The sequence below is a fragment of the Polypterus senegalus genome, chromosome 1 (genome assembly GCF_016835505.1).
Source record: "Polypterus senegalus isolate Bchr_013 chromosome 1, ASM1683550v1, whole genome shotgun sequence".
Lineage (NCBI taxonomy): Eukaryota > Metazoa > Chordata > Cladistia > Polypteriformes > Polypteridae > Polypterus > Polypterus senegalus.
Genome location: NC_053154.1, coordinates 31,165,532 through 31,309,710, shown reverse-complemented (window position 1 = coordinate 31,309,710; position 144,179 = coordinate 31,165,532). Strand labels below are relative to the sequence as shown.

At 39.5% G+C, this 144,179-nt stretch overlaps 1 protein-coding gene and 4 non-coding genes across 5 annotated transcripts; all 5 read left to right on the top strand.

Moving 5' to 3' along the window:
- Positions 1–13,791: 13,791 nt before the first annotated feature.
- On the top strand, positions 13,792–13,874 carry trnal-cag. The gene has a single exon. It is a non-coding gene; the product is annotated as a tRNA-Leu (tRNA).
- A 7,456-nt stretch (positions 13,875–21,330) lies between these two features.
- On the top strand, positions 21,331–21,413 carry trnal-cag. The gene has a single exon. It is a non-coding gene; the product is annotated as a tRNA-Leu (tRNA).
- A 3,577-nt stretch (positions 21,414–24,990) lies between these two features.
- Positions 24,991–25,073, top strand: trnal-cag. The gene has a single exon. It is a non-coding gene; the product is annotated as a tRNA-Leu (tRNA).
- Positions 25,074–30,188: 5,115 nt separating this feature from the next.
- On the top strand, positions 30,189–30,271 carry trnal-cag. The gene has a single exon. It is a non-coding gene; the product is annotated as a tRNA-Leu (tRNA).
- Positions 30,272–59,461: 29,190 nt separating this feature from the next.
- Positions 59,462–92,318, top strand: LOC120539440 (lithostathine-like). Its single transcript, XM_039769931.1, has 4 exons — positions 59,462–59,607; positions 86,587–86,780; positions 88,858–89,188; positions 92,288–92,318. The coding sequence occupies exons 1-4, from the start codon at positions 59,462–59,464 to the stop codon at positions 92,316–92,318; spliced, it is 702 nt and encodes a 233-aa protein (XP_039625865.1).
- Positions 92,319–144,179: the final 51,861 nt, after the last annotated feature.

Here is a 144,179-nt window from a genome sequence, read left to right as displayed (position 1 = left end):
GGCCGTGGGAGGCGGACTTACGCCTCCCACGTAATTTAGTGCCTGCCCATATAAGGCCGTCCGTCAGCGGCAATCCAATAGAAACACTGCCACTAAATATTAATGTGTGAAGGACTGTGCTTATGCAGACGAAGATGAGATGGTCAGGGTGGTGTTTGGCACAAACTCAGCGAAACTGCGAGACAAACTTTTAAGTGCCGGCTCTTAGCTAACATTAAATACAGCCGTGGACATTGCACAACATGGCACCAGCACAGCTGGGAACCTTCGATGCATGTACACCGAGCGGCTCATGTGAACTGACGCAGTGCACAGACAAAAAGCAACAGTTCCAAAGAGTGCTGAACAAAAACCGAATTACACAATTGAGAAGGCAGCAAAAACATATAAAGCGTCTGACACATACAAGCATATTCATAAGTGCAACTACTGCGGAAACAATGCACATGGTGGAAAAAGTCAATGTCCCGCTAAAGGAAGACAGTGTAAAAGCTGTGATCTACATACTCTCAAATAGACAAACCACACGCCGAGGCGCAATGGAAGAGGCTTCGTCTCTAGCGCCGATGTCCGAGGTTCAATTCCCGAGAGGGGGTGCACTGAGTATGTATGCCTGATCACCAAAAAATTAGGGCAAAACACGTGTCGCGTACTCTTTGCATTATTTCACAGTAAAACTATTTCAATATATATATATACATACATATATATACACATATATATATCAGCTACATATATATCAGCGCTTCCCGATTCATTTTACCCTCGCATCCCCTTGGTTTGAGACGTATGAAAAAACATGCGGTTAACGCAAAAAGACAGGTCACCAATTGAAGCTTTATGAATAATGGATACTTTATTCGCCATCAATGATTATTTTGGTAAAGCCATACTCAGTGTAATCATTAGATGAATGGTAAAAAAGTAAGAGCGAGGGGAGGGTGACTTATTGAGGCACGCAGGCGAAACCACAATAGCACGCAAGCTCGATGTGATGTGCGCGTCAACTCGATCTAAATTGCGCAATCACATTCGAAAAAGTATATCTTTTCAAGTTCTGTTTAGTCGACACAAATATCTTTGGTAGGAATGTAAGGCGAATTTACTCTTTACATTTCTATGGTGAAGAAAAATTTATGCAATGATGCCTACATTTAACTTACATTCCTACCAAAGACATTTCTGTCGACTAAATAAAAATTCCTTCTATTTAAAATTTAAATAGATCTTGAACAGATACAATAGTTCATAATATCCACGCAGACTTGCACGTAAGAGCAGGAGTCATCCGTTTTAACAAGCAGCGTATTGCACTGATACGAAATAGCCTGCCCATTTAATTATTTGGGAATGGATAAATAAATTAAGATTTTGTACAAATAATGTTTTTCATTTTTCTTCCTTGATGGATTCTGGCACCCCCAGCAACAGTTGCTCATGTAGCAAAGTGTAAAATGTTATCTATAATTTTATTTATTTTTTGTTATGAACTTCCCCAAAAGTGTTGATCCCTGTAAATAGTTTATAGTATAACAACAATATAATCTGTTGTAGCATGAGCGTTAATTAGCGTCACACCTCACAACCTGCGTGCACCACGTTTTTGGCTCTAATGCCAGAAGCGCGGTGGACGCTGTAGGGGCAGAGGGAAGAAGATGTGTATGTGATGCTCTGTCTATTTCTTTCCTTTTGTTTTGCAAAGGGGTTTACTGGAAGAGGAAAATAAAAGCTTGTGTTCTAACCCAACGTGCCTACGTGATAATTATTTACACAACGCAGGAAAAAGCAAAGTCAAGTCGGTTACACTCGCACCACAAAGAGTGTATGTATATATGTAGATATGTATGTACAGTATATATATGTTTATATACAGTATGTGTGTGTATGTATATATGTATTTGTGTGTATGTATGTATATGTTTATATGTGTGTGTGTATATGTATGTATATATATATATATACTGTATATATATATATATATATATATATATATATATATATATATGACAGCAGCACTCATCACTCACAACATTGACAATCATGTTACGTTATTTTCAAAATGTTTCCTTTTCTTTTTCATTACTTCTTTAACACACTACTTCTCCGCTGCGAAGCGCGGGTATTTTGCTAGTATATAAATATAGCTGACGCAGAGCTAAATGTATAAAAATCTGTTTTTGCAAATAGAGTGTCGTAAGTCGAATAGAACTGATTTTTGATTTTTTTAAAATGTTTTAAGTGTTACGGAAAAGTAACTCATACATTTTTAACATTCCAGGGTGTGTTAAATTGTATGAGAAACATATTGATTATTATTTTTTTATTTTATTGCCAGAAAAAGGGTGCTGGGCGGCACGGTGGCTCAGTGGGTAGCACCGCTGCCTTGCAGTTGGGAGACCCAGGTTTGCTTCCCGGGTCCTCCCTGCGTGGAGTTTGCATGTTCTCCTCGTGTCTGCGTGGGTTTCCTCTGGGTGCTCTGGTTTCCTCCCACAGTCCAAAGACATGCAGGTTAGATGCATTGGCGATTCTAAATTGTCCTTAGTGTGTGCTTGATGTGTGGGTATGAGTGCCCTGTGGTGGGCTGGCACGCTGCCTGGGGTTTGTTTCTTGCCTTGTGCAGGATTGGCTCCAGCAGACCCCCGTGACCCTGTAGTTGTGATATAGCGGGTTGGATAATGGATGGATGGAAAAGGGTGCCATGGAATTCTATATACAGAAAAGAAAGTTTAATACTGTGACACTGGCTTCCAACGAAAATGACTGGGGAAAGTTGTTAATTAAGGACTATGCCACTGAATAATTAAATGGTAGAGTAAACTGGGGGACAGACCCTACATTCACATGCACCCACACACACACAGTTTGATGACATTATTCAGAGGTCTTTCTCACTTGAGGGTCACACATGTTTGGGACCCAAAAAGTCACACCTTGAGCCCGATAAACTTCCCTGTGTGCCTGCTATGGATAAGTGGGTTTAAAAAATGGACAGACTGTTGGAGAAATTGAAGCACCTTTATTTACTTTATCAAATAGATTTTTGTTTATTAAATACCAGTAATGGCACACTGCACAACAATGTGCAGTGAATACACTTGACTTGAGCATTCATAGTTTTCATCCTCTTTCTCTGTACGTTTAGTGTTTGTTTGCTCAGAGGTTGAGCAGCCCTTCTTTTCCCCACCCTAGCAGCCAGCTTATTTTCTTCTTTCGTCGGCATCTTTTCGCATTAAAATTAATTAACTCAGGGTTTGTGTTGCAATTACTTAGTATGTTTTCTTTAATTCTTCACTTAAGCTGGCACTTAAGTCTTCAATCTGCCCCAAGAATGATTTAAGATATGAAGAGGTAGGGGAAGTGACTGTGAAGCTGGTAGGGACATAGATATAGAATTACTAGATGCCGTATAATCAGTCGCATCATATGTCAACGTCACCGCCATATTGCGAGTGGCACTGGTGTGGAGTGAAGTAATGGTTGAAGTTGCCTTATCCATGTACTGCTTGGGATTGTACAAACCGCTGTACACTCCAAACCAGATCATGAGGGATTACATTTCATAGGTAAGGCTAAACAGTTGTTTTGGTTATATTTGGCCATTAGAAAATCACGTTTTATAATAACTTTAGCTATGCCAGGCTGTTGACATATAGACTAAATGTCCTTGCTATGGCAAGAAAATTATTAATAGCGTATTCTTGGGTAATATACAAACGTTGGAAGAGTAACAACACTCTCTGAAGCTTCTTGACCAGGGTCAAAGCACACCAGACATGCAGTCTCCTTTTTTACAAAAAAAAAAATCTTTTACATGCACATGTGTACCACCATGCACCATAATCACATGAGCAGTTAACAAGGGGAACACATCTTTCAATTGAGAGCATTTTACATTTAAAATGTACCGGCATCATATGATCAAAGCTACCACTTGTTCACAATAAAAAACTAAGGAGGTTTGATGATTCTTTCTGAGGGTACAGTCAAGGTGGTCAAAGTAGCTGAGCGTGTTATCCGACAGTCGACATTAGGGCAAGCTGTCAGTGTATCTTTGATCAATCAGTTTATTCGGGCTGAGATTGGTTCAGTTGATGTATTTTTTTCTCAAGGAGCACATTGAAGAAACACAGTTTGAAATTGACAACCATCATTTTATGCTTATGTCTTTAGTTGTGTCTGTCTTCCACAAACTAAGGCTGCACCATATTACCAGACTGAATACTGTCAAATTACAGAGTCGCAACACACAGAAAAAGCTATGTAAGACAGTTCTGTTTCGTGGATTTTAGATCCTATCCTGTAGATTAGATACCCTACCTTTTATCATTGCAGAACAGTTTAAATACCTCGGGGTAAACATCACAAGTAAACATAAAGCTCTTTATCAACAAAATTTCGTCGTCTGCATGGAAAAAATTAAACAAGACTTGCATAGATGGTCAACTCTTCATCTCACTCTAGCTGGAAGAATTAACACTGTTAAGATGAATATTCTTCCTAAGCTCCTTTTTTTATTTCAAAACATCCCAATATACATTAATAAATCATTCTTTAAGCAATTAGATTCAACAATAACCTCATTTATTTGGAATTCAAAACATTCACGCATCAAAAGAGCGACCCTACAAAGACAAAAGGCAGAAGGCAGCATGGCTCTACCTAACTTCCAGTTTTATTACTGGGCAGCAAATATACAGGCGATAAGAACCTGGACACAAATAGAAGAACATACACAGGCTTGGACTGCAATAGAAGTAAAATCCTGCAGTACTTCTTTGTATTCCTTGCTCTGCGCTCCAATAAACACACGTTATCGGCAATATACAACTAACCCAATTGCGCTCCACTCACTTAGAATCTGGCACCAATGTAGAAAGCATTTTAAGAAGGAGAAGTTTCTATCTGTGGCACCTCTGCAAGAGAACCATCTCTTTCAACCTTCACAAACATATGTAATTTTTAAGATCTGGAAAAAATTTGGAATTAACTTGCTTAGAGATCTTTATATAGACAACGTCTTTGAATCCTATGAACAATTACAATCCAAATTTAACATTCCAGCTACACATTTCTTTCACTATCTTCAAATCAGGAACTTTGTTAAACAAAACCTTCCAGATTTTCCTCATCTTGCACCCTCATTTATGCTGGAAAAAATATTGCTCAATCTCAAGGACTTAGACTCCATCTCTACAATATATAAAATCATTTTACAATCCCTCCCTTTCAAAGATCCAAGAGGACACTGGGAACAAGATCTCTCAATTAATATATCAGAAAAGGAGTGGAAAGTAGCAATGCAGAGAATTCACTCGAGCTCCATATGCGCAAAGCATACAATTATACAACTCAAAATTATATATCGAGCACATCTGTCTCGACTAAAACTCTCCAAAATGTTTCCAGGGCGAGATCCAACCTGCGAACGTTGTAATCAAGTCCCAGCCTCACTGGGTCACATGTTCTGGGCCTGCACCAAATTAACATTCTGGACAAAAATTTTTAATTACCTTTCAGACAGCCTTGGACTCACAATCCCTCCTAACCCATTAACAGCTGTGTTTGGGGTTCTTCCAGAAGGGCTTAAAGTGGAGAAAGACAAACAAATTGTGATTGCATTCACTACACTCTTGGCACGCAGACTTATTCTGATAAACTGGAAGAACCCAAACTCTCCTCTTTTAAGTCAGTGGGAAACCGATGTGTTATATTATTTGAAATTGGAAAAAATCAAATACTCAGTTAGAGGATCCGTACAGACTTTTTTCAACACATGGCAGAATCTAATCAGTAATATTTTAAAATAAGGTCATGAAGCACAGAGAATTTATTAATTTAGGTATGTTTACAAGCCTTAAATTTTACGCCGTTTGGCTTGCTCTCTCTCTCAGGGGTGGGGATCGATCTGTTCTTAACTCAATTTTTCTTTCTGTAAAAACTTGATTGCTTTGTATGGATTCCAATAAAATTAATAAAATAAATATTAAAAAAAATGATCCTATCCTGTATATATTTAAGTAACCACATTGTGTTTGTATGCGTGTGTCTGTGTGTGAGAGAGAGAGAGATTGAGAGACAAATGTGTGAAATGTTTTCAGAAATTATTAAGCCAATTTGTATACAATAAAATTGTTTATTTTTTGTCATTGAGTGTATAATTTCACTGTTAAAAGAAAGACCAGACTGCCAGTTGCAGTCTTACTATTTTGACTTTCTGACATTGGTCAAGTTTTCATCTCAATAATTAATAATAGTAATACATTTTATTTAATAGGCACCTTTCCGTCCGTCCTGGTTATGTGGGGGGCCACGGGTACAGGGCTTGGAAGCCCAGCCCTGTAGGGACCCGTGGTCACTGCCAGGCGGCGCCCCGATGACGGTTTACCCCGTGTGGTCTTTGGCCAGGGATGGAGCCTGGCCGGGATGCCTTGGAGGACCAGAGGAGGGCGTGTGCCTCCTCCAGATCGAGAGGGGTCGGCCGTCCTGGTTATGCAGGAGGCCGCGGGTAGAGGGCTTGGAAGCCCAACCCTGTAGGGACCCGTGGCCACCGCCAGGCGGCGCCCCAGTGCCTATTTATCCCGGGAGCCCGGCACTTCCGCCACACCAGGAAGTGCCGGGAGAAGACGACAGGGGTTACACGGACGGCTTCCGGGTGCGCAGCCGGCACTTCCACCACACAGGGGTGTGGCCAAGACCAAGTGCCGGGAAGCAGCTGGAGCTCATCCGGGTCCCCATAAAAGGGGCCGCCTCCCTCCAGTCATTAGTGGAAGTCGGGAGGCAGTATTGACGGAGCTGGAGAGAAGACAGGAGGCGGCCAGGAACAAAGGCACAGAGACTGTGGGCCCTGGACTTTGGGGGATTCAGTGCCAGGGGCACTGGGGTTGTGTGAGTGCACGTGACTTTTTATATTGTAAATAGTGTAAATAAACAGTGTGTTGGGAACAAAATATGTGATGTCCGTCTGTCTGTGCCGGGGCCAGCGTTCACTATATATATATATATATATATATATATATATATATACACGGGTGTGGCAGAAAAGTAATGAGACTGATTTTTTATTTACCAAAGTTTTTATTTTTTTCAAACATCAATGTTATCCCCTTCAAAGTAGTTCCCTTGGGCAGCTACACACCGATGGAGACGTTGTTCCCACTGTTGGTAGCAGCGCTGGAAGTCTTCAACCGGTATGGTCTTCAGCATGTCCGTTACACTCTTTTGGATGTTTTTTAAAGTCCCAAAATGACGTCCTTTGAGGACATTTTTCAGTTTAGGAAAAAGGAAAAAGTCACACGGACTGAGGTCAGGTGAATAAGGGGGCTGGGGAACCACAGGAATGCCTTTTGAGGTCAAAAATTCTGTTATGGAGAGGGCAGTTTTTCGGCACCATTGTGGCACAGACCTTTCGCATGTGCAAATGTTCTGTCAAAATTTGATGAACGGTAAATCTGTTCAAATTTAATTGTTCACTCAACATTCTTAATATTAAACGACGGTCTGATCTCACAAGAGTGTTCACACGTTCGATGCTTTCATTGGTTTTTGAAGTTGAAGTCCTCCCTGAAAAACTTGAGCTCGGGATAAAGAATGTTCCCCATAGGCCTGTTTTAACTTTTCAAACATCACATTTGCCGTTTAATGGCACAACGTTGCTCCAAATTCCGCTGTTCCATTTTGCGTGATACACAACCAAAAACACAACTTCGCTAATGGCAGTCACAAAAATCACGTAGTTAACGGAAGGAGTTGAAACTCACACTGAGCTACGGGAGGGTACTGATACACGTGCTCTATCAAGGACAACAGTGCAGCGTTGACAGATCGCTTGCAGTGTTGCCATTCTCATTACTTTTCTGCCACACTCCAGTTAGTTAAATGACAAATAGTATGGATCAGCCATACACAATTTGCGACAAAACAAGTACAAGATAATACAAACATGTTTTCTTTATGGTCTTTTTTTGCTGTTACTAGTGTAGTCATGTAGATAACAATTTAATGATCTGTGTACACGTCAGGTATTTTTTGGGGACTTTTTTCGGGACAGAACCGAGGCAGAGGTTCTCAATTTATTAAAAATGCGTCCGCATTCTAACCATCCTTAACTGGTCACAAAGTGATACATCCCACTGCCTTGAAATCCTGGTCAGAAATGTCATTATAGAACAAACTCTTTTCAGTCGCATTTCTTTCTTTCTTTCTTTCTTTCTTTCTTTCTTTCTTTCTTTCTTTCTATTTTTAATTTTTTTGATTTATTGCCAATATCGTCCCTTTCTTATCCTTTCAATGGAAACCAGAAATAAACATACGCAATGACGCAAGGAGTAGATTTATGGAGCCCCTTTACAATCGCATTTATTTAAAATATTAAAATCACTCCCCATGCAACATTTACGGTCCGTAAATAACAGTCCAAGCTCCCACAGTCTTTAACAGCTCGTTCTGTCGGCAGAGATTCCCACTCGATTAGAAAAAAAGGATCATGTACCAGAAAGAATTTTAAGCTCTCTGTCATCCACTTGATAGCATCTTCAGGGTAGCTAAGGAGGGTGTACAGTCAAGAATACAAAGGGGGGAAAAATCTGAACAAGGTATGGACACGATGTACTTGATCCAAAACACAAACCCTAAAACAGCAATTGGTATAAATACTAACACTCATTTCACAATAGGGTGACACAAAGGCTGTGAGGCGTCTGGAACCGGTGAGCATGTTGCGCAGTATCTCACAACGCTTGCTAAGATAGTGGGAATTATTTTCTATAATGTGCCAGTTTTAATTTCTAGTGGTATTTAGTGTATTACAGTAACATGTTGATCACATTAATAATCATGTAGTAACTTTTCAGAATCTTCACAGTTGAAACCTGCACAACTACATCCCCCCGAGCAGCCGTGAGTCGAGGTAATTCTTGGTAGCGAAAACCAATCAGATCGCTTTCTGCTACCAAGATTCTACCAAGAATTGAAAGCTCGGGCCAATCGTGGCCCGTAACTGCTACCAAGAATTGACCATTCACAACCCGTTTCGGCTACCAAGAACTAGCCAATGACAGCTCACTCGGCTACCAAGAATTGACGAATCACGGCTCGAGTTGGCTACCAAAACTCGGAAAGGGCAGGCCAGGCTCTTGTCAGTTTATCTATACTAATAAAAGGCAAAGCCCTCACTGACTCACTCACTGACTCACTCACTGACTCACTCACTGACTCACTTATCACTAATTCTCCAAGTTCCCGTATAGGTAGAAGGCTGAGATTTGGCAGGCTCATTCCTTACTTACAAAAGTTAAGCAGGTTTCATTTCGAAATTCTACACGTAACGGTCATAACGGTCGATAACGGTCGACAACGTCCGCCATGTTGAACTTTCTTATTTATGGCCCCATCTTCACAAAATTTGGTAGGTGGCTTCCCGGCGCTAGCCAAAACCGATGTACGTACTTATTTCGGTAGTATGACACCATTGTCGGCCGGCATATTGAATTTTCCACACGTCACTAATTCTCCAACTTCCCGTGTAGGTAGATGGCTGAAATTTGGCAGGCCCATTCCTTACAGCTTACTTACAAAAGTTTAGCAGGTTTCATTTCGAAATTCTACGTAACGGTCATAACGGTCAACAACGTCCGCCATATTGAACTTTCTTATTCATGGCCCCATCTTCACGAAATTTGGTAGGCGGCTTCCCTGCGCTAACCAAAACCGATGTACGCACTTATTTCGGTGGTATGATGCCATTGTCGGCCGCCATATTGAATTTTCCAAACGTCACTAATTCTCCAACTGCCCGTGTAGGTAGAAGGCTGAAATTTGGCAGGCCCATTCCTTACAGCTTACTTAAAAAGTTAAGCAGGTTTCATTTCGAAATTCTACGCGTAACGGTCATAATGGTCGACAACGTCCGCCATATTGAACTTTCTTATTCATGGCCCTATCTTCACGAAATTTGGTAGGCGACTTCCCTGCGCTAACCGAAACCAATGTACATACTTATTTCAGTGGTATGACGCCACTGTCAGCCGCCATATTGAACTTTCCAACGTCACTAATTCTCCAACTTCCTGTGTAGGTAAAAGGCTGAAGTTTGGCAGGCTCATTCCTTACAGCTTACTTACAACAATTAAGCAGGTTTCATTTCGAAATTGTCCGCGTAACGGTCATAACGGTCAACAACGTCCGCCATGTTGAACTTTCTTATTTACGGCCCCATCTTCACAAAATTTGGTAGGTGGCTTCCCTTAGCTAACCGAAACCAATGTACGTGCTTATTTCGGTGGTATGACGCCACTGTCAGCCGCCATATTGAATTTTCCAACATCACTAATTCTCCAACTTCCCGTATAGGTAGAAGGCTGAAATTTGCAAGGCTCATTCCTTACAGCTTACTTACAAAAGTTAAGCAGGTTTCATTTCGAAATTCTACGCGTAATGGTCATAACAGTCAACAACGTCCGCCATGTTGAACTTTGTTATTTATGGCCCCATCTTCTCGAAATTTGGTAGGCGGCTTCCCTCCACTAACTGAAACCAATGTACGTACTTATTTCAGTAGTATGATGCCACTGTCGGCCGCCATATTGAACTTTTCAACAGTCTTTGTTACTTATGGGCGGAGATACCACCTACCTTTTCCATTCTCTTTGTTACATATTGCACGGCCATATCAGGCTCATTCTTGATATCCGGAGGAACATTCTGTCTTATGTATTGAATGACTGGGACAGGTTCAAGGTGTGGACTGATGACGGTACAGGAGATAATTATACTACACAGGAGCACTAGAAGAGTGAAATGCTTAAGCCCTTCACCTATGGTTCTGCATGTGAGTTAATGGCTGCTGCTGAATTGTTCGGTTGTCGCTTTCAAGTGTACCGAAATGGCCAAATATTTTACACCTTTCAACAACCGCCAATGCCTCTTAAACATCTTAGATTCACAGGTGACGATTTCAGTAGTGGACACTTTGATGTTTATGAATGTTTAAACTCTCAAAAGCTGGATGTGATTTTATCGATGAAACCGGTTGTGTGCTTACAACGTTTCACAGATGCCAAATGTCACTTCAACACAACAAATCCTACAAATACTGTCGTAATTGAAACAAACCATGAAACTCAAACCGATTATGACAGCAGCAATCCAAGCTGTGAGATTTGAGTCAAGATTACTGTTCACATGGCCAACTGTAAGTTACATGCTCAAGAGTAAGCTCAGTGCACAGCTTGGTCATGTTACAACCGGAGGGCCGAACTGACAACATGGTATACAAAGAGATCCTTAACAAATAATTATTGGCATATTGTCCCACAGTTTAAAAAGGTTTAATTTTCTTCTTAATAAAAATTTTAATGCAGTAGTTCACCGCTGCGAAGCGCGGGTATTTTGCTAGTTTCTATATATAATCTTCATTTGGATCTTGATCTTTGTTTGTCTGCGAATGAATTAGAAGAAGTAGCACTAGATGGCAGTAGAGAGACAGCTAAAACATAGGCATTGCATTAAGAATCTCCTCCAGGCTTATACTACTTATGACTGTAGAAAGCCAGTCACACCTCAAAACACAGACATTCAAACTAAACAAATTGTTGTGCTTTACATTAAATAAAGAGATCTTCATTTAGATCTTGATCTTTGTTTGCCCGTGAATTCCACGCATGTGTAAACCACCTTCCAGTTTAGTACGTTGTTGTTACTCACGGATGTCAACAATGTGCCAGAATAACGAAAGGGGTGGTGGACAGTGTTACGCTGGTTAGAGAATGAGATTGCCGAAGATTAAAGGTACGTGCCTACGTAACATATGAATGAAAGAAAGACAGTGGGTAAAATGAATGACAACGTAATAGCATATTCCAGAAATTATCATTGTTACGTTGTAGCCGGCGAGTGCTGTGCATCTCACAGTTGTACCGTGGCTTGCTCACATGTCAGTGAAGTGATCCCTATTTATGCTTTAAAGAGCCTGGATACCTATGTGTCCCCCTTTTATAACCATTGCTCTGAGTATATTGCCTTAGTCTTTGGATTGCCACAAATCAACCCGCGAGATTGGAGAAAGGTTGAGAAGACATCGTGAGAGGAAACGATAGCGTCGTGAAAATGAGACGGACTGTGAACGGACAGAAGCAGAAATGCTCCTACACCACCACATAATTACTATTCGGACAGTGATTCCGAGTAGACCATTCCTGTCGAATCAATGTCCAAGGGTTTTCTTTTGTAATTTTGTTTCCCTTATAAAATATCATAATGCTGTGCGACGAAGTGCCCAGTTCACGACTGGCAGCCGCGTTTAAACAGGGAGCCCTTCACAGACAACTTTAACACGCACAACGTAGTTGGGCGCACATTGCTAGTACTGTATATTCTGCAAAAGCTTGCTCGAGTTGGCACACAGACGCTTTGCGATTTGCGTTTCTTTTTGAACTGTCTAAAAATGTTACTCACGAGTGTCGGTTTGTACAAATATATTTACATTCACCTACACATTTTTTAAATGATTTTTTAAACATTCTTGGTTAAGTTTATAACATGTATTAAATTTGTGTGCAACACGTGTAAATATAGATATAATAATGTATAACTAACATTGAATTGTATAATAATAGTTTACTTTTACAGAATGAGCTTTAAAACTAATATGAAGTGCTCTATAATTACAAAAATAGCAATCATAGAAAGTGAAAAGTTTTTTTTCTTGACTTCATCTTTGCCAATTTGATTCCATCTTGCCTAAAGAAGGGGCCTGAGTTGCCTCGAAAGCTTGCATATTGTAATCTTTTTAGTTAGCCAATAAAAGGTGTCATTTTGCTTGGCTTTTCTCTTTGCCAGTTTAAAAACTTTTTTTTTTTAATTCATTGTTTGGGCGAGTTCATTTTTATCTGAAAAGGTAAATGAACTATGTGTACAAATTTCCTTCAAAAGACCCTAGTAAAGTCTTTGTGGTATATGAAGACCAATAATTGTTAATGAATTACTGCAGTAAAAATTATATATACAGTATATACTGTATATATGTACCTGTAAAAACAAGTGACTGGTATGCTTTTTTAAAAAAGTGGTGTGTGTGCTGTTTACTAGAACACATATAGTTATTTTTCGCAGAGTATTTAAACAATTCCCTTTGCAATATTTCCAAATATTTATTTTTTATCTACTTCAAATGAATTAAATGTCAGCATCAACTAGAATATATTACTTCCCAAATTTTATAAATACATACAGACACCAGGCTGTGCACTATTATTTATTCATTCTTATTGTGCTTTCATTTTTCTTGTATCCCTCTTGATTATCTGTGCAGTCGTCTCAGACCATGGTAAAGGTGCTATATAAGGAAGTGAAATGCATTATTATTTGTTATAATTAGGATTCAATAGAATGGGCAGGCAGTTTGTTTAAGTGTGATTTTTAACTATGCTTGTTGTCCGTGTGTTCCTTGACAAATCATTCATTAAACAGTTTTCGTTTAATCAAAAAAGAAGAATAAACAACTACATCTGCAATGTAGGATTCAAAGCACCGTTCGTTGAAGAGAAAGTTTTTTTTGTTTTTTTTTAAATAAATTTTAGAGATATCGTCTTCCATTCAGCAACGTGGCAAGAGCGGGATTCGAACCTGATCCCTACTATAATTCTTGATAGATCGTCTCTCAAGAATTGCAGCTATACCTCGACTAATACACTCACTCCTCATCCCAGCTTTTCAATCAAGTGTCGATGGACAGTATATGGCTGCTCGAAACTTTAAGAGGACAGACTCACCAAACGCCACCCACCCCTCTTTCAAGTCAGGATGGCCGAGCGGTCTAAGGCGCTGCGTTCAGGTCGCAGTCTCCCCTGGAGGCGTGGGTTCGAATCCCACTTCTGACAACCTGTTTTCTAATTTAATGATGGTTAAGCTAGAACGTTATAGGAGTTTCTTAAACACTAAAGTATACAAGCAAATCTCTTTAAATATCATGTATTTGCCCAGCATTCTCATGCCTTCGTAGCTTAACACTCTTTCATGTCTGATTTGCGAGAAAAGGGGCTACAAGCTCAAGCTAACGATCCTGCCATATAAGGCTCGCTAGTCATGCAGTTTTAGCTACATGTATAATTCCTGTATTGTTATTTACTCCCCTGTATTGTCTGTCACATTGTCAATGTACTCTCATCCTGAACTGTGTCAACTGATCAAATACACTCCAAAGCCTACTACTGTATATGCAGTAAAATATGAGTGAATGACAAGACCCTACAACACTGAATTGAACTGTCTTAATAAACTCAGCACCTTTGAAAAATTAATCTTCTATTCATAGAAGTTAGTCATTTCTCGTTAGCCACTGCATAAAGTATTTTTTGTTTTCAATTTCACCATTGCTGACCTTTGTATGAGATTTAAAAATGGCTACTCAATTGAAACAAAAGATTAAGAAGGTCATCAAGGAATGCAGAAGAGTTAAAAACTGAAATGCAGTTTTTACAAATGGCCATAAAACATTTGAGTACATGACATTAATACAATGCATTGTGTCAATTTGGTAATACAATTAAAAATGAAACATTATAGATAGATAGATAGATAGATAGATAGATAGATAGATAGATAGATAGATAGATAGATAGATAGATAGATAGATAGATAGATAGATAGATAGATAGATAGATAGATCATTTTTTTCCAGGGGGAATTTTGCTTTTCACCAAGGCTCTTTAAATTAAAATATATAAATACATACATAAAAATATACATACATAATGGATGGAATGATAGTTCCCCTGTTTACAATAACAAATTGTTTGTTGTATGGCTCAAAATCACAAAAGAAATGCCTTTAATGGGCTTTAAACAGGCCCTGTTTTTTGATAGTTTTTAGGGCCATGTAGGATTGGATTTTTTTTCTCCCTAAATAATAAAAACCATCATTTAAAAACTGCATTTTGTGTTTACTTGTGTTATATTTGACTAATGGTTAAATGTGTTTGATGATCAGAAACATTGTGTGGACAAACATGCAAAAGAATAAGAAATCAGGAAGGGGGCAAATAGTTTTTCACACCACTGTATGCTATTCTACAGCATGATATATAATCTATACTAATAAAAGGCAAAGCCCTCACTCACTGACTCATCACTAATTCTCCAACTTCCCGTGTGGGTGGAAGGCTGAAATTTGGCAGGTTCATTCCTTACAGCTTCCTTACAAAAGTTGGGCAGGTTTTATATCGAAATTCTACGCGTAATGGTCATAACTGGAAGCAGTTTTTCTCCATTTACTGTAATGGAGATGAGCTTCAACGCCGTGGGGCGGAGTTTCGTGTGACATCATCACGCCTCCCACGTAATCACGCAGTACATAGAAAACCAGGAAGAGCTCAAAAAAGCGCTTAAGAAAACATGCATTATATAATTGAGAAGGCAGCGAAACAATAAGAAGCGAGCGAGTGACATATACAACCATATTCATGAGTTCTGCTACTTCGGAAACAAAGCACGATGTAAACCTACACTTTAAATTAAGTTCATAGACAGGCTGCGCTGGCGCTTGTAATTTAGTGCCTGCCCATATAAGGCCGTCCGTCAGCGGCAATCCAATAGCAAACTGCCACGGGTAAATATTCACGGGTGAAGGACTGTGCTTATGGAGAGGAAGATGAGATGGTCAGGGTGGTGTTTGACACAAACTCAGCGAAACTGCGAGAGAAAGTTTTAAGTGCCAGGACTAAGGTAACATTAAATACAGCCACGGACATAGCACGAGATGGCACCAGCACAGCTGGGAACCTTCGATGCATGTACACCGAGCGCTCACGTGAACTGACGCAGTGCACAGATAAAAGGCAACAGTTCCAAAGAGCGCTGAACAAAAACCGAATTACACAATTGAAAAGGCAGCAAAAAATATGAAGCGTCTGATAAGCATATTCATAAATCCAGCTACTGCGGAAACAAAGCACACGGTGGAAAAAGTCAATGTCCCGCTAAAGGAAGACAGTGTAAAAAAAACCCGTGCATGCAGTGTGTCAGGTCTCAGATAAAGAAGAAGACGAGCTGTTTATTGATGCAGTAAGAAACGAATCGATGAATGAAACCTGTCATCTTTACGATTGACAAACACGGAATGTAACTTGAACACAACACATCCTACAAATACGAACCTGATTGAAAGAAATAATGATAATCAAATCCTTGATGACAGCAACACTCAGTAACACTCACAAAACAAATACTGTATATTGACAGTCATGTTACGTTATTTTTAAAATGTTCCCTTTTCTTTTTCTACCTTTTTTAACACACTACTTCTCTGCTGCGATACGCGGGTATATATATATATATGTATATATATATATATCCTGCTCTACATACTCGAATAATGGATACTTTATTCGCCATCAATGATTGTTTTGGTAAAGCCATACACAGTGTATTCATTAGATGAACGGTAAAAAAGTAAGAGCGAGGGGAGGATGACTCATTGAATCTGAATTGCGCGATCACATTTGAATGAAACATATCTTTTCAAGTTCTATTTAGTCCATATGTGTCAAACTCAAGGGCCGCGGGCCACATCCGGCCCGGCGTGTAATTCTATCCGCCCGCGAGATCATTTTATATACTGTATTATTGTTATTAAAGCCCGGGTATATGAAGCGCTGGTAACACAATAAACTACAGATCCCATAATGCAGCGCTTCAGCTGCCTTGCATCAGGGTAACCTGAATGCAATTCAGAAGATACAGAAAACAGAAGAATTAAATAAGAATCTGACACTTCAGCGGACGTTTTAACCCGTGCACAATCACAAAGTGATTTCAAGTGAAGCTGCTTTTATGGGAGACACAAATGCACCAGTGCAACTTGCCCCACTTTCCCTGTTGCCAAGTACTGTTACACCAAGTCGTCACTACGGTGTTCCCAAATACGCACTTTGCTGATAAACTGAGCGCACTGCGCACTGAGTTTGCACGGCGCTTTGGTGACTTTGATGAACAAAAAAAGTCCGTCTACATGCGGCTCGAACCTTGTGCATGTTTGGTAGCACATATCTGTGTGAGAAGCTCTTCTCAGTAATAAAGACTAACAAAACAGCACACAGGAGTCGCCTCACTGATGAGCACATGCAATCCATCCTGAGAATCTCCACAACACAGAACCTCACAGCAAACAGAAACGAACCTGTGGCCAAAAAAGATGCCAGGCGTCCAGCTCTAAAATGACATATGAGCAAAGACAACTGAATGATTTGATTTATTATTGCACGTAAGAGCGGAGTCAACGTTTTAACAAACAGCGTATTGCACTGATACGAAATAGCTGTGTGTGTATATATGTAGATATGTATGTATATGTATATATATGTTTATATATGTGTGTGTGTATATATGTATATATATATATGTATTTGTGTGTATATATGTGTGTGTATGTATGTATATGTGTGTATATATGTGTGTGTATATATGTAGATATATATGTATGTGTATATGTATAGATATGTATATATATATATATATATATATATGTTTATGTGTGTGTGTGTAAATATATATATATATATGACAACAACACTCATCACTCACAACAGTGACAAAACAATTACATTGACAATCAGGTTACGTTATTTTCAAAATGTTTCCTTTTCTTTTCATTGCTTCTTTAACACACTACTTCTCCGCTGCGAAGCGCGGGTATTTTGCTAGTTAACTATATATATATACAAATACACTGCTCACAAAAATGAAAGGAACACTTTAAAGAAACACATTGGATACATCAGATCTCAATATGAAGTTGGATATCTATACAAATAACGACAGGGCAATGTCTTAGGAACAAAAGGATGCCAAGTCTTTTAATGGAAATAAAAGTTTTCTGCCTACAGAGGGCTCAATTGTGTAGACACCCTAAAATCAGAGTGAAATGAAGATGTGGCAGGCTAGTCCATTTTTTCAAAAACTTAATTTCTGCTACTCAAAATGCTTTTCAGTATCTTGTGTGGCCCCACGAGCTTGTATGCATGCTTGACAACGTGGGGCATGCTCTTAATGAGACGACGGATGGTGTCTTGTGGCATTTCCTCCCAGATCTGTATGAGGGCATCCCTGAGCTGTTGTACAGTCTGAGGAGCAACCTGGCGGCGCCTAATGGACCGAAACATAATGTCCCACAGATGTTCTATTGGGTTTAAGTCAGGGGATCGTGAAGGCCATTCAGTTGTTTCAATTCCTTCATCCTCCAGGTACTGCCTGCATACTCTTGCCACATGAGGCCGGGCATTGTCGTGCATTAGGAGGAAACCAGGACCTACTGCACCAGCGTAGGGTCTGACAATAGGTCCAAGGATTTCATCCTGATACCTAATGGCAGTTAAGATGCCGTTGTCTAGCCTGTAGAGGTCTGGGAGTTGCTCCATGGATATGTCTCCAAGATCATCACTGACCCACCACCAAACCAGTCATGCTAAACGATGTTACAGGCAGCATAATATTCTCCACGGCTTCTCCTGACCCTTTCACGTCTTTCACATATACTCAGGGTGAACCTGCTCTCATCTGTGAAAAGCACAGGACGCCAGTGGTGGACCTGCCAATTCTGGTATTCTATGGCAAATGCCAATTGAGCTCTCTGGTGCTGTGCAGTGAGCACAGGGGCAGTAGACATTTGGGCCCTCAGGCAACCCTCATGAAGTCTGTTTCTGATTGTTTGGTCAGAGACATTCACACCAGTGGCCTGCTGGAGGTCATTTTGTAGGGCTCTGGCAGTGCTCATCCTGTTCCTCCTTGCCCAAAGGAGCAGATACTGGTCCTGCTGATGGGTTATGGACCTTCTATGGCCCTCTCCAGCTCTCCTAGAGTAACTGCTTGTCTCCTAGAATCTCCTCCATGCCCTTGAGACTGTGCAGGAGACACAGCAAACCTTCTGGCAATGACACGTATTGATGTGCCATCCTGGAGAAGTTGGACTACCTGTGCAACCTCTGTAGGGTCCAGGTATCGCCTCATGCTACCAGTAGTGACACTGACTGTAGCCAAATGCAAAACTAGTGAAGAAACAGTCAGAAAAGAAGAGGAGGGAAAAATGTCAGTGGCCTCCACCTGTTAAACCATTCCTGTTTTGGGGGTCATCTCATTGTTGCCCCTCTAGTGCATCTGTTGTTAATTTCATTAACACCACAGCAGCTGAAACTGATTAACAACCCCTCTGCTACTTAACTGACCAGATTAATATCCCATAAGTTTCATTGACTTTATGCTATACTCTGATTAAAAGTGTTCCTTTAATTCTTTTGAGCAGTATATATATATATATATATATATATATATATATATATATATATATATATATATAAAATTAACTATATATATATATCTATAATATATATGCTATTCTACAGCATGAAATATAATTAACTATATATATATATATATATCTAATATTTTTAAAGAAGTTAAAGGATCCGGTTTTGCTAGTTTTTTTTTTTAATTGACGTATTTATTTATTAAGAGTGTATACACATGATACGTTTATAGATTCGTGTATATCGTTTATATATAGAGTTGGCACAGAGTGCTAAATATATGAAAATTCGTTTTCGCAAAAAAAAGTCCCATAAAACGAATAAACATACAATTTATTTATTTTTAAATATACAGGAATGTAACGCTGCCATATTATGCATTTTAATATCCCCGGATGTGTTCATTTGTATGAGAAACATTTATTTTTTGGCAGAATAAGAGTTCCATTGAAGTCTATATACAGAAAAGAAAGGTTTGATACTGTGACACTGGTTTTCAACGAAAAGGACAGGAGAAAGTTGTTAATTAATGACTATGCCACTCAATAAATAATCTTCGATTGCGAAAATCGCTATTAGCACTGTTTAATGCCATTATGCAAAAGTCTTTTTCCACTCGTGTGTCACACATGTTCAGGATCCTAAAAGGCGCTCTATAATCACCAATGTCTCTGTAACTCAGCGAAAGTGGGTGTGACGTCAGACATTTACGATCGTAATGGAAGTGAAGGCATCTTAGCCAAATTTTAGCGTTGTTCTGCCACGTGCCCGAGGCCAGTTATATTCGAAACTCAACAGAAAGCTTGAATGTGCACAGTACAGTAGTTTCGAGAACTGATAAAGACGATCATGTTAATATGCGCTACACATCCCTCTCGCCATTCACTTGAAGCCGCGTAAGAAACGAATGGCTCGAGACTGCGCAGGTGCTGCACATGGGCGGAGTTTGACAACCATAAAAAATAGTCACAATCATACTGCTGCATATTTACATCATATCCTAAGTTCGTAATATAATACTACAACATAACCTAAATATCATAATAATGCGTTTAAAACTTTAACATTTCGAACAAGTTCCCTAAATATATTAAAATGCCGTTCTGAGACTGGACTGTTTTGAAAGACATGGAAGTTGCTAAAGTGGCCCCTCATATGTGTGTGTGTTTGTGTATTCATCCTACGATAGGCTGTAGTCCTGTTCAGCGAGCTTCCCTGCCTTCCTGCTCCGGATAATTGAGTTAAAAATGGATGGACTGAAGGAAACATTTAAGCACTTTTAATGTTTTATTTACTTTATCAAATAGATTTTTGCATATTAAATATTTTGTCATGTTCGGCTGTTTACACGTGCGACACGGACACATGCACGACTCTTTGCAGTTATTTAAACAGCCTCTTGAGGATCTGTTTTGCCCACAGGATGAGGATTTCATACGTAAAAGAGTAAAATACAGAATATAAAATATACAAGCTGAAGTGACCTTTCTCATGCAAAATTTTAAATAGTAAGCAAGTCCGTAATATATGTAGTAGAGAATGTCCCTCTGTTTCAAGGACAGGCGAGGTGTAAGTGAGCATTAGGGAAGATGGATTTAATGATCGTATTCGTTTATTATCAAAATACTGTAGCGACCTCCGCGTCAGGTTCGAAAAACAAGAAAAAATAGAGGGACGAAGTAAAGTTCCGAAAACAATTTACTTAAACAGTAAAGAAGAAAAAAAAAACACAGGATTGTAACAACAAAAAAATGAACGTCTTTGACTTTGAACTATTTACAATCTCTTGTATTTCTCTCATAAAAGCAAAACAGAAAAAGAAAAACGCCGACTCCGTAAATCCACAACACAACCTACTAGCCGCTTCTCCAGTCACTCCTAAAACAACCTTTCGGGAACATGTCCCCATGAAACTCCGCATATGATGCCGCATGAGATGATTTATGTGTTCCGAACACAAAGTATTTCATTGACTGTCACTAAATCACTATAAAAAGAGTAACGACAGTTGTGTTCCACATTATTATAGTTATAATAAGTCAGGATGGCCGAGCGGTCTAAGGCGCTGCGTTCAGGTCGCAGTCTCCCCTGGAGGCGTGGGTTCGAATCCCACTTCTGACAAGCTGTTTTCTAATTTAATGTTGGCTAAGCTAGAACGTTACCTGAGCTCAAACCCCAAACGACAAAAACAAATCATTTCAATACCTCTTATTCCACAACCAAGCTGTCCCACTGGAACCAAAGACCCTTAACTGCAGGTGATTCAAGTGCCACTTCCTCCCAGCAGGGACGATGCTGTTCCTCTTTCCAGTGGAGAACCTTCTTGACCTCAGGGTCACATTCCTGACTGACTCGCCATTCTTGGGTACAACCTGGCACTGAATCTTATCAGGATCCTCACAGCTTTGATCTTGACGCTCCCTTTTCTCACAATAGGCACACCCCTGATCTGCACAGGGTCGTCGAGACAGATCATCTGCATTTTTGTGTTGCTCACCAGGGTGATGCTCTACTTGAAAGTGGTAAGTCTGAAGCTCATCCAACTAACGAGCAATCTGACCCTCAGGTTCTCGAAAAGACAGTAACCACTGGAGAGCAGCATGATCAGTGCGTACCACAAAAGAGAGGCCACACAGGTAGTGCTTGAAGTGACTAACAGATTCCACCAGGGCGAGGAGCTCCCTCCGAGTCACACAATAATTCCTCTCAGCTCTTCTGAGAGCACGGCTATAGTAAGCCACCACATGCTCTCCCTCTGTGTGCCACTGTGACAGCACAGCCCCTAAGCCCACATCACTGGCATCGGTGTCAAGGAGGAATGGCAGGTCAATATTGGGTGGAGCCAAGATTGGTGCACCGCAAAGGGCTTCATTCAATTTACAGAAGACAGCTTGTTAACCACCCCCCAACTCCCCCCTCCCCCCGACTGGAATGCTTCACAATGCAAGGGTGCAGCAATAGTGGCAAATTCAGGTACAAATCGCCATATAGTAAGAGGCCAGTCCAAGAAATTCCCGAATCTGCCTTCGATCCTGTGGCTCTGGCCACTCTTGCACAACAGACACCTTATCTTTCTCAGTGGTGACACCTCTTTGACTCACACGGTGACCCAGAAATGACACCTCTCCAGAGAAGGTAGCACTTATCAGGATGAAGTTTAAGGTTGGCCATACGAAGCTTCTGCAGAATCTCCCTTAAGGACTCCAGAGCATCCTGGAATGTCTTGCCATGAACCAGTAAATCATCCAAGTAGACAAGGCATTGAGTACCAGACATACCTGCTAATACCTTATCCATTAACCGTTCAAAGGTAGCTGGAGCATTGCAAAGACCAATAGGCATAACTCGGAACTGCCAGAGTCCCTTTCCTGTGGAGAATGCAGTCTTAGGTCGAGCTTCAGGTGTTAGCGGCACCTGCCAATAGCCACTGCGCAGGTCTAGTGATGAAAACCAGGCTAATCCTGCCACCAAATTCAGGGACTCATCAATGCAAGGCAACGGATAGGAGTCCTTGATGGTAACAGCATTTACCCACAAATAATCAACACAAAAACGCCACTTGCCATCCTTCTTGGGGACAAGAACCACAGGAGAGACCCAGGGAGACTCAGAGGGTTCGATAATCTTGGCCTGTCTCATTTCCTGCAGAGTCTTCTCAGCTGCTGTCTGTTTAGCTAGTGACATACGGCGGGGGCTGTTTGATAGGGGAAGCACTCCCAGTATTGATGTCATGCTGCACAGGAGGAGTCTGGCCAACATCATCTGCAGAGGTAGCAAAACGGTCCATAAAGTCATGTAACAACTGCCAGAGGTGGCGCTGTTGCTTGTGTGTTAACCCTTTCCTGTTGGCATTCCACACAGTGCGGACAACCTTCATTACTGGTACGGGTTCAGTGATGTTAGTGGGAATAGGCACATGGTCTTCCTGGGGAGCCACCACTGGTGGTTCCCTTTCTGCCTTGCTGGTGCCCTAACAAGGGGAGTGTCCCAATGCCTTGAAGATACAGAGTCCCCATCTGAAAATGTATTCACTCTCCAACTGCTTGTAAGAAATCAAGTCCCAAGATACAGGAGTTGTTGACATTAGCCACCCAGACATCCTGCACCCACTGCTTCTCAGCAATACAAATGTCTACTTTTGCTCTGCCTAACATGGGGGTCATCTCACCTGTAGCTGTCATCAACTTAGTAGAACTGGCTGTACATATGACCGCCACATCCAACATGTCAGGATGGATAATAGATGCAGTTGACCCTGTATCCACACGCAACACGTGTAAAGATAGATATAATAATGTATAACTAACATTGAATTGTATAATAATAGTTTACTTTTACCAGAATGAGCTTTAAAAATAATATGAAGTGCTCTATAATTACAAAAATAGCAATCATAGAAAGTGAAAAGTTTTTTTTCTTGACTTCATCTTTGCCAATTTGATTACATCTTGCCTGAAGAAGGGGCCTGAGTTGCCTCGAAAGCTTGCATATTGTAATCTTTTTAGTTAGCCAATAAAAGGTGTCATTTTGCTTGGCTTTTCTCTTTGCCATTTTAAAAACTTTTTTTTTTTAAATTCATTGTTTGTGCAAGTTCATTTTTATCTGAAAAGGTAAATGAACTATGTGTACAAATTTCCTTCAAAAGACCCTAGTAAAGTCTTTGTGGTATATGAAGACCAATAATTGCTAATGAATTACTGCAGTAAAAATTATATATACAGTATATACTGTATATATGTACCTGTAAAAACAAGCGACTGGTATGCTTTTTTAAAAAAGTGGTGTGTGTGCTGTTTACTAGAACACATATAGTTATTTTTCGCAGAGTATTTAAACATTTCCCTTTGCAATATTTCCAAATATTTATTTTTATCTACTTCAAATGAATTTAAATGTCAGCATCAACTAGAATATATTACTTCCCAAATTTTATAAATACATACAGACACCAGGCTGTGCACTATTATTTATTCATTCTTATTGTGCTTTCATTTTTCTTGTATCCCTCTTGATTATCTGTGCAGTCGTCTCAGACCATGGTAAAGGTGCTATATAAGGAAGTGAAATGCATTATTATTTGTTATAATTAGGATTCAATAGAATGGGCAGGCAGTTTGTTTAAGTGTGATTTTTAACTATGCTTGTTGTCCGTGTGTTCCTTGACAAATCATTCATTAAACAGTTTTCGTTTAATCAAAAAAGAAGAATAAACAACTACATCTGCAATGTAGGATTCAAAGCACCGTTCGTTGAAGAGATAGTTTTTTTTGTTTTTTTTTTAAATACATTTTAGAGATATAGTCTTCCATTCAGCAATGTGCCAAGAGCGGGATCCCTACTATAATTCTTGATAGATCGTCTCTCAAAAATTGCAGCTATACCTCGACTAATACACTCACTCCTCATCCCAGCTTTTCAATCAAGTGTCGATGGACAGTATATGGCTGCTCGAAACTTTAAGAGGACAGACTCACCAAACGCCACCCACCCCAGCATTTCAGATCTATTGTCAGTGTAACACAACTATAGAAATTTAATCGTACCAGCGTCCATTGATAGCGTACCGGTGAATACTGGTAACTTTCTGAGAATCTTTATGGGGGACATTCCTCCAAAAATATTCTATAGAATGTCACCATACTACAATGATTTATAGTACTGAATGTGATTTCCTTCCACTTGAAGAGGGTACTTTCAAGTCAGGATGGCCGAGCGGTCTAAGGCGCTGCGTTCAGGTCGCAGTCTCCCCTGGAGGCGTGGGTTCGAATCCCACTTCTGACAACCTGTTTTCTAATTTAATGATGGTTAAGCTAGAACGTTATAGGAGTTTCTTAAACCCTAAAGTATACAAGCAAATCTCTTTAAATATCATGTATTTGCCCAGCATTCTCATGCCTTCGTAGCTTAACACTCTTTCATGTCTGATTTGTGAGAAAAAGGTCTACAAGCTCAAGCTAACGATCCTGCCATATAAGGCTCGCTAGTCATGCAGTTTTAGCTACATGTATAATTCCTGTATTGTTATTTACTCCCCTGTATTGTCTGTCACATTGTCAATGTACTCTCATCCTGAACTGTGTCAACTGATCAAATACACTCCAAAGCCCACTACTGTATATGCAGTAAAATATGAGTGAATGACAAGACCCTACAACACTGAATTGAACTGTCTTAATAAACTCAGCCCCTTTGAAAAATGAATCTTCTATTCATAGAAGTTAGTCATTTCTCGTTAGCCACTGCATAAAGTATTTTTTGTTTTCAATTCCACCATTGCTGACCTTTGTATGAGATTTAAAAATGGCTACTCAATTGAAACAAAAGATTAAGAAGGTCATCAAGGAACACAGCAGAGTTAAAAACTGAAATGCAGTTTTTACAAATGACCATAAAACATTTGAGTATATGACATTAATACAATGCATTGTGTCAATTTGGTAATACAATTAAAAATGAAACATTATAATTAAATAGATAGATAGATAGATAGATAGATAGATAGATAGATAGATAGATAGATAGATAGATAGATAGATAGATAGATAGATAGATAGATAGATAGATAGATAGATAGATAGATAGATAGATAGATCATTTGTTCCAGGGGGAATTTGGCTTTTCACCAAGGCTCTTTAAATTAAAATATATAAATACATACATAAAAATACACATACATAATGGATGGAATGATAGTTCCCCTGTTTACAATAACAAATTGTTTGTTGTATGGCTCAAAATCACAAAAGAAATGCCTTTAATGGGCTTTAAACAGGCCCTGTTTTTTGATAGCCCTCCCAGCATTAACTCTCTAAGATAACAATAAAAAACTCCCCCCAAAAAACCTTGTTTAAATATCACACACATAGACCAGTGACATATTTGACTCTCACTATTTCAATGTGTTAGATCACTAACATGTAAGGGAAAACTTAAGTACCTGGAGAAAAATCCCCTTAAACACAATTAGAACACTCCCTGCAATGGTCCATTCCAAAGCTTCTTCCAGCCTTGTTTTCAATGACTATAGGATATGTTTCAAAAACACCTGCCCAACATCTGTATAACCTGTTTGGAAAGAATTGTATTCAAAGTTGGGAGAGCAGAATTAAACAGACAGCTAATTAAGAAAATACATTTCAACAAATTAATGAATAGCACAGAACAATACAATCGGTTAAGAAGCAATTCTGTATATATTGAAACAGTCGTATGGTCACCATCCTAGTTTGGCATTAATGAGTGATCCTCCCAAGGACTTCTATCTGCAAATAAATGAAACATCAGTAAAATGAGCAACAATTCATTAGGTCAGTGCTGGCTAGCAGTAAACAGCAAATGCTAATGAGTGGAACTAAGCAAAGCACGAAGTGCCACAGAGACCCAACACTACTTTGCTGGGCTATGGCTGCAATTCTTGAGAGACGATCTACCAGAAATTATTGCAGGGACGCGAGTTCAAATCCCGCTCAAGGCACATGGCCGAATGGAAAAACAAAAAACTTTCTCGTCAACGAACGGTGCTTTGAATCCTACGTTGCAGTTTGTTTATTTTTCTCTTTTGATTGAATGAAAACTGTTCAGTGAATGATTTGTCAAGGAACACACAGACAACAAGCAAAGTTAAAAATCACACTTAAACAAACTGCCTGCCCATTCTATTGAATCATAATTATAACAAATAATAAAGCATTTCACTTCCTTATATAGCGCCTTTACTATGGTCTGAGACGGCTGCACAGATAATCAAGAAGGATAAAATAAAAATGAAAGCACAATAAGAATGAATAAATAATAGTGCACAGCTTTGTGTTTGTATATATTTACAACATTTGGGAAGTAATATATTCTAGTTGATGCTGACAATTAATTTGAAGTAGGTAAAAATAAATATTTGGAAATATTGCAAAGGGAAATGTTTATATACTTAGCGCAAAATAACTATGTGTTCAAGTAAACAGCATACACACCACTTATATATATAGCATTGTCTGAGTATTAAAGGTGTAGGTCTACTTTATAAGCATAATTTATAACATCAATGTTAATATAGAGTATTATTATTATTCTATATTGGCCTTGATATCAACGATTTGTGAAATTAGTGTTAAGTATTAAAAAAAGCATACCAGTCTCTTGTTTTTACAGGTACATATATACACAGTATATATATAATTTTTACTGCAGTAATTCATGAACAATTATTGGTCTTTATATACCAGAAAGACTTTCCAATGGTCTTTTGTAGGAAATATGTACACATAGTTGATTTTCTCTATGATTTTTATTTTTATAATTATAGAGCACTTCATATTATTATTTTTAAAGCTCACTCTGTAAAATTTAACTATGATTATACTGTACAATTCAATGTTTATTATACTATATTTATACATTATTATATCTGTCTTTACACGTGTACTTTACACAAATATTTAGTAAATGTAATAAACTTAACCAAGAATGTTTAAAAAAATAATTCAGAACATGTGTAGGTGAACGTAAATATATCTGCACAAACCGACACTACTGGGTAACATTTTTAGACAGTTCAAAAAGCAACGCAAACCGCAAAGCGTCTGTGTGCCGACTCGAGCAAGCTTTTGCAGAATACATTAACTGACAAGAGGTTTGCTCGCCCTCTCCGAGTTTTGGTAGTCGTGATTCGTCAATTCTTGGTATCAGAGCGAGCCGTCATTGCCAATTCTTTGTAGCCAAAACGGGCTGTCAATGGTCAATTCTTGGTAGGAGAAACGTGTTGTGAATGGTCAATTCTTGGTAGCCGAAACGGGTCGCGATTGGTCAATTCTTGGTATCCGTTACGGGCCGCAATTGGCCCGTGCTTTCAATTCTTGGTAGAATCTTGGTAGCGGAGAGTGATCCGATTGGTTCTCGCTACCAAGAATTACCTCGACTCACTGCTGCACGGAGGGCGCCATGGAGCCTCATACTTAAAGCAGTAACTCATGGGATCGTCTAATATTTTTAAAGAAGTTAAAGGATCCGGTTTTGCTAGTTTTTTTTTTTAATTGACGTATTTATTTATTAAGAGTGTATACACATGATACGTTTATAGATTCGTGTATGTCGTTTATATATAGAGTTGGCACAGAGTGCTAAATATATGAAAATCCGTTTTCGCAAAAAAAAGTCCCATAAAACGAATAAACATACAATGTATTTATTTTTAAATATACAGGAATGTAACGCCGCCATATTATGCATTTTAATATTCCCGGATGTGTTCATTTGTATGAGAAACATTTATTTTTTGGCAGAATAAGAGTTCCATTGAAGTCTATATACAGAAAAGAAAGGTTTGATACTGTGACACTGGTTTTCAACGAAAAGGACAGGAGAAAGTTGTTAATTAATGACTATGCCACTCAATAAATAATCTTCGATTGCGAAAATCGCTATTACAAATGTTTAATGCCATTATGCAAAAGTCTTTTTCCACTCGTGTGTCACACATGTTCAGGATCCTAAAAGGAGCTCTATAATCACCAATGTCTCTGTAACTCAGCGAAAGTGGGTGTGACGTCAGACATTTACGATCGTAATGGAAGTGAAGGCATCTTAGCCAAATTTTAGCGTTGTTTTGCCACGTGCCCGAGGCCAGTTATATTCGAAACTCAACAGAAAGCTTGAATGTGCACAGTACAGTAGTTTCGAGAACTGATAAAGACGATCATGTTAATATGCGCTACACATCCCTCTCGCCATTCACTTGAAGCCGCGTAAGAAACGAATGGCTCGAGACTGCGCAGGTGCAGCACATGGACGGAGTTTGACAACCATAGAAAATAGTCACAATTATACTGCTGCATATTTACATCATATCCTAAGTCACATATCATATAGTTCGTAATATAATACTACAACATAGCCTAAATATCATAATAATGCGTTTAAAACTTTAACATTTCGAACAAGTTCCCTAAGTATATTAAAATGACGTTCTGAGACTGGACTGTTTTGAAAGACATGGAAGTTGCTAAAGTGGCCCCTCATATGTATGTGTGTTTGTGTATTCATCCTACGATAGGCTGTAGTCCTGTTCAGCGAGCTTCCCTGCCTTCCTGCTCCGGATAATTGAGTTAAAAATGGATGGACTGGAGGAAACATTTAAGCACTTTTAATGTTTTATTTACTTTATCAAATAGATTTTTGCATATTAAACATTTTGTCATGTTCGGCTGTTTACACGTGCGACACGGACACATGCACGACTCTTTGCAGTTATTTAAACAGCCTCTTGAGGATCTTTTTTGCCCACAGGAGGAGGATTTCATACGTAAAAGAGTAAAATACAGAATATAAAATATACAAGCTGAAATTACCTTTCTCAGGCAAAATTTTAAATAGTAAGCAAGTCCGTAATATATGTAGTAGAGAATGTCCCTCTGTTTCAAGGACAGGCGAGGTGTAAGTGAGCATTAGGGAAGATGGATTTAATGATCGTATTCGTTTATTATCAAAATACTGTAGCGACCTCCGCGTCAGGTTCGAAAAACAAGAAAAAACAGAGGGACGAAGTAAAGGTCCGAAAACAGTTTAGTTAAACAGTAAAGAAGAAAAAAAAAAAACACAGGATTGTAACAACAAAAAAATGAACGTCTTTGACTTTGAACTATTTACAATCTCTTGTATTTCTCTCATAAAAGCAAAACAGAAAAAGAAAAACGCCGACTCCGTAAATCCACAACACAACCTACTAGCCGCTTCTCCAGTCACTCCTAAAACAACCTTTCGGGAACATGTCCCCATGAAACTCCGCATATGATGCCGCATGCGATGATTTATGTGTTCCGCACAAAAAGTATTTCATTGACTGTCACTAAATCACTATAAAAAGAGTAACGACAGTTGGGTTCCACATTATTTTATTGTTAATAAGTCAGGATGGCCGAGCGGTCTAAGGCGCTGCGTTCAGGTCGCAGTCTCCCCTGGAGGCGTGGGTTCGAATCCCACTTCTGACAAGCTGTTTTCTAATTTAATGTTGGCTAAGCTAGAATGTTACCTGAGCTCAATCCCCAATCGACAAAAACAAATCATTTCAATACCACTTATTCCACAACCAAGCTGTCCCACTGGAACCAAAGACCCTTAACTGCAGATGATTCAAGTGCCACTTCCTCCCAGCAGGGACGATGCTGTTCCTCTTTCCAGTGGAGAACCTTCTTGACCTCAGGGTCACATTCAATCAATCAATCAATCAACATTTATTTATATAGCACATATTCATACAAAAAAAATGTAGCTCAAAGTGCTTTACAAAATGAATAGAGAAATAGAAGACACAATAAAAGATAAACATAAGTCAACATTAATTAACATAGAATAAGAGTAAGGTCCGATGGCCAGGGTGGACAGAAAAAACAAAAAAAATCTCCAAAGGCTGGAGAAAAAAATAAAATCTGTAGGGGTTCCAGACCAAGAGACAGTCGAGGTAATTCTTGGTAGCGAGAACCAATCGGATCGCTCTCCGCTACCAAGATTCTACCAAGAATTGAAAGCACGGGCCAATCGCGGCCCGTATCGGCTACCAAGAATTGACCAATCGCGCCCGTTTCGGCTACCAAGAATTGGCCAATGACGGCTCGCTCTGCTACCAAGAATTGACGAATCACGACTACCAAAACTCGGAAAGGGCGGGCCAACCTCTTGTCAGTTAATGTATTCTGCAAAAGCTTCTTCGAGTCGGCACACAGAGACGCTTCGCGATTTGCGTTGCTTTTTGAACTGTCTAAAAATGTTACTCACTAGTGTCGGTTTGTGCAGATATATTTACGTTCACCTACACATGTTCTGAATGATTTTTTTAAACATTCTTGGTTAAGTTTATTACATTTACTAAATATTTGTGCAACACGTGTAAAGACAGATATAATAATGTATAAATACAGTATAATAAACATTGAATTGTATAATCATAGTTTCATTTTACAGAGTGAGCTTTAAAAATACTAATATGAAGTGCTCATTAATTATAAAAATACAAATCATAGAGAAAATCAACTATGTGTACATATTTCCTACAAAAGACCCTTGGGAAGTCTTTCTGGTATATAAATATATATGTATATATATGTACCTGTAAAACAAAAGATTGGTATGCTTTTTTTAATACTTAACACTAAATTATTCTTATAAAGCAGACCTACACCTTTAATACTCAGATGATTCTACTCATGCTGTGTAGAATTGCATATATATTATAGATATACATGCTGTAAAATAGCATGCATATTATAGATATATATAGTTAATTATATATATATATATATATATATATACATATATATTATATATATAGTTAATTATATATCATGCCATAGAATAGCATACATATTATAGATATATATATAGTTAATTATATATATATATATATATATATATACACTCAGCAAAAAAAGAAACGTCCCTTTTCAGGACTGTGTATTTCAACAATAATGTTCTAAAAATCCAAATAATTTTACAGATCTTCATTGTAAAGGGTTTAAACAATGTTTTCCATGCATGTTCAATTAACCATAATCAATTAATTAACATGCACCTGTGGAATGGTCGTTAAGACCTTAACAGCTTACAGAAAGTAGGCATTTAAGGTCACAGTTCTAAAAACGCAGGACACTAAAGAGACTTGTCTACCGACTGTGAAAAACACCCAAAGAAAGATGCCCAGGGTCCCTGCTCATCTGCGTGAACGTGCATTAGGCATGCTGTAGGGAGGCATGAGGACTGCTGATGTGGCTAGGGCAATAAATTGCCATGTCCGCACTGTGAGACGCCTAAGACAGCGCTACAGGGAGACAGGAAGGACAGCTAATCATCCTCGCAGTGGAAGAGCCCGGATCTCAATCCCATTGAGCACGTCTGGGACCTGTTGGATCGCAGGGTGAGCGCTAGGGCCATTCCCCCCAGAAATGTCCAGGAACTTGCAGGTGCCTTGGTGGAAGAGTGGGGTAACATCTCACAAGAACTGACAAATCTGGTCCAGTCCATGAGGAGGAGATGTACTGCAGTACTTCAAGCAGCTGGTGGCCACACCAGATACTGACTGGTACTTTTGATTTTGAGCCTCCCTTCATTCAGGGACACATTGTGAAACATTTTTAGTTTATGTCTTATGGTGTTGACTCTTTTAGTGTTCATACAAATATTTACATATTAAGTTTACTGAAAGTAAAAACAGTTGAATGTCAAAGGACGTTTCTTTTTTTGCTGAGTGTATATCTATCTAGATATAGATATATATATATATATATATATATAGATATAGATATAGATATATATATATATATATATATATATATATAGATATATATATATAGATATATATATATATATATATATATATATATATATATATATATATATATATATATATATATATATATATATATATATATATATATATATATATATATATATATAGTTAATTATGCTTGTTTACTAGAACACATATAGCTATTTTGCACTAAGTATATATACATTTCCCTCTGCAATATTGCAATATTTCCAAATATTTATTTTTACCTACTTCAAGAATGTCAGTTTGTGCAGATATAATTACATTTACCTGCACATTTTTTGAATGATTTTTAAACATTCTTGGTTAAGTTTATTACATTTATTAAATATTTATGCAACAAGTGTAAAGACATGTATAATAATCTATAAATATAATAAACATTAAATTGTATAATCAGTTCAATTTTACATAGTGAGCTTTAAAAATAATATGAAGTGCTCTATAATTATAAAAATACAAATCATAGAAAGTGAAAAGCTTTTTTTCTTGACTTTATCTTTGCCAATTTAAAACTTTAAACTGAATTGTTTGGGCGAGTTCATTTTTATCTGAAAATGATAAATCAACTATGTGTACATATTTCCTACAAAAGACTCTTGGAAAGTCTTTCTGGTATATAAAGACCAATGAATTACTGCAGTAAAAATTATATATATACTGTGTATATATGTACCTGTAAAAACAAGAGACCGGTATGCTTTTTTTTTAATACTTAACACTAATTTCACAAATCGTTCATATCAAGGCCAATATAGAATAATAATAATACTCTATATTAACATTGATGTTATAAATTATGCTTATAAAGTAGACCTACACCTTTAATACTCAGACAATGCTATATATATAATGCTATATATATATAAGTGCTGTTTACTGTTTACTTTGCAATATTTCCAAATATTTAATTTTACCTACTTCAAATTAATTGTCAGCATCAACTAGAATATATTACTTCCCAAATGTTATAAATATATACAAACACAAAGCTGTGCACTATTATTTATTTAAATTTTATTGTGCTTTCATTTTTATTTTATCCTTCTCGATTATCTGTGCAGCCGTCTCAGACGATAGTAAAGGCACTTTATAAGGAAGTGAAATGCATTATTATTTGTTATAATTATGATTCAATAAAACGGGCAGGCAGTTTGTTTAAGTGTGATTTTTAACTTTGCTTGTTGTCTGTGTGTTCCTTGACAAATCATACACTAAACAGTTTTCGTTTAATCAAAAAAGAAAAATAAACAAACTACAACTGCAATGTAGGATTCAAAGCACCGTTCGTTGAAGAGAAAGTTTTTTTTTTCCTTTCGGCAACGTGCCTTGAGCGGGATTCGAACTCGCGTCCCTGCAGTAATTTTTGGTAGGTCGTCTCTCAAGAATTGCAGCCGTACCTCGATTCATGCGCGATATCCTCCGCCCAGTCTCATTCCTGACTGACTCGCTATTCTTGGGTACAACCTGGCACTGAATCTTATCAGGATCCTCACAGCTTTGATCTTGACGCTCCCGTTTCTCACAATAGGCACACCCCTGATCTGCACAGGGTCGTCGAGACAGAGCATCTGCATTTTTGTGTTGCTCACCAGGTTGATGCTCTACTTGAAAGTGGTAAGTCTGAAGCTCATCCAACCAACGAGCAATCTGACCCTCAGGTTCTCGAAAAGACAGTAACCACTGGAGAGCAGCATGATCAGTGCGGACCACAAAAGAGAGGCCACACAGGTAGTGCTTGAAGTGACTAACAGATTCTACCAGGGCGAGGAGCTCCCTCCGAGTCACACAATAATTCCTCTCAGCTCTTCTGAGAGCACGGCTATAGTAAGCCACCACATGCTCTCCCTCTGGGTGCCGCTGTGACAGCACAGCCCCTAAGCCCACATCACTGGCATCGGTGTCAAGGAGGAATGGCAGGTCAATATTGGGTGGAGCCAAGATTGGTGCACCGCAAAGGGCTTCTTTCAATTTACAGAAGACAGCTTGTAACAAAGGACCACTATATCTTTAGTATGTTGAGGACTTATTGTGTTCACTCCGGAGTGTCGATCAGGACACTGGTAAATGATGCAGAGAATTCCACACAGCAGCTTAGACTGAAATTGAACTCATTTATTTGGAGATATACACCTGTACTCGAATAGGTATAGGTGGATTTGTATGTGTGGTCTACAATAAAAAAGAATACATAAAACTTATTGATAAAGTACCCAAAGTCCACTAGATGGCAGTATTACTGAAATTAAGCACTAGCTTACCGGCAGTATAGAATCCAAATCAATAACGTAATCAGTACATGTAAACGACTTTACGTCTTAACATATAAAAAACAGAAAATACAAGTTAAATGCAAACGAACCCACCTCTGGTCATCAACGCACACTTATCTTAACTCGGTACACTGCTGATTCTTACTTATATCAAACAAATGCGGAATTGACTATTGCGGCACTCGTGCACCTTCTTCGCCTTTTTAACATCCCATAATAGACACTCTCGTGCCTGCTGGGAGGTGCACCTTTTAATGTGATCCGTGTCTCTTTATAATTAATATCTCTCTAACATTGCCGCCCCCAAATATGCTATGCATATTTGCTATTTATCAAACAGAGAAAAAAAATATTAAACTTATGATTTATTAGTATCAGAGTCCTGATGTTCAATGTCCGGAAGGGGAATAAGACGAGCAACAGGCCTAGTATAGAGTCTATCCTTCACCTTCACCTCTACAGCTCTTACATGACCATCTGGGCTGGGGAGGTTCTAACAATTCGCCGATTAACCAAAGTGCTCGAGGAAGCTGAGGATCAACGAGCATGACCACCATTCCTTCTCGTAGGTTTTGAGGCTCCTTATGCCACTTCTGTCTGGCCTGTAAACTGGGTAGATAGTATTTGACAAAACTTGACCAGAATTGTTCAGTAAGCACTTGACTCTGTCTCCATCTCCGCCGCCCCATCAGCTCATTACGGGATAGACAACCTGTGGTAGAGAACTATCAGGCCGCCCCATCAACAGGAAATTAGGTGTAACTGGGTCCAAGTCGGCAATGTTTGATGACACATACCCCAGAGGCTTACTGTTCAAGATTCCCTCTATTTCGATGAGAACGGTTTTAAGTACTTCTTCAGACACCGACTGTGAACCTACTGTGGTATAAAGGGCCTGCTTCACAGACAATTTCTCTCTCCCATGCCCACCAAAATGTGGTGCTCCTGGTGGGTTAAACGGAAATTGATTTTTTGCTTTGCAAGCAATTTCTGAAGCTCTGAACTAAGGGTGGAAAATGTTTCTCTTAACTCCCTCTCTCCACCATGGAAATTTGTGCCTTGGTCAGACAGTAGCTCATAGGGTGTGCCCCTTCGAGCTATGAACCTTCGGAGTGCCATTAGGAAGGAATCTGTGTCAATACTATTGAGAACATCCAAATGCACACATCGGGTAGTGAGACACTTAAAGATAATGCCCCATCTCTTCTCACAACGCCTACCTATCTTAACCTGAAACGGTCCAAAGCAGTCCATGCCAGTGCTGAAAAAGGCAGGCTTTTGAAGCCTCAATCTTGCTAGGGGTAGGTCTGCCATTTTAGGGATAAGAGGCTTTGCCTTCTGTTTACGGCAATCAGTGCAAGTATGTTGGAATTTGCGAACTGCTTCTCTGCCTCTTAGGATCCAGACATTTCTCCTTAATTCGCAAACACTCTCTCGACCTGGATGATGAAGTTTGGCATCATATTCTTGAATAATTAATTTAGTTACTGGATGGTGAGGGTCTAAAACAATAGGATGAATTGATAACTGCTCAATCTCTTCAATACGGAATCGCCTCCAACTCGGATAAGCTGACATGATGTGTCAAACTCTGGTGCTAAAGTAAGAAGTCGGCTGGTGGCAGGAACAGGCTTTCCATTCTTCAGCAACATATATTCCTCAGGAAAACTGTCTAACTGTGAATTTTGAAAGATAAGAAATTCTGACATTCGATAGTCTTCAGCGGTAGGACTAGTTTGATCACCCCTTCTTTGAACTACAGCTTCTACTAGTTCCCTCCATGTATGGTATTCCTTAGGGTTAGGAATTAGAGAAGACATCACCATACTACCACAGAAGACACTCTTCCGTTGCTCTGCTTCAACTTCTGGAACCGTAATATTCGGCCTTACTGGCCATTCTGACTCAGGTTCATAAAGGAATAATGGGCCTTGATTCCATCTGTGTGGTACAGACAATTCAGCTAGTGTTCGACCCCGTGTGATATCATCTGCTGGATTCCTGTTGGAGTCCACATACCTCCAAGAATGGCGATCTGTTAATTCTTGGATTTCGGCTATTCTGGTTCCCACAAATACTTTAAAGCGGCAGGATTCAGACTGAAGCCAGGATAACACAGTTGTGGAATCAGACCACAGAACCACTTGGTTTATTGTTAAAGTAAGCTCATTTTCTAAGAGTTTAGCTACCTGTGCTCCATTTAATGCAGCACACAGCTCTAGTCTTGGTATGGTTTGTCGACGCTTTGGTGCAACTCTAGATCTGGCCATAATGAAGGTAAGATGAATATTACCATCTTTATCTTCGGTTCTTAGGTAAGAAACGGACCCATAAGCTTGTTCGAGGCATCACAGAATATGTGAATCTGTCTGGTAATAGGGAATAAGTCCATATCAACAGGCGTATAACATCTTGGGATACTAATATTATTCAGAGCGTGAAGTTCTCCTTCCCATTCATTCCAGGCTCTTAATAGATCTTCAGGCAACATAGGGTCATCCCAATCTCTTTGTTTATCCCACAATTTCTGGACCAGGACTTTGGCACGTGTGGTGAATGGAAGAATATACCCCAAAGGATCATACTGACTGGCGAGTACTCTGTATATGTGGCATAGTAACCGTTGTCTTCTGCACTGGATGAGACTTGTACTTGAACGTGTCTGAGGAACAATGCCACTTCAAGCCTAAAGTGGATTCTGTGGAATCTGATCGATCCTGAGACAACCAGAGTTCTGTACTGATTGAACGAGCTTCTTGTGGCAGATGTTCTAGTATCTTGGGAAAATTGCTAGTCCATTGACGAAGGTCAAATCCACCATTTAACAAAAGATCTCTTAGTTTGTCTATCAGTTGCTTTGCCCTCTGGGTTGATGGTAGACTCTGCAAATAGTTGTCTACATAGAAGTTCCTTTCAACTAAGGATCGGATCTCATCCCTGATTCAGTGTTGTCCATTATATGTCGTTGAAGAGCAAAATGGCACAACAAGGACTACAGGTGGTGCCAAAGGGAAGTACTTGCCATTCATAGATAAGGGGGGAAATGCTACTTTCCAAATTACGCCATACAAAACGGAGAAGAGGTTTATCTGCAGGTAAAAGGCGGATTTGGTGAAACATTCCTTTAATGTCGCTACCTACTGCTACAGGATGTTCCCTAAAACGTAAGAGCACTCCTAATAGGGACGGACTGAGGGCTGGCCCAGGGAGCAAGTATTCATTCAGGCTATGTCCATGATATTTAAAGGAGCAATTGAATACAACCCGGTTCTTACCATTATGCTGAACCAGATGGTGAGGAATAAACCAAGATTCTTCAGAGGAGGTGATTGTTTCTGCTGGTAACTTAACAACATATCCAGCCTCCTCCAATTTTTTAATTTCTTCATTGTATGCAGCTGCCTTTGTAGAGTCCTTTGACAGACGTCTTTCAATGCTTCGTAAACTCGGCATAACAGCTTCTTGGTATGCTTGTAGACAAGGCATATCTTTCTTGCGTAACAGTGGTGTGGCATAGCGGTTTACACCATCTACCATTACCTTTATCGTTTTCGCATGCAGTAGATCTATGGCATCTTGATCTTGTTTAGACCTTGTTAGGAGTCTCTCATTTCTGTAAGGTATGATGTCTGTTTGCCAGAGTCTTTCAACATTTCTGAAAAGTTCAGACATTGAAGGGGTGAGGGTAATATGAAGGCATTGCTGTGGTTGCAGGTTCTCCTTAAGTAGTTGCGCTGGACCTTGTAATGTCCACCTAATCTGGTCTTAACTGCTGCAGGACCCCCTGGTGGTCCAAGGCGCACAGGTGCAATAGGGGTGATCAAGTGTGGATGATCAGCTCCAATCAACAAGAGAGGGAATGCTTTATGAACAGGTTGTAGTGGAAGACCCTTTAAGTGGTTGTATCGTTGCTGTAGGTCTGCTATTGGGTATGAGTGTTCTGCCAGACTCAGTTGATCAGCTGTAAAGGCTCTTGTGATAAGATAATTCTTGTTAGGTTGCGAAACTGAAGCTATTCTGAAGGATACTGAAGCACCATGCAGTGTCTTCACATCTTGTCTAATGGTCCTTAGTATTAGATCCTCTGGTTCTCCCTTCAGACCTAGTTTCTGGGTAGCATCAGATAACAGGATTGTTCTCTCTGATCCATCATCAAGAATAGCATAAGTGTCTAAAACTTCATCTTGGTGTTGTAGACGAACTTTGATTATTTTAAGGAGGACGGCTGGAGCCTTGGGTTTATCTAGGTACAGAGTTTCACTTGTAGAACTCACTAAACAAATTTCTTCCTTTGGTGATCTATCGTTTACTTCATGCAGGATTTGAAGATGCTTCCTGTTACAGAGATGACATGGTTTCTTCAGTGTGCACTGAGCAGCTTGATGGGCTCGTCCACACCTCCAGCATCTATTTTTAGTTTTAATCCAGTTGATTATCTGCTCCTTATTAAGCTGTTGAAATTGAGAGCATTGACTCAGGTAATGCTCAGTGCTATCACAGTATGGGCAGAAAACTTTGCTCTTCTCAGGCTTCTTACTTGTAGAATGTGACACGGATGCTGATGATGTCAAAGTAGGTGACACTGAAGACTGCTCTGTGCCATGAAAGATAGTGGTCTGTCGGGTTTTAGCTCCTATATCTTTTCTGTTGTCTGGTCTGTGCATCGCTCGATCCTTGTGTCCTTTGCCTCTGGTTTGGCCTTCATAGTTTTGGCACCAAGATTCAAATTTAAGCCATCTTGCTAGATCCAGAAGGGTATAAATAGTGCCCGGTTGGTAGCACATTTGTCTTCAAAAGATGATCGCAACTCCGAAGGTAATTTGGTTAGTAAACGAGCGACATGTGAGCCACAACGTAATTCGATATCACCTTCTGGACCTAAAGTTTGGAGTAGGCCCACTAAGGCTTGTATCTGAAGGGCAAACTTTTCAAATCCTGCTGCATCACCAGGTTGAATATCAGGCGAGTCCATAACTGTGGCTATTTTACTCAAAGCTAGGTGATGAGGTTGTCCAAATCTTTCTGTTAATGCTGCCATTGTGTCTGTATAGGGAGTAACCGAGTTCAGAAATGAGTCAGCTATTAGACGTGCCTCTTCTAGCTTCAGATGATCCAACAACACCTGATATTTAAAGAGCTCGGTGGCATCTTCTGGCAGTAGGTTCACCAGAGCTAATCTGAGACGGGCAAACTCACTGGGATCCCTATGACTGAAATGTGGAATTGTTGGTTTTGGACCTCTATACGTCATTTCTTGCTTAATAACCCTGTGCTGCTGTCCTGTTTGAGCAGAATGCAACATGGGAGGATAAGAACAGTGCTGTTCGTGAGGTATTGAATAGGTTTGAGTCAGTTCTAGTGGCTCCGACTTCCGAATATCTTGATATTGTCTAATAGGAGTATGCAACAAATAACTTGGTTGTGGACAGCAATGGTTTACAGATCCATACATAGGAGAAGATTCTTCACATACGTATTGAATGCCTGGGGGTTCTGGAACCATAAGAGCTTGCTGCTCTCCTGATGGTCTATGATGAATGAAGTTTCGGCCCGTACTAGGTTCACTGTCATCAAGAGAGGTTTTTTCTTGTTTATCTGCCACTTGTCTATGCCGCGGAGCGGGTAGTGGTGGAGTATTTCGATCAAAGTTAAAGGCAATCTTCTCAGCTGATCTAATACGAGTTCTGGGTGCAGGCACGGGGGGAACTTGATCTTGGGTCAGTTGCCTTGGGTTGAGGGCAGTTGTTGATTTATTTTTAACTGCTCTTGAATGCCTACTTGCATCTCCCATAAGCCTGATCTCCTCTCTCATGGACTGTGTAGTCTGTCTTAACTGTTGATTCTCAAGTTCAAGGTCGTGAATAACTAAGTTGTATCTCAGTGGTAAGAAATCAGCATCTTCTGTTTGAAGTAAAGGTGTTTTCACATCTTGTACATCCCACCGATCCACTGTAGTGTGCAATCTATTCTCTCCTCCATAGGAACTGTACTGACTGGTAGGAGATGAGGCTGCAAAGTGATTTGTTGACTTCATTGGGATGTAGTATTTATTGGTATACTCTTGATACCTTTCCTTATCAGGTGATGGGCGTGCTGTATGGGCCACAGATGGTAATGGAACTTGACCAGGATACTGAACTTCAAATTCTTTAAGATAGGCTGGTGGACGGGTCAAGCGTCGAGGACGGTTACTGTAGGACTGATACTCTGACATCTTTCTTCCGTTGTAAACACACTTTCCGGCTCGAAGGACCAAATTTTGTAACAAAGGACCACTATATCTTTAGTATGTTCAGGACTTATTGTGTTCACTCCGGAGTGTCGATCAGGACACTGGTAAATGATGCAGAGAATTCCACACAGCAGCTTAGATTGAAATTGAACTCATTTATTTGGAGATATACACCTGTACTCGAATAGGTATAGGTGGATTTGTATGTGTGGTCTACAATAAAAGAATACATAAAACTTATTGATAAAGTACCCAAAGTCCACTAGATGGCAGTATTACTGAAATTAAGCACTAGCTTACCGGCAGTATAGAATCCAAATCAATAACGTAATCAGTACATGTAAACGACTTTACGTCTTAACATATAAAAAACAGAAAATACAAGTTAAATGCAAACGAACCCACCTCTGGTCATCAACGCACACTTATCTTAACTCGGTACACTGCTGATTCTTACTTATATCAAACAAATGCGGAATTGACTATTGCGGCACTCGTGCACCTTCTTCGCCCTTTTAACATCCCATAATAGACACTCTCGTGCCTGCTGGGAGGTGCACCTTTTAATGTGATCCGTGTCTCTTTATAATTAATATCTCTCTAACACAGCTTGTTAACCACCCCCCAACTCCCACCCACCCACATCATCTGGGCTCAATAAACAATGCAAGGGTGCAGCAATAGTGGCAAATTCAGGTACAAATCGCCATATAGTAAGAGGCCAGTCCAAGAAATTCCCGAATCTGCCTTCGATCCTGTGGCTCTGGCCACTCTTGCACAACAGACACCTTATCTTACTCAGTGGTGACACCTCTTTGACTCACACGGTGACCCAGAAATGACACCTCTCCAGAGAAGGTAGCACTTATCAGGATGAAGTTTAAGGTTGGCCATACAAAGCTTCTGCAAATTCTCCCTCAAGGACTCCAGAGCCTCCTGGAATGTCTTGCCATGAACCAGTAAATCATCCAAGTAGACAAGGCATTGAGTACCAGACATACCTGCTAATACCTTATCCATTAACTGTTCAAAGGTAACTGGAGCATTGCAAAGACCAAAAGGCATAACTCGGAACTGCCAGAGTCCCTTTCCTGTGGAGAATGCAGTCTTAGGTCAAGCTTCAGGTGTTAGCGGCACCTGCCAATAGCCACTGCGCAGGTCTAGTGATGAAAACCAGGCTGATCCTGCCACCAAATGCAGGGACTTATCAATGCGAGGCAACGGATAGGAGTCCTTGATGGTTACAGCATTTACCCACAAATAATCAACACAAAAACGCCACTTGCCATCCTTCTTGGGGACAAGAACCACAGGAGAGACCCAGGGAGACTCAGAGGGTTCGATAATCTTGGCCTGTCTCATTTCCTGTAGAGTCTTCTCAGCTGCTGTCTGTTTAGCTAGTGGCATACGGCGGGGGCGCTGTTTGATAGGGGAAGCACTCCCAGTATTGATGTCATGCTGCACAAGAGGAGTCTGGCCAACATCATCTGCAGAGGTAGCAAAACGGTCCCTAAAGTCATGTAACAACTGCCAGAGCTGGCGCTGTTGCTTGTGTGATAACCCTTTCCTGTTGGCATTCCAAACAGTGTGAACAACCTTCATTACTGGTACGGGTTCAGTGATGTTAGTGGGAATAGGCACATGGTCTTCCTGGGGAGCCACCACTGGTGGTTCCTTTCTGCCTTGCTGGTGCCCTAACAAGGGGAGTGTCCCAATGCCTTGAAGATACAGAGTCCCCATCTGAAAATGTATTCACTCTCCAACTGCTTATAAGAAATCAAGTCCCAAGATACAGGAGTTGTTGACATTAGCCACCCAGACATCCTGCACCCACTGCTTCTCAGCAATACAAATGTCTACTTTTGCTCTGCCTAACATGGGGGTCATCTCACCTGTAGCTGTCATCAACTTATTAGAATTGGCTGTACATATGACCGCCACATCCAACATGTCAGGATGGATAATAGATGCAGTTGACCCTGTATCCACCAGTGCCTTGCATAACATGGCCACCAATCAAAACTGAAAGGTGACAGTAATCTCCCTCACCCAACTGACCAACAGGGACTGTTCTTGGGGCCAGCGTTGTCCCTCCTACACTGGTCCCATGTCGTTTCGCAGCACAATGCTTACTTGGGAATCCTCTTGTTTAGTCCTACTGGGGCAGTCACATTGCAAGTGTTCATGTTGTCCACAGTACCAGCAGCGGCGTGGGTGCATTAGGCATGAAGGATTCTTTAATTTCTGTACGGTAGTCACTGGAGCCACCGCTTCATAGTCTTGTTCTACACCTTTGGCCTTAGTTTTAGGGATAGTTTCCGGTCTTCTTACCTTGGTCGACCCTGCTGATGCAAGAGATGCTTGGCTGTAACCCTCTTTAAGTATTTCTTCTGCCTCCTGGGTTGCAGACAAAGCTTGTTTCAAGGTCTCAGGCTTAGCGAAACGGACCTGCTGTCAGAAATATGGTGGGCTCAAACCCCGCAGAAATGCCTCCTTAGCCAACTCTGCCTGCACTGATCTGTCAAAATGGGGATAACCCCGTTGCACCAGAGACTGTACATCTGTTGCAAATGCCCCCAGGGCCTCAGTTGTCCTGCGAACCCTCTGCTCCAGCTGTTGTCTTACTGTAGTCACAGCTTCTACATGGTCAAACCGTCGCTCCAATGCAATTTCCAAAGCATGGGCATTTAACAGCTCATCTTCTGGCACATCCATCAGAACCACCAATGCATCACCATCCAATGCTGCAGGCAGCTGCACAGCTTGGTCCTCCAAACTTCAGCCATTTGCCATGGCAATCATGCGAAAACGGGTGTTGTATGCTTTCCAAAACCCTGTTCCATCAAATCTTCCAATCTTTAATACAGTCCCACCCATCTGTTGTGTCTGTAATTCATCACTCACATGCACCACCTCCCTAGCTGCCCTCAGCCACATGTTGTCCATGCAGCATAACAGTTCTGTGTAGCCACGGCACCCTTCGCGTAATCCTTCAGCCAACATTTTTATTGCCTCTCCATCTACATGTGCCAACAACTGTCCTTCTCCATAATCCTCCGTCCATCCGTACATATTTGCTAAATAAAGGAAGCGCTGTTTAAATTCCAACACACTCGGGAAGCGCTGCAATTCTTTCATTCCTATCGCTCCGTCCGGCCTCGCATTAAATTGAGCGTCTTCCATAACATTGGGTCACGCTGCAGGCGCAACAGCATTCAGCCTCATAAATGCAAACTGCTCCGAAGGAGGCTTAAAGTAGCCCTCTTGCTTCACGCAGGCTGAAAACCTGCCCTCCTCCATGAATGCTAACTGCCTTGGCGAACTTATATGCAGTGTGAACGTTTCTTTAAATACACTCTCACCCGGACTTTGACTGCTGCTTCGTTTCATCTCCATACTGTCGCGACTCGTTTGTCTAATAACCAGATCCCACTTCTGATCACCAATGTGATGTCCCGTCGAATAAACACACTCAGGAGCCGCTTGTCCGGGGAAGTCTTCCAAATGCAGACTGGCTTTTTATTCAATATGCCGTGATATAAACGGTGCCCTACAGCCACCCAATGTCTGGGTCACGGGGACACTTCTAAAATAATAAAGACAAATTACCTTCGTTCTATCTACCTCTCTTAAAAACATTTACTTCCCTTTTTCCACCTGATGCTGTTCTACTTTTTTCTCCAGCCCCTCCAACTGAACTTCCGGCCACCACCTTCCCTTTTTATCACGCACCGTTAATTAACCCGGATCCCTGTCACTCATCTCTCTCTAGGGACTCCACAACTCCAAGACTCCACCCCAACACTGCTTCCATTCCCTTCCATTTATCCCGGCCAATACCCCCAAGCCGCCAGGTGGAGCCCTCCCTGCAGTGGAGGTTCCCTGAAGACCAGCAGGGCATCATGGACATTGCAGTTTTTATACGCAGCCCTGCTGGATGCCATGGGGGCCACTAGGTGACGCTGCAGGGAGGAACAACGGTTATTTACCCTATGCTCCGGAAGTATGTTCGAGTCACAAGGACAAGGGGAATGACGTGCTTCCGGGGTGAAGAAAAGGATTTTTTGTCTGCCGGAAGTGATAAAGGATCACATAGACTGGGGATTGAAACACTTCCAGGTCAGGGACTATAAAAGGACTCTGGGAGCTCCCAGACAGCAAGCTGAGCTGGGTGGAAGGGTGGCAATGCGTCTGGGAATAGTGGATTGGTTTATTATTATTGTGATTGTGATTTATAAGAGTATAGTGGAGGAGAGGGTGCTTTGTGCACTGTGGCGAATTAATAAAGTCAACATTTGGACTTTTTCCTGGTGTCTGGAGTCTTGGACAGGGGGTCAACTATCTGCCTATCTGTCACTATATATATATATATATATATATATATATATATATATATATATATATATATATATATATATATATATATATATATATATATATATATATACTGCTCACAAAAATTAAAGGAACACTTTAAAGAAACATATTAGATACATCAGATCTCAATATGAAGTTGGATATCTATACAAATAACGACAGGGCAATGTCTTAGGAACAAAAGGATGCCAAGTCTTTTAATGGAAATAAAAGTTTTCTGCCTACAGAGGGCTCAATTGTGTAGACACCCTAAAATCAGAGTGAAATGAAGATGTGGCAGGCTAGTCCATTTTTCAAAAACTTAATTTCTGCTACTCAAAATGCTTTTCAGTATCTTGTGTGGCCCCACGAGCTTGTATGCATGCTTGACAACGTCGGTCATGCTCCTAATGAGACGACGGATGGTGTCTTGTGGCATTTCCTCCCAGATCTGTATGAGGGCATCCCTGAGCTGTTGTACAGTCTGAGGAGCAACCTGGCGGCGCCTAATGGACCGAAACATAATGTCCCACAGATGTTCTATTGGGTTTAAGTCAGGGGATCGTGAAGGCCATTCAATTGTTTCAATTCCTTCATCCTCCAGGTACTGCCTGCATACTCTTGCCACATGAGGCCGGGCATTGTCATGCATTAGGAGGAAACCAGGACCTACTGCACCAGCGTAGGGTCTGACAATGGGTTCAAGGATTTCATCTCGATACCTTATGGCAGTCAGAGCACCATTTCCTACGCAGTAGATGTCTGTGCGTCCCTCCATGGATATGCCTCCCCAGACCATCACTGACCCACCACCAAACCTGTCATGTTGAACGACGTTGCAGGCAGCATATCGTTCTCCTTGTCTTCTCCAGACTCTTTCACATCTATCATAGCTGCTCAGGGTGAACCTGCTTTCGTCTGTAAAAAGTACAGGGCGCCAGTGGCGGACTTGCCAATTCTGGTGTTCTTGAGCAAATGCCAGTCGAGCTCCACGGTGCTGGGCAGTGAGCACAGGGTCCACTACAGGACGTCGGGCCCTCAGGCCATCTTCATGAAGTCTGTTCCTGATTGTTTGGGTAGAGACATTCACACCAGTGGCCCTCTGGAGGTCATTCTGTAGGGCACGAGCAGTGCTCAGCCTGTTCCGCCTTGCACAAAGGAGCAGGTATCGGTCCTGCTGATGGGTTGAGGGCCTTCTACTGCCCTGTCCAGCTGTCCGAGAATAACAGCCAGTCTCCTGAAATCTCCTCCATGTTCTGGAGATTGTGCTGGGAGACACATTAAACCTTCTTGCTGCAGCACGTTTGGATGTGCCATCCTGGAGAAGTTGGACAACCTGTGCAACTTCTGTAGGGTTAAGGAATCGCATCATACTGCCAGTAGAGATAATTAATCAAGCCAAAACTAACACGAGTGGAAAACCAGCCAAAAAAAATCAAGAGGGAGAAACTTGAAATGACCTCCACATGTAAAACCAGTCCTGTTTTGAGGGTTTTCTAATTATTGCCACTTTAGTGCACCTGTCATTAAGTCCATGAACACCAATACAGCTGAAAGTGATTAACAATGACCTCAGCTGCTTAACCAACCAGAAAATTATCAGACAGGTTTAATTGATTTCATGCCAGGCCCAATAAAAAAGTGTTCCTTTAATTTTTGTGAGCAGTGTATATATATATATATATATATATATATATATATATATATATATATATATATATATATATATATATATATATATATATATATACTAATAAAAGGCAAAGCCCTCACTGACTGACTTACTGACTGACTGACTCACTCACTCATCAGTAATTCTCCAACTTCCCGTGTAGGTAGAAGGCTGAAATTTGGCAGGCTCATTCCTTACAGCTTCCTTACAAAAGTTGGGCAGGTTTCATTTCGAAATTCTACGCGTAATGGTCATAACTAGAAGCTATTTTACTCCATTTACTGTAATGGAGTTGAGCGCGAGAGTCGTGGGGGCGGAGTTTCGTGTGACATCATCACGCCTCCCAAGTAATCACGCAGTACGTAGAAAACCAGGAAGAGCTCCAAAAACCACTGAAGAAAACATACATTATATAATTAAGATGGCAGCGAAACAATTAGAAGCGAGCGAGTGACATATAAAACCATATTCAGCGGCTCACGTGAACTGACACAGTGCGCAGACAAAAAGCAACAGTTCCAAAGAGTGCTGAACAAAAACCGAATTACACTGCTACGCTCAAATAGACAAACCACACGCCGTGCTGCAATAGTGGAGCCTTCGCCTCTAGCGCCGGCTTCCGGGATTCGATTCCCGAGAGGTGATGCACTAAGTATGTACGCGCGCTTCCCGATACATTTTAGCCTTGCATCCCCTTGGTTTGAGACATATGAAAAAATATGCGGTTAATGCAGAAAGGCAGATCACCAATTGAAGCTTTATGAATAATGGATACTTTATTCGCGATCAATGATTGTTTTGGTAAAGCCATACTCAATGTATTCATTAGATGAACGGTAAAAAAGTAAGAGCGAGGGGAGGGTAACTTATTGAGGCACGCAGGCAAAACCACAATAGCAGCGGGCTCGATGTACTGTAGTCTGCGCGTCAACTCTATCTGAATTGCGCGATCACATTTGAAAAAATATATCTTTTCAAGTTCTATTTAGTCAATATGTGTCAAACTCAAAGCCCGCAGGCCACATCCGGCCTGGCGTGTAATTATATCCGGCCCGCGAGATCATTTTATATACTGTATTATTGTTATTAATGGCCCGGGGATATGAAGCAAACCATGAAACTCAAACTGATTATGACAGCAGCAATCCAAGCGAGATTTGTGAGATTTGAAACAAGATTACTGTTCACATGGCCAACTGTACGTTGCATGCTCAAGAGTAAGCTCAGCTCACAGCTTGGTCATTATACAACTGGAGGGCCGAACTCACAATGTGGTATACAAAGAGATCCTTAACAAATAATTATTGGTATATTTTCCCTTAGTTTAAAAAGGTTTAATTTTCTTCTTAATAAAAATTTTAAGGCAGTACTTCGCCGCTGCAAAGCGTGGGTATTTTGCTAGTATACTAATAAAAGGCAAAGCCCTCACTGACTGACTGACTGACTGACTCACTCACTCACTCACTCACTCACTCACTCACTCATCACTAATTCTCCAACTTCCCGTGTAGGTAGAAGGCTGAAATTTGGCAGGCTCATTCCATACAGCTTTCTTACAAAAGTTAAGCAGGTTTCATTTCGAAATTCTATGTGTAACGGTCATAACTGGAAGCTACTTATGTACAAATATATGGCCATAGCCTGTAGCTCGGTCGCCGTGTGATGTGGAGTTGTGTCCCCCATCATCACGCCTCCCACGTAATTGAATGCCTGCCCATATAAGGTCATCTGTCAGCAGCAACCCAATAGAAACGCTGCCGCTAAATATTCGCGGGTGAAGGACTGTGCTTATGCAAACGAAGATGAGATGGTCAGGGATAGACTAGTGTTTGGCACAAACTCAGCAAAAGTGCGAGAGAAACTTTTAAGTGCCGGGTCTGAGCTAACATTAAATAAAGCCGTGGACATCACAAGATCGCACGAGATAGCACAAGCACAGCTGAGAACCTTCAATGCATGTACTCTGAGCGACTTACGTGAACTGACTGTGAACGCAGTACGCAGACAACAGGCAAGAGCTCCAAATTGCGCTGAACAAAAAATGCATTACGCAATTAAGACGGCAGCAAAAGAATATGAAGAGAGTGACGCATACAAGCATATTCATAAGTGCAGCTACTGCGGAAAGAAAGCACACAGTGGAAAAAGTCAATGTCCAGCTAAAGGAAGACAGTGTAAAAAATGTGGTAAATCGAACCACTTCGCTATAGTTTGCAGGGCTGGGAAAGGTAAACCCATGCATGCAATGTGTGGTGTCTCAGATAAAGAGGAAGACGAGCTGTTTATTAATGCAGTACGAGAGGAACAACCCTCTGAAGCTGAACAAGCCTTTGAGGACATATCAATAGGAAAGAACGGTGTAAAGTTTAAGTTTAAATTACATTCATAGACACGCTGCCGCTAAATATTCGCAGGCAAATCCACAATTTAATACCGGGAATGTCTGTTAAATATCTTAGACTCACGAGTATCTATTTGGGTAGTGATCACTTCGATGAATGAAACCTGTTATCTTTACAACGGTTGACAACGAAGATGAGATGGTGAGGGATAGACTAGACAAACACGGAATGTAACTTGAACACAACACATCCTCTAAATACGAACCTGTTTGAAACAAATAATGATAATCAAATCCTTGATGACAGCAACATTCATAACAGTCACAAAACAATTACATTGATAATCATGTTACATTATTTTAAAATGTTTCCTTTTCTTTTTCATTACTTCTTTAACACACTACTTCTCCGCTGCAAAGCGCGGGTATTTTGCTAGTAATTATATATATATACAGTATATGAGAAATGTGCATATGCATACATATCTATTAATAATAATCTATGGAGAGGTGGCACTAATTTTTACACAGATATTATGTATTATAACCGCCTATTTGCTGATACATTTAGTAGAAGCGAATACCACAAGTCTTGGCGTGCTTACAGATTGGGTGGGTACGCCTGATTTTTGCTTTTGTTTTTCTGGGTACCTCTTAATTTCAGAGATTCAGAGTTTGCTTTGTATTAGGCTAAAACTGAGGGACTTTTTATATTATACAGTATGCCGAATCACAAAAGTTACTAATGCAGGTCTTGTAGTGCATTCCATTCCTGCCATTGATCTAAACTTTCTAATCCTGGGGTGTCAACTGCAGTCCTCGTACAATGAATTTCCTTATTAGAAATATCATCTTAATTTAAGGTCACTTTTTTAATCTCTGTGGCAGTTTGTTTTTTTCGTAAACAGACACATTCATTATATTTAATAGTTTAAGGTAGGCACATTCACTCAGGTAGAATGCAGCATATCCACACGGAGGCAAGTCAATTGATCGTTCGTCTTCTCATTGTAAAGGTGTACGTGGTGAATGAATTTTACCCGAAAATTTGACAGAATGCCTTAAAATGCCAAGTTCCGGTTTTGCACCCCAAAACATGAGGCTGAATCTCCGTACTTAAGCTCAATAATTTAGCTTGCAGGAACAGCAGGGTTATTTATACACAGACACAGCAATCAGGCAGGGCTGTGGCCAGGTTAGTGGCCAAGTAATCGCGCTTCAGGTCACCCTTCAGTGTGTTGTCCCAGTGAGGGGAGTCCCAAAAGAGATTAGAAACTTTACATCTCCCCCTCAGCTTTGTTTACACTGGTGTAAAGTGACCGTCCAAACCAAGCTCGGCTAGTTGGGAAAGAACATTGGTGTGTGCAGCCCTGTGACAGTGGTGAACATCAAAAGCAAAAGCTTGCAAACCAATAAACCAATGAGTGAGCCGGGTGTTCGTATCCTTCTGTTTGAACAGCCATTGTAGCAGGGTGTGGTCAGTCACCAGGGTAAACTGTTCTCCCCAGAGATAGTAACGGAGGGCATCCTCCGCCCACTTAATCACCAAGCAATCCTTTTCAATAGACAAATTCTGCTGAGAAATGTGGTGATGTGCTCTACCCCTTTAAAGGCATTGTGAGAGCACTGCTCCTAAACCGAAAGTGCTAGCATCTATTTGCAGAATAAATTTCCTCGAAAAGTCAGGATTACACAGAACCAGGAACAATGATAAAGCAGCTTTTGGGTCCGTGAAAACTCTCTTAACAAGCGTCGGTCCAGACAACACTACAATTCTTTCAGTCAGTGAGGAGGTGTCCCAATGTGCAAAACTGGCAATGAACCACCTGTAATACCCCACGAGCCAAAGGAAGGCACGAATCTGCCTCAGTGTTTCAGAACAGGGATATGCAAGCACCTCCCCTCCACATGGAATATCCCAGATAGTGGGTTTCTGACATACCCTGCTTGCACTTCTTAGGGCTGGTCGTCAACCCTGCCAACCGTAAACTGTCAAGTACCGCCCAAAGTCGAACTAGATGAGCTTCCCAGTCATTACAGAAAATAACCACATGGTGAAGATGGGCACCCACATACACAGATCTGGTCCATCATTCACTGATAGGTCAGCAGTAGACCATGGAGACCAAAAGGGAGTGGCGTAAATTCAAACAACCCATTCGGATTGACGAATGTGGTTTTCTCACAACTAGACTCCACCAAGGGAACCTGCCAATAACCCTTCGTGAGGTCAAGGGTGGAGATATACAGTCATATGAAAAAGTTTGGGAACCCCTCTTAATTCTTTGGATTTTTGTTTATCATTGGCTGAGCTTTCAAAGTAGCAACTTTCTTTTAATATATGACATGCCTTATGGAAACAGTAGTATTTCAGCAGTGACATTAAGTTTATTGGATTAACAGAAAATATGCAATATGCATCATAACAAAATTAGACAGGTGCATAAATTTGGGCACCCCAACAGAGATATTACATCAATACTTAGTTGAGCCTCCTTTTGCAAATATAACAGCCTCTAGATGCCTCCTATAGCCTTTGATGTGTGTCTGGATTCTGGATGGAGGTATTTTTGACCATTCATCCATACAAAATCTGTCCAGGTCAGTTCAATTTGATGGCTGCAGAGCATGGACAGCCTGCTTCAAATCATCCCATAGATTTTCAATGATATTCAAGCCAGGGGACTGTGACGGCCATTCCAGAACATTGTACTTCTCCCTCTGCATGAATGCCTTTGTAGATTTCTAACTGTGTTTTGGGTCATCGGCTTGGAATATCCAACCCCTGCATAACTTCATCTTTGTGAATGATGCTTGAACATTATCCTGAAGAATTTGTTGACACTGGATTGAATTCATCCAACCATCAGCTTTAACAAGGGCCCCAGCCCTGAACTAGACACACAACCCCACAGCATGATGGAACTTCCACCAAAGTTGACAGTAGGTAGCAGGTTTATTTCTTGGAATGCGGTGTTCTTCTTCCACCATGTAAACCGCTTCTTGTTATGACCAAATAACTCAATTTTTGTCTCATCAGTCCAAAGCACTGGCTTGTCTAAATGAGCATTTGCATACAACAAGCGACTCTGTTTGTGGCATGAGTGCAGAAAGGGCTTCTTTCTCAACACCCTGCCATACAGATGTTCTTTGTGCAAGTTGCGCTGAATTGTAGAATGATGTACAGATACACCATCTGCAGCAAGATGTCCTTGCAGGTCTTTGGAGGTGATCTGTGGGTTATCTGTAACCATTCTCACAATCCTGCGTATATGCTGCTCCTGTATTTTGTTTGGACTGCCAGACCTGGGTTTAACAGCAACTGTGCCTGTGGCCTTCCATTTCCTAATTATATTCCTTACAGTTGAAACTGACAGTTTAAACCTCTGAGACAGCTTTTTGTAGCCTTCCCCTAAACAATGAGACTGAACAATCTTTGTTTTCAGGTGTTTTGAGGGTTGCTTTGAGGATCCCATGCTGTCACTCTTCAGAGGAGAGCCAAAGGGAAGCACAACTTGCAATTGACCACCTTAAATACATTTTCTCATGATTGGACACACCTGTCTATGAAGTTCAAGGCTCAATGAGCTAATCCAACCAATTTGGTGTTGCAAGTAATCAGTATTGAACAGTGTGACAGACTGGGGGCACTATCGCTCCCTTGAACCCTTGTCCAAGATGCCAGACACGTGGTAAAAGTCCAATAGTTGACTTTATTTAAACTGTACAGTGCACAAAGCACCCTTTATCCACAATACTCATCAAATACAATAACTCTCAATAACTAATCAATAAATTCTCCACCACTCCCAGACGCGTTGCCACCCTTCCACCCAGCTCAGCTCGCAGTCTGGGAATTCCCAGAGTCCTTTTATTAAGCCCTGACCCGAAAGTGTTTCCATTCCTCAATCCATGTGATCTCCTATCACTTCCGGGTCAGATCAAAAGTCCTTTTCTTCACCCCGGAAGCACGTCATTCCCCTTTTCCATGTGACTCGGACGTACTTCCAGGGCATAAGGCAAATAATCGCTGTACCTCCCTGCAGCGTCTCCTAGCGGCCCCCATGGTATCCAGCAAGGCTGTGAATAAAGACTGCAATGTCCATGATGCCCTGCTGGACTTCAGGGCACTTCTCTGCTGCAGGGAGGGCTCCACCTGGTGGTGTGGGGGTATTGGCCAGGATGAACGGTCGGCCATATATCACAGTACTCCTCCACCAGCGAAGAATTATAATTCAGAGCAGCCTGCCCTGTGAGGGAAGTCTTTCTCCAAGAGGAGTTTCCGGTTGAACCTTGGCTGATCCTTGTTTCGCATTCCCTGGAGAATCTAGGGGGAATATTAGTCCAATTAAACACCTGCTCCCCCGTTCTCCAAGGACAACTTCACCAAATGTGGCCCGACCTTCGGCATCCGTAGCACTGCCTCCATCCTCCTGTTATTCTCCCTCTGCGGAGCTGAAAACAATTAGGAAATGTTAATTCCGCACCTTTTCTTGCTGAGGAGGAGCCCCCAGCCGTTGGGATCTCCTGTTTGCTTTTGGGGGTTTTCCACAGTCTGAGTCTATCTATTTAATAAAGAGAGACCCTTTCCTGTCTGCACCCCTCTAGACTTATTTGTTAAACGGTTCAGGGTCTTCAGGACTGAACCGCTCCAAAAGACAGCACCATCCAGCTGCTCTGGATCGATGGGCCCTTTCCCCAACCACTCTGTCAACGTTCCGCATTCTTTTGTAGGGCACGCAGTGACTTGGCACCCGCTAATTATCAATCGCACACCCGGATCACACTGCGTCCCTATTTCATTATATACGGTACCAGCATTACCTGCCGGTACCGCCAAATCATATAACACGGGAGGCTCTCGGCCTAATCGCCGCAGGTACTCACTTACTTTCTTTATGAGCTTTTCAGCCGTCTCTCCCAGTTCCCTGACGATTTTCTGAATCGCCGCCAGCATCTGAAAAATATCTTTTATGGGCTCGATCAATCTCTTGGGTTCCCGCATTTCAAAACATTTAATTAACTCGGCCAGAGGTATACTCACTTCCTGGTTCGCGTTACCCTCCAGCCAGGAGCCATTGAACACACCCACTGTCGGCACGTGCTCTGACGGGTCTCACGGAGGCTGCTGAGAATTGGAGTTCTTTTGGGAGGACCGGCCACCATCTTTGGCTGACTGTGATCCGCCTGTGTCAATTTGTCGGCAGATTGATCAGCCATTTCCCGGCCCTCCTTACCTTTTTGCATGGTGAGCAGTGCTTCGCTCGCCTCCCCCTTCCCCTTCGGAATGTCCAAGTCCGTTTTTTCCAGGGAACAGCGATAAGCAGTAGGACATGGACCTCCTCCTTCGGGTTGAGTCAAGTGTCCCTTGCTGGCAGCCGACATGCAGAAGTCCTTCTGGCTCGTCTGCTGGACTGAGAATGAAGCCCCTTCGTCGGGTTTTTTGTCTGCATCCCGTAGGACCTCCGGAGGATCTTCCTTGAGGTATGTTCACGGAACAAAATGGGTTATTTTAAAGATGTTAGTCACAGAATCCCCGGCACATACCTCGTGGTAGTCATCCTTCTCCGAAGGCCTTTCCCGACTCGTACAGCTGCTCTTCAGCTAATCCCGAGCGTCCTCTGTGAGGAGTGTGGAACCTCTGCTGATGCTGTCACTCTGCTTACCCTTTTTCTTCCGCATAACGGACTTGGAAAATGTGGGTTCTGGCGATGTTGCTTTGTGATCTAATGCTGTTGTCTTCGGGTTCTCTGTCCCCGGAGCATTTTTGTACAGGTCCTCTTCCAACTGGACGGCCAGAGAATCCTGCTGGCTATGCCTATTGTGGACGCTAGGGGTCGCTGTTGCCCCGTTGAACCCACCAGACAGATGTCCCAGACACACTTATAAAAGCACAATGAAGATTTATTAATAATTTTTCTTCAATAAAGTGCCCAAAGCACCTCACTCTCCACAATTCTCAATAATAATCACAATAATCAACACAATACAATCCTCCAACTCCCAGTATCTCCGTCACACACCCTCCCAACTCCGGCTCAGTCTGCTGGGGTTTCCCACAGTCCTTTTAAAGTCTATGACCCGGAAGTATTTCTTCTCTGGGTCAATTCCACATCTTCCTTCGTCAAGTGCCCTGGAAGTATTGCGGGCTTCCATCCCCGTGACCCAGAAGCACTTCTAGGGTGGCATAATCATAAAAGTCCCTGGGTTCTTGGTGAGCTCCCCCTGGCGGCACCCACGGCACCCAACAGGGCTGAAGAGACAGACTCCATGTCCCATGCTGCCCTGTGGGAATCCAAGGAGCCATTTCTATCCAGGGGAACTGCCATCTAGTGTTCCGGGGGATGTGGCATCCTGTAAAGGCTGTTTTTTCCAGTTGAGGGACGTCCTGTCCGGACTGAAATGCCGGCCATCCCTCACAGCAGTTACATGCATTCAAATCAACAAAATTACAAGGGGACCCACATTTTTGCACAGCCAGTTTTTCACATTTGATTTAATTTCATACAACTAAATACTGCTTCAGTAAAAATCTTTGTTCGGAAAACACCCCAGTACTCAGATGTTCCTAGGAAATTAAAGACATACCGCTGTTATCTTTTTTGTTGAATGTAGAGTAAATTATTATGCAGGCTGAGATGAGTTCCCGAACTTTTTCGTATGATTGTATGAAGCTTGCCTGAGCTTTTCCAATAGCTCGTCCACACGCGGCATTGGGTATGCATCAAACTTGGAAATCTTATTCAAATTAGGGTTAGAACTACAGAATTAATTAATTAATACAGAACCAAACCGAGCTGTCAGACTTCCTCATGTATCACTTTCCTTGTCGCCTCTGGTTGCCGATATCTGTATAGTTACACCGGGTGGAGTGACAATCTTGTGTTCTGCAATCGTCATCTGGCCAGGTGTTGCTGAAAAGATGTCTGACTTCTCTTTAATCAATGATAGCAATTCCGCTTTCTGGGTGTCAATTAAATCATCCCCAAAAGAAAACTCAGTTTGGGTGACTGGTGTGACCGTGACCAGGTCATGGTGACGGTTGTGCCACTCCTTTAAAAGACTAATATGCAAAATTTGTATGGGTTTTCACCACCTTGGAATTCTGACTTTATAATTCACTGGGGACATATGCTGTTCTATCACTGCCGGCCCTTGCCATTCGGCATGAAATTTATGTGGATCGGTAGGATCAATATCAGCACGCGATCCCCCTTCTTAAACCCCTGGAGTTTATTCTTCCTGTTATAATTACTGTTTTAGCGCCTCCCATTCACGCTGCTGATGTTCCATCGCAATAGAGGACAATCTAGCAATCTGCTCTTGAAGTGAAATGACTCGGTCAACAAACCTACCTCCAGGGATTGTCTCGCGAGTCCCTGTCCATTCTTCCCGAAAAATGTTCAACACCCCGTGCAGCCGCTGGCCAAATAATAGTTCAAAAGGGCTCATCCCAATAGACACTTACAGGGCATCCCAGACAGCAAACAGGAGGAAAGGTACTACAGTATCCCAGGAAGTTGGATCGTCATGGGCTACCTGCCAAATCATCTGTTTTAGGGTTTTATTAAATTGTTCATGATACACCATGGAATGTAACTGCTTAATTCTGAAACTTTCGCATAGCTGCTTCTTGACGCGAGACATAAAGGGTGTGCCCTGATTAGTGAGAATCTCGTGAGGGTTACCAGTATGTGTGAGCATATCGAAGAGTGCTTTTTCAATAGTTCGGGTGTCCTCCCGTCGCAACACTGCTACTTCTGGGTATTTTTTAGTGTAATTGATTAACATGAGCATATACTGAAAGCCAATTTTACACCTGGGATGTGGGCAAACAATATCTAATCCCATCATTTCAAAGGGGTAAAATAGGCATTGGTATAAAGGGTGCCGTGGTGGGTCTGTGAGTTGAAACTATTTAACAGTTGGGGCAACCTTACAAAATTGTGCCATATTCCAGCCCATATTTATCCACTTAAAGCATTTTGAAATACATTCCCTTGTCTTTTCCGTGCCAAGGTGATCCCCCAAAATGTGACTGTGAGCAATTTTTAAAACCTTCTCCCTATGCTCAGTTGGTTCTACCAACTGCTTGATACCTCCATCACCCATGCAATCAGAAATCACCCAATACAGAAAACCATCCTTAAAAATGTGGTGTTTTAAAATTTGGGTCCTCTCTCTCCAGATAGTAACAGTGCTTTGTAATGTGGGCTTGTCTGAATGCAAAATCTCAAAATGCTATCAGCTTGTTGTAGGCAAACAAACTCTGCCTGGACGCCAGTCTCTGCTTTCTCCGTGTTTGATGCAGAATTGTATGTGCCTCCCACTGCTATTTCATTTTTGTCCGGGTTATTATAGAGTGTCCGGTCTGGGGAGGCTGCTGGTGTTTGCGGCAGCATGGAAAGGTTTGCCAGTTGTCCCGGGTCTTCACTTGAGGATTCATCCCCTAGGTCATTGGACAACTCCGGTTCAATTTCAAACATGTTTCCTTGGCTGACATTGTCTGCGGCAAGCCCCTCTCTATCCACTACGGGGTTAAGTTCTCTGCAGGTGGCCAAGACCCGTGAGAAGAGTGCATTCATTTTTGCTATTAGGAGTGACCAGGGTGAGGTGTCTGATATGGCAGTCCAAACCTTTAAGTTCTTCCCTTTAAATTTCAGAGGGAATAATATAGTCTTGTATGTTTTAATGTCCCCATGGATGCAGTGGATGTTTAATTTGTCTGTGGTCTGATAAGGAGTCTACCGGAGCAAGTCACGGCGGACTACACAGAGATCGCTACCAGAGTTCAACAGTGCCAAGAATTTCCATCCAGCCAATGTAATAAAGACCTTAATATTGTCCTCTTTTAATATCTTGAGGGAAACTTGTGAGCCGCATACCTGGGCCAGACAAATAGCCATTGCTTGCACAGGTGGGAGGTGACACTCCAGCCAGATGTCCCAGTTGATCGCAGCGGAAGCAGTTGTGTTTAGTCCGCACTATGGTGTTCATATTCTGGTGTCTTCTACCTGTGGTGCTGGGGACCCTGAAGGTCTGTGCTGACTGGATCGAAATCGGGGTCAAGCCTGGGTAGCGCCACTGTTTTCAGGTGGCTTCAGCACCCTCTAGTCTGCGGGTCTCCAGCAGTGAGTGTATGTTATTCTGTAGAATTTCTTCACAAAGGCTTTCGTCTGTCCCTGACAGGACTGCATCAATAGAGAGCTTCTCCACAATGCGCTCATAAGGGTCTCCATGGATCCAGCTTTGAATCAGGTCCACTAAGCCCTGGATCTGTCCTTGTACAGGGCGATCTGGATCAATATGCCACAGCCGAAACTGACGGTCCTTGATCACTGAAACTTACAGCCGTGCAAAGGAGGATCTGTTGCTTCAGATAGTCATAATCATCGAGCCTTTGAGGAAGGAGATTCTGCACATTTTGGAGGGCTTCTCTGGTTAAAAACAGAGGCAAAATAGCTGTCAGGCACCCCTGTCCCTGCTCATCAAAGTTGCCATACATTCAATGCAGATTAGGAAGCTCTCAGGGTCATCTGATAAAGCCATCTTCCGCAGCACATCTCGTGGCCGCGCCAAGGCAGGAGCAGCCACTGGAGCCTCACCTTGTTCCTGGGGTTGCCGTACTTCTCGGGGATCCATCAGTTCAAGGATCCCACTCCTGGTATCATGTGATGTGTGAGTCCCTGTCTTGCACCCCAAAACACGAGACTGAGTCTCAGTACTTTATCAAAACCAGCTTTTTTCAGCTTGAAACAGGAACAGCATGGTTATTTATTGTAGTGGGATCTACCACTCTCTTATACACAAACACAGCAATCAGGCAGAGTCATAGCCAGGTTAGTGGCCAAGTAATACTATTCACTGCATTTATAATGTTCCTTGCATCACACATTGATGACAGGCACTTATAGCGCAAACACGATTGGCATGGATTTACTTTTGCTGTAAGCCACTGCAGCGATGGGAGCTCCCAGACAGCAATGGATAGGCTGTGCTCCACGGAATTGGCGATTGTAGTTCAGGACGCTCTGTGGCATGTCATCCCTTTGGGGGGAGTCCCTTTGGGTGCTGCTGGGGGTGATGCGGGAACTGGGGAGCCCTACTTTGTGGGGCTTCAGCCTTTCCTGTAAGTGCCCCTGGGTCTAGCCTTTGGGACACCAGGGGCCTCAAGTATAAACAGTGCGTATGCACAAAAATGTTGCGTATTCCTGTTTCCACGCTCACATTGTGATGTATAAAACTAAACTTGCCGTAAAGCCATGCACATTCTCACACCAGCTCAAACAATAGTATACTCAAGTATTTGGTTCAGTTTTGCAAACTTGCAGCACCCAGCGTCAAAGCAATGCTACCTGTTCCTGGGTGGCTTGCCTTTATTTTTTTGATCCACATCCCAGATGTGGCTTTATCAAATACACTGACATTAACCACATATCTTTTTTTAGTTTAAGGCATCTGATTGTAATCAACCCATAACCATATAATGATGCACAGAATGGCCAAACTATTCCAAATACTATGAGTGTTTTAACCCACTGCATCTGAGTGTGGAATCACAGCTCTACAGCAGCTGATCGGAAAACTCTACTGCAGATTGTGTCAAGAGCAGAGAGAATTAACGGGCTACGGCTTCTAGCACACGCTGCCTCAACCATGCACAAAGTTTATTTGAACTTCTGCCTTTCGGCAAACGCTTCAGAGCCTTTCCTGTACGAACCTCACTGTTCATGAACAGTTTCATCCCAAGAGATATAAATGCACTCAATCAGTCCGTCAAGTGCTCCCTGTAGAACTGTTTGTACTTATATGTACAATTACCTCACCATAAACTTGCATTGTGGTTGTAATATGTGAATTTCCCCTTGGGATTAATAAAGTATCTATCTATCTATCTATCTATCTATCTATCTATCTATCTATCTATCTATCTATCTATCTATCTATCTATCTAATATTGCACAACCTGAGCCACTTATGCTTTCATATTGTATATTATTCATTTTTTTATCGTATTATCATTATTATTATTGTTGTTGTTGTTGTTGTTATTTTACGATTTTATAGGAAAATAAGATTATGGAGGATTTGCATATTGAATCTCATTGTACAATACAATAACAATAAAGGAATTCAATTCAATTCAATAGAAGAGAGCCCATATTTACAGATGATGACGACTGGCTTCTAAATTGATTTAGATTTCCAGGAGTTATCTTTGTGGAGCTTTTGATATCATTTTTCACATGCTTAGAGTACTTAGAAGAACAATCAGAATACAAAGTATTTAACGTGCTACTTTAGTTACAATGGGATTTGAGAAACTAGTAAATCAAAAGATTTTAAGATGAAGTTTTTGACGTTCTACTTTAATGACAAAATAAACTATGTGATTAAAGTGGAAATTTTGAGATTAAAGTTGACATTTCAAGCTTTTTTTCCACTGTGTCCCTATTTTTTTCTTTCCTCTGTCAGTCACAGTCACAGAGGAGGCCATGCATGGTCAAGCCATTAAACTACCTCCACAAGATAGATAGATGAAGTGTTTTGATGTTCTGACACACTTTCACCTAGCTATCACTTTGGCAATTGTTTACCTTTTCTTCTTTCATTAATTTCCTTTGTCGTATTTTAGCTAATTCTAATTTTAGTGATGAGCAGAGGTTGTCATATTGCAGCATGGTCAATATAAAGTAATACAATACATGAAAAGTGCATTGAGATCCATTTGCCTCAGCTCTGTAAAGATTTTTGGTAATTGACAACTATTGTATATTTTTTTTTACACAGATTTGTTTTTGTTTTGTTTTTTTCTCTTTTTAATTGGGAAAAAGCATTAGACATGATCCTTGTTTTCATTTGACTCTAAACAAAGCATCAGACAAGAACAAATTATGCAATGGGTAATTAATAATTAGTAAGACACCTAGAGGGATGCCAATAAATGTTGTAAATGAAAAGATTAATTTTAACTTGGTTAAATACTGGTAATTAATCAAATAATTTGTCAAGGCTCCTTTAGTTACCTTACCTTTCGCTGTTGTTTGGGGAGGGTCTCCAGCCTTTAGACTTGTATCAAAGTAATTGAAGCACACTTGTTTTAGAAATAGAATAATACAAATTATTGATAAATATAAATATTATAGAAATATAGTATGTTGACATATAAGACAGGACGCAGACAGACTAGTCAGACAAACATAGAGGCTGGATTTAAAATAACAAGTCTTTATAGATCAGGCATGTCAAACTCACTACCATTGGTGGGCCGCTTTGACTGCCATATGTGCGTCAGTGGGCCGCACTGCAACAAATACTATTATACAAAGTTACTATAGCTTTCTTTCCAATACTGAAAAAAATGTAATACTTAAAGTTTAAAGTTTAAAGAAAAGTAATTTATTTCCATACACTCTCCATACAACAGCATACAATTAGAGTCTTAGCCTCTTAGCTAGGTCCTTATATTATTATATTATATTCATTATATTATATTCATTGCTTATATAGGAGTCTTACACTGTGAGATTTATTTATTTTGTCCCGACACTTGGCATCTCTTGTTAGTAACCAGTTTGTCAATATCAGGCTTGAAATCTTGTGCAGCTGCAACTTTTATGAGGGATGAAAGGTGCTCGACAGTAAGTCTTGAGCGATGTAGGGTTTTGGTAGCTTAAGTGCTTCTGAACATAGACAGTACTGTCGATGCCAATTTACGGATCTGCTCATACGAGGGTGGCAGGTAAGCATACAAGCCTGGCACACCAACTTTGTTGTATTTTGCCATTAGAATAGAATCTGACTGCAGTTCAGTCAATTCCACTCTCAGGCGCATTCTCAACGATGTAAGAGAACAGCGCAAAGTCCTGTTCGTGTGAACTGTAATCACGAAAACGCTAACTGAATTCATTGCTCAGTAATTCAAGTTGGAAAACAAATCCTCCAAAAATCAAATTTTACTTTATTAAGTTTACTTCAAAGTTTATATTGTAAAATAAGCCAATATGCAAAAAGCCCCCTGACCTACACTAATTTTACAAACTCAAAATCACAGAAAAATGTTAATAAACAACTCGCCAACTTCTTACATCCACTTCAGATCTTCAGCTGTAGTCTGCACTAACTGTTCGTTAAAATACTAGCACAAAATTACATAAAACTAGAGCAAAAATATGTGAAAATATGCGGGCTATTACTACTCGTGATGGTCAGTTCTGCCCAGTTGCCCATCTCAGCAGCCCAGCCAGTAGTGTAGCCTAGCAGGGCCGGCTCTAGGCTCGTGGCAGCCCTGGGCAGGGAAAGAATCAGTGGCCCCTTCGCCCGCCAATGTCAATATGGTATCTTTTGTGCAGCGGATGGCCACGTCCATTGCGGGCACTGCATAGCCGCCTCATGCTCATGACACGCTTCTATACGATGATGATATTCTCATTACAGCAGAATGTTATACTACATATAGCTTACTACTCTGACTCTAGCGACATTAGTAAATACAGCGCACTAATTAACAAGAAACACAAAGTTTTCGGCCACATTGCTGTCAGCTATGTCGTTATTTTCTCTTTCTGTTTTATATTCAATATATATTGGTGTGGCGGCCCTGTACAGGTGCACAGTTTGCACATGCCTACGGCTACCCCTGCTGCTCACTGGGGCAGCCTAGCACTTCAGTTGTGACGCTGAAGTTGCATTAACTTTGGTCAAGGCTATACTAGCAGATGACGTTTCCGGTACCGTAATGCCATGGGAAAACGTGCTTTTGTCAGAAGGCAGAAGTAAGAAAAGTCAATAAGTAACGCCGAAGATGCAGAATGATTCAATCACAAATGATAGTAATCATTTTGTACAATTTCAGTGGTAACTAGGATCTGTCATGTGGGCTGCACAGATTTCATTTGCCGGCGGGGGCCGTGTGTTTGACATGCCTGGTGTAGAGGATTCTGCTGGGGTGCTGTGGCAGACTACATTGTGGATGCAACAGGATCTTAGAATGAAGGTTGATTGTTAGTAAATTCTCAAAAATTCCTGTTAGGATGGAATAAAAACAAAATGAAAAATCTCAGCATTCTTAAAATAGGACACAGAGAAGAAGCAACACACATACAAATCTTAAACAGTATAATAAAAACAACCAAATATAAACAACGCATGAAAAAAGCAAGATAAGTTCATTAGAACCTTTTGAGAAAGATATGTTTACGATACATTTTAATAAATTAAAAATGCTTTAAGATGCTTTGGGTTGACATGCCTGCTTCACAAATTATCTAAGTTCTTTCAAGCTTCTTTAAAGCATACAAGTGAATTTAAAAGTACAGGATATTTTTTAAATTTACATAGAGGTAAAAATGATTATTACCTTCAGCTGAAGAATTTTAAAATCATCTGCTATCTAACCACAGTCTATTCTTTCATTATTCAATGATATGAAATGCTAGCAATAACTATACTTTAACATCAAACTTTCTAATCAGCCACCAAACTAACTCATCACAAATCTTATCTAAACGGAAAAATGTGTTATACAGGTTCTTTCTGTAGGACAAAGTGGGCATTGCCATTCTGCTAGGTCTCTACTGGCACACAAGGCCCACGAAGGCAGCAGATTTAGCAGACCTAACTTATTGACTTTTCTTACTTCTGCCTTCTGACAAAAGCGTGTTTTCCCATGGCATTACGGTACCGGAAATGTCATCTGCTGGTATATTTGCAGCCGCGAAGTCGCAACTGAAGTGCTAAGCTGCGGTCTCGGCCCACTACCGAGCCGCGAGAGAAATGCCAGCAACGGAGACTCACTCAGTGAAGGGCTACAGTAATAAGGCTGCCCCCTTCACTAAGGACACTTTTCAGAATGCTAGGCAGGCGGGGCTTTGCAGCGGCACAGAGAGGGGAGAGAAACCAGGTGAGAGAGTATTACAACAAAGTAAGTTATGTTTCTGACAGTTTACCCATATGACACGAGTCCACAGAAATCTCGTTGCTATGAAGTGCATTCAGCAGCAGATACTTTCATTACAACGAAATGACCTTGAAATGCTTGAATGAATCATCCACAGAGCAGTTAGTTCTGTGGTCACAGCTCAGTTGTGGACATTTGCACAACGATCCCCAAACAGAAACTGTAAAAAAATGTATCATCGCAAGGAAATGCTGAGAAAAATTCTCGTCAGCATAACTTGTAGACAGGAAAAGATTAAAATAATGCAAAAAAAGCTATTGAAGCTGCTTTCATTTCCAACATCCTATCTTTGTGATGCACGTTTTCTGCAGTGACATCAACCAAAACAAGATTATGGAGTATACTGAACATAAGCAACACACTTCACGTGTCACTGTCTTCCATCCTCCCCAGATGGGATCGTCTGGTTGTAGGAAAACAAGCTCAGGGCTCTCACTAATTCTGCATTATGGTATAAGCTGTACAATTTCTATTACTAAATTATAACTTAATAATAATAGAAATGTAATGTAAATTGTGTATAAAACTGCCCTACGAACCCGCCCATAATCACCCCATAAACTCCAACCTCCAACAATCCACCGGTCCCTGGAAAAATTTGCTTCTAGTAAAGCAGTCCTTGGTGTCAAACAGGTTGCGGACCACTGGGCTACACTACTGGCTGGGCTGCTGAGACTGGCCACTGGGCAGAACTGACCATCACGAGTAGTAATAGTTCGCATATTTTCACGTTTTTTTGCTCTAGTTTTATGTAATTATGTGGTAGTATTTTAACGAACAGTTAGTGCAGACTACAGCTGAAGATCTGAAGTGGACGCGAGAAGTTGGTGAGTTGTTTATTAACAGATTTTAGTGATTTTGAGTTTGTATAATTAGTGTAGGTCAGGGGGCTTTTTGCATATTGGCTTATTTTACAATATTAACTTTGAAGTAAACTTAGTAAAGTAAAATTTGATTTTTGGAGGATTTGTTTTCCAACTTGTATTACTGAGCAATGAATTCAGTGAGTGTTTTCGCGATTTCAGTTCACACAAACAGGACTTTGTGCTGTTTACATCACCCTACTCTTACATCGTTAAGAATACGCCTGAGAATATCCAAATGGAATTGATTGAACTGCACTCAGATTCTATTCTGATGGCAAAATACAATGAAATTGGTGTGCCAGGCTTGTATGCTTACCTGCCACCCTCGTATGTGCAGATCCGTAAGTTGGCATCGAGAGTACTCTCTATGTTCGGAAGCACTTACCTTTGTGAGAAATTGTTTTCATTAATGAAAGCTACCAAAACCCCACATCGCTCAAGACTTACTGTCGAGCAACCTTCATCCCTCATAAAAGTTGCAGCTGCACAAGATTTCAAGCCTGATATTGACAAACTGGTTACTGTAAGACTCCTATATAAGCAATGAATATAATATAATAATATAAGGACCTAGCTAAGAGGCTAAGACTGTAATTGTACGCTGTTGTATGGAGATTGTATGGAAATAAATTGCTTTTCTTTAAACTTTAAGTGCTGCATTTTTTAAAGTTTTCAGTATTGGAAAGAAAGCTACAGTAACTTTGTATAATAGGATAATAGTTTTTGTTACAGTGAGGCCCGCTGACGCACGTATGGCAGTGGAAGTGGCCCACCAATGGTAGTGAGTTTGACATGCCTGCTCTAACACACACTTACCAAGTCATCTCTGTCTTTCCCAATACATTTAGTTGCATATTTGGCAATTTGCTGGGGCTTTTTAAAAAGACCAGTAAAACAGACAGTGATGCTAAAAGTGATGGGATAAAAGGAGGTCCTTGTCTACTTTAAATACTCTGAGTTTACAGAGGAGAAATAAGCATTGACTGCATTTAGAGTAAATGTATTTTTTCTATTTATTTTCCAATTAAGTTTATTATCTAGGTGTGTTCCAAAGTATTTATATTCAGTCACTCTTTCTAACTCCTATCATGGAACAATGGCTGGTGAACATGGAGATTTCCTTAAAGTCAAGTATCATTTCTTTGGTTTATTTGACATTCAGAGTATGATAGTTCTTATTACACCATTTTCTAAAACAGCCCACTTGGTTGAAGTACAAGCTTTAATCCTACCGAGATATACATCCTATCATCAAGGTGTCATCAGTGTATTTGCTAATAGAACAGTCGACATTCTTCTGTTTCAGGCCACTTTTGCAAAGTGTAAATAGTAATGGTAATGAAACACATACTTGCAGAGTCCTTGCATTTGTGTGAATAACTTTTTAAAAACTGTATTTTGCCTTGACTGTCTGTGAACGATTCTACTTGAGTTGAATTCTTGTAACATTCTGCTATTTCATTTGATCATTAAGCATTGCATGTGGATTAATGTATTGTCAAGTAAATGACTCCTCTACCATAAATAAAGAAATGGATATAATCACTCACAATTAGTATTCATTGACATATACCTTGCACTCTAAACCATTTATTTAATCCAAGCCATTTCAAGATGATGAACCCCAGATTAAGAGTGCCACTGGAATTTATTCACTGCAGGGATGTGAGCATTCTGTTTTGTGCACTACCTTTGGCATGTACCATAAACAGACTCATCCACTTGCTGGAAAGGCAATCACATGATGTTTTTTCTATAGCTCAGTAGTCCACTGCTTGTATAATCTGCACAGCTCTACATGCAAAACTGTGTTTGTAGGTGCAAGAAAGGTTTAATGAAACAAACCATTGTACTCCATCATGTGAGTTCTTGTCTTACTAGAAGTTGACTACACATCTTGCTCCCACTGTATTTAAATGTTACAGTCAAATGATCCTGCTATGTATGTTTTTTGTCACATCCTGAATCAAAATACAGACATCAAACTCAAGAAGTTTCCTCTCTTATTCATAATTTCACCAAAATGATGATATCTTTTCCTACAACTTCAATGTAAATATCACTTTTCCTACAGTTCCTTCTCAACTTCAGTCATCAGTCTTTTTTGACATGAGCTAGCAGTCATTATTACTCTCTCAAAGTCAGTGAAATCTCATCTTCAGGCAGTCACATCAAATATAATGAGCAACTGGGTGTGCCTCTGATTTGTGTATATAATGGAATGTTACAATTACTGCTTTATGACAACAGTGACCACATCTGGTAGAACTCCAGTGTTTAATATAATGTGTACTCCTTTCATGAAGAGTTTATTTTGTTTTGTAAGTTTCCTAGTCTCCATTTTCCTAAATGTAAACATTTTTAAACAATCATTGTAATTAACATTTACAATGTCAGAAAATGAGTAAAATAAATATAATGTATGTACCTAGTATTGTACGTCATACATTTCTATTTGTACATTTCTAACTAGCATTCTTTTAACATAACTTTTATCATCCCCCTATCCATCTGTTTTTTAATCCCCTTATCAAGCAGCATCAGGCAGGAAACAGGCTTGAAAAAGAATAATAATGGACATGTTGTAATCAAATGAATCAGTTACTTAAGTATTTTATCCTTACTTTTAATGCATTTACTTCTACTTAGATGTTTTTATTTGTGGAGATTCTGAAGGATACATGTGGTACAAAGAGTTTTCTGAAGACTGGAGCCAGATGAAGGTAAAGAATTTGAGTGCTTAGCAAATACAGTAGTTAAGAAGCTAAATATTCTTCCTTGTGTGCTACTGTACTGTATATGGAGAAGCAGAGCAGCAAAACGGCTCACAGAATAAAGAAGGCTACAAAGGGAGGTTATCTGTTAGAAATTTCTCTTATGAAACTCCTGCTCTGCCACTTGAATGTCAAGCACTTTAATAAGCAAGACTACAGTTCCAACAGTGACGTCTGTCAGCTTTGTAGTGCTAACACACTATAATAAACACAGCAATATGTAAAAATACAAGGATAATTTGGTTTAAAGGATGATGTTACCAAAGTGGTGCAGTGTTTAAGCTGCTGCCTTGCAACATGGATACTTTGGTTTAAGTCCCGGGTGCTCTCTGTGTGGAGTTTGTATGTTCTCCCCATGTCCACATAAATTTTCTTCTGGTGCTCCTATTTCCTCAGAGAATCCAAAGACATGAATGTTAGGTGAACTGCCATTACTAAAAAAATTGGTGTGCCAGCCTGATTTGAATCCAAGAATCGAATTGTTGCTGAATTTCTATGATGGTCATGGACTGCCTTTAACAACCACCACCATGTTCAAGAACCAGGTTGCTCATAAGTAAACCTGGCACCAGAGCACCTTGGGCTGAAGTGCAACAATCATCTTTGTATTCGTATCATTTGATTTTAAACCATATATTCTGGACACTTAAGTAAAGATAGGTCCTGAGCTTTAACTGATCCCCATTGGTGGTGAGCCTGGTTAGACGGGTAGAACATCCACTGGACACACATAAAAGATGGAAGCAGGGAGTGAGGATGTGCCAGGAATGACCAACAGAAGCCAGCTCTCACCTCTGGAGGTGTTTCTCCTGCATCTTGCAATAGGTCAGCAACATAGGGTCCAAATAGACAGTAGTTAAGACCTTAGCCGTAGAGATAGTAAGGTCAGAAAGTGGATAAACTAAGACAGGAAATGCTGAAAGCATTTTACATTGTAGTTGCCATTCAGTATTTTTCTAACCAGCTTATTCCTGAACAGGGTCATGGGGGTCACACACACAACCACACGCTAAGGCCAATTTAGTATCGCCAGTTCAGCTAACCTGCATGTCTTTGCACTGTGGGAGGAAAACAGAGTACCCAGAGGAAACCCACGCAGACACTGGTAGAACATATGGACTCCATGCAGGGAGGACCCAGGATGCAAACCCTGGTCTCCTTGCTGCGAGGCAGCAGCCCTACCACTGTGCCTCACAATAGTTATGTTTTGGTTAATATTCTTCAGCACTGCGTGGAAGGTGGGGATAGTACTGTGGTATTGGCAGACCTGTGTGGTATACAAAATTTTCAAGAGTGTGACAAGAGAGTGTGTTCCAGTTTCCTAGGAATCACACTCCTTAGCCTGTTTGGTAAACCCTGTACCAAGGTAGTGGAATAGTCACTCCTGACTGTATTTGGAATAGTGGACTAACACAAACACTTGAGGTGTTATGGGAATATATCTATCTTCTCAAAGTGTGTTTTGTGGACCATTCTGTCCCTGTATTTGCAGAGCACTTACTCTTAAATGCTACTGCCCAAATAACACTTCCTGCACAGTATTGTTGAACTCCCTCAGTGTGGAGTGGGCCTGTAACTGCACCACTCAGCGTCTTCCTAAAGAGATATAACAGGGCATAGTTCATTAGGAAAAGAGAGAGGGGCAGAATCAGTATACTCCGAAGGAATAATATCTCTCCTTTAATTCTATGAGTGTCTGGGTGTTCCCCAGGAAGGTCTGGAAATAGCTGCAGTGTGTAGGGCAACCTGGACAGCCCAGCTCTGATTGAGGAAAATGATAACAAAGATCCTCCATTGTAAGTGGCATTTCAAACATTACATAGCACATTGCTTTAACTCTTTTTTTTCTGCTTCTCAACAGGTACACAAAGATAGTCCGTGCATTGTAAATGACTGAAAGTGTGATTATTACAGCATCATCTGACCAAACTGTAAAACTGTGGGATTGTAAAACAAAGAAACAGGTATTAACATAACATACAATCTTGGAAAGTGAGAGGATGCCTGGGAAGTGGAAAAGAAGTGTACTGGTACCAATTTTTAGGAATAGGGGTGATATGCAGAACTGTAGTAACTACAGAAGGATAAAATTAATAAGCCACAGCATGAAGTTATGGGAAAGAATAGTGGTAACAAGATTAAGAATGGAGGTGAAGATTAGTGAGCAGCAGTATGGTTTCATGCCAGGAAAGAGCACCGCAGATGTGATATTTGCTCTGAGGGTGTTGATGGAGAAGTATAGAGAAGGCCAGAAGATGTTTCATTGTGTCTTTGTGGACCTGGAGAAAGCTTATGTCAGGGTACCTAGAAAGGAGTTGTGGTATTGAATGAGGATATCATAAGTTGCAGAGAAGTATGTAAGAGTGGTACAGGATATGTACGAGGGAAGTGTGACAGTGGTGAGGTCTGCGATAGGAGTGGCGGATGTGTTTATGGTGGGGATGGAATTACCTCAGGAATCGGCTCTGAGCCATTTCGTATTTACAGTGGTGATGGACAGGTTGACAAAGGAGCTTAGACAGCAGTGTCTGTGGATTATGATATTTGTGGATGACATTGTGATCTGTAACAAGAGTAAGAAGCAGGTTGAGGAGAACCTGCAGAGGTGGAGATATGCTCTAATGGGGAGAGGAATGAAGGTCAATAAGACAAAGACAGAATACATGTATGTGAATCGGTCAGAGGAATGGTGAGGATGCAGAGAGTAGAGCTGGTGAAGGTGGGTGAGTTCAGAGTAATGGGGAGTGTAGAAGAGAGGTGAAGAAGAGAGTACAGGTAGGCAGGGTGGAGTAGAGCATCAGGAGTGATTTGTGGCAGATGTATACCAGCAACAGTGAAAGGGAAAGCCTACAAGATGGTAGTGAGACCCACTATGTTTTATGGGTTGCAGATGGTGGTACTGACAAAAAGACAGGAGAGCTGGAGGTGGTAGAGTTAAAGATGTTAAGATTTGCATTGGTTGTGATGAGGATGGACAGGATTACAAGTACATTATAGGATCAGTTCAGGTTGGATGGTTTGGAAACAACATCACAGAGATGAGATTGCATTGGTTTGTGTAGAGGAAAGATGCTGGGTATATTGGGAAAGGGATACTAAGGATGGAGCTGCCAGGCAAAAGGAAAAGAGGAAGGCCTAAGAAGGTTTATGAATGTGGTGAGAGAGGACATGCAGGTGGTGGGTGTAACAGAAATGAAGAGGACAGAAAAATATGGAAACAGATGATCCGCTGTGGCAACACCTAAAACAAGCAGCCAAAAGAAGAAGAAGAAGGTGTTAATATAATTTAAGAAAGCATCAGATTTTTAGGAAAGTGAAATATAAGGATAATAGTAACAAATGTCAAAGTTATAAACTTTCTAACATATATTCCAACAGGAGCCAAAAGCCCTATCATGAACGGCAAAGACAGCATTTTTTTAAAGATGAATGAAAAGCAAGGTAGACATTTTTCCTCTTATACCCTTACTGGAAATAGCAAGGACATGAACCATGTTCATTCAGTTAGACATACAGTATGTCTGATGATCACAGGATTTATGTGAAAAGGTTATTTTAAATTAAAAGTCAGTGAGTTAAAATGATACAAATTGAAAATGTACCATATATTTTCTGAAACATACAATCTGAGTTTTGCCAGCTCAATAAGTATGGTAAAGTCAAATTTTAAACTATACTATAACATATAATAATAATATATAATATTATTGCACAATATTATCAAAATAAATAAATCATTGTTGGATTTCACTTTTAATTCATTATTGCTGCTTAATTTTTTTATCAAAATAAAACAGTTTTAATATAGTTCTAGCAAATTTTGTTTTTGCATTTTTTGTAATTTGAGAAAACAACTATAAAAAAGAATATAATGCAATTATCTTCAGGCAAGTCTGAAATCCTTGGAATAAAATTAGAACTTTGTGACTGTTAACCACACACAAGCAGTGTACGGATATTAATTTAATTGTTTTCTTTCTTTGTTGTAATCAGAAGGTTAACTAAAAACTTTTAAAGAACTCTACAAAATGTGAACATATTTAATTCCTTAATAATAGTAAAGATATAATAAAATATAAAACACCAAATCTTGGTACGTAACACAAGTAGATGAGTAAGCTACACGTTTTAAAATGCAAAAAAATGTAAAAAAAGCAATAAGAATTTAATCAACAAAGAAAAAAAAATACTTTTTTGAATTTAAAGTAAAAAAAAAAATACTTCGTCGAATTTCTTTTAGGTGGGTTTGTTTCAATGTGGGGCACCAGTTTCATGTATGGAATTGAATCCAAGTCAAGACAGATTGTTGGTATGTGGAGACGTCCTGGGAAATATCTACTTTATTGAGTGGAACTAAATGAAGAACAGTAGAGTAAGGTGTAAAAATATACTGTAAACTTTTTTTAGTTTTACTTTAAATATAAAGATCTGTGTGTATTGTTTACGATGCTGTGCGGGTTATTCTTTAACAATTTATTTGTTTTAAGCAATAAAACAAGGACTGATTAGGAATTTAACTGAAATGGATGTGTTGATTCAGTAACCTGTTTTATTTTGAATTAATTATTTTAAATCTCTTGGATAATTGCTTAGAGTACATTTTGCTATTATTGCAATATTTACTCAATATCATTTAGTTACAATAACATTATCCTGAATTAGTAACTGAAAAAATGCAGTGAATCATGTGATTTTGTATTGCATATTGTAATCATGAGTTGACTAATAAAATAAACAGAAAAAAAAGTTGTGTAAAGAATGCAAACTTTAATATAAGAGTTTCAGAACATGTTTTTCTACTATGATTGGATGTGAGTTTGTACATGAGTGTGTCCTCGTGTGAGTTCTCTGGGCAGCCCCATAGTCCAACTCTGAATTCATCATTAGAAGTTTGCATCTGAAGTGTCTTCTGTAAATGTTTGCAAAAGTTTGCTTCCCCTCTAATGTCAGTTCACCAATCAAAAAACCATGAGCCCCATGAATAGCCTACATGCTATATTGATATTTTATATAGTGAAAAAGAAAATAATAATGTAATTTAACAAAATGCCTCAATGAAAAACGGTTTGGAGCTTAATGTGATGATGGAATGCATATTGTCCACAACACCTAGTAGATGATACTGTTTGTGAGTTCTAAAGTATTTTAAAGAGTAAAGAATAAAGTCTCAATAATTTGTCTACAATGGATTTTCTAACTGATAAGCAAAGGCCTATGATGGGGTATGCATGTCTACTTCTAAAGTGTAGCAGGAGTTAATTGACTCAGTAATCTAGTCAAGCAAGTAAATAGCAGCAACTCCATGTGATTGAAGGTGATTCTTCAATTTGCTATCAAAATAGTTCCTGAATCACAAATAACTAGATAGTTATTTTCCATTCAAACTTCCCTCTCATTTCGTATATTTCAGGTGGACTGTTTACTTGAATTCCTGCTGCTGTTTTATAGTAGTAGAGTGTTGTACCATGAGAAATGAAGCAAATTTACCCTTTTTATTGGCTAACTGAACACATTGCAATATGCAAGCTATTGAGGCAACTCAGGCTGCTACTTCAGGTAACTGGTGTTGTTTTGCTTCACTTCTCATTGCTGCTAAAGGTGTCTTGATAGCATCAGCAAACAGTGCAGGGCATGAAAATTGCAAACTAAGTGCACATGTGTCCTAAAACAATACAGAAAATCAAGAACACAAGAAACTGCTAAAAAAACACTATAGTTAGCTTATTAAATGTTCAAAAGCTATCAGCAATTAACTAGTTATTGAAATGCATATTTTACTCCACTTGTACAACTAATCATAGCAACATATGCATTACTCAAAACCCCTCTAAATAATGAGACCCCTGGGTTACAATTCCAAAATCTTCACTCCACACTCCATCTTAGCAGGTGGCACAAAACTCAACATTTCCATTGGTTTCTCACCTACCAATGACATTACAGGAAAACAGAAAATGTAATGTGAATGTTTTCCTTCACATTTACAGTATATCTCTTCCTGTACCTTGCTAGTATCCCACAATGCCATGTTTCAAGTCTAAAGTTCGTTATAACATTTTGGGGAACTTTTGTGCATAACGGTGCCTTTTACACTAGAACAGTTGCTAATTTTATTAACAATTGCAGCAGAGCGCATTATAACAGCTTATTCCTGGATTTTGTAACAGCTAAACCTTATCTGTTTCTTGAATTCTTTATAATGTCTTCAATGTTTAGGCATGCTCTCTGAGGAAATCCCAGCACTTTGCACATATTTTTAATTGTAAACCAGAAGAAGCAATGCCGTAAGAGTCAAGATAAACAAACTATTTACTCAGGGAAATTTTAACATTTGTAGCTACATTTGCAGCACTCACTATGCATACTGTATTTACATCAACTGGTTTGTATCTTCCTTGGAAAATTTTCACTTCACGCACAAGGCAATTTTGCTACAAACATGCAAATTTTCCTTGTTTTTACTCGTAGCACTTCATTTAAACTTACAGTATAATGCATCAGAAAATACGATTTTTACAAGATCTACAAGATCTAGAAAATCTACAAAATTTTCACAAAATATGATAGAGTATTAACAAACTTACTTGCAAACAGAACTTTCCATCTTCATGCTCACGCTTTCAGGATATTCACAAACCAATTCGGGGTTGTGAGAGGGAAACTCCTACAATGTACTTAAAATGTAAATTAACATTTAAAAAACACCAAGCTCTACATAATTTAATATTCTATTTCTCTCATTCTCTCCCTCTTGCCCTCAGCCAGTTTAACAGCCATTTTCATAGTTCACCAAGGTTGAATGGTTGACCTCTCCCCTTTAGGCACATTGAAGAAGAGTTTTTTAATAAAGTATATACTGTATATATATATATATATATATATATATATATATATATATATATATATATATATATATATATATATATATATATATATAAAAATACCCTACAGCGGAGAAGTAGTGTGTTAAACAAGTAATGAAAAAGAAAAGGAAACATTTTAATAATAACGTAACATGATTGTCATTGTAATTGTTTTGTCATTGTCATGAGTGTTGCTGGCATATATATATATATATATATATGTATATATATATATATATATGTGCATATATATATATATGTATATATATATATATATGTATATATATATGTGCATATATATATATATATGTATATATATATATATATATATATACATACATATCTACATATATACACACACATATACATACACATATATATATATCTATATATCTATCTATAATCTATATATCTATATCTATCTATCTATATATATATCTATATCTATCTATCTATCTATCTATATATATATATATATATATATATATACTGTATATTGAATATATTGAAATAGTTTTACTGTCAAATAAGGCAAACAGTACACGGCACATGTTTCGCCCTAATTCTGGGCTCATCAGGCAGTACACACTCACTGCACCCCCTCTCGGGAATCGAACCTCGGATGTCAGCACCAGGGTGTGTGGTTCGTTTATTTGACAGTAGATCGCTTTAGTATCGATTATATATATATATGTATATTACTTTTGAGAATGCAACGTATAGTTTTGTCCAGGAGGAAAGCAATGTTGCCTCAAATCAATGGCAACCTTTTGTAGGGTGTGTCCCTGAGACTTATTACTTGTCATCGCGAAGCAGAGCCTTACTGAAATTTGATGCATTTCAATTGAAATGGATAACGGTGATGTCAGGAATACATTCAGAGTGTGGCGCTCTGCTGTTTTTTTGTGTAGCTGCCTTCACACAGCTTCTCCGCTGCTTTATAAACAAACGCCATATAAAGCCATCGTTTCTCCTGTTCGTTTATTACAATTCTTATAGTTATTGTGTAGCTATTCGAGACTTACTTTACTGTTCAGGTACCCATTTCCTTTATTTAATCCACGGCTTGTACGTTATTTTTTGCTCGTTTATTACGATTATATAGATATTTATTGATTCCCTTCTTTAGCTGACTGCCTGCTCATATAAGACGCTCCACTGGTTTTTTGTGAAACAGCCTTCACACAGCCTCTCTGCTCTTTTATAAACGAACGACATATAAAGCCATTACCTTGTCAATTGTGTAATGCGTTTTTTGAACAGGTTTGATGCATGGAAGTGATCATTCATACTGCATTCAGTAAGATCACGTGAGCTGCTCTCGTGTGTGATGTTGCGATGTCCATGGCTTAATTTAATGTTAGCTAAGACCCGGCACTTAAAAGTTTCTGGCTGCACTCCGGTTGTAATATGACGAAGCTGCGCAAGCTCACTCTTGAGAATGCAACGTATAGTTGTCCAGGAGAAAAGTAATCTTGCCTGAAATCAATGGCATCATTTTGTAGGGTCTGTCCCTGAGACTTATTTCTTGTCATCGCGCAGCAGAGAATTACTGGAAGTTGGAGGCATCTGAATTGAAATGGGAGATCAGAGGGTATAAAGGGGACACGAGGAATACTTTGAGTGTGGAGAAACTCTAGAGACAGCGTGTGTATTAACTTGTGGATTTTTCTGTGAGTATTTGGTGGCAGCGTGACGAAGTTGCTTCTGCAAGACTGCGTTAGCCGCGGAGCTCAGCTCAGAGCGAAATGAGGTGAATGGGAGGGGAGATGATGACGTCACTCCCCCACATGCCTTAACTGTCAATCCCCCCACAAACACAGTCTCTCGGAATTTGCATAAGCACAGCCCTTCACCAGAAATTTTAACTCTCATTTATACCCTGCGTTCTCTCATTAAACTTGTATCCCGCATTAGTCGTGGGCATGACAAACACCAGCGGCAGCCTATCTATGAACTTAATTTAAACTTTAGGTTTACACCGTGCTTTGTTTCCAAAGTAGCTGCACTCATGAATATGCTTGTATGTGTCACTCGCTCTCTTCTTATTGCTTCGCTGCCTTCTCAATTGTATAATGCATGTTTTCTTCAGTGCTTTTTGGAGCTCTTCCTTGTTTTCTACGTACTGAGTTGACAGTCAGCTCACGTGATTACGTGGGAGGCGTGATGATGTCACCATTCCCTGCCTCAGTTTCTTCTGCTCAAGCCCAGGCCTCTAGAGTCACCCCTGTTGGTGACACATGGATTGACACCCCGGGTAGAAGGTGCTATCGTAGGAACTCCCCAACTGTGATCGCTGTGATTTAACCTGAGCATCTGGTTCAGGAGTGCCGACTTTTGCCTGCACAACCCATGGACATCAGTCTAGTCCATTGATATGTGGCTTTCAGGCTTCCCCAAGGGTGTTCAAGAAGGACAATTTCAAGGTCTCTATTCAGTTGGACTCTGGTAGTGACCTCTGTGTAGACTGCTGTGACTTGCTGCAACAGATTACCTACACAAATACGGACTGGATTAATATATGCTATGTTCATGGAGCCAGTAAACAATATGAGACTATCTTACTCCCTCTGAAATTTAAGAGGAGGAACATTAAAATTTGGACTGCCGTATCAGACACTTCACTCTGACCTCTTTTAATAGGGAAGAGGAATGCCCTCTTTCCATGCATCCTAGCCACCCGCAGAGCACCTCTCTCTGCAATCAAGAGGTGGGTCTCGCTACAGACAAGGTCGGTCAAGGAGCCAGCTTAGAGATTGAACCTGATTTGTCCAGTGAGATAGGGGACAACCTCTTGCCTAAGGGTCCAGGACAATTGGAGAACTTTTTGCATCAGGTACTCACACCTACACCCTCCACAGGCTAGGCAGCAGCTACGGGCCCTGGAGAAACAATGGCTGAAGAGGAACAGTGGGACACTGGGACCTTATACTCCTAATAAGTTTGCATGCCTGCAATGGGACAATATCAGCTTAGACTTTGCATTTAAACAAGCACATATCGCAAATGATCCTTACTATATGCAGCACGGAGGGCTTGAATTTCAAAACACCACACTTTTTAATCAAGGATGGTGTCTTATATCAGGTGATTTCTGATTGCATAGGGAAGGGCTGTTTGAAGAGTCGGTGGCCCCATAGAGGGAGAAGTTTTAAAAATTGTTCACACCCATGTTTTGGGGAGTCATCTTGGCACCAAGAACATTAGGGATCACATTTCGAAATGCTTTAATTGGCTGAATATGGGCCAAGATGTGGAACACTTTTGTAAGTCTTACCCTGATTGTCAAGCTGTTTCCACTAATAGACCCACTAGGGCTCCCCACTCACTAGTGCTTATTTTGGATGCCCTTTTGAGAGGGTTGGGTTAGACATTGTTGAATTGTTGAATACACTCCATAAGTGCAGAATCATCTGAGAATTTCTGCAAGTGACAGGACATGGAGATAAATTTATATTCTGAGGTATACAGAGTGAAGAGGAAAAGAGACGGGCCTGTTCCTTGTGGTGCTCCAGTGTTGCTCACACAGTCCATGAGTCTTACAAACTGCAGTCTGCTTGACAGATAATCCATTATCCAGGATGCTATAGGCTCTTCCACCAGCATATCTTTACCACTTAACTGGGATATGACTGGATGGTGTTTAAAGCACTGGAGAAATCAAAAAACATAATCCTCATAGTGCTGCCAGCTTTATCCAGGTGAGAAGAAACCTTGTGTGGCAGATAGATATTATCCAGTCATATGCTCAAAACATGCAAAACACATGCATTTTTTTCAAAAATATTTTAACATTTACTTCCAGAAAAAGCAGAATACTTTCTAAACTGTACAACACTGTCCCATAATTATGTGCTTTTGAATTGAAGACAGAGCTCCTGACCAATAAATAAGGAGAAAACATGGGTCTTTAGTTCTGGTGCACGTTTCATTTTGTGTGCGCATTCCTTCCTCGTTCATGAGAGCATTTTCTGTACGCGATTTATTTTTAAAAAATGTATTAAAAAAATATGTTTGGGGCATTGTGAGCAAACAAGTGGATGACCTTGTGTGTAATTTATGTGACGTGAGTAACACAACATTTTTTTCATGGACATTTTGATTTTGTTTGCTGATGTCCTGCAGTGGTCACCTACTGTGACCATTGAATCAAAAACTTTCTTTCCTCCTTTCTGCAAGAAAACACGAGATTGAATTATTTTCCTGTCACTATAAAGCACATGAGGTAAGTAACATATTTAAACAAAATATTGTTTTTGGGTGGTGTTTTGCTTTACCAAGGCTTCAGAATGTCATGGTGTGCTATGTATTCACATTTCTGTCTGTCCTGGGTTCAATGCCGTCTTGAGTCTAATAATACTGTGATTGGCTGCAGAGCCCAGAAAATGAGATTCAGGTAATGAATTGATGGGTGGACTTTTCAAAAGCCGTACTGTCCTAAATTTGTTCTTTCTTTCTTTCTTTCTTTCTTTCTTTCTTTCTTTCTTTCTTTCTTTCTTTCTTTCTTTCTTTCTTTCTTTAACTAAATGTGTATCAATTTGCATATTATCATTGGACTTACTTTGCGCCACTTTAATTTACAGATATTTGTTCAAGTACAAGAGGGACACATTGGCTCAAGCCGTTTGCATCTCATTAGCTTTGTTTTAACCATTTTAGGGTAGGTGTTTTTCTAGTATTCTTTGTTTATTTACACACACAGGTAAAGTGGCTTAGTCCAGGCAAACACAGATGTGCAGGTGCCCCTGTAGCATGGACGTGTTCTTTAGCTCAGACGTCCTGTAAAATCTTGTAAAAGTAAGTAACTTTTAGTCAATTGCTCAGTTCATGGTTTACGTTGACTACAATGAACATGGACCTGACCTTTCGTCTGATTATTGGTAAGTGTTTTGTTTCTTTGTTTTTGTTTCTGTTTTGCTTTTGAAGATTTTTTTAGAATTATCAGGTATGGCTCAGTACTGTATGTCTAGTCAATGTGAAATTGACTTCAGCAGTTGAAACAGGGTAGCTTGATAGCAAATCAACACTTTTTATTGCTTCTATGTGTATCTTGCTAAATGTTCCCTTCCAGGCCTTTTTTAAAATATGTAATGTACTATCAATTACTCAGTGTACAATATACATTTACAAATAAAATACCAAATAACATGATAATAAATAGACAAATTTGCAATAAATACGTGGACATGGTTGATGCCCTTTCAGTTCATTGACAAAGTGCTGTATGCCTCTTGAAAAGTGACTCAATGAAAATCATCTGTATTGTGTATACCATCATGATTTGGTATGTCAACAAGTAAAGCAAAGCGAGTGCAAAATGAGATCAAGTATTGCTTATTCTACAAAGATATTGTAAAATGTCCTGGACACATTTGTTGGTACCTCTAGAAAAGATCTTAAATAACTGTATTGGAGTGATTTTTCAAACTTGCTGTTTTCTTTAATTCCTATCACACATCTCCAATCATGCAATCAGTCGTTCAGGCTGTTTAAAAGGTGAAACGCTGTCTCTTTGCTGTTTGGTGTCAACATGTGTCCCACACTTAATATGGACCAGAGAAAGCAAAAGAAAGAGTTGCAAGCAAGTTAAAGGCAAAAGCTATAAGACCATCTCCAAGCAACTTGACTATCCTGTGTCAACATTTGCAAATATAATTAAAAGATTATGGTCCATGAAACTGTAGCAAACCTCTCTGGACGCAGACACAAAGGGAAAATGGACCCCAGAATGAGCATAAAGATAGTGAGAATGGTAGACAAAAAGCCAAGGACAACTATCATTGAGACACAAGCTAAAAGTCCGAGGTCAAGGCCCATCAGTGTCTGATCGCACCATCCATCGCTTTTTGAATAGCAGTGGACTCAATGAAAAAAGTCCCAGGGGAACTCCACTGTTGAAAGAAAATCATAAAAAAGCCAATCATAAAAAATGTTTATTGACAAGCCACAATGCTTCTCGTAAATGTGCTTTGGACAGATGAGAGCTTTATGGCAAGTCACATTAGCTCTATGTCCACATATGAAAAAATTTACGATTTCAAAGAGAACAACAATGCATTGCCTACTCTAAAACATGGAGCAGGCTCGGTTGTGTTTTGGGGCTGCTTTGTTGTATCTGGCACAGGGTACTTTTAGAATTTACAGGGGACAATGAAATCTTAACACCATCAAGACATTCTGGAGCAAAACATACCACCCAGAGTCAGAAAGCTGTGTCTCAGTCGCAGGTCGTGGATCCTCCCAACAGGATAATAATAGAAAACACACAGCTAAAAGCACCCAAGACTGGCTAAGAACAAAACATTGGGCTATTTTATGAGCCCTGATTTGAATATTGAACATCAATGGAAAGAATTGAAACATGCAGTCTGGAGATGGCCCTCTTCAAACCTAACATAGTTGGGACTTTTTGTTCACAAAGAGTGGGCCAAACTAACTGTGGACAGGTGCAGAAATCTCATTGTAAGTTCCATAAATCGTTTGTTTGCACTTGTTGCCTCTAAAGATCGTGCATCAAAATATTAGGTTAAGGGTTCCATCATTTTTGTCCATGTCATTTTCACTTGTGTTATTACATGAAATGTTCTGTTGAATCAAAACTCTACAGCAAATTCTGATTTTTGTTAAATATGCAATGAACAGTGAGGGGTTCCAATTACTTTTGTCAGTTTCTAGTTACTTCAGAGACGAGTAAGGGTACCAACCAATTTTCCACACATACACTACAAGTCAAAAGTATCAGAACACACAACTTTTATTGAAATTTTCACCATTTAATGCCTAAATGTACTCTTAAATTAAAGCATATCACAAATACACAATTGGAGATAATAAAGAAATCATGTAATCATTTTGGTTAACAAAATCTAGTCTAATTTTTTGATTCATCAAAGTAGCCACCATTTACAGTTGCAACAGCCGAACATGCTCATGGTATTCTTTCTTCAATGAAAATCAAAAATTGTTTGGAAAGTTCTGTTGCAGGCATTCCTATAAATGTTTTGCACTTGTACAGTAGGTTGTCTTGCTTTTCAGCCTTCTGTCTTATCCTAAACCAGATTGGTGAGGTTTAAGTCTGCAGACTGTGCTTGCTATTCGATGGTTTGAAGCTGACCATCTTCTCGTTTTAATCTGAGGTACTTCTAACAATGTTTGGAGGTATGCCTTAGTTCATTACCTTGCTCTAGAATGAACTCCTGACCAAATAGGTGTAAAGTCATGGCCAAAGGTTTTCAGAATGACACAAGTACTGGTTTTCACAAAGCTTGCTGCTTCAGTGTTTTTAGACCTTTTTGTCAGATGTTTTTTATGGTATACTAAAGTATAATTACAAGCATTTCATACATTTCAAAGGCTTTTATTGATAATTACATTAAGTTTATGCAAAGAGTCAAACAGGTTCTCAATGGGATTAAGGTCTGGAGAGTTTTGTTTCGTTCCCCTAGCCACTTAGTTATCACTTTTGCCTTATGGCACAGTGCTCCATCATGCTGGAAAAAGCATTGTTGGTCACCAAACTGTTCTTGGAAGGTTGGGAGAAGCTGCTCTCAGAGAATGTTTTGGTCCCATTCATAATTTATGGCTGTGTTCTTAGGGAAAATGTGAGTGAGTCCACTCCCTTGGCTGAGAGGAAACCCTACACATAAATGGTCTCAGGATGCTTTACTGTTGGCATGACACAGGACTGATGTTCTCCGAACAATCTTTTTTCCAGATGCCCCAAACATTCGGAAAGGGGATTCATCAGAGAAATGACTTTAACCCAGTCCTCAGCAGTCCAGTCCCCGTACTTTTTGCAGAATAACAGTGTGTCCCTTGGCTTCTTTCCTGCCTTTCTTTACACCAGGCCATCCTCCAAACGTCTTTGCATCACGGTGTGTGCAGATGCACTCACACCTGCCTGTTGCCATTCCTGAGAAAGCTCTGCCCCAGTCACCCAGCTGAATCAACTTTAGGACACGTTCCTGGAGCGGGTTGGACTTTCTTGGGTGCCCCGAAGCCTTCTTCACAACAGCTGAACCTCTCTATTCTAACTCAGTCAGCATGACAGAGTGATCTCCAGCATTGTCCTCATCAACACTCTCACCTGTGTTAACAAGATCCATCCATCCATCCATCCTCTTCCGCTTATCCGAGGTCGGGTCGCGGGGGCAGCAGCTTAAGCAGAGAGGCCCAGACTTCCCTCTCCCCGGCCACTTCTTCCAGCTCTTCTGGGAGAATCCCAAGGCGTTCACAGGCCAGCCGGGAGACATAGTCCATCCAGCATGTCCTTGGTCTTTCCCGGGGCCTCCTCCCGGTTGGACGTGCCCGGAACACCTCGCCAGGGAGGCGTCCAGGAGGCATCCTAATCAGATGCCCGAGCCACCTCATCTGACTCCTCTCGATGCGGAGGAGCAGCGGCTCTACTCTGAGCCCCTCCCGGATGACTGAGCTTCTCACCCTATCTTTAAGGGAAAGCCCAGACACCCTGTGGAGGAAACTCATTTCAGCCGCTTGTATTCGCGATCTCGTTCTTTCGGTCACTACCCATAGCTCATGACCATAGGTGAGGGTAGGAACGTAGATCGACTGGTAAATTGAGAGCTTTGCCTTACGGCTCAGCTCCTTTTTACCACGACAGACCGATGCAGAGCCCGCATCACTGCGGATGCCGCACCGATCCGCCAGTCGATCTCACGCTCCATTCTTCCCTCACTCGTGAACAAGACCCCTCCTTGAACTCCTCCACTTGGGGCAGGATCTCTCCCCCAACCCTGAGAGGGCACTCCACCCTGTTCCGGCTGAGGACCATGCTCTCGGATTTGGAGGTGCTGATTCTCATCCCAGCCGCTTCACACTCAGCTGCGAACCGATCCAGAGAGCTGAAGATCACGGCCTGATGAAGCAAACAGGACAACATCATCTGCAAAAAGCAGTGACCCAATCCTGAGTCCACCAAACCGGACCCCTTCAACACCCTGGCTGCGCCTAGAAATTCTGTCCATAAAAGTTATGAACAGAATCGGTGACAAAGGGCAGCCCTGGCGGAGTCCAACTCTCACTGGAAACGGGCTCGACTTACTGCCGGCAATGCGGACCAAGCTCTGACACGGTTGTACAGAGACCGAACAGCTCTTATCAGGGGGTCCGGTACCCCATACTCCCGGAGCACCCCCCACAGGATTCCCCGAGGGACACGGTCGAATGCCTTTTCGAAGTCCACAAAACACATGTAGACCGGTCGGGCAAACTCCCATGCACCCTCCAGGACTCTGCTAAGGGTGAAGAGCTGGTCCACTGTTCCGCGACCAGGACGAAAACCACACTGTTCCTCCTGAATCCGAGGTTCGACTATCTGACGGACCCTCCTCTCCAGAACCCCCGAATAGACTTTTCCAGGGAGGCTGAGGAGTGTGATCCCTCTATAGTTGGAACACACCCTCCGGTCCCCCTTTTTAAAGAGGGGGACCACCACCCCGGTCTGCCAATCCAGAGGCACTGTCCCCGATGTCCATGCGATGTTGTATATTATTATATTATATTCATTGCTTATATAGGAGTCTTACTGTGTGAGATCTATTTCTTTTGTCCTGACACTTGGCAACTCTTGTTAGTAACCACTTCGTCAATATCAGGCTTGAAATCTTGTGCAGTTGCAACTTTTCTGAGGGATGAAAGGTGCTCGACATGTAAGTCTTGAGCGATGTGGGATTTTGGTAGCTTTCATTAACGAAAACAATTTCTCACAAAGGTAAGTGCTTCTGAACATAGACAGTACTCTCAATGCCAACTTATGGATCTGCACATACGAGGGAGACAGGTAAGCATACAAGCCTGGCACACCAACTTCGTTGTATTTTGCCTTCAGAATAGAATCTGACTGCAGTTCAATCAATTCCATATGGATATTCTCAGGCGCATTCTCAATTTTGTAAGAGTATGGTAACGTAAACAGCGCAAAGTCCTGTTCGTATGAACTGAAATCACGAAAACTCTCACTGAATTCATTGCTCAGTAATTCAAGTTGGAAAACAAATCCTCCAAAAATCAAATTTTACTTTACTAAGTTTACTTCAAAGTTAAAATTGTAAAATAAGCCAATATGCAAAAAGCCACCTGACCTACACTAATTTTACAAACTCAAAATCACAAAAATATGTTGATAAACAACTCACCGAGTTCTCGCGTCCACTTCAGATCTTCATCTGTAGTCTGCACTAACTGTTCGTTACAATACTAGCACAAAATTACATAAAACTAGAGCAAAAAAATGCGAAAATATGCGGGCTATTACTACTCGTTATGGTCAGTTCTGCCCAGTGGCCCATCTCAGCAGCCCAGCCAGTAGTGTAGCCTAGCAGGGCCGGCTCTAGGCTCGTGGCGGCCCTGGGCAGAGAAAGAATTGGTGGCCCCGTCGCCCGCCAATGTCAATATAGTATCTTATGCACGGCGGATGGCCACGTCTGTTGCGGACACTGCATAGCCGCCTCGTGCTCATGACACGCTACTACAGTATATGTGCGTGTCCGTAACTTGAAAACAAAGTGTCGGCCCATGATATTCTCATTATCGCAGAACATTATAATACTACATATAGCTTACTGTTCCGACTCTAGCGACATTAGTAAATACAGCGTACTAATTAACAAGAAGCAATGTTTTTCGGCCACATTGCCGTCAGCTATGTCGTTATTTTCTCTTTCTGTTTTATATTCAATATATATTGGCGTGGTGGCCCTGTGCAGGTGAATAGTGTGCACATGCCTAAGGCCGCCCCTGCTGCAGCCTAGGACTTCAGTTGTGATGTTGCAGCTCATTAACTTTGGTCAAGGCTCATGGCTATACTAGCAGATGACGTTTCCGGTACCGTAATGCCATGGGAAAACGTGCTTTTGTCAGAAGGCAGAAGTAAGAAAAGTCAATAAGTAACGCCGAAGATGCAGAATGATTCAATCACAAACGATAATAATCATTTTGTACAAGTTCAGTACTAACTAGGATCTGTCATGCTCAGATTTCTGTTGTGGGCTGCATGTTTGAAATGCCTGGCTTAGATCATTACTAAGCTCACCCGTTTATTCTACTTTCAACAAATCACCTTGGCTGCCTAATATGCATATATATATATATATACACACACACACTGTACATGGAATAGGCTCCAGCCCCCCACATCCCCATTCAGGATTAAGAGGGTTCAGAAAATGTTATAGTATGATATATATACAGTATATGGAATAATGATTACTGAAGAGATAAACAGTGAAATGGAATACTCTAAACTATTTGTGGTAAGTTGTGTTCACATCCACGTAGGAGGCAAATTCATGAATGAACTTATCAATTCTAAATTTAAATATATATAAAAATACAGTACAGTACAGTATAAATATACAGTGTATATATATATATATATATATATATATATATATATATATGATTTTGATGACAGCATTTTTTCTGTGTTAAAGTTTTGCATTTCAGACTGTTTATTGAGTGTCTACTATTTTTTTCAGGAAGTTCTTTCATTTTTCCTGTAACAATGTATGCATTTATAAATAATAATGAGACCTGGGACTCATCACTCCAGTTCTGCCATCTTCTGGGCACTGACTTAGTTTCAGTTCCTAGTACTTCAGTTTTGTCGCTTGTGGAGCTTATTTTTAGTTACTCTGGTGAAAGTATCTGGATAGGCCTGTACAGAGGGAGTGACAACTGGAGATGGTCAAATGGAGATGACATTACTTATTACAATTGGAGCTCTAATACACAAAGAGACCTTTTTGCTGTTTCTATTAATTCTGAAGGAAGCTGGGATCAGTCTGTGTCCGACGACTTGAATGCTTTTATGTGCTACAAAGGTAACAGAACTTTAACTTACAACTTCATCATTCAGTTAGTGCTTGTACCATTCATTACTTTTTAAAAATGATAATTTTTTTTGTATTTTTGCTTTTAAGAGTAATCATGTTTATTAGTTTATTGCAATTAAATTAGCAAAAAAAAGTTAATGGCTGCAAGATCCTGGAAACCTTGTTGCTCCAAGAACCTGTTTTTGACTCTCAGTCGGTCCACCCATCTGTTTTCTGCTTTCAACCTGAAGGGTAGCCTGTTTCACACACTGCTACAACCTACATCCATCCATCCATTATCCAACCCGCTATATCCTAACCACAGGGTCACGAGGGTCTGCCGGAGCCAAACCCAGCCAACACAGGGCGCAAGGCAGGAAACAAAAGCCAGGCAGGGCGCCAGCAAACCGCAGTACAACCTACGTGCATCATGGTATTTATCTAACACATACATTTTAGATGTAGCAGGAAAACATAAATACTCTGAGAACATCTTCTACAAACATTGGGAGAACATGGAAACTCCACTGCACTACTGTGTCAACACCATTTCAAATTCCCATAAGTTCAATATTCACACATTCTAAATACAGGTGGGTCTCAGGTTATGGTGGATTCAGCTTAACTAAAATTGTGCATATGTGAATGAGCAATAATCGCCTCCCAACCCTAATATCCCCAAATTTTTTCCTTTCAGCTAAATTTGAATTATTTGACCTCTAAGCGGCTTCTGTTGTAACTTGAGTATGAAGGAACCTGGTTGTGGCAGATGAATATATAACCACTGTAACTGACAAGTGGGCATAGTAGACCACTGTATGGGCCTTGTTACCATTTTCAGTCATTTTGAATGTAATCTGTGGTGTACAAAACCACACTACTGAGTTCCTTCACAATAAGCAGCTGGATGGACAGCTGGCCATTTAAATGAATGGCAGAGCCTATTGCTTGAAATTCCAACATTCCAAGGACGTGCTTGTTATGCTAATGCCAGGGATGCCCGTCCCAACTGAAGTGCATGATTGGTTTATTTCAATCCCAGCCAACATTGCTCATTGTGTAATTTAAAGCATGTTTCACATATTTATAATGTGTATTTATATTCTATTTATAATATTTCATTATTGTATGGGTTAGCTTCCATGTGTGTTCACCTGTGCTGTTATGTCCCTTGTGCTACATGGGTGGTTCCCCAAGAGGCAGGGCCAGGCCACCTGTGTGCATTCCCGTGTGGATCAACCCTCAACTATATAAAGGCTGAGGAGACCCACTGCTCAAATACTGTTCATTGAATGTTCTTGGTGGTTTTGGTGAGTTCTACTTGTATTTATTTATTTTTGCTTTTGTGTTGTTCTGGGAAATTGAACTTCATGCTCTGTTTTATGACCATTTTTTCTGGATTTGTGTTTCTGAGACTTGTTTGACACTGGATTGCCTATTTTAGGCAAATTCTGCTGTGTCTTTTGTGCTGCATGGAGCTTTTCTTATGAAGGTAATTTTTGTGCAATTTTTTTTGTGTATCTACACATACACTTGCTGCGAAGAGGAAGTGACACTCTGAGTGATTTCTCAGTAAAGATGGCACACATTTGACAGTCATTAGTCAGTGGTGTGTTTCCATGCCGTCATTATGCCTTTTTCAGCTCTGTGAGATAATGTATCATTATCAAAAAGTACAGGATGTTTAACCATTAGGTTGACATACATTGCTGTTCATACCCATTGTTCAGTTAATTTAAATTATTATAAAAATGTTTGTGATTCGTGACATAAAGTACAGTAACATTGAATCACTTTCATCTTACTGGTAACTCTGAAATGTTTATCTGTGAAATGAGTAATAAAACATAATGTCATTTTGTCGATTTCCTTACATACAAAATTGGCCTTCAAATGACTGTAAGAACACAACTCGTTCATAACCCAAGACCCACCTGTAACTGTTACCATGAATTAATGGCATCTTCACTTTTTATTTATTAACTGATAATCTAATGGTTCAAGAACTACCAGCGTGGGTTTACAGGTACTTACTGAAGGTATGTTACTGCCATTTAAGTTGTTTGTTTACTTACCTTTCTTATAGAAACTAGCAACATCTCTGAGCGGTACATTCTAATGGGCTCTCCGATGTCTTGGATGTCTGCTCAGAACTACTGCAGAACACATTATACTGACTTTGTAAGTGTCCAAAATGAGACACAAAATAGAAATCTAACGATTTTGGCAAGAGGTCTGCGCTTTTGGATTGGACTGTTCAATAATCCATGGAAATGGTCAGATGGAACCAATTATACTGTCAACAACTGGGCCAACGGACAGCCAGACAATAATGGTAATATAGAAAACTGCACAATGATGCATTACCCATCAGGATATTGGTACGACATGCCATGCGACAACAAATACAAGCTCATGTGTAATGGTAAGACAAGTATTATCTTTCACTTAGTTTTATAGTATTTAACTGAAAACTTGGGATTTTGGCACCTAAATATTTTGCATTGTGCTAAGTGGAGCTTCACTTATAGTCAGTACAGGGGGGAACAATGTGTTTATAGCAATAAAAGAATATCAACGAAAATTTGTTATTTATTTTAAATTAATTATTACAGAATAACAACAAATTAATCTGTAAAAAAGTGTAGTCATCTGCTCTTCCTGGTCAACAACTTACCTTGAAGTTAACCAAGATTCATTATAACCAAAGAAATCCAAGTACCAGTCGGCATAGAGGAACCCCAAAACTACTGAACTATTTTAAAGAGTGTTAAAAAAACACATACCAGAGTCTGTGCTGAGAACATAAAGGCTTAAAATGTTTCCAAATGAATATTTTATGATTAATGTAGCGACCCATGAAGGAGCCCCACAGGACACCAGGTAAGGTTTTGATGGATGCCAGAGCACCTTAGTCTATTAGTGCAGTGCAGTCCCTAACATGGTTTCCTCTCTCATCACCCCGATGTTAAGGTCCTAGGCACACCATAAAAGCAAGGAAATCACAAGCACTTACGGCCTCATTTACTACTAGCACCGTTTTCCTCTTGATCTCTCGCTAGTCTGCCTCCACTATTCTCCTTAATCTCCTGTGCTCCTTAGCTAATTGTTTTTTTTAGTTCCCCACACTCTGTCCCTCTGCTTTGTCACTTATTTTGTCGCGTCTATGAACAGACTGCAGTTCCGGATGCTTCATTTCCACTACTGCTGTGGGTACACAGGGGGGAAGCCTAGTTAGTATTACGATAATTTACAATATTTTAGACGAGTAAAATAGATTCAGATTAGTTTAAATTAAATATACTTTAATAACCTTTAATAATAAAATTCAAGATATGTTAAAGGAATACTGCAGCTAAAATGATACTTTGAGGTGCATATATATATTACTTATTACACAATGTGTAATATATAAGTCATATACATGGGATATACATTATTTACCCAGTGTGATTCATATTTATAGCCAAGAAAAGAATTTAATCTCATGTTTTAATGGAGAACAGTGATACATAGTTTCTAATAGAACAGGTGTCTGTGGTGATCAAAGCTGTACATCCTAAAAATTATTAAAAACGTTAAGGAAAAAAATCATGTTACTCGTGTTGCATAATCCACATATCAAGTCAACCAGTTGTACACTCCAAACATGCAAAACACATGCATCTTTTTGCTAAAACATTTTAAAAATAAATATCTGTGGAAAATGAAAGTAGTCCACAACTGGCCAACCTGTTCACACAGGATCACACATTTGAATTGATGATAGGACTCTTAACTAATGAATAAAGGGGAAAGGCGGAGCTTTAATTCAAAAGTATGATCCTGAGTGAAAGGGCTTCCTGTCAGTGGACTGCTGTCATTTTGCAGAGGTATTTTCTTAACAATATTTTTATAAAAAATGTATGTGTTTTACACGTTGTGAGTGTACACCTGGATGACTTAATGTGTGGATGATTCAATACAAGTAATATAAGTAAGATGTTTTTCATTGACATTTTTGTTATTGTTTGCTGTTGTCCAGCATTGGTTACCATAGTCTTCCATTCTATTAGATTATTTTATCTATATTTTTCATGAACAAATAACATTACATTTTTTCCTGGCCATCACTACTAACCACATGCTGTAATATTCCTTTAAATACTCATTCATTACATATTTTCCACATAATCTAGTATCATTCCTTTTCACTCACACACAATTATTTCACCATCAACATCAGAATTAATACCAAGTAAGAAATAGGAAGGACTTATCACTCTTTTTCCCACATATTCATTGTCTTTCCTCATCACATGTCCAAACCAATTCGTCCTTACTTTTCTGTACTTTCTTAGATATCTCTCCCTCTTTTGTTGTACCTCTGAATGTATCATTCTGTCCTTTTTTTGTAACTCCACACATCCATCTCAACATTTTCATTTCTACCACATCTAACTTGTTCTTCTATGCTCCCTTTACTGCCCATGTCTCAGCTCCATACCTCATTGCTGGTCTTTCCACCATCTTAAAGTCGTTCATCTTAATTCTTTGATCACCCAATACTCCTGATACCTTCTTCTAATTGTCCCATCTACACTGCACTCAGTGGGTTATCTCTGCATCTCATTTTCCATCTTGACCTACCACTAAATATCCTAGATATTTAACTTTATTTATGCTTTTTTGATAGCTCTCCCTGAAGGTTAACTTCTGAATCCTGATTGTCATTAAATGTCACATATTGTGTTTTCCTCCTTTTTATCTTCAGCTCTTTGTCTTCCAAGACCCTTCTCCATTCTTCTAATATCCTCTCAAACTTGCTCTTTTCTGGTGCCACACAACACAATGGCACTAAAAAGCCTTCACTAGTGATTTTGGTCTTTTATTCCATTGGTTAATACATCAATAACCAGATCAAAGAGGTAAGGATCCCTGGTGCAGACCTACTCTAGCTGGGATCTTGTCTGCTACTCCAACACTACTCTTAACTCGACTCCTCACTCCCTCATACATATCCTGGACAATCTACACATACATCTCTGGTATTTCTTTCTCTCCCCTGCACCTCCAGACCTCTTGACATGGCACACTAACATAAGCCTTCTCTATATCAGTTCACACCATATGCAATCCTTTCTGTTTTTCAATGCAATGACTGCATGAGCTGTTCCTCTCCTTGGCATAAAACCCAACTGCTCCTCCCCTATGGTGGTCTTTTCCCTAAGCCTTCTGTCTATAACTTTTTCTGAAATTTTCATTGTATGTGACATCAGCTTTATCCCTCTATAATCTCCCCAATCCTGAATTTCGCTTTTCTCCTCTACTCCTCTGGTGTTCTCTTCTGTTCATAGATCTTCTGCATTACATCCCACAACACATGTACTCTCTCTTCTCTAAAACTCTTATGCACTTCTGCTGGTATTTGAAAATACTTTCAAAAAGTAACAAAATACGGCTCCTTATAACAAGACTTATTTTGGGTTAACTTAAATTATTTGTCTTTTAAACATTTGGAAACCTTATTTTTCCAGTTGCCAAGTTAACTCCATCATTTATGTATAAATTAAATATTTGAAAAGAAATGAAATGAAGGTATGAAAAATACTGATCTGCTGTGCTCCACAAAGCATTTTGATTCTGCACTCAGAAATATGAAACCTTACCTGGAGATAGAATGAAAGCTCTAAAACATGTGTCATTGAATGTGTTCATTAAGAGTGAGAAATGGTTTCTAATTAAGAAATTAGTTTTAGGAAAAATGGTGTCTCTACAGGAACTACACATAAAATTCCAAATTAGCTAGTTGCTTTTTCCTTTTAAAAGGACATGGATATTCTGTTTTTCAATATTTGTATAATCTCGAGATGTGGATCAATACTTAACATTTTTACTTGAAAAAATGACATATTCAGTAAGTTTTTGTTAATATTGGTACCATTGCAAAGGGCAACAGTGGACTTGTTATTTTTGAAATTTATGGAATATGCTTCATTTAAGAATGCATTTTATATACTTTGTTAATCCCCATGGGGAAATTGTCTTTTTTGACCTTTGGGGGTCAGGGTGCAGGGTTAGCCATTACACAGCAGGGCTGAAGCCATTTTCAGGTTAACGACCTTACTTAAGAGTAGGATCCCTTTAATTTTATTTAACAAATTAATAGATACTATGACTGTGAAGAAATAACTGACTTGAAAAATTACCAAACTTATCCTTTAACTAACTGAACTATATGAGTCCAAGTCTAAATTTTAAATCTGGATAAGTGATTGAGCAACATGGCAAGTTCTTAATGTAAAATCAGAATGAGACTGATCATCTTTATTGCCTGAAAAGTCAATATTCTGAGATGAAAAAGTCCATCAGTATCAAAACATGAGGGGACAGAGGGATATGGAGAGAAAGAATTGAACACAGTTGGTCAGCAACAATGAGATACCATAGGGGCTGTGGGTAGTCCCAAAATGTGTGGGAGAAGGTTCCAAGAAAATTGAGGGAGCAAAGGTGGCATATAGAATTGGTAGTGGGGCCCATTAGATAGTGTTTGTGATGAATGGTGTAATCAAAGTGTAATCTGAGTGTGTTGATGATCAGAATCAATAAATACAACAGAGACTGATGCATGTAAGACATGAATTGTGCACCTAATCCTAAAACACGAGAACCAGAAATCAACATTTGAAGTCAAAATTTAAAACTAAAGTCTTTGCCTTTAGCACTTCGAGGAAAAATACCTAACTCTCATAGCCATTTAGAATAAGCATAGATATGGACAACCAGAAAGTGTGTAATGCTGACCTTTATTGACAACTATTTAATCTTCTGTTGCATACTAAGCAACTAAAGTAGCAATCACAACCAAATCATCTCAAAATGGCAGTGTTCGTGTAAAAGCCAAATGGTGACTTGTACTAAATGAATTCAATTAATTACATCTTAAAGTCTGGAATAACCAGTAATAGCTAGAAATGACTGGGTGACAAATGAGAACAGCTAGGTGATTACTGAAGAGACAGTTTACAATTTGAGAAGATGGCACCATAGCAGGAATGGGTTAGCTGCCCAACTTGCACCTTTCATGAGGAAAGTCCCAGAAAAGCTTTGGGGAGTCCCTTGAATATATACCACAAGGGCAGCCCAATTAGAATGTGCACTACACCAGGACAGACCAAAGGATGATGAAACATCAAAGTGGATATATGACTACGAGTCTGAGATGCATATGCAGTAAGGTCTGCCAGAACTCACATGGCCTAAAAATCCATCAAGCAAGGAAGAAATGCCTGGAGGAAGAGAATGGTTCAATATGCAACACACAGAAAGTAACTCTAGTGAGACTCAGAGCGAGCATCTCAAAGAGTCAAGAACCTCCAGACAGTAGATGTTCCTGCTCCAAGCAAATAAGAGGAACACCCATGGGCAAAATAGCCCCATCCAGTAAACAGAGTTTTCCAACAGGCTACAGTCTGACAAGGATGCAGCACTACTCATTACAGCTACAGCAAGTGTAGAAACACTGACATGCGACTCCAGGCAATGTCAGCTGTCATTATCAGCTATGCACTGGAGAGCTTTGTTTCACAGTAGAGAAACATCTCAGTTCCCTATGCTATGAACCTTAGAGCAGCTATGATCCACGAATTTCGGCAACACATTCGGACTCTGACACACCAGTACAAAGAGTAGATGAGGTAGAGAAGACACCGCTGACTGAGCTCCGACTCATTCTCAGGAGAAAATAATGACTTTGCACAGGAGGCGGGGCAGACAGAGAGCTAGGAACCATGTGGCTTTCATCGTCAACTACTTTGTGCTTACCACCCTCAGAGGTGGAGCTTGACATGAGTGAACGTACTAGGAAGGAGATAAAGGAGGTGGTCAGGGCAGCCAGAACAAACTCTGCCCCCATACACAGCAGAGTACCCTATAAAGTGTACCCTAGTGTACCCTATAAAGTGTACATATGTTGCCCAGAACTTCTTCACATAACATGGAAAATGCTGAGGACCATCTGGCATAGGGAGAGCTTTACCAAGTATTGGAGACATTCTGAGGGATTACTGATTCCCAAGGAGGAAAATTCTGGATGCATTGAGCAATTCAGAGCAACCATACTCCTGAGTGTTGAAAAACAGATATTTTTCATCATACTTTCCTGATGCCTGACAAACGTCCTCCTCAAAAACTACTACATTGACACCTTCATGCAGAAAGGTGGGATCCCATGCCCACTAGGTTGCCTGGAATACACAGGTGTGATTGCACAGCTCATTAAAAAGGCAAGGGAGGGAAATGAGACCCAGTTGTGCTGTAGTTGGACCTTGCCAATGCATATGGCTCCATGCCATGCAAGCTGGTGGAAACTGCATTGAATTGGCACCATGTCCCCAGAAAGATCAAGTACCTAATTCAGGAGCTCTATAACAGTTTTTGATTGAGAGACGCTTCTGGATTTACTACATCAGACTGGAATCAGCTGGAGAAGGGCATCATCACTGGTTGCCCAATCTTAATAATTTACTCTTTCCATGAATATGTTAGTACAAGCAGCAGAGGTAGAAATGCACAGGCCCCCAGACTAATTATGACATGCAGCAGCCACCTATCAGAGCCTTTACAGACGATGTCACTGTCACAGCCACATGAGTTCCAAGCAACAAGTAAATCCTTGAGGGCCTTGAGAAGGTAATCTCCTGAGCAAGGATGAATTTCAAGTTAGCCAAGTCCCAGTACCCTGTCCTGAATAAGAAAGGCAGAGTCATAGTTTCACTTTGAATTAAGTGGCATTAAAAGTCCATCAATTACTCAGCAGCCAATCACGAGCCTGGGAGAGATGTTCAGCTACAGCCTCTGAGATACATCTGCCACAATCTCATTGCCTGCCTATTGAAGTCGGCTTCAGTGGCTTTGCTAACTGCTCACTCTGTAGAGCATTCAGTCTCCTCTACATCACAGGGATCACAGCCATTGAATGCACCAAGGAAGACACAGAAAGAGCTTCTGGATTGCTCTGGTTAAAGAGGAGTGATCCATGGACCATAATAACTGGGATGCAAGCCTTGAGACTAATCACTCCTGGCTAGTCCACCCGGGTGAGAGCATCTGATGTTGTGAGACCCAGAACACTCAATGGCTCAAAGGACTACCACTGATGATGTGTCCCAGTGCATCCTTCTGATGTACAGTAGCTGTGAATCAAGCATAGTGATACATTTACATAGCATTGACCTGATTAAAAGACTAAACTACAAAATATTATCAGAAATAAATTCACAATGTGCAAAAAAATTTGGTTAATGGGACTCTACAGTACATGTCCTAAGAACCAGCTGTAGCTGTAGGAAAAAGAAAAAAGAATTGCAGAGGATCTCTAGACTCTAGATTCTAGACTCTAGACCTAATGGATTGCAACATTTTGATTCTCCATCACCAATTAAATCAATGTGTGTGCGAAGAGTGTGCACAATCTGTAAGGGGAAAAGATGGTGTGGCTCCTGACATTAAAAGCATTGTTGTGAAGTAAGGGCTATAGATAATACCATCTCAGAAATATGCCCAAATGGTTTTAGTTCTGCGCCTCTTCAAGATACATCCTTCAAGGATTGTTGGTAGTTCTGAGGTTCAGGAGAGAGGTAGAAATGTCTAAATCTAGGTATTTAGAAATGGAGGGCAAGATGAAAAGAAAGAATTGAGTGAGATAAGAAGGAAATAAAAAGACTTACTCAAATTAATCTATAACTAGACAAGGCTTTGAAACTGTAATAAACTTTAAGTACAAAGAAGGTCAGAGGTAGGATTTATTAACTCTTTGAGGGCTGAATATTTTTTCCAAAAAAACAGTTTCTGAAAAGCAATGGTTTCACACAGAAATCAATATAAAACATCTGTTGCTGCATGCTGTTGCAGCCAGTTTGACAAGAATGTGCGGCAGGCTTGCTGCCAAGCTGTCTTCACGTGGCTGAGGCAGCAGCAGCAGCGATCACGGTTTCTACCTCTTATCATCGTTAAATGGCACTCCTCCCTAGCGAACATTGCCGTAGGCGTATCAGCTACATGAACCTGTTGAGCACCACGATTAGCTGGGGACCAGTCAACTGAAGCTGGAACCTCACATTCGTTTTCGATCACTTGTATCAAAATCAGAGTCCGACAAGTCATAGTCCAGTTCAGAGATAATAGGCCAAACGTCGCCCATGCAGTAGTTTGCTTTATGCATTCACTTTGATCTCTTGCTAGATGTCAGTGCCATTTTTACTGCTGTTTGTGCCTTACTACCCACACAAGTGCAGGAAATCTCGGTCAAACCAATAAAGCTAACTTTTCTACTAGCAACAAGAGTCCAGCTAAAACATGACAGTTGGTTTTGTCACAGGTTATAGTAGATTACCATCCTCAACTCCTCCTTTTGACAGAAGTCGACATCAGCCCAGAAAGAGTTAATACAAATTGGAAAGATGTATTTTTGGATCAAGTGGTACTGCGTTTTTCCCAGTTGATTCTGGGATTCATCAGGGGCGGGTTCTTCCTCCTACTCTGTTCAATGCTTGTATGGACTGGGTGTTGGGCAAGGTCGTGGGGTCTAGTGGCTGTGGGGCATCTGTTGGTGAAGAAAGATTCATGGATCTTGACTTTGCTGACGATGCTGTGATCTTCGCGGAGTCAATGGAGGCTCTGATAGGGGTGCTCAAGAGACTGAGCGAGAAGTCTGAGTCTGGGCTTGCGAGTGTCCTGGATAAAACCCAAGATCCAGGCCTTTAATGACCTCTTGGACACAGCCATTAGCAGTGTGTCTGTCTGAGGAGAGTGTGTCGACTTTGTCAAGAGGTTTACTTATATTGGCAGTGACATTCATGTCTCTGGTGACTCTTCCTATGAAGTCAGTAGACGGATTGGGAGAGCATGGGGGGTCATGAGGTCACAGGAAAGGGGTGTGTGGCACTCCCAATATCTATGCAAAAGGACGAAGATCCAAGTCTTTAGAGTCCTGGTGCTTCCTGTCTTGCTATATGGTTGTAAGACATGGACGCTATCCAGTGACCTGAGACGAAGACTGGACTCCTTTGGTACTGTGTCTCTTCGGAAAATCCTTGGGTACCGTTGGTTTGACTTTGTGTGGAATGAGCAGTTGCTCATGGAGTCCCGAGTGAGGCACATTACCTGCATTGTAATGGAGCGTCAGTTACGGCACTATGGCCATGTGGTGCGTTTCCCCGAGGGAGATCCAGCTCATTTTTGGAGACCCGAGTGGCTGGACCAGGCCAAGGGGTTGCCCAAGTAACACCTGGATGCAGCAGATAGAGGGTTGTAAACCGGTATCCTGAGTTGTTTTGTTGTGTAGTATGGTGCGGCAATGCACCATACCAGTGCATGCTCCCCAACTTGACTTGACTTGGTACAAGAGAGAGACTAGAGAGCAATGGGAATAATACCTTTGCAAGTAGCTTGACATCAGAGTTTATCAGAGACAGCGGTTGGTACACTGTAGTTAAAACAATCAGTGGGGTGCTTGACCTCTTTTGATAGAAAAATAATTATAGCCATTGTGGTCCATGGCCGGCCATTTATCCCGGCCAGTACCCCCAAGCCACCAGAGGGAGCCGTCCCTGCAATGTGGAGATGCCCCGGGTTCTAGCAGAGCATCATGGACCTTGTAGTTTTAATAAACAACCCTGCTGGATACCATGGGGACCACTGTAGGGAGGCTTGGGGAGTGCTACGTACCCTATAACCCGGAAGTACGTCCTGGTCACATGAGCAGTAGGAATGACGTGCTTCCGGGGTGAAGAAAAGGACTTTGTATCTGACCCGGAAGTGATAGGGAATCTCATGGACTGTATGGTAGATTCGTTTATGGGTCAGGAGATATAAAAGGACGATGGGAAACCCAGACGAGTGAGCTGAGCTGGGAGGAAGGGTGGCTAAGTGCCTGGGAGGAGGAGGATTGACGATTGTATTGATTATTTAATGAGTAGTGTGGAGTGGAGGGTGCTTGGTGCACATAATTATTATAATAAAAATAAGAATTATTGTACTTTTACCTGGTGTTTGGAGTGGTACCTGAGGGTTCAAGGTAGCGATAGTGCCCCCTACTGCTACACTATATTTATTGAGAGGTTTAATTTTGCAGATAAGAACAGACAACTGATTTCAAAATCCTGACAATAATTTAAGGGTAAATTGATAATTTACTGGGTTAAACGCAGAAAAGATAATAATTTACTGTACACTCATACCGTGGATGAGAAACTTGACATGGCATGTTAGAAGAGAATCTAATTCAGTCCTAGTTTTGGCAATGTAAACTTGTTGTTCCTCATATAAAACCCTTTGCTAAAAACTCTCCAGCTGCAAAAGGCAAGACTACAGTTTAACAACTGACTGACAAGATTTCTGGGATAAGCTCCTCGTGAAGGCAATAGAGGCATCGTGCACAGTATGCACTTCTGCAAAGTAAGCTTAATAACAGCTGTGTCAAAATCAGTTTCGCCATTGGAAGAAGTTCATTCCTCTAGGCTAGAACAAATATTTTAATAAAATTAGAGAAAGAAAAATATATAATTTCAAATGTGCTACCCTATACAAAAAGATGAAACAAAAAGAAGTAATGAGGCACATTTATGGTCAGACCTAGAGAGCAGGTAATTGTGTTAGCTCAATGGAAGTAGTAGCAAAACAGGACAGAAAAATGCAAGGATAATGGCATAAAATCCAGGAATTTTTACCAAGAAAAACAAGCAGAAAAGTCAGAAAATCAAGGTTACTGCACATAGAGAGTCTACTCAGAAATCACAGTTCAAAATAAATGGGTAAAGGTCCTAAAACTCTAAAGAGATTAGAATTTTTAGCTAATCTCTTATGTTTTTATCATTAATTTTAAAACATAAGATGTAATAAATACTGTACCACCACCTTAAATAGCAGTGACTTAGTGACATCATACACTGTGACCTTGGGTAACCATGAGGTTATGATGGGATGGTATAACTATGAATAACACAGTGACAGCCATCCATAAACACACAAAATGGAGGCACATATGAAAGAATAGAATAAATAAAATGGCAGATATAAATATAATATAATTTTTTATATTATCATATAATAAATAATATGATAATATAAAACTGATAATAAAAACTAATGTGTTTCCATAACCAAACCACAAGAACAAATTAAGCACAAAACGAAATTTGGCACCTTTTAAAATATCCAGATCATTACTAAAATAAGAATATAATCAATGTGTGTCTGAGCCCTTATTCAAAAAAGAGCAACATAATATTGCTGAGGGATTCGTATGGAAAAGGAATCCATTACAGTAAAATTATTCACAAAATTATATAACGGCAAGTAGAGGTGGGAACACCTCAGCCCTGAGATCCAGTCCACTAATAACAGGTCAGTTAATGTAACCAGGCTGATTATGAGTTTGGAACTTTCAAATTCAAGAATTTCATTAGTAAGGTTCCAGATGAATGAACCTCTAGATGGTGTTGGGGCACAGACAATTTTCAGCTACTTCAGACAGAAGATATAACACAAGATGTGGTGAGCACCCCAGATAACACATTGAGCAGACGATGCAGTCATGACGTTGTAAGGATCTGGTGACAATGAGATGTACATCACATTTTAGTTTTTTGAAGAAATATGCTGTAAGTCTAGTATCAATATTAGGAATTCTCAGCACTCAGAGCTCTCTGAGAACTGCCCATAGACCAGACATTCCACTAGGGTATGTGACAATTAGTGTTTTCAAGAAAAGGAAAAGTAAGGAGAAATGAGAATGAAAAAGTATACAGTACCAATGTGCCAAAATTTGTATTTAAATCAGTTCATTCATTAACAACTCACAAAATGATGTTGCATTACAGTAGGTAATGGTTTTGGATACATCAGTAATTGTCTTTGCTCTTTATCCTTGTATTGTTCACAGGTAATTCAGACTCTTTCAACACAGAAGAATTTTTGAATGTTTCACAAGGTACTTTGAATTTTCACTGACTAATTCAGTTTTCTTCACTTTCAATCTGTTAGACAGGCTAGAATTTTTAAATTTTAATATAAACTGGCAAAATACCCGCGCTTCGCAGCGGAGAAGTAGTGTGTTAAAGAAGTAATGAAAAAGAAAAGGAAACATTTTGAAAATAACGTAACATGATTGCCAATTTAGTTGTTTTGTGACTGTTATGAGTGTTGCTGTCATATATATATATATAGTAAAAGACGCTATATAGCGCCCGACCCGGCACATACTACGCAGAGGCACGTGTACAAAACACACAGGCTTTTTATTTTTTCTTCACCCGTGGGCGCATGCCTTCCCCGTGACCCACAGGCAATACACAGTCCCAAAGCACTTTAGTCCCACACAACAACTCTTCCAGGCACCACCACTCCTCCCAGGCAACTTCGTCCTCTTCCTCCCGATTCTGGCTCCTCAGTGGTGGAGGCTGGCTCGTTTTATACCCCACCCGGAAGTGTTCCAGGTGCTTGACCACCTGGTCTTAATTGCACCTCCGGGTGGGGCTGAAGATTCGTCCAGCCAGGCACTTGAGTCTTGGCAGCGCCCCCTAGCGGCCACCCCATCTCCCAAAAAAGGCTGTAGAGGACTCCATGTCCCATGGAGCCACGCGGGAGAGTGGGAAATGAACATTGGCCAGAGAGGCTGCCACCTTGCGTCCCGGGGGGGGGTATTGAGCTGTCCATGGCGGCTCCCCCGGAACATATGCAGCAGGGGCGTCCCGACCGGGCATGGGACCCGGCAGTCCGTCACAATATATATATATATATATATACACACACACACACACACACACACACATACATCCACATATATATATACATATATACAGGTATATACATATACATACATGTATGCATATATATACACTCATACATATCTACATATATATATTGTGGAAACCGTACCCCCAGACACAGACAGACCGACACCAGGATGTCCAAAACGCACTTGTTTATTTATTTTTCCCACTGCAACCACAATGCCTTCTCTCAGCACCTCTCTTTCTTTTCTACCTCTTCTTCTTCCTTTCTCTTTCTCTCTCTCTCTTGACCTCCTTCCTCCTCCTCACAAGCTTCGTCTCGGCTCAGCGTCTGGACTGAGCCTTCGTCCTTTTATAGCCCCTGACCCAGAGGTGTTCCTGTCCTAGCAGTCCACAGTTCCTTATTCCTTCCGGGTCAGGGCAATCAATCCACCACTTCAACCCGGGAGCACGACATTTCTTCCCGTCACGTGACCATGACGTACTCCCGGGTCATACGGCATCACAGAGCCCATAAGCCCCCCCACAGCAACTCCTGGTGGTCCCCAAGGTATCCAGCAGGGCTGTGTATAAACACTACAAAGTCCATAAGGCCCTGCTGGACCTCGGGGCACGATCCTGCTGTCGGGAGAGCTCCTCCTGGCGGCCTGGGGGTGAGGACCGGCATGGGAAGCCGGCAGTCCTCCACAACATATACACACATATCTACATTTATTCACACATACATATACACACACACACACACATATATATATATATATATATATATATATAAAAGACCCTTTGGGGTGCGAGCAGCTCTTGCTGGGCATGCCAAAATCCATCGAGGAAGAAAACAGAAAAACATTATTTTGTACAAATTCTTAATTTATCTATCCATTCCTAAATAATTAAATGGGCAGGCTATTTCATATCAGGGCAATATGCTGCTTGTTAAAACAGATGACTCCTGCTCTTACATGCACTTAGTGCTGCGTGGGTATTATGAACTATCGTATTTGTTCAAGTTCTATTTAAATTTTAAATATAAGTAATTTTTATTTAGTCGACAGAAATATGTTTGGTAGGAATGTAAGTTAAATTTAGTAATCATTGCATAAATTTTTCTTCACCATAGAAATGTAAAGACTAAATTCAACTTACATTCCTACCAAAGATATTTCTGTCGCCTAAATAGAACCTACTTATTTCCAAATGGAACTTGAAAAGATATATTTTTTCGAATCTGAGCGCACATTTTAGATCGACTTAACGAGCACTACATCGAACCCCGTGCTATTGTGCTCTGGCCTGTCTGCCTCAATAAGTCACCATCACTTTGCTCTTACTTTTTTACCGTTCATTTAATCATGGGCCTCTCTACAGTTTTGTTTATTTTTGGGTTGTAATGTTCATTAAATTTACGTATCATCAGGTCCATTGGTGGACCGTGCATCTCACACCTAGGCCTTCAGTACTGCTCCGTCTGAATCAACCCGCCCCTCAAAAACTAATTTATGGTTATAAAAACCATCTTAATATGCAGAAATACAGAATAAAGAGCCGCTGCATCGCAGATAGAATCGCAACATTTTACTCACCAACAATTCAGATTATTTGTAAACAAAATCCATCCTCCTCTCTTTCCTCAAAAACAGTTCAATTACTCTTTTGTATGGATTATCCGTGCGCCTCAGTTCCATCAAAAAGTCCCTTTCTATCACCATCGAAGCTAATGCTGAAAATCGAATCTGCGGCTTCTGTCCAATCAATGGGTCTGAATACGGTGACGTCACCGTACGCCTGCTAGAGGGCTGTACTAACACCAACTCAAAATCTGATTGGTTGAAGCAACAGGCTAATCGACATTTATTCTGTGTTTGAGTGCCTGCACAACAGATTGTAAAGTCCTCTCTGCCTGGCAACAAATGATGGCTGAAATGTGATTGGTTAAATGCTTTAATACGAAAATACATGCCTGTAAGCAGCACAACCATCGGAAAAGCTATGAAAGGAAGCGGACAGACTATTTGGAATTATTTAATAAGTACTCATGGACAAAATATAATTAACATCAGTTTGTGATTCAGATATTTTTACTTATGAATATGCTAAGCATAGTCCTTCACCTGCGAATATTTACCTTATATGGGCAGGCACTCAATTACGTGGGAGGCGTGATGACGCAACACGCAACTCTGCCTCCCATGGCCATCAAGCTGCAGTCTATTACAGTATATGGACGAAAAAATAGGTTCCAGTTATGACCATTACGCGTAGAATTTTGAAATGAAACCTGCCCAACTTTTGTAAGTAAGCTGTAAGGAACAAGCCTCCCAAATTTCAGTCTTCTACCTACACGGGAAGTTGGAGAATTAGTGATGAGTGAGTCAGTGAGTGAGTGAGTCAGTGAGTGAGGGCTTTGCCTTTTATTAGTATATATAGGATATTGTATAGATGTACAGATTTATATAGATATTGTATGGTGTTTATTTGATATTAATAGAATTTCTGGCAACAAAACAGAGCAGCTCTGTTTAAAATTTTACAACAGAATCTGTAATGCACCTTTAACAAAATCAACAACACACCCGGAGGTGCAGTTTTGTTAACAGCATAGCCACTAAAAAGTTCAAACAAACCAATAAGTCATTAATTAGTGTTTTTTTATATAATATGTTTCACATTGTTGTCATCAAGAAACAAAACATAGTGGCAAGATGGCACATGAACCCAGCATTTCGAGTTTGAACCTCTGATGGTGGTCTCCACAAATTGTGCACCTTCTCCCTGTTTCTCTGTGGGTTTTCTTCTGGGTACTCCGGTTTTTCCCTTACATTCCCAAACATTTGCAAGTTAGTTTAATTAAATCAAATCATTTTGGTGTGAGTATGGTCAGTGGGCCCTGTCAGAGACTGGTGCCCTGTTCTGGCTGTTTAATGTTTTGAGGCCTTCTAACACACAAACTTAATCTGAGCATGTTAACTGGCATCTGAAAAAGTACACTGTTGCCTACCTGGCACTCTAATATCACATACTGTACTTTATTTTGTGGTGTTAGTAAGTGACACCTGGTTTGCTATCATTTAAATCTACATTTATGTTTGCTAAGCAGACACTTTTATTAAAAGTGACTTACAAAAGAGGTCAACATAATTAAATAAATATCAGTTTTGGGACTGTTTGGGAACAAGTGTTACAGTACAAGACTACTAAATTGATCACTACAAGTGAACAGCTCAGAATAAAAGAGAAGTGAATTACTCTTCTTAGTTTTAAAAACTTAACAGCTAATATCAATTAGACTTAAATACACCAAACAAAAGTCTTCAGATGTTTCATAAACAAATTTAAGGGACTCAGAATTTTGAAAGGAGGTAGGTAGCTTGTTTCACCAGCTAGGAACTACACATAAAAAAGTATGGACTGAGGTTTAATACCACACATAGATGGCACACCAGATGCCATTCATCAGGACCTTACAAGTGCCCCCATATATAAACATATTGACCCATTGACTAATGTGTAAACTAGGATCAAGGATTTGAACTTAATATGTGCTGCTACAGGGAGCCAATCTAGTTATCTAAAAAAACGAGTGACGTGTGCTTGCCTTGGCCGGTTGAACGCATACTTACTATTCCATCTTTCTTTCTCTTTAATTAGTGCGTCAGACCTTTACCATTCCAGCTCACAAAGTTAACTGTTCAGTCTTGGATAACTTTTTCTGAACTTTTGTTGTCATTTTGTAATCTTAACTGAAAATAAGACAGCTTTGACCTTAATTTCCAATTTTCCCAGGAGTTATTGCCATGAAGCCTATTGTTACATTGGCAGTTATAATTATAAGGATTAAAAGGATAGATTAAAGATAGTTTGCTCTCTTACTTTTATAGTCCAAATACTATAAGCATAAAATATAATCTTAAACAATCTTGAGATGGTAAACCCAGAAAATGATGTTAAAAAGTAGCCCTAGATAAGCACAGTAAGGAAGAGGAGGAGGAGGTTAGGAGCATCCCTAAATCAATAAACCAAGGGTATGATGTTAAACAGTCTCCTTTAAAAAAAATCATTAAAGAAAATACACATACATACATATACACATATAATTATAATTACATCTACAGACACTTAATAACACATGCCAGTATGCATCAGAGCATTGTAGTAGTTTAGACAAAACAAGAGCAAAACTTGGACCAGGAGTTGTGGTGCATACTATGTCAGGTATGGTCTGATCTTGCAGATATTGTAGAGTTATACTGATAGACCACAGCAACATGGTCCCTGAAGGACAGCAGGTCCTCGATCACCACCACCACCTCACAGGTTTTGTACGGATTTTATGGTAACAAGAGAGGAGGGATACTATACAAGGAGAAGGGATTTTTGAAGATACATGGTAGAGCACCCAGTCGAGGAGAGAGATGGGATACTGGTCTGTTTTTACATAATTTGAATACTATTTTTCTCCTATAGCACATTTAAGCATTGTGTCTTGTAAACAATGGCAATTCTAGAGATCTAAAAAAAAGTTGGTGGAGTGTGGATGGCTTCCATAAAGTAATAAAATGTCCAGCTGAGCCATAAATCATAAAAACACAAAACGATCTAGTTGTTCTCAAATGTGACTGACAAGGGCGAATAATGATGTAAAACATTGCACTTACTGCAAAAATTCTTGTCATCTGTGTAATGAAATGATTGACAAGACATAGCATGTATGTAAATGACTGTCATCTAAACAAAACAATCCATATTTTGCCACCAAATAATTTAGTGTATTGATGATTGGAAGACCACTAATAACAGTGAGGAAATTTGAGCTGCCAACCGGGTCACCACTTTTAATATAAACATAAATTAATTCAAACAAAAAGATTGCTTGATGGCACATACAGAATTTAAAATAAACTAAACAGGAGTCTTTAACAGGACTCAGTCGGGCTGTCTTCAGGAGGTCTGTGCTGTTCTCAGTTCAGGTCTGATATGAGATGCCATTCTCTAGGGCGTCTGTTATTTTATAGTCCTCCAGCCATTAGGGGAACAGTCAATTACTCTCAGTGAGCAGCTTCTCCCTGAGAAGAAATTTGGTATGTTGACTATTAAAGATACAGACAATCACAAGCTAAGGACCAGCAAATGAATGTAAAGTACGACACTGATATAAGGCACTCTACTGATTCTGCTAGCAAACATCAAAAGGGAATCATAAAGAATAAACACTAGGCTTGTACAGGCACTCAACCTTTTGTTGTACTAATGTTTACGGTTTTCTCATCAAATAGGACTCATTGATATAAAATACTTTCTGCTGCTGTAACTGAAGTTAAGGGAGATAAAATGTTTATTGACACCAGGTCTTATGAAATACACACATTTACTACGATCAAAGAGAAAATTTGTACACTTCACACCAGAATGCCCTCTTTGTTTAGATGTCTCAGAAGAGACAACCAGTGCAGACAAAATAAGAACCTTCTGGGAAAATCTTTCTAAATGGTCAGTGGAATACAATACAACACAGTGCAAGTGTAGATTATAAAAATTATGAAACACAGCATTAGTACACAAAAAAGTCACAAATTTGTTAAAACACGCAGAAAACATAGTGAGACTGATTAATATAAATGGAAGCCAACAACATCTGTCCATTAATTAATTGTTGAACTATTGGCCAGAACAACAGAGGACATGAAAATAGGAAAGAAAGTCAAAAACAAAGTCACAAAATGACAGACTTGTGAGGTGACCTATCATCTCTGACATGTGGCTTTTTATTAAATATTAAAAAATTCCTTAAACTTTTGGATGATTATATACCATCAGGCGGTACAGTTGTGATGAGATGAGTGACCCACACATTTTTTTCCTGTAGGTTGAATATGTTTGAGTATTATTTTGGTATTAGCCTAATGTTTGATCATCTGTTGAAAGATGTCATGTAAACATGTAATGACAAATTTCCAATGGAATCTCAGATTTAATTTATTTTTCAAAGTTCAGTCAGTCATTTTCTAACCCACTTATTCCAGAACAGGGGCATGACAGGTGTTGGAGTCTATCCCAGCAAGCAAAGTGTGCAAGGCAGAAACAAACTCTGAATATGGCACCAGTCCATCCCAGGGTAAACACACATAGACACACCTCTAAATAATTTAGTATTGTCAGTCCTCCTAACCTGTCTTTGGATTGTGGGAGGAAACCAGAGCAGCAGGAGGAAACCCACACAGACACGAGGAGAACATGCAAGCTCCACAGAGGGAGGGCCCAGGACCGAACCCTGGTCCCGCTACCACTAAGCCTACCCTTTTTGGAAATCACCACAGCAAACTTGTAGAGCACTTAGCATGATATTATATATATATATATATGGTCCTTGCACTTTGTCAGAATTTTATTTCTACACATTTGGAAAAAAAAAAAAAACAATTTGGTTGATTTTGCAAGTACTGATAGTTTGAAATAATTCCAATAATTATTATTTTTTTTCTTTTCTTTTATCAGATCTTCCACAAAATGTCAGCTCAAACCGGACTGCACATAATTCATTAGGTATGTCTATCATGCTGCATGTTTTGGGTCTGTTTCTTAACTGCCCAGTAACAGTTTGGTTAATTGCCACTGATAATTCATTATATTGATGATGTTTTTATTGAAAGGATATTTAACTTTTTTACATATACAGGGTGGCGCAGGGAAACAGGTAATTTTCAATTGACGTTCAATTTTTATAGTCAAAATCGCTGGATTTGCACATTTTCTGTTCCAATACAGGGGAGAAATGCGAGGTGAGAAAGCGATGAGTGAAGCCTCACCTTGGACTGACCTGTCCCTCACACTCTGGGTTGATGCATGCAATTGGCGAGTGCCTATTGCTGTCTCTCTGTATGTCACCAATATAACGTTTACAGACACGTTAATTATACACTCTGACATTCCACAGTCTGACTAACACCTTTAACCCTCAATGGGTCCTTGTTAGAAAGTTATGTTCCAGGTCCTTGGGGTTCAAATTGCACCCCTATTCGTTGGTATATATAATTCAATGGTACCACGCTCAAATTCAATAAACTAAAGTTAAGATGTGTTTATTAGGTAAGTGCATGATGCATACACAGCTTATGCAGTGAAATAGTGCAGTTAATGGGGTTGCGGCAGTTTGCGGAGGGGACTGGTCATATAATGCACATTCCATCTAGCCGACCCCTTCACTGCCGCGATGTAAGTGCCATTTTAATTCCAATGTTCTAATAAGATTGTAAAATATATATTATCACACCTTTTAGATGCAAACATTTAAGATTTCTGCAAATGACATGTCTAAAGTTATATGCATTTGTCACAAAGTACATTTGATTTATTGACAGAATGTGCTGGACAAGCAGGCCTAGAGCACTTATTACAGAATTTGCGTGTCTTCCTGTCAAACTCACGCGGGCACAGGTGACAACGTCCCTGTGTCTTCTTCATTTTAGCTGGTCTCTCAGTTCCTGCTTCTAGTTCTCCAGAGTCCAGCTCTAGAAGTTGGATTGCATCCATGATCGGTCTTCCTAGCTGGGCTGCATTGTCCAAACGTCTTTTAATCAGTGGCTCGACAAGAGACTCCCCGAGACTCACGATGAACTGGCGACGACGTATCGCTTTGGATGACTTGTTCCAATCAGGGTTATTGCACATCCAGATCACGAAACTGGCAATGGCAGCTGTGTCAAGCATGTTGAAGAACAGGACCATTGACCACCTGTTGATTTTTCGTTTGCAAGAGTAGATGCAGGCCAAATGATCCATGTTATCTACGCCACTCTTAGTAGCATTATAATGAAGGATGATCTCTGGTTTTTGTTTCATACCATCAACAGCCTTGTCGTGATGCATTGTCGACAAAAGGATGACCGACTTTCCTTTTTTGGGGACATATGATACCAAAGTTTTGTTGCCATCAAATGCAAAGATCGAAGAAAATTCGTCTCTGTTTTTTGCTATCATGCTCAGAGGAATGTCTTGTTTATTCTTGCGCATCGTTCCTACATAGTTCATACCCTGTGTAAGCAATTCTTCTGTCAGTGCAACGCTTGTAAACAGGTTATCTCCCACTACATTACGACCACTTTTGTACCAAGGTGATACCATTGCTTTCACAACACGTGCACCCTGATCATGATCTCTGACTTCATTCGGTTGCCGCCCAAGATAGACCTCTGCATTCAGTGGATAAGATGTGGCACTGTCACAGCACCACCACACCTTTATCCCATATTTGGCAGGCTTACTGGGAATGTACTGCCTAAATAGTTGTTCAACGGTCGTTTATTTGAACCAGTCATCCTCCCAGCGTGAAAGACTGTGGAACCGTCTGGGTAAAGTTGAAAGAACTGCATTGTAGGTCAGTGATAGATTATGTATAAGGCCACCGCCTCTGTTCAACGACAGTCGTTCATTTGAATCAGCTGTCCTCCCAATCCACCTACAATACAGTTCTTTTAACTTTGCCAACCAATCAGTTAGAATTGAGAAAGCACTCTGGATGGAAACAAAGTCCAGCATAACTCTTTTTTAGGATAACCATGCCCTGGATAGCTGAGAATCTCCACAGACTTCTGTCAAAAATTAAGTTTTTTTGGGGGTGCATATTGCACCCCCGATGAAAATATGCCAGCGATAATTGACGTTAACACTTTTTCTATCATTTTATGCATGACCGTGCACTAGTGCACTAGTGCACTTACAATGTCCTAGAGGATAACTGCTGAAATTTTAATAATAACATGGTAGTAGCCATAGAAATGGGCATGGGGTGCAGAACGCACCCCAAGGAACCATTGAGGGTTAATGAATGTGTTAGTCTTGCTGATCAGACATAAAACCACAGTGAAAGGCACAGGGTGAGAAAGACAGTACCGTGCCATACAGACGGGGGTGCCAGTGAGCCCAACAGATGCTCGTTGCTGCTGTTCTTCCACTCAGAGGCTCTCGCCATCAATAAGTTAGCGATATCAGAAAGTCATGTGCACTGCAGCAGTCCGTTTATTTTTATTTCACCGAGTAATATTTTCCCTTTGTTTGCCCTAATGCGATCTTTACTGTCATTTTTTTGAGACTTTCAAATTTTCCTTCTTCCATTATCTCTAACCAGCTCTGCATGTGTATCACGGGACTTGCTTCCAAAGGTTGTAACTATGACGACACATGACCATCTCATGGGACGTGAAAGTGTCTCTCTGTTTTTCTTCAAAAGATCACGTCTCGTCGCAGGAAAAAAGTCTTGTCTCGTTGCAAGATTTTTTTTTATAATAGAGAGACAACCATTGCTTGGTTCAGTTACAACAGAAAAAGTCTTTAAAATGTATCTGCAGAACTAGCAGTTGTAACTCCTTCTGCCTCAATGTTTTGCCATTTTGAATGTGAGATAAGTAAAAGTGGCAAAAGTAATCATCAGCAGAGAGTCAGCCAACTGGAAGAGGTTCAGCCTGTTGGTCTTGATTGACAAGAGACAAAGCCACCACGCAAAGAGGCATTGTAAAATAAATTGTGCTGGCTTTCAAAGAGCCATTCGGATACACCACATTGTGAAATAAAATAATGATTTTGTACTTAGATGACTTTTCATAATAAATAGATGAGTTATATTTAATTACTTGTTTTTCACAATTTATTGACTAATTTATATATATATATATATATATATATATATAGCTGTATATTTACAGTACATGCCATTATTAATTTCATAATTGTCATTTTATTTATTTTATTTTGGCACAAATTGTATTCCATAACATTTATGTATACATACAGTACATGTATATGAAACACATGACTTTAACAAATAAAACTGAATGTACTAAACTGAAAAATTTAACAAGACTAGTACCTGGGCTATAGTCAGTTAGTAGCAGTAATTTGGTTACACAAGTAGGATAATCAGATGGTACCTGGAAAAAATGGGGTTATAAATATTGGTGTTCAAATTCATTTTAGAGATCAGTTACAACTTGGCTCATTTTGGAAGTTGTTGTTTTTCCTCAATGATGCTAAAAAACTACCTACCAACTAAAACCAACTTCATATGCAAAGAATCCTTTCCAGAATAATATGGTGCTTGGTCAAGCAATAGTTCTACAAGGAACCACATAAACCAGTAAAGAACCATAAATTGCATTAAGGACCATTATTTTTAAGAGTGTGTCCAGAAAATTAATCTAGACATTTTTATGACAGATACAATTTTAATTTCTTTGATTATAATGTTTTGATTTTATGTATTTCTAAACATTTAGCTATGTTCAATGGCTTACATGCACACATTTTCAGTTTGTGACTTTTGTATAAATTAGGCTGAAATTTAAAATAAAACCTGATAGTGTTTATTCTTGAATACTTAAGGAAGTGAATGACTACATATATAAAACATTGACACATATTACACATATTTTTTGAAATCCTGGCTGAAGACTAGCATACAGTATATAATACCATTTTTAAAAAAAAGGTGATTGGGCAGAACAAATATCTATAGGCTAAAAAGCTTAACATGCATTATAAGTAAATTAATGGAAAAAATTATTAAGAAAAAGATCGAGCAGCATGTCCAGAACTGCAGTATTAGCTAATACTCAACATCGGTTCAAGTGAGGAAAAGTTCTGTTTCAATAATATGCTGGAATCTGACAGATGCATTTGATATTGTTTATCTTGATTTTTAGAAGGATTTTGATGAGGTACTATGAAAGCTTAGGGATCAAACTAAATGTTGTGGGAATTCAGGACATGGTCTGTAGGAGGGAACATTTTTTTTTCAAATACAGGAAGCAAAAGCTAATGGTAAGGGGAACTTTTTCAGAATTATGTGGTGTTAAAAGAGTGGCTTCTCTAAATAATCTGGACAAGAATATACTTAATAAGCGGGTTAAGTTTGCAGATGACACCAAAATAGGTGGATTGGCAGATAATCTAGAATCTGTTGAATTATTACAGAAGGCCTTGGAGAGTATACAGGCTTGGGATGATTTGCAGCAGATGAAATTTAATGTAAGCAAAGGTAAAGTATCACACATAGGAATGAAAGATGTTACATTTTCATGCACAATGGGAGGTCTGAAACTTGCAAGTACCCCTTATAAGAAGGACTTGGGATTTGTAGCGGACATTCAGACATTGTACAGAAGTAATCTAGAAGTCTAATAGTATGTTAGGTTATAAATTACAATTTGTAGGGTACAGTCCAGGGAGGTTATACTTAAGTTATGTAACAGCATATGTATGGAGCTTTGTATAAAGTTTTCATCTCAAGGATACAAAATGGACATAGCAGAGCTGGAAAAAGTCCAGAAAAGAGCAAATATTATGATTCCAGGTGTGAGAAAGAGGAACCATGATGATTGAAAGACCGAATCTTTTCAGTTTAAGAAAACATGATTAAAAGTTGCGGTAGGCAGGCACCCTGCCCAGAGTTTGTTTCCTGCCTTGCACCCTGTGTTGGCTGGGATTGGCTCCTGCAGACCCCCATGACCCCGTAGTTAGGATATAGTTGGTTGGATAATGGATGGATGGATGATTAAAAGTTTTAAAAATTCTGAACATAAAAATACTGCAGTAGATCTTCTTTTTTCAGCTCCACCCATTAGGAGTTGCCACAGCAGGTCATCTTCTTCCATATCTTCCTGTCCTCTTCATCTTACACTGTTACACCCACCACCTGCTGTCCTCTCTCACCACATCCATAAACCTTCATTTAAGCCTTCCGCTTTTCCTCTTGCCTGGCAGCTCTATCCTTAGCATCCTTTTCCCAATATACCCAGCATCTCTCCTCTGCACATGTCCAAAGCAATGCAATCTCGCCTCTCTGACTTTGTCTCCCAAACGTCCAACTTGATCTGATCCTCTAATGTACTCATTTCTAATCCTGTTCATCCTCGTCACACCCATTGCAAATCTTTTTTTTTTATATATATATATATTTATTTTTTATTAATTTTATTACAATCCATACAAAGCAATCAAGTTTTTACAAAAAAAAATTAAGTTAAGAACAGATCGATCCCCACCCTGAGAGAGAGAGCAAGCCAAACGGTTAAATTTAAGGCTTGTAAACATACCTAAATTAATAAATTCTCTGTGCTTTATGAACTTATTTTAAAATATTACTGATTAGATCCTGCCATGTTTTGAAAAAGTCTGTACAGATCCTCTAACTGAGTATTTGATTTTTCCAATTTCAAATAATATAACACATCGTTTCCCACTGACTTAAAGAGGAGAGTTTGGGTTCTTCCAGTTTATCAGAATAAGTCTGCGTGCCAACAGTGTAGTGAATGCAATCACAATTTGTTTGTCTTTCTCCACTTTAAGCCCTCTGGAAGAACCCCAAACACAGCTGTTAATGGGTTAGGAGGGATTGTGAGTCCAAGGCTGTCTGAAGGTAATTAAAATTTTTGTCCAGAATAATGTTAATTTGGTGCAGGCCCAGAACATGTGACCTAGTGAGGCTGGGACTTGGTTGCAACGTTGCAGGTTGGATCATGCCCTGGAAACATTTTGGAGAGTTTTAGTCGAGACAGATGTGCTCGATATATAATTTTGAGTTGTATAATTGTATGCTTTGCATATGGAGCTCGAGTGAATTCTCTGCATTGCTACTTTCCACTCCTTTTCTGATATATTAATTGAGAGATCTTTTCCCAGTGTCCTCTTGGATCTTTGAAAGGAGGGATTGTAAAATGATTTTATATATTGTAGAGATGGAGTCTAAGTCCTTGAGATTGAGCAATATTTTTCCAGCATGGATGAGGGTGCAAGATGAGGAAAATCTGGAAGGTTCTGTTTAACAAAGTTCCTGATTTGAAGATAGTGAAAGAAATGTGTAGCTGGAATGTTAAATTTGGAATGTAATTGTTCATAGGATGCAAAGACGTTGTCTATATAAAGATCTCTAAGCAAGTTAATTCCAAATTTTTCCAGATATTAAAACTGCATATGTTTGTGAAGGTTGAAAGAGGTGGTTCTCTTGCAGGGTGCCACAGATAGAAGCTTCTCCGTCTTAAAATGCTTTCTACATTGGTTCCAGATTCTAAGTGAGTGGAGCACAATTGGGTTATTAGTGTATTGCCGATAACGTGTGTTTATTGGAGCACAGAGCAAGGAATACAAAGAAGTACTGCAGGATTTTACTTCTATTGTGGTCCAAGCCTGTGTATGTTCTTCTATTTGTGTCCAGGTTCTTATCGCCTGTATATTTGCTGCCCAGTAATAAAACTGGAAGTTAGGTAGAGCCATGCCGCCTTCTGCCTTTTGTCTTTGTAGGTCGCTCTTTTGATGCGTGGATGTTTTGAATTCCAAATAAATGAGGTTATTGTTGAATCTAATTGCTTAAAAATGATTTATTAATGTATATTGGGATGTTTTGAAATAAAAAGGAGCTTAGGAAGAATATTCATCTTAACAGTGTTAATTCTTCCAGCTAGTGTGAGATGAAGGGTTGACCATCTATGCAAGTCTTGTTTAATTTTTTCCATGCAGACGCAAATTTTGTTGATAAAGAGCTTTATGTTTACTTGTGATGTTTACCCAGGTATTTAAACTGTTCTGCAATGATAAAAGGTAGGGTGTCTAATCTAATATTATATGCTTGAGAATTCACTGGAAAGAGTACACTTTTATTTAGATTAATTCTGAGACCAGAGATCTTTTGAAATTCTGTGAGTGCTGCTAAGACTGCAGGCACAGAATTTTCTGGGTCCGATATATACAGTACCATGTCATCTGCATATAATGAGATTTTCTGTTCCAGTCCTTCTCTGCTAATCCCCTTTATCTGATCAGTATTTCGACAATGTATTGCCAGTGGTTCAATGGCAATGCAAACAGCGGTGACAAGGGCATCCTTGTCTAGTGCCACGTTCTAGTTTAAAGTAGTCTGAGCAAATGTTGTTGATGCAAACTGAAGCTTCTGGGTTAGTATACAGTAATTTAATCCATGCACAAATGTTGGGCCAAACCCAAACTTCTCCAATGTAGTAAAAGGTATTTCCATTCAATCATGTCAATGCTTTTCTGCATCCAATGATAATAATATTTCTGGGGTGTTTGATTTAGTTGGTGAGTATATTACATTAAACAGGCGTCGAAGATTTGAAGATAAGTGCCGGCCCTAATAAATCCAGTTTGGTCTTGTGATATTACGAGGGAGCACTTTCTCCATCCTTCTAGCTATGATTTTAGAGAGTATTTTAACGTCGTTATTCAGAAGTGAAATTGGTCTGTATGATGCACATTGTAATAAGTCCTTATTTTGTTTTGGAAAGACAGTGATTAGTGCTTGGCGAAAGGTTTGTGGAAGAGATTGGTTATCTCTGGCTTCTGTAAATGTTGCTAATAGGAGGGAGCTAGCTGAGAGGAGAATTTCTTGTAAAATCTGCAGGGTAGCCATCAGGGCCTGCTGCTTTCCACCTTGGAGTGACTTTATAGCATCTAGTAATTCTGATAATGCAGAGGTTCCTCCACACTAGAAGCGTCTATTTGTGGTATCTGTAATGTATCCAGAAATGCATTAGATTGTGTATTGTCTTCTTTAAACTCAGTAGTATATAGGGATTTATAGTAGTCTCTGAAAGTGTGCATTATATTTTTGTGTTCGATTTTATCTCCGTTAGTGTTAGTGATTACGAGATTGCGTTGCACTTCTTGCTTGTGAATTTGTTGAGCTAAAAGCTTATTAGCTTTCTCCATGTTCATAGTAATGATGTCTGGATTTGTAAATTAGTTGTTCAGTTTCTTTAGTTGTCAAGAGGTTTAATTCTGAATGTAGAGCCTGCCTCCTCCTATGTAGAGTCTCGCTTGGTAGTCTGGCATGTTCTTCATCTATTTTAGTAATTTCGCTTTTTATCTCTGCTACTTTCTTGGCCTCGGATTTATTTCTGTGGGAAAGATATGAGATAATCTGTCCTCTTAAGAAGGCCTTAAGAGTTTCCCAGAGTATTCCTGCAGAGATCTCGGGGCATGTATTTGTCTCTAGAAAGAATTTGATTTGTTTGGATATAAATTCAGTACAATTCTCGTCAGCTAATAGAAGGGTTGAGGCCATCTGCGGGTGAGTGTATGGGGCTTAGTAATTTTAGCTCCAAGATCATAGGTGCATGGTCAGAAATAACAATAGCATCGTATTTGCAAGATTTAATCTTAGGCAAGAAGTTATTGTCTATAAAGAAGTAATCAATCCTTGAGTAGCAATGATGTACTGGTGAGTAGAAAGAATATGTTCTTGAATTTGGGTTTAAAAACCTCCAGGGATCTGATAAGTTGTGATCAGTTATAAACTTTGTAATTATCTTTGCAGTGTTAGATGCTTCCCCTGTGGAGGAAGTCCTATCTAAAAGTGGATTTAGAACACAATTAAAGTCCCCAGCCATTATAACTTTATGAGTGTTCAGATTGGGAATGGATGCAAATAAATTTTGTATAAATTCCTTATCATCAACATTAGGTGCATAAACATTTATCAAAATCATTTTACAGTTAGATAAGTCTCCCATGACCATTACATATCTCCCTTCAGGATCCAATACTACATCTGATGCTACAAATGGTACTGTTCTATGTATGAGAATTCCCACACCTCTAGTTTTCTTTGTAAAACTAGAATGGAACATTTGGCCAGTCCAGTCTTTTGCAGCGGAACTGATCCTTGCTTAGTAAGTGGGTTTCCTGTAAAAATACTATTTTAGCATTTAGACCTGTTAGGTGAGAGAGTACTTTCTTTCTCTTTAATTCGTGATTCAGGCCTTTAACATTCCAGCTTACGAGTTAACTGTCCCATCATGGAGACACTGATTCTGAGTTTTTGATGTCATTTTATAGTCTTATTATAATTATAAAGATTGAGAGGATAGATTAGGTATAGATCAGGCCTGCTCTCTTTCTCTCCCCCCTTAACCCCCCACCCTCCCTTTTTGCCTCCCCAAGTGAGGCTAAAACCCACTTCACACAGTCCTCTGACATACCCAGAGACAGAGTACGTCCAAAGCAAAACAAGCTCCAATGCAGCGGTGCTTTAGGGTTAAAAGATAGAGATATCTCTTAAAAAAAAAAAAGTAGTTTTGCACTTAAAATATATATATAGTCTTCAGCAATTTTAGTGCATTAAGATGATACATCCAGATAATAAACCCGCAATAACAAGTCTTAATGCAGTAATAGCAATAACAGTAAACCAAGGGTATAATATTGAACAGTCTCGTTTAGGGTAGAGATGAAATAATTAGAAAAGAAAAAGAGAAAAAAAAGAAAAGGAGGAAAAAGAATAATTAAGCACAATTAAACATAAACAGATAGCGCCCTAGTAATACTAAGTAATAATGAGAATATATTAGAATATATGCTGATAAAAACCCGTATTTTAAAACGAATAGATCAGACAAAAGATTATTAATCTTTGCTTTATCATTAACCGCCATGACTCACTATTACTGTATGTATCAGAATAGTCCCGGGATCAGCTTTCTTAATTCCTTTTCTGCTTCTTCCTTGCTAGCGAAGACATAGAATTGACCCTGCCATTCCACTTTCAGTTTTGCCGGATACAGGAGGCTGTATTTGACACTGGCTTGCGGTAGCCGCTTTTTAATATTATAGAAGGCTGCACATTTAGTAGCTGTTGCTGGAGAGAAGTCAGGGAAGATATGAACGTGGTTATTTTCATATATAATATCTTCCTTGTTTCTGAGGAGTGTCATCACCTCTAGCTTAAATGATAATCGTTCAAAACGAACTATAAAAGATCTTGGTCAGGGTCTGACGGTGTTTGATCCGCATACGCATTCTGCTTTAAAGTTGTCCCCGATTATTTTAGAAAAAAGTTCGGCTGCGAATTTCACAGGGTTTGAACTTTCTCGATTCTCCGGCAGACCTTCAATTCTGACATTATATCTTCTACTCCCATCTTCTAAAGCAGCCAGTCTGTCTCCAAGTTTTTCTCAGAGTTTTTTGCATTCGGAACTGACATTTACTGCTCTTTCCTTCGGCACTGGCAGCTAAATGTTCTGCCATTTCAATCCGATTCATGAATGTCTCCTTGAAATCCTCCAATTGATCAGTAAGCGTGCTCAGTTTAACCGAGTTTTCCTGAATGCGCTCTTCAATTTTACCCAGCACCTGTCGAAGCTCAAGTTGCACCTCTTGACACAGCCTTTCATTTGCCTGTTGGAATTCCTGTCACAGCCTTTCATTTGCCTGTTGGAATTCCTGTCACAGCCATTCATTGGCCTGTTTCATCTCCTGTTTCAATTCCTGTTTCAGTCTCTCATGTGCCTTTGCTGTTGCTTTCTCATTAGCCTTCTCTCTGTTCTTTATATCTTGCGTGAGCTCAGCGAGCAACACCTTCAGTTCAGATAGTTCAATTGTGCTTTTTTGTACCGTAGATGAAGCAGCAGACTTTACTGTAGCCGGTGTCCCCACTGCTCCAGGCTCGCGTAATTGCATAATTGAAGCTGCGGACTTCAAGGCCCTTTCCAGTTTCAGGTGATCTTCTCCAATCGGCAAGCTATCCAAATCTGCACTCACGATCACACCTTCGCTCCCCTTTTCACTCTCAGTCGGCGACAATGTAGCGGACCGTGGTCCCGAGGAGTCTGTGCTTTTGCCCATCTGATCCAGGTCTGTCTCTGAAAGGCCATATCTTGAACTGGGGCTTGCTGATCGCAGCTTGGATGTAGCTTTAGTTTTTGATTCTTTCGAACCCCCCTTCTTGTTGACCATGTTTATATGTGCTTACATATACTGTAGCAGTCCCTCTCGGGTTGAATAAATACAGGATATCTCAGGATAATAAGTAAATAATATGAAAAATAACACCACTGCTAGCGGAGCTCCACTTCAGACGTCCATCTCTCGCATCGGACGAGACCAATCACCCATTGCAAATCTTAACATCTTTAACTCTACCAACTCCAGCTCTGTCTTCTGTTTTTTGGTAAGTACCATCATCTCCAACCCATTTAATATAGCTGGTCTCACTACCATCCTGTAGACCTTCTCTATCACTCTTGCTGACACCCATTTGTTGCAAATTACTCCTGACACTCTTCTCCACCCATTCCATGCTGCCTACAATCTGTTTTTCACCTCTGTTCCACAATGCCTGTTACTCTGTACTGTTGATCCCAAGTATTTAAACTCATTAAACTTCACCAACTCTACTACCTGCATCCTCACTGACCTTCCTCTCATTCACACACATGTATTCTATCTTTTTCCTACTGACCTTCATTCCTCTCCTCTCCAGAGCGTATCCCCACCTCTCCAGGGTCTCCTCAGCCTGCTACCTACTCTCACTACAGGTCAAAATGTCATCAGCAAACATCATAGTCCACGTGGACTCCTGTCTAATCTCATCTGTCAACCTGTCATTCACCATTGCAAATAAGAAAGGGCTCAGAGTTGATCCCTGAAGTAGTTCCACCACCACATTGAATGCATCTGTCACTCCTACCGCAGACCTCACCACCTTAACACTTCTCGTACATATCCTGTACCACTCTTACATACTTCTCTGCCACTCAGGACTTCCTCATGCAATATCACAGCTCCTCTCGAGGCACCCTTTCATATACTTTCTCCAGGTCCAAAAAGATACAATGCAGCTCCTTCTGGCCTTCTCTATACTTCTCCATCAACACCCTCAGAGCAAACATCACATCTGTGGTGCTCTTTTCTGGCATGAGAACATACTGCTGCTCACTAATTATCACCTCCCGTATTAACCTAGCTTCCACTACTCTTTCCCATAACTTCATGTTGTGGCTCATCAATTCCCCTTGCCCCTCCGCACCGACCTATATAGACTATCTCTCTCCTCTTACCAGTCATACTGCCAACATCCAAAGTTCCTATTCTCAGTTCCACTCTCTTTACCTTCCTCCAGTCCTCCTGCCTCAGGACATATATTAGAACATTTGTCTTTATGCAAAGAACCTTAGACATGTTCAATAAATGACCAGGCAATAAGGTGGAGAGTAGGACTTTGCGACCTTCAGATCTCAGTTTGATGTTATTTATGGACAATCAAAGTACATGGGATGGACTAGCTTGTTAGGCTGAGTGGCCTGCTGTGTCACAAACCTTTTTTAATATTCTTTTTGTATTACTTATCATTATATATACTAGATATACTGTTCAGATATACCAATGCAATACATTCATGGTGTAGAAAAACTTTTTAATTTTTCATTTGCTTAAAAAAGTACAAATGTTAATCAATGTGTCTTGATTTATAAAAATGTATTACATTGTGTTTTCAGTACAAATTAGATTACAATACAGTAATAAATATGCAAATAATAATAATACATTTTATTTATATAGCACCTTTCTCATGCTCACAAACTAATAAGTATAATTAAAACTATAAAATTAAATAATTGATGCTAAGTGGGGGCAATTTGGAATGTTGAAAATTGTAAATGAGGGAAAATGAGAGAACAGGCGAATATATTCAGGGTCCGAATGACAACACAAACTGAACTTCATGCATAGAATGTGCAGAAACGTCAGGGTCAGTACAAAATAGAGGCTGCTGGGAGGTGGCAGGTGAAAATGAATATTTCATGAATTCATCACATACTATTAAAACTAACTTTTTAAAATATTTCAATAATTATCAGATTTAAAAACATTTTTTCTCTCATTTTAGATTATGAGCTAAAGCTATAAAATCAAAACTGAAGTGGTGCATTTTGGTTTCATATTTAGCAGGACACTTGAGATAAGAAAACATTTAACATTATGAATTAAGGAAAAGCTCTGAAGGATAACTTCATGCCCAACTTTTATTTTTTTTTTCTAGCTTTTACAGTTGGATTCATATTTACAATTAACGAAGAGGTGCCAGTGGATATGACAAACATTAATGTGGAGAGATCCATTGTACTTGGGGTATGTTAAATGAATATTCTGTAATCTATATATTTATGCTAAGAAAATAATATAAAATTCATAAATTAACAATTTTCATTAGTCATATGTATTTAACATATCAAAACAGGCAAAGTGAAATTCTGTCTTGAATATTTAGTGCCATGTCTTCAACCACTTCATACTGACCTTAAAAACCAGAGTCACAGACTTTCATTGCTGTGATTCTGCCCAAAACAATCTTGTCAAGTCAAATTTGTCTACCCCACAGGAAGATTTTATTGCTAAATAAATATCAAAAGGTCTGAAAATTTATAGTCAAAATAAATTTGACAATGACAATAATGACAACAATGTGTTAACCACTAAATTCTTTTTCTTCTCCCCCTTCATCTTTCCCCACTTCCATGTGGGGTCCAACAGCCTTCTCCAGACAGACCCTTTCCTTCAGATCTTCTTTTACTTTATCCATCCACGTCCATTTTGGCTTCCCTCGCTTTCTCTTCTCCTGTACTTCCTTTCCCATCTCTCTTTTGCCCTCATATTCATTGTTTCTCTTCAATACAAGTCAACACCACTTCAACCTACTTTCCTATACTTTTTTGGATATCTCTATATTCTGTCATTTTTTGTAACTCCATCCATCCATCCATTATCCAACCCGCTATATCCTAGCCACAGCAAATATCCACCTCAACATTCTCTTTTCTGCTACAACGTCTTCTCCTACACTAGGTATCTTTCGTAGAGGAAAACATCAAGAAGTGTTCCTTGTATGCCACACGTTCTTTCAGGGTGGATGTCGACTTTTGTCAACAGAAGGAGCTGAGGGTTGTAATCAACTGTAAACGGTGACCAAACCTGCAGTTATGTTTTAGTTTGACTCTCTTTGCTAGAAGAAAAGTTAGCTTAGTTGGTTTGACTGACATTCCCTGCACTCGCGTAAATAACAAAGAGCAAACAAAAGCAAAAATTGTGTCGACCTCTGGCAAGTGGTCAAAGTGAATGCACAAAGCAAAGTACTGCGTGAATGACGTTTTGCATATCAACTTTGAATTGGACTCTGACTTGTTAGAGTTCAATTTTGATGCAAGTAATCAAAAACAAATATGAGGTAGATTGGTCCCGAGTTGATCGTGGTGTTGAACACTTTCATGTAGCGTATGCACCTTTCAGCAAAGTTCACCTAGGAGGCCTGCCACTTACAATGATAAGAGGTACAAAATGGATTGCATTGCACCGCGACTACTGCTGAAAACTGTGTTTTTAAGAACAAATATTCAACCCTCAAAGACTGAAAGAATGTTGCTTCTGTTTGTTTGGCAACAGTATTTACCTGATGTAGTGGTAATTGCTGGAAGGTATAAAGGTGTCTAATGAAAGAAGCAAAAGATTGACCAGGAGATGTAGAGAACCTAAGGGATGTGGCAGGAATCAAGTGAGAAACTTCAAGAGGTCAAAGAACCAGGAAAGACAGGACCACCTTCCAAATTGGACAAGTAGTTTGAGCTGGCTGAGTAGGAACAGTGAAGACAGTGTGATACTAGAGAGCACTATTGCTCCTCTAACCCAACAGACAAACCCTTAAGACACCTAAGTAAAAGTAAAACAAAGTATTTTAATTTATTTTCTTCCTTTATAAATAGTGCCCCTAAGCACCACAGCCACCATACACAGGCAAGTAAATACACTAATAATACACACACAATTCTTTCTCTGTCTCCTCCACACCTCCTAGCAAGCGTTGTCTACTACTTTCCTACTGTGGCTCGCTTACTGGGTTCACAGCAGTCCTTTATATAGTCATTGACCCAGAAGTGCTTTTGTCTTTCCATCCACATGACTTGCCAGCACTTCCGGGTCAAATGGAGAACTTGCATTTTCTTCAGCTCGACTATGCAGAAAGTAGAAATCCCCAAGTCCTCCTGCAGCATCTCCTGGCAGCATCCATAGTACCCAGCAGGGCTGTGAAGCTGAACTCCAGATCCCATAGGGCACTGCTATGCTACAGAGAAATCACCATCTAGCGTCTTGAGGGAGGCAGTGTCCCAGAGTAACTGCCTTGCCCCTTCCTTCCATTCTTTGGGTGTCCGACCAGGTTGAGCTGCCGGCCGTCCATTACAACAGCTACATACAGATGGCTATGATTTGGTATCTATAAACACTAGAGCTACAATCGCTTGATGGGTAGTGATGAAAACAGGACTTGGACGGCTATAGCAAAGACAGGAAATTGGGTAGAAACATAAACTGGATTTGGTGCTGTGATTGAAGACTGGAAGCTCACGCTGAGTGTCCAGAGACTCAGCTTGGGTGCAAGGAGTAGAGATTTACATTTTGCGGTATTATCTGCTTTCGTGCAAATTGATTGCAACAGTTTATCAAATGCCTCCCTGCTTTGTTCCACTTGCATCACTAGAGACTGTATTCAATGAATCATGACTTGGCAGCTTTGAGTTAAAGTGGCTCCTTGATTTCAGCTAGATCGGCTCTTCTCTTTGTAGGTTTAAAACCTAGTATCTCCTCAAGCTTATCCATATCTATTTTTCAAGCTTATAACATTTTTAAAGATTTCAAATTTGTTTCACACACCCTTCTTATTAAATCTAACAGATTTTTAATGCAGCTAAGCAAAATGAAATTAAATGCATTAAGGTCTAAATATAAAACTTTAGCAGCTGGTTTATGTCCATGTCAGTTATGATTTTTATTTGGCTGTGACATCTTGTCATGATTCAAGCACAAAAACTTTAAAAAAGGCATTCATACTTTAACAGCACTCTACACACTTAGCAGCCCTCTCTTTTCTCCATTTTCCTAGCTCTTATTGTAATGGCCATACCTCTGCTTGTTTCCATCCTTACCTTTACTTCTCCTCTGCTGTCTCTCGTCATCACAAAATTTGATGCAAGAAACTGTTATTGGGCTGACATAGAGAAAAATGCCCTGCAATCCAAAAAGTAAGCAAGTGTGTCCTACTGTGATGAACACACTTGCTTTACTTTTGGACTGCATACAACTTTACGTCAGCAAAACCAAAGAACTGGTTATTGACTTTCACTGCACTAAAGAGGCCCTACACTCAGCCACTATTCAGATTATTGATGTGGAGGTGGTGCACATCAATGACAGACTGGACTGGTCTTGTAACACAGAAGAACAATCAAAGAAAGTGCAAAGCAGACTCTTTTTTGTCAGAAGAATGGATCCTTTCAGTGTGGGTAGTGACGTCCTTTACATCTCCTACATCTCTGTGATGGCCAGTGTGATTTTTCTGTGCTGTGGTATGCTGGGCTGGTAACATCACTTCAAGGTGATACCCACCGAACCAACATGCTAATTATAAAAGCAGATTCAATCATGAGACACACTGTCAGTTCCCTGGAGGTAGTAGTGAGGAGACAATGAAGACAATTATGAACAATGCTGAACATCCTCTCCATGACACACCAACACTGAGGACTTTCAGAAAATGAATTATCCAGCCAAAGTGTGTGAAGAAACTCTACTGGAGCTCCTCTATACCAACAGAAATACACCTGCATAATGCCTCACTGTTGGATGGGACTGCCAAATCAAAGGTTTTGTTTCTTTTTGTCATTACAGTGTGTACGTGAAAGAGGTTTGTTATTTATCATAATATAATCATTTTATTTATTTATATATTTATGAGCTTCTATTTAATTAAATTTCCCCTTTAAAAATAAAGTTAATTCTATCTATCTATCTATCTATCTATCTATCTATCTATCTATCTATCTATCTATCTATCTATCTATCTATCTATCTATCTATCTATCTATCCTTCATAAAAAGAAATGTGGTACACTTTAGACTGAGCCCTGTTTCCCTGACTTAATTATAAATGTTGTACTTGTTTTAGAAAACAGGAGTTTCTTCTTGTATTTATTCCCTGACTAACAGCAACATCTCTATTTCAGATTAAAAGCATACTTTCAGAAAAGATTGTGATCAAGAATGTGAGATTTCGATGGAAGAAGATGGAAGGAATGGAGTTTACTCTACTGCAAAACCAAAACTATTGTTCTTAAGCAAAGCACAAAATGTACAAATGATATTTAATGATTGTTCTAAATACACAGCATATTTTAGGTAGTTTTAGTCAAGATGTTTTTAAAAGTAATATTTATTCAATGAGCCATAATCATTAAAGCGTTAGACTGTAGACCCCAAGATGAAATTTAGTCACCATCTATAACTATGAGTGAGTCTCATAACCTGGCTGTGTGTACACAATAATCTTCTTCATGCAAAGAGTCTTAAGATGTTGTTGTTTATATATACAAAGTATTTTGCTTGTAATCTTTTTGGGTTCATTTTCTTGCATAAAGAAATCTTTTTGAATAATGAAACTGAATGTGTCATCCCAAATGCATTCAGGCTGGCACATCATAATACAGACTTTTGGGTTCCATCAACCTGTTTTAGCTATCATCCACAAATACACTCCATTAAGAAAGTATTCTGATTGCCTCATTTTTTGCACAATTTTTGGAGTTGTAGATTTTATTTTAAATTGGAAAGTGCATTGGCAACAGACTAGAGCAAACAGAACTTTATTCTATATGTAACATCACTGTTTTTCCCTGCTGCTCAGCATGTCCAAAGCCAAGGAAACTATCTATCTGTGCATCTGTTTTGTTGTGTTAAGGTCCTATGGTGACACTGTTGTTCCCTTTACACTTTTTATTGAATAGACCTTAACAAAATGTCTCAAATACTTACAACACTGTCAGGTATATTAGTCTAGGGCTTCTCTGTTCCCTTTTACATCTTGTGGGAGACCCCTGTGATTCAGGGCAATACCTCCTCTGGTACAATACAAGTGAACCCCCCAGCTCACAGCAGGGCCATGGGTTTCAGGGTGCCTGGACAATTGCTGAGCTCTGGGTTGCAGCACTTCTGCCACACCCAGAAGGAAAATGGACTGTGTTGTGCTTGCCCTGGGAGCATTGCATGCTGGGAACTGAAAGTGAAATGTGTGTTGTGTGGCAACTTGTGTCTCTGCATGTCTGTGTTGAGTTAGGGTTGCTGTACACACCCTGGTGGTCCACAATCTATACCACCCAGCAATTAGACAGAGTAAAAGAACAGGGAGAAGAAGGAATTACACCTTCATTCATTATTTATTAAAGGTAATATCCATCCATTTTCCAACCCGCTGAATCCAAACACAGGGGTCTGCTGGAGTCAATCCCAGCCAACACAGGGCACAAGGCAGGAACCAATCCTGGGCAGGACGCACACAAACACACCCACACACCAAACACACACTAGGGTCAATTTAGAATCGTCAATCCACCTAACCTGCATGTCTTTGGACCGTGGGAGGAAACCGGAGCACCCGGAGGAAACCCACACAGACACAGGGAGAACATGCAAACTCCATGCAGGGAGGACCTGGGAAGCAAACCCAAGTCAACTAACTGTGAGGCAGCAGCGCTACCACTGCGCCACCATGCCGCCCTAAAGGTAATATACCCAAAATATTAAAAAAAGTACAAATATATGTTAATAAACCATACAAAATGATATTGTTAGATGTGTAGTTTCAAGTGGCACATAAACTTGTAGTTATTCTTGATTATTGCTGGTCAGCCCTTCAGGTCATCATCTGAATAGCGCCAATATGGCTGCCGAGAGAGTGCTGGTTTACTTAAGATGGGGAAATGGCAAAGGAGATTAGTCACTTTGTTAACATTGCTCTTACCATCCTTGATATACAAGATGACTCTTTACTTCTCAGTCCTCCATCCCCATCCCATTCTAGTCCAGGTATTCTGTCTGTAAGGGGAAGGGGTGTCATAAATTCTACCAATCTAACCCTTTTATTTCATTTTTTACCACCTTATTAAAGACCTGTTCATCTTAGCCCACCTGTATTTCTTCAGGTATGGTGGCCAGAATCTCTGAGATTTTATCTATGCTAGGTTTAACCTACACCAATATATTTCTTCTAAAGTACTGTTATTGTTTTCCTTAATATATACTTTTATTATAATATTATTATGCCATCCTCTTCACACTATGAAGCATGCACCACTGCAAAAAGCTAACAAGGCTTCTAAAAGAATATTGTTAATGCATTGATGATTTAATATTTAGCTATCTAAAGACTTCAATCTTGATAAAGTAAATCTCCACCACAGATGATGTACTGTGTTAAAATGCACAAATACAAAGGCAGAGATTAAGCCATTGAGCTTGCCATGAGAAAAGTTGAACTCAGTGAGTCTGGGAACTGAATCTTCAACAGTGAAAATCACATTGCATTGCTATTTAGGAAAAAAAAGTCACAATTTACATTTTCACCAAACAGTAATTTATATTGTATTCATATTTGTTTTGTATAGTTTTACTATGTAAAATATATGCAGTAAAAACACTTATATATATTAAAGTTTTTTTTAAGAATCCTTGTCGGGGAGCAAACTATAAATCAGTGAGCCTGGCCACTATGGGTCCTGCTTCACACCAATGGTAAGGTGCATTATAAAGAAAATAAGACCCTTTCATCTTGATATGTTCAGTGAGTGATTAGTTCTAGTTTATGGTTGGTGAATCATTATTCTGTAGCATTCTCTACCATTTGTCATTTGCAAGACGGTGCTCTATACATATTCTCTACGGCTGATATCAGAGTTTCAGTGAGGTAAAAATTACACTAGAAGTACACACCCTAACAGACAGCTTTTTCACCAGCCCCAAAATTATAAAGTCATAGCTCATCAAAGTGCATAACTGCAGAACTACAATGGATAGTTGTTATAGAGTTCATTGCAGCCTCCCTGGTGCTCTGCCCTATTATAAAATTATTGAGTCATACATTCTTACCAGAGATGGATATTGGACTAGGCCAGTGGGGCCAGCAGAGCCAGTGCCCAAGGGTGTCGTGAAGCCTAAGGCCTGGGATGATCAACTCAAAATGTTTCATCTATACATACAGCAGATAGATTAAATAAATATGTACCAGTCACCATCTGCATAATGTGAAAAATCTGTAGAAATGTTACAAGTCCCTGGGCTCTTCTGCCCAAATGTTGCCCTCTGAACACTATGAACGGCAGAATACCAGAGAACCAGGCGATCTACTACAAATATAAAATACTTCTGTAAATATGAGCTAAACAATGAGAAATAGCTTTAAACACAAATCACAACCCTCTTCCATTGGCTTAGATGATGATTGTGTGTTTTATTTTTTATTCTTATTATAACACTTGAAAATACAATATATAGGCTTCACAGTACATCTGTCATTTCAAATAAAGTAGCTGTGTGCCTCCTTGTCCTTTACATCTGATAATACATCAGGTCTTAAGAATATATTTATTGTGCCATTGTACTTTTCTGCTTTGACAAGCTAAAATTACTTATAGTATTTAAAAAGTGTTATAATATGAGGAAAAAATGTACAGGCATTCTGCATATATATTGAAGGTCTTGTGTTGCCCTGTAATAATTTAAAATAAAAACAGCATACGAAAGCAGAGTTTCAAAGAAACAAATGATGGAGTTGTGGATGTTCACTTGATCATTCGGTGGTTATGTGCGGGACTCACAATCATTTTGGAAAGTGCAAGATTTATTAAAAGTTGTTAGTTGTATTATTTAAATATAGACTTAACTTGGGTTCAGTTTTTATTTGTCTATAAATAAAACATAACCAACTCATAATTTAAGTTCTTCGTTCTTTTTAAATCCCACATTTCCAAATTCAATATAAAAACACACAACTAATAATGTATAAAAATGTATGTTTTGCACATTTATGGCAGGTCAGATCAACATTTACATATATTTCACAATGCATTCAACTACTTCAGCATCAGTCCAACTAACACTTGTTTGTTAATAATGCAATAAATAAATGGACACATAGAAAAAGAATGAAATAAAATTAAAGTAATGAATGATGATGATAATTTTGGCTTTGAACCCAAAACAAAGAAACTGAGAAATAACAGTTTGTCTAATGAGGCTAAGAGTCCAGTAGAATTATAAGTTAGTTGGAACAAAAACCTGCAGTCACATGGGATCCCAAGGACTGAATGCGAAACCACTGGTCTACACGATAACATGCAAGTGTCAACATATGCTTTAACACAAGTATCGTCTGTCTATGCCATTCTGGATTCGGGATAGGGCCTGCAAAAGTGCTTGTGCCCCAGATCATTGTATTTATTACAATGACAATAAAGATATTCTGATTCTGATTCTGACCATGATACATCCAAAATTGTAATCAAGATCAGTCCAGCAAGGATGTGATCCCTGGCTTATGTTTTTTTTAATTTTCACCTTCTTTGTTGTTTTTGTAAAGTACTGTATATTCAGTTATTCATAGTATTTTGTTACTGTTATTTTATTTATTTATTATTAGCCATCTCCCGCAGCTTTGTCCGCGTTGTAGTGAAACAGGACAGTGAGGAGGGCCCCGCCCATCTCTCTACACCTGATGTCACTCTTCCACACCCCAAACCCCGGCCCGCAGCCTCTGTCTCGGATTAGCGTGAATATATCACTCCTGCAAGTGAACTATGATTCTTAGCGCAAAAAGCAAATTATAGGAAAAAACCCGATCTAAATCCATTAGTTCTCTCGTGAAAAGCAGACAGACATACAAACGGGTTAAAAAAATTATAAGAAATTTCACGCTTGCACCACGAAAGCACCTATGGGTCAAGGGTAATCTACATTCCAACTTTCAAGTCCCAAGTCCTCATGGTTCGGGAGATTTCATGATGAGTGAGTCAGTGGTATTTGGCTTTTATATACTTTATATATAGATTTACTGTTTATTAATTATGCATTCTACCTTGTTCAATGTGTTCTGCGGGTGGGAACGTATAGAGAGGGCCACCCTGACATCACAGCCTCTATATTTGGTCCTTTACTGGTTAATTGTTGTAGGAAAACTGCATTATTTTAAATATCAGTTTTCTGGCTTCTATATTTTTCTTCCTTCTGATTTTGGTGCTTGAGTATTGGATTTTGTTTAAGATTTATTTACCGTGGGTTGCCTATTTAGGCAGATTATGGTTCCAAATAGTTATTAATTTGCTTTTTTGTTTGAATTACTAATAAAATATTTTTAAGAAGAATTTGTTTTGGACTTATTACATCTAGCCAGAGGGTATATGGTCCCTCCCCTTAAAAGGGCATTGTAGTGCATTTTTGTGACATTTGCAATATATTTTTCAACTTTTGAAGCCAAAAACCCTTTTAACGCTTGTGTTTTCCGAAGCAGGCCAATAGTGTTTGAGGTCAAGGCCACCTGAGATAATATTTCTGGGCAGGCTAGGGAAGGTCCTGACCTGGTTTATGGATCTTGTTTGAGACCTCACATCATTGTGCCATTTTGTGTGCTGGTCATTATAACAAGCCTCAACCCTGACCCTCTCAACAAAACCACAGACTAAACACAACTAATTTAACCAGCAGAACTAATTGATAATCACAGTAGTCCTCTTGGCTAGCCTCACTAGCACTGCACTATAACAGGTCTGTACACTGAACTTTGTTATAACATTAAATAATACTCTGTTGCTTGGGCAAATGGTCTAACATGACCTACTTGGTGAGTATTCTTAATACTGTATGACTACATTAATATTTTATCTATTTTTAAAAGTGCTATTTGATATATTGACATTTCATTCAGGGTAATTTATGGTCTTCAACCTCATAAATACATGTCCTGTTTACATAAAACTGATATATTTTTACAACTATCTTCCAAAAATGATTAAGTAGTTCAATAAATAAAATTCTCTTCACTTTTTCTCTCTCTTTTCTCCTCCTCTAAACCTTCTACGTGTGGTTTGTCCACTTCCTGGATGAGGTCAAGTGGCTTCTTTTATTCTGAACTGGGACAGCCCAAGATAGCATAGTCAGATGGAAGTACTTCTGGGTCAAACAAAATTCTCATAAAGCAGGAATCCCTGTAACACCCCCTGGTGGCCCCTACTGAACCCAACAAGGCTGGTCTTGAGAACTACAATATGAGGTGTGCCTTGCAGGTATCAACGCAGGTACAACCGCCCAGGAGTATTCCTCCTATTGTGTCGGGGAAGCCTGCGGTCCTTCCAGGAGGACCTATCTTTCCATTGTACTGTCCTCCTGGCCGGACATTGTTCCTGGGTCCAATCCGGCTGGGAAGACAAAGTACCCAGTGTTAGAGTGACATCTTCTGCCTGTCTTCTGGGTCAAACAGGATGATCTTCACCCTGTTTCTTGTGCCATCCTTGGGCTGGCCTCCTGTTCAATTAAGGTACCAGGCTCATTCCCAGCTGGGTTTTGTCTACCATTTATCTAGCCTAAGGAAAGTGTTTCTGGAACTCACCAGAAGACTTTATTGAGACTGCAGCTGAAACATCTCTTTAAGCGGCCATTGACAGATGATCACAAATTGCCTACAGTTTATTTTCAGTGCTTCAGGTTAGTATCTTTGTCATTGATTAGCCAGGTGGTGCAGTCTGAAACTGCTGCCCACAGGAAGTAAGAGGTTTTAGAGCTCCACCTAGAGTACCTTCAGAAAGTATTCAAACCCTTTTACTTTCCACACATTTTCTTATTTTGCAGCCATGTACTAAAATCTTTTAAATTATTTTTTTCCCACATCAAGCAACACTCAATACACCGGAATGACGAAGTAAAAGTAAAACCAGGATTTGTGAAAGTTATGCAAATTTATTACAAATAAAAAACTGAAATATCACATTGACTTAAGTATTCCGATCCTTTACTCTATACTTAGCTGAAGCTCCTTTGGAAGCTATTCCAGCCTGGAATCTTCTTGGATTTGAAGAGCTTTGCACACCTGGGTAGGGTGATTTTCTGCTACTGATCCACTCAAACCTTGTGAGGTTGGATGGATACCTTCAGTGGACAGCTGTATTCAGGTCTCTCTAGAGACATTTGACCGAGTTCAAGTCCAGGCTCTGGCTAGCCCACTCAAGGACATTCCCAGAGTTGTCCATCTCCTGTGTTGCCTTTGCTTGTGTTTAGCATCATTGTCCTGTTGGAAGGTGAACCTTTAGCCTAGTGTGGGATTCAGAGCTGTCTGGAGCAGGTTTATATTAAGGATATATCTGTAATTTTCTCCATTAAGATTTCCCTCATCCTTAACTAATCACTTAGTCCCTGCTACTGAAAAACAATCCCATAATCCCATAATAAATTTGCAGACATATTTTAGGATATTGGGTGTTGCTTGATGAGGGAAAAAATTAATTTAAACATTTTTAGCGTAAGGCTGCAAGATAACAAAATGTACAAAAAGTAAACACTGTAGCATGTCCTCCAGGACATTACTTGTCATTTGCGACCATCCCATGTTAGCAGCAGGTGAGACTCATCACCTTCCTGAGAACCACTCATTATTGGCCTTATTGGTTTCCAAAATGTGCTTCCTCACAGGGGTGCCACAAAATATTACAAAATTTTCATAATTTTATTTCCATTTTTCAGTTCAATGTGATAGGACATGACATTTGGCGGAAGTTTCTCGATTGTTTTAGTAGTTTTTCGAACTCTCTTGGTACTTTGTTTTCATATATAAATAGCTGAAAGTTATCGTGCAGCCTTAGTGTTTAATTCATTTTCGGAGATTGTATCAACTGTATGTTGTTGTGATTAAGTCAAGTGAAGTTTTTGAAGTATTTCTTCTCGTATGTATTTTTAAAAATAGATCAGTTTTTACTAAACAGTAATAAATAAGCGTTGTGATAGTGAAAATAAAGAGGGCACACCATCAGCCAGAGTGTGAAGAAGCGCAAATATGGTGACAGTTATTTGGACTTCGTTTTTACGTTGACAGAAGCCAATGGTGAAGAGAGGCGTAGTGTATACTGTGTATGAAAGTTTTGACACCAGAGTACCAACTAAGTCGAAACGTCATTTAGAAATCAATCATTCCAGCATAGTTCATAAATCTAGTGAATACTTTACCAGAAAGTTAAAAGAGTTAAATCAATAAAAAGGTAGGTTTTAATAGCATGCATTTCTAGCATCTTACAAGGTGGCACATAGAATTGCGTTCATTTCTGTCATTCTTGCTGGCTGGCTGGCTGTTGTTTGTTGTTGTTGTTGTTGTTGTTGTTGTTGTTGTTGTTGTTGTTTCTTCTTCTTCTTCTTCTTCTTCTTCTTCTTCTTCGCCGGCTTATTCTTATATGGCTGAGTGGATACAGCGTCTCAATTGTGCACCTCAGGAAGCCAATTAAGCAATTGAGAATGATCTCACCCTAACGTGCAGGTGTGACTCACCCCAATTACTCCATCAACTCCCTGCAGCTGTATGATCACACCCACAGACACTGACAGGATGAATGAATTATTTAAAAGCCACCAATCTTTTGTAGCCACGGACCCGCTACACCACAATCCCTTTAATTATAATTAGTTGAATTTGTTCAGTTATAAAGGTAGGGGGGTGTAGCTGCGTTTTCCCAAAATTATCAAAGTTCAGCAGCTTCAACTCAAAAAATGTGATTCAACAAAAGCCTGAAGCGCAGAAATGATTCCACAGACAAAATATCTTCATTTTTGAGTTTAGTTAAGTTTTAAAGTAAAACAGTTCATACAAAAAAGGAAAATTAAAATAGCAAAAAAGAAAAAATTAATTTTAAGAAAAGTTCAATTCTAAGCTTAATCTCGTTACATCTCAAATCGTTACTATTTATTTAACATTTCTGAACCATTTCAAAACGGTCAGAAAACTGTATGCTTATCCCATTTCTAAGTTTAAAATGGGTCTTTTAAGTCCCTATGCACTGGGACCTGTTCTAAACAACAACTGAGCTTATTATCACACTGTTTCTCAGTTACAGTAAGAAGGTTCTATCTCTTGCTAACTTATAGGGGGAAAAGACTATACCATAAGTTATGACTATGAAAGAAATCTATATTCTATTCATATTAACCAAACATTAATATGAGTTTAACTCAAAACTTTAACTTTCTAAGATTGGCTCTTACAGGGGGAATGGGTGCAACTTGGGAAAACCTGGATTCAGCAAGGGCGCCAAGAATCAAAACAGTCTGGGAACCACTGGACCAACAAATACAAAATACACACAAATTGCTGAAGATCATGCAGCATTTGAATAACAAGTTCAACAGTGTAGTAATCAACATCTAGCAATTTTATCCTTTAAGATAAGTATAAACCTGCAGCAGTTATAACTTAGTCACAAACAAACATAACATTTATATATCTTCTTCACATTTTACATTGAATTGCGAAAACTGAGCTTAATTCTGCCATAATGTAATATGTAAGCATCTCTGCTTAAATGTGCTGCACCCATACACCCACTGCATCCGCTTCCACAGCATACAAATTTGAATGGCTCTGTCTTCCTTACAGAAACTGTTCCAGATACACTGGGGAAAGATCATGGAAATGCATATAAGTCAATATCTTCTTCTTCCTCTTCCTCTCCACCTTTCCCACTTCTATGTGAGGTTGATGTGTTTGATCTGCCTTCTCCAAACAGCTTAGTCCTGCACCTTTATGACAGTCTAGCTCTTTTCCTTCAGATCTTCTTTGACTTTATCCATCCACCTCCACTTGGTCCTCCCTAACTTTATCCCCCTTTATGTCCATTCCAAATCACTTTTTTGCCCACATATTCATTGTCTGCCCTCATCATGTCCAGACAACTTCAACCTACATTCTGCACTTTCCCAGATATCTCTCCTACTTTTGTTGTACCTCTGATTGTCTCATTTCTTATTCTTTCCTAGTTTGTAACTCCACACATCCATCTCAACATTCTCATTTCTGGCCCATCTACGTAACTTCTCCTGCTGCTCTCCCTTTGCTGCCCATGTATTGGCTACATCATTACTGAACTTATAACTGTCTTAAAAACCTTGCGTTTAACCTTCACCTTAATTTTTCTATAACTGAATTACAGGTATAAAAAGTGATTCAGCATTTGAAAGCTGATGTCCAGTTTTCACTTTCTTATCGGTGTCTTGGCAGCTCAGTTCTGAATGTACTGTATCCTCCTGAGACACTTAATGAATCTCTTTAAAGTGGGTGTTACAGTAGTAAGTTTTTCTGATGTAAACAGGTTCAAAGGAAAATTTACAGTTTGCATCCATTTTAGCCAAACTTAGTTTATGATGTGGGGAAAAAGAAAGAGGACACTGCAGTTTATGTGAACAACTCCCTTCACTTTCATAGCTAGGTCACAAGTATGTAAACACAGGTTGAACATAATCAGATTTATGTAAGATGCATGTTGTTATATTTTCTTTCATGGTAAGTTGTTAAGAATTATTTATGATTTAGTGAAAATTTATTGTATCTTATTTCCTAGTGAAGTGTTGATGACTAGCTCTGTGTTTGGTCTGCTATAGTAGACAGTACATTCATTCCATTTATTTGACAACTTAAATCCTTGGCTCACTGCTCCTTTTCCAGCATTCTCAACAATCACTTCGCTCAGACACAATGTTGTGTTTGTTGTGGCTTTGAGAGTTTTCTGTGTCCATACTCAACGTATCGAGGCTTGTATTGCTATAGAACTGAATATCATCAGTTCACCATTAGAAATTTACACTCTGTTGCCAAATTACCTGACCAAGAAGAAGACAGTAGAAAATCATCAAAACAGTTCCAACAGTGGAGCCTTCTGAAACTCCTCTTGTAACTTGTGTCCTTACCTGTATAAGAGGCAGACTGAATTGAGGGAAAACCAATGATGCACTGTGTATGGATTATGGCATTCCAGGGAGAAGGAAAGATCAGTTGCAATTGTAAAAAGTCTGGCACAATGACATTTGACTTTAATAAATGTTCTTTGTATGGTGTGATCAGTTGTGAACTATGATTGAAATTTCTCATTGAATTTGTTTATAAAATAAAGAAGGTGTTGTGGTTGTTTTTACTATATTTTCCAACTTTTCTTGAAATGGAAAGAATGGTTTGAAGCAGGTCTGTAATCTACTAGGACTTCACGTGCAAGTTCCGATTTATTAAGATAAGATATAGGGGCAGATGACCATTAAAATTCATGGAGCAACAATGAGAGGAATACATTGATTGAAATAATAAAATTGAAGTCTAAAACGATTTGAGACATGCTGTCTTTGATATTGGACCAAAACCAATCAAACACCCACGTATAAATAAAACTTGCTTTGTTCTAAAAGAATTGAATGATGAATTTTAAAAACAATTGTTCAGTTTTGCAGCCTAAATTAACATCCAATTCCTTTCATAATCAAACATCGTGTAAGAGGAATAAAATACTTGCACATTAAAGAAAAACAGCACTTACCTTTTAATGTTGGTTTAATAAACTGAAGAAAGGAAAGCTGGGATATGGTCATCATCATAACACATATTTTTGGTCCAACAATGAAAAGGAAACAGATGGATTTCTTTTCTATTTCTGTGTTCCTGATACTTCTTCAGTATCAAAGACTGGATGGCGACTTTGAACAGCAGGCAAATGTTATCATTGGGACAAAAATTAGCAGGGTGAGGTAGATGGACCTTTTAAATCTTATTCAAATGTTGTCTCCAAAGTCTAATAATAATTTTATTGTAACACTATTTACTTTTCTCAGCTTTGCAAATATAGATATGGATGGATCATGCAATTTTACGACCTGAACAGTAGTTATAATGCCTTGTTTTTTGTCATGTTACATGGACATTGTTCAGAATTTTGTATAATTTTCAAACTTATTTAACTAACATTAGGAGTAACCTTACAAATGTGTGACATGTGCTACTTTGCAAAACATCTACAAGAGACTCATGCATATTGAATTAATACTAAATGTACTGTTAAAATTATTGGGAATATAAAAAATTGCAGCAACACTAAAGATGTGCATGTCCCACAATAACACTTCATTATTGACTGATGCAATCTTTGGATGAGATGTAAAAGCAAGTTCCTGACTCCCTGTGGTCATTAAAGATCTCTGGGCATCCTTCATAAAAAGCAGGCTAAATTTCCCTGTATGGCCCCTAATCAACCACTGTTTCTAATTGGCTATCTCTCTCTCACCATTTTACTCATTAATTGATCATGTGTGGGGTGTGTACTGGCTGTTGTTGTATCATCCAGGTGTATGCTACACATCAGTGGTGGTTGAAGTGGCTTTCCTTTCATGATGAAAAGTGCTTTGAGTAGTGATTAAAGCGCTTCATTAATGTAAATAATAATAATAATAATAATAATTATTATTATTATTATTATTATTATTATTATTATTACACTTGGAACAACAAAATAACTTCTTCCTTCTTCTTCTTCCTTCAGCTGTTCCCATTAGGGATTGCCATAGCAGATCACCTTTTTTCCTTATTATCCTGTTCTCTGCATCTTGCTCTGTTACATCAGTCACCTGCATGTCCTCTCTCACCACATCCATAAACCTTCTGTTAGGCCTTCCTCTTCTCCTCTATCCTTAGCACTCCTTTCCCAATATTTCCAGCATCTCTCCTTTTCACATGTCCAAACCAATTTTGGACTCCATTTAACTTGAAATATCATTTTTTTCTTCAAGCATCCAGGCATTATCATTCTGCAAGAGAATCATTCATGTTTGGGGAAATAACAATTTTAACGTAATTAAACACAGAGTACAGGAAGTTGTTGAAATTTGTGATAAACAGTCCATCCAATCAGTCTCATTCCCTGCCATTTGTACAGGTAAATACAAGCATTTGCTTTCCTGGGTTTATTGTCACAAACCATATAAATTAATCAGAAATTGCTGTTGTTTGGCTTTGGAGTGTACAGCAAAGTTCTCATAACTTATACATAACCACTTTAACTGTTTTTTCATTTTCCTTTACCTAGAATAAACAAATCATTTTAATATTTGTATTTGATTTTTATAGTCATTTTACATGAATCTGTAATAAAAGACAGATAGATAGATAGATAGATAGATAGATAGATAGATAGATAGATAGATAGATAGATAGATAGATAGATAGATAGATAGATAGATAGATAGGTTACAGAATCACATTTTATTAGTCAAATATTGATTTGTACTTTGTTAAAATCTTCATTTTTTTACTTCATAGTTTAGGAGCAGGTGGATTACAACCTAACGCTGTGGGTAAAGCAATGCTGGAAGGAATTTCTGCTGCAGTGATAAATACCTGTAATGTCTCTTTAATCAGAATTGTTCTTTTTCAGAAAAGAGTTTTTGATTTCTTTAAGATGACACTGGAGTTTTATGAAAGCCAAAAGCTTTGCAGTTCCTCAAAAACTAAAATGAAAACATCTTAATTAATTGTAAGGATTCTAAAAATGTTTTAAAGATAATAGGATTGAAAGATTTCTGTTATGCCTGAGACAATTCCATTATCCCAGTTTTCTTGTTTATTTAAACTTCAAAAACAAGGCAAGGTTAAAGAAAATACAGATTCTTTATTTCCCCTTCAATAGCCATGGTCTGAAAATGAAAACAATCAACACCATAAGCAATCGTTACATCAGATAGGTCAATTCTGTCTTAGAATTAAATCAAGTTAGGATAGAAGTCAATGGAATTCATTCACATTCACTGTTAAAAGCTTGGATCTTAGTTAGACGTTCTCATCTCCTGCAATTTTTAGTCTTGTAATTTGACATCCTCAGGTAACAGGATCAGCAACTGATATCAAGAAGTTGGACATTTCCTCTGACTACAAGTAATATATTGTGATGCCAGTTTAACTAGCACCTAAAATGAATCTGGAGAAAACCAAGTTTATCACCAACATAAAAAAAACATCTTCACAGCATATTTTAACATTCTGAGTTATCATTTAGTGAAGATCACCTTTTTGCAAGTTTAAGCATTTCTGCCCATTTTCCCTGCCTTCTTTGCTCTTAGGCCCTTATGTCCTGAGTGAGAGTGAGACATGAGATGCTGTGTTGCTTGAGTCATTGTATAGCAAGGTTGAATTTCACTTTTTAGTAATGGTGAGCAACACTTCATTTTACACTCCTTTTGGGAGAAACAGGCACCCATCACCCCATAAAATAGCACATCTGTGAAAAAATCAGCAGTAATCAGTTCCTTAGTATTGATATATACACAAATATATGTTGCTCTGTTAGAACATCCTAAAAGTTCTTCTCCAGTATAAACAAATTAGAATGCCAAAAAAGTGTTTTAGTTCCTTTTGATTTGAAATTGGAAGTATCAAAGTATCTGCAATAGTATTAAAACAAAAAAAACATAAAATGTTTTTTTGTTGGAAATGACAATACGATATTATACTGATTTATCCATCCATCCATTATCCAACCCGCTATATCCTAACTACAGGGTCACAGGGGTCTGCTGGAGCCAATCGCAGCCAACACAGGGTGCAAGGCAGGAAACAAACCCCAGGCAGGGCGCCAGTCCACCGCAGTATACTGATTCTAACAAAAGAAATATTACTTACAAATATATTTGTAGCTGCCGAAGTGTAAGGCAAGGTCAAGCACGGGTAAAACGTGTGCCGAAAGAAATCTCTCAGTCCAAATGTTTGTTTTAAAATTATTTAGTGAAAGTTAAAAGCAAATAATCCACACAAGAATAAAAGAAAAAATAATTACACACGTAGAATAAAAGGCATTAAAAAAGGAAAAATGTATCTTCTCTAAACTTAGCTTTCTTGAGAAACTTTAGTTATTTCTGTACTTAAAAGTTCTTTACTACTTCTTCTTTACTTAAAGATTCTTAGCTTCTTCTTCTGTACGCTTTAAACGTGCGGCACAGCACATAAATTAAGTGCTGTTTTCTTACATATTTACCTCACACACTCAAAAGGCCAGTAAGCCAGTTGGCACGGTTTAAAACCTTATGCTTTCTACACCTTAGTCATGGCAAGGCTGTCACTAACTGAAGAATAATGTTTACTCAAAGCTGTTAGAAATGGCAAGAATATACCAATACAATTCTACTTATGGGGGTTATAGGAATCTCCCATAGATTATGCATTGTCATCTAGTAAAATATTCATGAATCTTATAGAACTAGGAAAATGGCTCTTACAATATTAAAACAAGGAATTTTAGGATAATTACAAAAATCATTTAAAAACATCATCTGCAACAACTTATCATCACTGCCTTTTGGTTCCTGTTCTCTATGTGGAGTTTGTACATTGCCTCTCATGTCTTCTAAAACATGCATTACACTAACTGTTGATTCTTGTTGGCCCCGAGTCAGTAGATGCATAGGCTCATCAAGGGCTAAGAGCCTGTCCAGGCCAAAAATGAGTTAGGCTAGTTTAAGAATGCCAACCATATTGTGATAAATGCAATAGAACTTGCCAGAATCTAGCTACAACTCTGATAATTGTATGCAAATTCCAGAACCTCTCTTACTTATATTTTGTCTGCGTAAACAGCTAAACATTGATATTATAGTTTTAGTTTTCCAAGTATATACATATAATAAACTATTTTCATAGTAACATTTAAAGCACCTCACATGGGTACTACAAATTCAAATGTAGGAGACAGAACTGTTGTACACTATATTATTGTGTTTTCTGTTTTGCAGAGTCACCTAACAGCCTGAAGCAGATATTAGACTTACAAGAAATTGACGTAAATCCTGCTCTTTTGATGTGATGTGATGAAATGCTAGTTATGTACAGAAGACTAAACAAAAGCTGGAGTCCATCTTCAACCAAGCTTACCATGAACAAAACCTAGAAGATGAAATGTTGTGTCGCCTTAAAAAAGGACATTGACATTATTTTTGACAACTCAGCAGTTTATAATGTTCAGGTGGCATTTGAATGCCACGTCCAAATCAGGTTATGGTTCAGAGGATTACGAAATAATGTTCAGGACCTCCTAAATCATTTATTAAAACAAGAGTTGCTGAAAGGGGCTGTGCAATGGTGCTTTTACGAAAATGGAAAAGCGATACCTTTCAACTTGGGGGCAAATTATACCCTGGAAAAGGATCAAAGTCAAATCGTTGCAGCCTTGGACAACTCTGGGAGAAAATTCCAGGGTGATAAAATAAAAATGGTAGCCACTGCTGAAAGTTCATCACATGAACAAATAGTGACAAGGAAAACAAAAGAAGATTTGGGTAAGTTCTCTTATTAAAGTACAAACAAAATATAAAGCTTTACAGAATCCTTCAATTTGTCAAAATTTTCACAGAATAAAGAAGGTCACTTGACTTTACTATGTTTCCAAATGGTTGTATTTAGAAAGTAATTTTATAGAATCTCCTTACTTCATTGCTGGCGGCAGTGCCAAAATATGCATATTTTCTGAGCAGCTACATATTGGCCTAGTGTTTCTGAAATTCTTATTTACAACAGATTCAATTTTAACAGTAGAGAGTAGTAGATGAAGAGGACAGAGAGAACATGGGTTAACAGCTGGGAATGAGACTACCATCAGAAAAGTGTGTGCCTTAATATCTTGCTATTCACTAACAAACTGAATCTGTCCTACTGGCTGTAGCAAAATTATAGCACAATGACAAAATGAAAATTACTATTTATATATGAGCTTGAAAGTGAAATACTGTTACAAGCTATCAATAAAGAAAGCTTGCACTTGCTTAACTATATATTCTAAAGTCAAATATAAGCAAATAGGAATAGAGAGTATACACTCAACAGCCACTTTATCAGGTACACCTGTTCAACTGCTTGTTAATGCAAATATCTAATCAGCCAATCACATGGCAGCAACTCAATGCATTTCAGCATGTAGACATTGTGAAAATGACCTACTAAAGTTCAAACCGAGCATCAGAATGGGGAAGAAAGGAGAATGAAGTGACTTTGAATGTGATAGTTAATGGTGCCAGATAGGCTGGAGTATTTCAGAAACTGTTGATCTACTGCGATTTTCACAAACAATCATCTCTAGGGTTTATAGTGAAAGGTCAGAAAATTTTCCCAGTCACATGACACTCTCAGACATGACCAATTCCTGCCTCCTCCTACCATTTCCAAAGAAAATATAAAAGTGCGGAAACTTTTTGAACATCCCTCGAAGTTTTAAAAATATAATCCTGACTATAGTAGTCTAATGTAAGATCAAAATGATACATTTTTAAATTTATGAACAAAAAATATAACGGGGTCCTCAATAAAGTGAAGAGGCACGGTACAGCTAAAATAGTTACACCAGAGGTGAATTCTTCTTTCATGATTTCAATTTCAGCAATGTTCATCAAAAAGAGCTAAAGTATCCACAACCTTAATCTTTAAGAAATGCTTATTCTTTTACAACATGATCACTTCCAGCTGGGTACGCTGGCACAGTGGTTGCCACTGATGAAGCACAATTCCAGAAGATTCAGTTGTACCCCCTGCTTTGTCACTGTTTGTGTGGAGTTTTATACATTCTTTACCTGTACAACCTCATCTCTTCACACAAACTTTAAAATGTTCCCTGTATTTTGAAATAGAAGTAGAATATACACATTCATTCATTCAAAAATCTTAACATCAATAACTGGGGATCTATACAAACATCTGAAATATATTTTTTTCCATTTAGTATTAGCTGCAAATACAGGTGTGTGACATAGCCAGGGCATGGGTTAGCACTGTTGTGTTATACCTTCTGGGACTTTGGTTTGATTCATAGCCTGATTAATTAGGGCTGCCAACCATCCTTATTTTCCCAGACATGTCCTCATTTTTTATATGCCATTGACTGTCCGGGAGGAATTTATAAAACTTTGAAAATGTCTGGAATTTTGGCTCCAAAAATTTGGAAAATCTCATATCCTTATCATTGGTAAAATTTGAAAGCTGTATCAGAATAGAAACCACCTTCCCAGTTCTTGCCTTTTGTCTGTCCAATTTGGCTCTTCACTTCACCTTTTGAATTCAGCTTTATCTTCTTGGTGAGTAGACAGTTCATTATAAATGTTGTTTGTTTCCTTAATTATTTGTAATCCTAATTCAACGTAACTAAGTGAATTTATTCAAAATAAAAATTACAATTTCACTTTTTGTATGTGAGATCTTATTTTCGATTCTTCTTTCAGCAGCTTGGTTCAACAAGAAATTTCAAACATCCAGGTACAGTCTGTTGTATTTAAGTGCAAGTAAGTTCAAGTTCAAGTTCAAGTTGGGGAGCCTGCACTGGTACAGTGTGTTACAGCACCTACTACACGATGAAACAACTCGGATCCTGGTTGGCAACCCCCCCAGGCAGACACGTGGTCCAGTCCCACCCTCCGGAAATTACCCTCTATCTGCCGCAGCCAGGTGTTACGTGGGCGACCCCTTGGCCTGGTCCAGCCACTCAGGTCCCCAACAATGAGGATCTTACGAGCTGGATCACCCTCCGGGAAATGCGTCACTTGGCCATAGTGCCGTAACTGACACTCCCTTACAATGCAGGTAATGTGCCTCATTCAGGACTCCACGAGCAACCACTCATTCGACACAAAGTCAAACCAACGGTACCCAAGGATTTTCCAAAGAGACACAGTACCAAAGGAGTCCAGTCTTCATCTCAAGTAAGTAAATAAGTACTGCTTTGTCATATTTTAATGGATAATTTTCTTACCACCCAGTGTTCCAAAATGGATTTATAATTGTAAATGCTGTTAAACTTCAGTTATTTAAAAAAAAATCACACATTTATTCTGCCGTAAAAATACAAATTTTTTTTGTCATAAGTTGATCAAGCAATAAGTCACTTCTTCAAATAATTTAATAGTATTTTTATAATTCTTTCATTTACATAAATTCAGGAATACCCATTATGCC

Excerpts from the sequence above, each read along its gene's own strand:
- LOC120539440 (XM_039769931.1), top strand. The coding sequence starts at position 59,462 with ATGGATAGGCTGTGCTCCACGGAATTGGCGATTGTAGTTCAGGACGCT. Across the intron at positions 86,781-88,857 it reads TGCTTTTATGTGCTACAAAG|AAACTAGCAACATCTCTGAG; the intron begins GTAACAGAACTT and ends CCTTTCTTATAG. Across the intron at positions 89,189-92,287 it reads GACAACAAATACAAGCTCAT|TTGCCAAGTTAACTCCATCA; the intron begins GTGTAATGGTAA and ends TTATTTTTCCAG.